General features: G+C 40.1%; 1 protein-coding gene across 15 annotated transcripts; it reads right to left on the bottom strand.

The window, feature by feature from the left end:
• Positions 1 to 9,435: 9,435 nt before the first annotated feature.
• On the bottom strand, positions 9,436 to 101,686 carry RNF38 (ring finger protein 38). Of its 15 annotated transcripts, none has more exons than XM_036433379.2 (12): positions 101,352 to 101,686; positions 64,317 to 64,387; positions 43,014 to 43,163; positions 35,497 to 35,690; positions 31,443 to 31,656; positions 25,641 to 25,808; positions 24,179 to 24,349; positions 21,727 to 21,888; positions 21,318 to 21,424; positions 19,413 to 19,497; positions 15,598 to 15,719; positions 9,436 to 12,890 (listed from the first exon to the last, which is right to left on the bottom strand). In XM_036433379.2, exons 4-12 carry the CDS (start codon positions 35,601 to 35,603, stop codon positions 12,692 to 12,694), a joined length of 1,335 nt encoding a protein of 444 aa, XP_036289272.1. In that variant the 5' UTR covers positions 35,604 to 35,690; positions 43,014 to 43,163; positions 64,317 to 64,387; positions 101,352 to 101,686; the 3' UTR covers positions 9,436 to 12,691. The 15 variants fall into 15 exon arrangements, 13 of the variants coding, with proteins under 13 accessions (XP_036289272.1, XP_045435958.1, XP_045435956.1 ...); XM_045580002.1 differs by having other exon boundaries at positions 43,101 to 43,163; XM_045580000.1 differs by lacking the exons at positions 64,317 to 64,387; positions 101,352 to 101,686 and adding exons at positions 14,664 to 14,763; positions 51,617 to 51,859.
• Between the last annotated feature and the right edge of the window lie 28,520 nt (positions 101,687 to 130,206).

Below are 130,206 nucleotides of genomic sequence, written 5' to 3'. Positions count from 1 at the left end.
GAGTCATCGATCAGCTGCCTCTTGCACATCCCCTACTGGGGATATGCCCGCAACCAAGGTACATGCCCTTGACCAAAATCTAACCCAGGACCTTTCGGTCCGCAGGCCGACGCTCTATCCATTGAGCCAAACCGGTTTCAGCCTTACATTGATTTTTAAAAAATATATATTTTACTGATTGTTTACAGAGAGAAAGAGAGAGGGATAGAGAGCTAGAAACATCGATGAGAGAGAGTCATCGATCAGCTGCCTCCTGCACACCCCCTACCAGGGATGTGCCCGCAACCAAAGTACGACGCTCTATCCATTGAGCTAAACCAGTTTCAGCCACATTGATCTTACTTTTCACATTTCTGACTCCTTCCCTGGAGGAAGCTCCTGAAGGGCTGTTTAGGGAACTTTAGCTAAATGAACGAATACATTCAACACTGGGTGAAATGGGTAAACCCATCCTAACAACAACAACAACAACAAAACCAGACTTCCTGCTCATTGTATGTGTGACTTTATTTTTATTTATTTTATTTTATTTTTTATAAATTTTTATTGTTCATATTATTACAAATGTTCCTTTCCACCCCCCCCTCCATTGCTCTCCACCAGGTTCCCACCCCACTCTCTGCCCTTTCCCCACCCCCCATTGTCCTCATCCATAGGTGCACAGTTTATGTTCAGTCTCTTCCCACATCCCCCTCTCCCCTTTTCCCCAAGAATTGTCAGTTCACTCCCCTTCCATACCTCTGATTCTATTATATTCAACAGTTAATATTGTTCATCAGATTTTTTCTAATTTTCTTGGTTTTTAGATTCACGTGTTGATAGTTACGTATTTGTTGTTCATAATTTTTATCTTTATTTACTTTCTCTTCTGAAAAAACCCCCTTCAGCAATTCATATAATTCTGGTTTGGTGGTGATGAACTCCTTTAGCTTTTTTTTATTAGTGAAGCTCTTTATCTGACCTTTGATTCTGAGTGATAGCTTTGCTGGATAGATTATCTTTGGCTGTAGGTTCTTACTATTCATCACCTTGAATATTTCTTGCCATTCCCATCTGGCCTGCATGGTTTCTGTTGAGAAATCAGCTGACAATTGTATAGGTGCTCCTTTATAGGTAACTACCTGCTTTGCTCTTGTTGCTTTTAATATTCTCTTTTTGTCTTTTGCTCTTGGAATTTTAATTATGATTTGTCTTGGTGTGGTCCTCTTTGGATTCCTTTTGTTTGGAGTTCTGTGCGCTTCCTGGACTTGTAAGTCTAATTCTTTCACCAGGTGGGGGAAGTTTTCTGTCACTATTTCTTTCAGTATGTTTTCGATATCTTGCTCTCTCTCATCTTCTGGGACCCCCATAATTCTGATGTTGGTTCGCTTGAAGTTGTCCCAGAGGTTTCTTACATTATCTTCAATTTTCTGGATTCTCTTGCCTTCTAGCTTCTGCGTAAGAGTGTCTTCTGGCTCTTTATGTTCCAAATCTTTGACTTGATTCCTGCGATCTTCCATTCTGTTTTTAGGACTCTGTATAATATTTTTTACTTCAGACAACTTATTCTTTATTTCTTGTTGATCCCTTATCATTTCTTGTTGATTCCTTATTAATTCTAGTTGATCCCTTTTCATATCCTCATATGCCTTATCGACCTTTTCTAGGAAATTCTTGAAAAACCTTATAAGCGTAGATTTGAACTCTATATCCAGTCGCCTTTTGTCCTCCATTTCTTTCGTTTGTGATCTATTTTGTTGTCTCGGCATTTTCGCAGCTTCCCTGATGGGGCGGGGTTTCAGGGTGGAGCCTACAGCCAGGCTTCTGTCAGCCCCGCCCTATGCGGCTCCTGAGACTCAGTATTTCCCAGGGTCCTTCAGTATTCTCTGCAAGCACCTCTGAGAGAGAGGTGCCCTCGATTTTCGCCTGCTACCAAACAGTCTAGGCTCTCCCCTAATGAGCCCGGAACTGGGATTCAGTTCAGTTGGAAGTGGAGTTGGAGGTGGTGTTCAGAGCAGTCTGGAGCCCCTGTCTCCTTCCCGCCAGGGTAATCCTGCGGCACAGCCAACCATCCCTTCTCTGTGTGCAATGTGCGCCTCCGGGATCTCCTTTCGCTGCTCCCCCTGGGGTTCCGCCTTACAGCCCAGCTCCCTCTGTTTGAGCCTGGGTCCCCAGGGTCTGGCCTAGAACTGGGGTTCAGAGCAGTCGGAACTGGGACCAAGCACAGTCGGAACTTTTATCTCCTTCCCACTAGGGAACGCCAGCCAGGCACTCGGCCTCCCTCCTATCTGGCTCCGTCCTCTCTGCACGCCGCGTGTCTCCGTACCTCAGGCTTTTACAGCTCCTCCGCTCTTCCTTCTGGTTCTCTCCTTGCTTCTCGTTGTAGAATTTCCAGTCAGTCGACTTTCCTGTAGTTCTGGGTAATGTCCATTTTATATTTTAGTTGTATTTTGTTGAAATTGTTGTGTGCGGCTGCGGCCAGGGTGTTTACCTGTGCAGCCATCTTGGATTCTCTGTATGTGTGACCTTAATCACCACCTCACTTTGTGAGCTTCTGTTTCGCGATTTCAGGCACCTTGGACTCTGGAGCAGCGATTGCCAACCAGGGGTCCGGGAGCCCACGGGCCACGGGTGGTCTGTGAGTCCGAGAGGTTGGTGACCGCTGCTCCGGGTGTCATGTTTGGATAGCCCTGACACCTCCTGCAGGAAAGATTATGTAAAATATTATCTTTACTACACAAACCATGGTGCGCATGTTTGTTTTCTGGGTGTGAGTCAGAGTAGTAACTTGATAGTCAGTTTGCCTTGTCTGTTAAAATCCACATGTATAGTTAATTTTTTTCTAAAATTCACCCCTGCAGTTAGTTTTTCCCTATAAACCACACATGTAGTTAATATTTTTTTTTTCCACATGAAAACTCAAGGTTAGGAAGAAGGATCATCACACCTAGCGAGTTATGTGAAATGTGGCGAAGAGCTTACCGGGCTTGTGGGTGGACTATGCAGGAGCTCTCCCGCCATCCTGAGGTGGCCCTCCCTGACAAAGAGCAGACTGTTCCTCAGCCAGAAGAGGGGTTACACCGAGGGAAAAAGATATCCCAGAAGAAACAAAAAACGTGTGGCATAAAATAAATACTCATAAAAGTAAAAAAATAACAATAAATAAGGAGTACAATGATTGTGAGCTGAGATTGGTTTCATCCACATACACAGTGCCAGGTTAACACATACCTATGCATTCAACAAGCATTTAGTGAATGGGCGAAGAATAAATGAAAGAAAAAAAGAAAGAGAGAGAGAGAGAGAGAGAGAGAGAGAGAGAGAGAGAGAGAGAGAGAGAGACAGACCTGAGGCTGCCTGCCTTGATTCCCTTCGCCGTCTGGTAATGGGTGACCAGGGTGTGGGCTGGGGGCCAGATGGGCCATCCAGAAAGAGGTCTGTCTTACAGTCAGGTTTTTAACTTCGTTGTAAAAAAGCAGGAGCAGACATCTGCCGTTTGTGGGTCAGCGTCTGCTCCGCCTCGAAGGCCTGTGGGCAGGAGATAGCGTGACCTCTATTCCCCCTGTATCTGAGCAAAGAGGCTTTCTGATTACTGTTCACCGGACACAGAGACAGTAAACACGAGCCAGCGTCTGGCCTCGGCAGGGAGCGGTTTTGGGTTGGATCTTTTCTCCAGGGTTAGTGGTGTCTGTGATGGGGAAGGCACCATCCATCTTTGCCAAATGACGTTCGGGGAGCACCAGGCAGAGCCCTGGAGGGACAGACAGGAAGGCCGGGGGAGCGCCCTGCTGCCTCCTTCCTCCCCCACACCGGACGCTTTGGGAAGTTCCCAGTCAAAGGCCCAACTGGCTGCTCTCCTGTGCAGGAACCCTTTGTGGAGCGGAGGGAGGCAGAGGCAGGCATTGCTATTCTGGGAGTCCCCGGCCTGGTGGATGCCCATGGGCCTGGGTTTGGAGTCTGACACTGCTTGTCTCCCAGCTGGGTCACAGTAGTGGAGTGCGGGTGTGGGGGAGACCAATGGGCCACGGGGGTCAGGGGAGTTATAGACAATCCCAGCGTCTTGCCAAGTCAGCCTCACTCTGAAAATGTCAGCTCTCAGTGCTGTGGCAGCAGCAGCACCTAGGAGAGGCCAAAGGACTGGGGAGAGGGAGTGTGGGAGGGGAGACGAAGCAGGGGGATTTGGGGAGGTCAAGGGGTTTGGGGGGGTCGCCTGGCTGTGGGGCCCAGGCCAGCACTACCTGGCAGAGGGCATGTTGCAGGCAGGAGCCTTGACTTGGGGGCTCACAGATAGGACTGAGAATGTCCGTAAATGTAGAAAGGAAAAAAAATTACACCCTGATTTTTATTAATCTCTACCTACCACTTAGATATTCCTTCCATTCAGAATGTAGGCCACAAACAGCCATGTATTAGAGAACCTGTCACTTTGTCACCACTAGAGTCACCGATACTTTTCTATTGTTACAGTTGTTGCAGAGGTCTTGACATTCCACTTACACTCATCCCTTTTTCAAAATTACAGTCATGATGGGGCCAGTGTGACTCAGTGATTAAGCATCAACCTATGAATGGTCCCATTCCCAGTCAGGGCTCATTCCCCAGTAGGGGGAGTTCAGGAGGCCGCCGATCATTGATTCTCTCCCATCATTAATGTTTCTCTCCCTCTCCCTTCCTCTCTGAAATAAAAAAAAATATATTTAAAAAAATCACAGCTGTTATTAGGCCTACTGCTAGACCTTGGCATTTAATGCGTTGATAAAGCAGCATTTTATTTCCCATATCATAAACGTGTTTATATTTCGATTACTGGCCTGGTGGATGCCGAGACCTAATAAAACACACATGGCCACAACCAGGTGAGAAGCACAGCAATGGCGTGCCTGTACAGGGGAGGGGGCCCTGTGGGCAGGGAAGGTACCCACGGGCTCAGAGCACAGCAAACGCTCTCAGGCGGAGCAGGGACACACTTCCTGCCCAGCAGTTGGTCTAAGTCGAGGCACATCAGGCTCCTGGGGCCCAGGGTCCTCGTAGGACAGTCCAACATGTTCTTTCCACATGGCTGGTTCCCTCTAGAGCCGTGTGCTCGTTCGATGCATCAGAAGCATTATTCTAATGAGAAGCATCGTCTGAGAAGCGTCCATAGTCCGTCGCCTCACCGCCCTGCCTGAGGCGTGAGTTTATGGCCTACAGAAAGGCTAAGAACACAGGGCCCCAGCCAGCAAAGGGCGGGCTCTGAAAACACTGGGTTTATGGAGTCCCATTTCAACATCCCTTTCAGAAGACACAACGCCCTTTGTTGCTGTGTGCTGCCCTGGGCCAACTTAGAACAGGATGGAGCCTGGGAGGAGGGCCCTGGAGACCTAAGGAAAGGAAGGCCAGGGCTGACTCTCCTCACCCCATCTCCCCACCCCATCTCCCCCGCACAGCACGCCCCAGCTCAGCACACAGATCTCAGCACACTCGTCAGAGCTGAGCCAGCAGCGGCCTGGAGACATCTGTTCCTTCCTGACTGTCCCTCACACTTACCACCTGCCGGGAGCTGCCCCGCCTGTTGACAAGCTCCCCCAGGAAGGTCTGCTGATATTTGATCACTGAGTGTCCGAGCCAAAGCTCAGTCCTAAAGATCCACTTGAACTTTGCGGTTTCCTCGTTTCATTAAGAAGACTGGCCATGTGTCAAGGACGTGTTGACTCTGGAGCCACCCCATTTCTCTAAGTCGGTCCGGGGGGGTTGGAAGGGTGTGGGCAGGAGTGAAGAGGAAGGGGTGTGGGCCGGAGGGGAGAGGCAGTGCCGGCAGCTGTCTGCCCTGGGACCTCCGGAGACTGCCAGGCTGAGGGCCTAGGGCTCCACCATCACCAGGAAGACTCCCCTTGCGCCCCCGCTGCTGTGTGATCAGGAGACGTGGGCTGTGTGGGGAGGTCACTGCCACGTGGCAGAGCCTCCAGGTTCTGGGGAGGTTGGCGCGGGGCCAGAGGAGGAAGGAGCGCCCTCTCCATTCTTCTCAGAAACCCAGGGCTGTAAAACAAAACAACGCCCAGCCCGGCTGGCGTGGCTCAGCCGTTGAGTGTCCAGTTGTTAGTATGAGCCAGGTCATGGTCCGATTCCCAGGCAGGACACATGCCCGGGTTGCAGACTCGGCCCGGTGTGGGGATGCAGAGGCAGTGGATCAATGGTTCTCTCTCATCGTTGATGCTTCTATCTCTCTTCCTTTCCCCTCCTCTCTAAAATCAATTAAAAAAAATATATATATATTTAAAGCCCCAAACCAACAAAACAGCCTTGTCTCTCCCTCCTCCCCCATTTACTTGCTGAAGTGCAAGTAGGCACATTGCTGGTTGGGGAGGGTGGAGGAGGAAAAGGTCCCCTTGCATGAACCACTCGTGGAAAGAACGTGGTACCAGCCACTAGGAATCTGGGTCCCAGGCCTGGTTCTGCCTCTAGCCCCTGGTTGACCTTGGGTAAATGCCCTTGTGCTAGTGTGCCTCAGTGTCCCCACTGGAGAGTGAACCAACCACTGAAGATCAGTGGATGGGGGATGAAGGAGGAGGCAAAGGGAGTTTAAACAAGGAGGCAGGTAGGTGAGGGCTTGGGAGCTGCACTCAAGACAGGGAGGACCGAGGGAGCAGTGAGGTCTGAGCATGCCTCCCCAGGGACAGGAGGACTCCCAAGGTGCCCGTGTCCTAACCACAGTCCTGCTCCCAGTCCTCCCCCCACTCCTGGGCATGGCAGCCAGAGAAAAGGAGTGCCTGGTGCTGGCAGTTCTCCTGTAGCAGAGGAATTGCTAGCTGCAGTCCTACCCAGCTAGTCAGTCCTGTGTTTGAATGAAAGAGAAGAGGGAGGTAAAGCTTGTTTTTTGGTAGCTTTGAGGGCATAGCGGGGCATGGAAATAGAGAGTACAGGAGAAATAGCAAGTTTGGGAGGAATGTGATGAGTTCATATTTGGAGATAGTAAGCCCGAGTGTCTGAGGGACGTTCAGGAGGGGAAATTCGGGAGGCAACGTTCACAGGAGGCTGGACACACCGGCAGCAGCTCTGGGAAGCTGGGACTGCTGGTACGCATCTGTGAGTCATGGGAACTGAGCCTCCGTCGGGCGAGCAGGGAAGGATGCCGTCACTCCAGTAAGAGGGTGCAGGATGGAAAAACTGGAGGCTGAGGAAGCAGTCCCAGAGAGCCCGGATATGAAAGGGGCCAGTCAAAGAAAGAAAAAGCCAGGACAGGTGAGAGAAACAACTCCGGGAGGAGCGAGGATGGAGTGAGGAGAGCACACAGCCTTCAGAAGTGAAGAAAAACGAGCAGTGGCATATACCACAGAGAAGTCCAGCAAGACAAAGGCTGGAACATGTCGCTCAACTTGACAGTTAGGAAGCCACTGGTAAACGGTGGCTGGTAGGGCACGTCTTGGCAGATACAGTAGCTCCAGGCTCGCTGCACCTGTGTGTACGAGGAAGAGGCTTGAGGGTCAAGCTCATATGCAAGACTCGGTCTCGATTAATAGAGAGGGAGCTTCATTTTAAAGCTAAATGAGGTTGCATTTTATTTTTAAAAAATTTATTGGTTATTTGTTTTAAATCTATTACTACTTTGCCGTCCTTTATTTTTTATTTTTAAAATATATTTTATTGATTTGTTATAGAGAGGAAGAGAGAGGGATAGTTAGAAACATCGATGAGAGAGAATCATCGATCAGCTGCCTCCTGCACACCCCCCACTGGGGATGTGCCCGCAACCAAGGTACATGCCCTTGACCGGAATCAAACCTGGGACCTTTCAGTCCGCAGGCTGACGCTCTATCCACTGAGCCAAACCGGTTTCGGCAAAAATTTTATTGGTTTTTAGAGAGAGGGAGTAGGAGGGAGAGAAACACAGATCAGATATGCACTGGGGGTCGAACCCACAACCTGGGTATGTGCCTTGACTGGGAATTGAACCATGCATGGAACGATGCTCAACCGAGCCGCACCAACCAGAGCAGGCGGTTGCATTTTAGAATGAAAGAAAGAGAGGCAGACAGGCAGGGAGGGAGAAACATTTTAAACATTCAAAAACCACTTCAACTGTTAGAAGTCCCACTCAGTCAGGAATAAATACATTGTGCAGGGAGGAACGAGTCTCTGAGTTGTAATATCCTGCACTGTTCTGAGAAACAGGCTTCCATATGTACGCTTTCTGCGAGGAAAAACATTAAAGCATATTTTGGACATTTAATAACCTCATCAATCGACCTGTACACCAAAGGCTTTTATTTGACACTTGGTTTTGTACAACAGTGCCCCCTGGTGTGGACGGCATGCACAAATACTTACCTGTTAGCAGCATGAAAGGTAATTTTCTAGAAAAAGTATTGCTGCTCTCACTCTAACTTAAAAAAACAAGTTTAAAACATTTTTGGAGGAGGATGTGTTTGATTTTGGGAGTTTGCTTAGGTTTTGTGCAATGCAACGTTGGGGATATCGATGTACCTGGTACGGCTCACTTAAGATGACAGAGATTCATATTTTGCATAGCTGTTGTTCTTTCAAATGGGTCATGGAGTAGAAGTATAGAACACAATGCACTTCTCAAACCGGCCCGCTTGTATAATGAAGCATACACGTCAGCAGAAAACGGCTGACAGCCGAGATCCCCCTGGTCCCTCTGTTCCTTTGTTACTCTAGTTCCTGCCAAGGATAATCACTACCATGCCATCGCATAACATAGATCATTTTACTTGTTTTTAAAAAAAACATATTTTATTGATGCTTTTACAGAGAGGGAGAGGGAGAGAGTTAGAAACATTGATGAGAGAGAAACACCTGCCTCCTGCACACTGAGCCATGCCCATGAGGTGGTCAATGCAGCTCATGGGACTGGCTGAGCAGTCGTTCCGGTCATTCCGCTTATGGTCCGTGGCCTTTTACTATACAGGAATGGGCAGCATCGTCTGTGAAGTTCACCAGTCTGAAGTGCAAGAGATCTGAAACACTTGGTAGTGAGCTGACCACAAATACAAGAATTTTATTCTCTGGTGCAAATCAGATCTTGTGAGCTATCATATTAAGAAGTAATATCTTTTTGGCCTTTTTATATAATCACTAGAGTCCCGGTGCACAAATTCATGCACAGGTGGGATCTGGCCAGCCCACCTCGATGGGGACCTACTGGGCCAGGCCGGCTAAGAGGAGGGGCCGTGGGCAGTTGGCCAGGTGGCCCTGCCCTCTGGTTGAACTCCCAGTCAAGGGGACAATTTGCACATTAGCCTTTTATTATACAGGATGTACCACATGTTAAAATATTAGTTGCTTTATGCTTCAAAGATGTTTATACAAATGCAGAAACAAAATTGGAATTAATCTAAAAATTAAATTTAGCTGCTAGAAGCTCAACAGCTCTATCTTCTTGCTGGATCCCCAACCCCCTCCCTCAAGCACACACAACCCCCACACTTCCTACACAGTAACATAACACAACAAAACATGTTAAGTGTACATCATACATTTATTACCAACAACCCTCTCAACTCCAAAATTGGGCACAGGGATTAAAAATAAAAATTCATTGCACTACTTAGTAAAGCATTACTAGTAACTTTCATAAAAAATGTACAAATTTTGTTAAAAATTTATCAAGCCTTCAAATGATTTGGTTACAGATATTTATAATACATACATTTAAAACTATGTTAACTGATACAATGGAATATGATTTGAGGAAATGACTCAGCAAATGATTCCAAAAACACCCCTGTAAGCTTTCATAATCTGAAACAAACAGCAAAATGAGGTAACCCAATGTACAACAGGGGGAAGATAGGTTCCCAATGAAGGCCTAAAGACATATATGAAAAATATTTGCACAAGTGAATTATAGATCTCATTCAAAATATTTAAGAGGCCCAAATTTAAGAATCTTTAACAAATCACATTTGAGAGAGTGTATAAAATCTAAATATGCTTCCACATTTTTAAAATTTTGTTAAAAAAGAAAAAGAAAAATCCTAATGAGATCTCAATACCTGGAGGCCTTGACTTATTTTTTGTTTTGTTCTGTTTTTGGGGGTAAGGTAGGGGAGGCTGGAGGGGGGAAAAAAAAAAATCAAAGATGATAATTCATGTCAAAAACAAAAACCCCCAAAACAAAACCCATAGCAGAGTTAAGATGGTAAAGCCAATATTGTTTTAGGAGGAAAGAGGAAGAAGGCAACAAACCAACATCTGCCTACTATCTGGTGCATCACCCAAGGTGACAACAGCTAGAACAAATCAACTGCTCTTTCTCTTTTGCTAGCCACAAAGCTGCTCCTTTGGCTAGTCTGAGCTGGTTCAGAGCACATGCATGTATACTCCTAATATGTACTAACCACTTAATAAGCAAGTCTGCACACATCTCTAAGAGGCCCATGCAAAGAAAATACATTCCCAAAGAGAGTTCAGTCACAAGAGCCAACAATTCAGAATTTTATCAATAGACCCTGCTGCCTCCTAAATTGCCAACTGCCTCTCAAAAACTGACTGGAAAAGGGATATTATGTCAAGAATTCATCGTCAGAGGGAAGGAAAAAAGAGCTACTTTTCCTAGTCATTAGTACAATGTGCCTTGTTAATTAGGTATCTATATAAATTAGAAAAAGTGCTTTACTTGCATGCTTCAATAAAATGAATACTGAGTGTAGTAGTGTAACGTTAGATCTGTACAGATAAAAAATTTTTTGCAGCTATATAAAAGAGTCTATGTATAAGATGGGCTTTTGCCATTTTAAACATGATTTTTTTAATTAAAAAAAATAAAGATTAAACTCTACGTGATTTGTAATGTAGCTGATTATTATGCCAATAATTTTGGTTTTTAACAAACTTTTTATTCATCAGGAATAGGTGGGGATATCCTAATGATTTAAAAGTAACATGTGCATTTTATCACTGTTTAGATGTACTTATGATGCACTGACAAATTTAAGGGCAAACAGAAAGTATGCAAAATTCTATTTGTATGACTAGAGGCAACAGTGTCTGGAAAAGGGCAAAATTGTGCTTCTGTGTAAATTGACTTTACTGAACTCTAAGCTGTGATGAGCTTATAGAGATTTCAAGGGAAGGCAAGTAGCATGGCAGTAATAAGTAGTTAACACTGTCTGAGTAGAAGACAACACAGAGCCAACTGAAAGCTGAGTGAGGCTGGCAGCAAATCATCACAATCCCGACTGGAACTACATAGCTTGTGCTCCTGCAAAGCAATGGCATCAACCGCAGGGAAGAGGCAGGCAATGTTGAGCACACAAAGAATTTGAGAGGAATCTAAACACTGCTGGAAAATTGAATTTAAACAGTCTGCATTATGCTCAATAAATCTATTTTAAAAAAACCACACAGCTATGTATGGAAATATTTCAGATCAACTAAATGAAGGTCAATTCCTGTTTTACAGCATTATTTTTTTTATACAAAAATCATATCTTCATTATACTGCAAGTATTTTGGACACCTGTTATATTTTTTTCATTCAAAAAAAACATAAAAATAAAAAGCAATAAAACATCAAAGCACATCTCAGGTCTAAGGAACTAGAGCTGTCACAGCACTTGATCCATCCTGGAATCGAGGGTTTTGATGAGAAGCACATTTACTGAGAGAAGAACTAGACAACTTTCAGAATTGGAGCTTGGCAGGTGAATTAACTCAAACAGAAATACAATTTTCTTAAAACAACTTAGTTGTCCATGGGAGCTTGAACAAAGAACATATACCAGAAATCAAGCTGAGTTAGCTAACAGATTTTGTTCTGTTGGAAGTCAAGGAAGTGAGACTTCATGGGACCAGTGGTATTCTTAGAAATATATTACTCAAATATCTTCAGAATAGACTACAATCTAAACATTAAAAAAAAAAAAATCACAAGTACTTCCTTTAGAAGCTTACTGGAAATGTAAAGGAAAAAACAAGTATCAACATTCAAACCATTGATTGAAATGCTAATATTGCTAACTGATGATGTATGATATTGCACCTTCTTTTTGGAAACAGCAAGTTGGAGATTTAAAAAGTTTTCAGAACAGAATAAAAAAATCAGGTTCATGGAGTGAGATCTGTTACCCTTTTTTTCTGTAAGTGACCCACTTGGACCACCAATGAGAAAAGGTGACAGCTGCCTGAAGCAAAGGGAGGCGGCTTTTCTCACTCCATTCACTGGGAGGGAAGGGGATGGAGTATTCAATGCTTGTAATTGATGCACCCTTAGCAATCAGTGTGCAACAGCAAACACAAGGGGGAAAAACCAGTGTACAGTACTAGTGCTGTTTAAATAACACACCAGATTATACATTGCAGCATAATTAAAACTACACACACATTCTTGGTACATGCTGGTATATAGATCTCATACACACATTAGCTACCATGCCTGCACACAAGTAGTTACACACTCTCTCTCACACACAGAGATACATTTATCACCAACAGTCATACTTTGCACTCACTTCCACTCACAGTTTCTGAAGGCTCTATATAAGGTAGATTGCTATATCATCTGGAGCTACCACTTTTTATAAAAGCACATGCTAAAAGATCACGTCCACTGTAATCTTGCAGCAACACTCGGAATGATCACACAAAAACCAGGGAATGTTAGTGCACACACAAAATTAAGCTAAAGAAAAAGTCTTTGGAGTTCCAATCACACGGTTAGTATAACAATCCCATAATTATGAAGACTAATTGTAAGCTTTTATAGTTGATTAAGTCACACAGTGCAAAGAAAGGTCCATTGACCCTTTTGGTAAAGGGAGGGCTGGAAGCCACACAGATTAAGTTCAATGGATAGTCCGTATATACATGTGATGAGGAACACCCAAACTAAATTTGTGCTCTTAGGTTGGTCATTCTGAATCCCGATGCACTTCTGAAGCATCAGCTCGACAAATTGGGCAAGTACGATTTGCCTAAAACACAAAAGAGAAAACTTATCTGAATTGTGACTTACACAATGAAACATATTAAAAGCAACGGAACTCTTTTTACTTCCCACATAGTTTCTACATTCTTTGTTTTTTGAAGAGGGTACAAAGCAATCATTTAATATGTCTTTTAAAAAATAACCCATTAAATCTAAAAAAACTAATAACTTACGATTGATTTTTATTTTTGGTTAATTTTTTTTAAAAGGGTCTACCTTCACCATATAGACAACATTATCCATCACCAGTTCAGACAAATTTCATTAACTGGCTTAAGAAACTCCATCTCAACAAATGACACCACCATTTGGCGAGCTGCTAAAGCCAGCAACATAGGCATCACCTGCTCTTTCTATAATCCATTATTCATCAAATACTCTCATTTCTTTATTATAATAGCTTTCAAGTCAGTCCTTTTCATTTAAATGCCACTTTTTGTGCTGTGTATGGCTCAGAACATCCTTATTCCATCTTTCTGCCTTTCAGAAATTATTCCTTGTAGTTCATTCTCTAAACAATGGCCAGTGATCTTTCTAACATACAATCTCACTCATATCTCTTCCACATCACTTTCAAGATATCAAGCCCAAACTCCCTCCACTTCAGTGACTGCACAATGAGCTGGTCACTGGTTACATTTCTGAACATCTGTCTCTTCTCCTGCCACTAGCATACACTAGTTATCAGCCACATGGAACCTGTGGTTTTCTGATTATTCTCTCTTCTCACATGTGAGGGTTGAGTGTATTTAATGCTTTATTTTTCTAAAAAGTTCAGACTCTTCTCCTTCAGAATTCAGTTTGGGCTAAACTGGGTACCCTTAATCTGTGCTCATCTGTCTTCCTCACCAAACTGGGAAATTATCTAACCCAATATTATTATCTCCTAATGAGAATATTTAAAAAAATTCCCAACCAACATAAAGTTAACTAATTTGTGTCCTAAAGGATTATTAACTAATTTGTAACTAATGGATTATTAGTTAACTTCAAATTTTTTTTAGTATCTACAAAAGAAAAAAAGGGTCAGGATTAAAAGCACTAGAGGTTTGTTCCCATGTAAATCTCTGACAAAGGAGCTCCAGTGAGGTCCCCTTCTAAACACAGGAAACTGGCCTAATGATCCCAGGCCTTACCCCTATATACCATAAGAAAGTTAGGACATCCTTATATAATAAAACCCTAATATGCAAATTGACCAAATGGCAGAACGACCAGTTGCTATGATGTGCACTGAGCACCAGAGGCAGATGCTCAACGCAGGAGCGCCGCTCAGCCAGAAGGCTGGTGAGTGCAGCAGCGGTGGCCGGAGCCTCTCCCGCCATTATAGGTGGGTGGTAAGGAGTGAGGGGTCCAGACTGTGAGAGCCCTAGACTGCAAGGAGGGACTGGGCATAGGCCAGCAGGCAGCATCCCCCAAGGGGTCCTGCACTGTTGAGAGGGTGCAGGCTGGGCTGAGGGACACCCCCCTCCCAGTGCACAAATGTTGTGCACTGGGCCTCTAGTAGTCATTATGAAAGACAGATAATCACTTTTCAGGTTTTACAAAATCACTCCCAAGATGATGATTATAGTTCATTTTTGCTGGCCTTTTCTCTTCATTTTAAGAAATCATATTGAAAGCTGTATTTGAAATATGTTACTCAAATATCTTACCTCCTTACTCACCCTCCACCAATGATGTACTTAATCTACATGAAACCATGCTCAATAAAAAAGAAAATTCAATGTTATTCTCTTTTCAGATGACATCACTTTACCTTAAGCCATTTGTCGACACACTTGGCATGGAACTCGTGGTTACAGGGTAAAACTCTAAGTAGCTGCCTTGACTCAAAATCACACATGCATACTACACACCTAAAAAAAGCAAAAAGGTCATTTAACCATAAAAACAAGTAGTTAACCGAGTGGGATGTATAAATACGTCAAACATAAACAATATCGGGTACAGGTAGGACATATGCATACATCCTTGAAATATATGTTGTGCCCTGAAATATATATATATTTTTGTAATCTTTATAATTGTTTGTAAAATTTATAATTTCTTAATTCGATGTTTCCATTTTTTTGTTGGTATTCTTTTCTATTTGTTTGTAGTTTTGTATTTTCCTTTGTGCTTTATATATAAATAAATGAAAAAAATATATTTCATAGTCTTTTCATTTACTTTAATTAAGTATAAATAAAAAAAAATAATATGAAATTATGTCCTTCAGGTGTGACGTACTGACACGTCCTAGTGAAAGAGTACGTGCCCGTTACGTGTTGCATAATTAAAAAAGGAATTCCCCAGTTAACAGGATAAGCAGACTCTTTTAAGTAAAAACTTCGAACTTTACATCTATGAGACTTTAATCATATATAAAATATTGCAGTTTGAATGAGAGACCATAAAATTTTTGGGCAACCTAAAATTCCAAAACAGCACAGTCCAATAAAATTTTCTGAAGTGACAGAAATGTTCTAAATCGTTCAATACAGCATCACTAGCTAGTGTTACTAAGAAATTTAACTTTCAATTTTATTTAATTTAAGCAGCCACATGTGACTAGCTGCTATCTAACTAGATAACATAGGCCAAGATTATAAAATAGAGATTACTTTATAAAGTTATCTATGGCTCTCATGCTTTTATTTCATAAAGGTAGAAAAGAAAATTTAACAGTGATGTCAAAAAAATGTACTTACAAAGTCTGTTCTGACTGGTGGTTGTTAGGATTGAACCGATAGGAAGGAAGTTGTTCAATATCTGCTTTAGTCAATCCTCGTGGCTTAGCTTCTCCTAGTCGCTCTGCCAGGTTTAAAAGGGCCTGTTGATGGAAAAGGAAATATATTTTAACTTTCTTTAAATTTTTCTATTGCAGTAATTTTTAAAAAAACTACTTTTATTGTGGAAAAATTTAAATACATACTAAAGAAGGGGTACAGTATAATGAAATTCCATATCCCCATTACCCAGGCTCAACAATCCATGGCTAATTTTATTTCACCTATTACTGTCTACTTCTAAATACCAGATAATTTTCAAACAAAACTAAAACATGGTTATTTCATTAATAGTTCTGTATGTATCTTTAAGACAGTATGTCAACTTCAGCACTTTTGACATTTGGGCTGGATAAATTTTTATTGCGGGGTGGGGGGGGCTGTTCTGTGCACTGTAGGATGTTTAGCAGCATCTCTGCTAAATGCCATAACCACCACCCACCCAGTTGTAACAATAAAAAATGTCTTCATATATTGCTAAATACCCTCTTGGGGATAAAACTATCCCCAAGTTGAACACCACCACCCTAAAAGGAAAGATTTTTTAAAAGGGATTAAATCACATCATCATCATCATCATCACCACCACCACCACCACACCTTATAATCCTTTGTCAAATGTCTGTTTCAATTACTTTCAAAACACTTTTAAAAATAGTTTATTCAAATCATAATCCAAATAAGTCCATCTATTCCCATTGCTTGATATTGTCTCAAGTACCTTTTTTAAAATTTTGTATTTATTGAAGAAAATAGGTCAATGGCCTGTAGAAATTCTCAGTATGAATTTTATGACTGAACCACCCACCCTGACTTGAGTTTTCTTGTCCCCTGTACTTCCTATAAATTGGTGGATTTGAGTATTTCAATCATAGCTCACCACACCTAATTGTTATGTTGGCAGCCACTGATGGAACATTGCCGAGGTCCATTTATTCATTAAAGATGGCAAAATGGTAGTATTTTAATTCTATCATTCTGTCTTCATTTATTAGATGAAATACTTCTATACTGAGCAACTGTCTCATATCAATTTGCATTCAGTTAGTATAAATCATATATAAAGTGCAGGATGAATAAGACCACTGAGTGTGTTTAAGTATCACTATGAATTCATGAATTCTAGCATATTTGATGTTTCAATGTATTGTAGCAATTATGCTTACTGGTTTTACACAAGTACCTCCTTTCTTCCAGTTTTCAATGGCTCTAATTATTCATTTGCTTTATTCTAAAATCAGGCAGCCCTTTGTGTGCTGCTTTCCCCCTTTAAAGGCTGCCACAGGGTTAACAAAATGGGTAACAAAGAAAGATGAGATGAACAAATAATTTCTAAAAAAAAAAAAATCTCAATAGTTAACGCTGTGATGGCTGTTTTAATATAATGACACCACGACACTGATTTTGGTACAGCTTCACTTGGAGAATTGGGTCATCTAAAATTGCTCCTCCTTTGTCAACATGAATGCCCCTAAGTCCTTCTAAATGCTAGACAAGCAAGTTGTTAAATTGGTGCTGATTACAATTAGCATATAAAATTTATGATATAGCTTATCTATATTTATTATACCTCTCCTGTATAATAGGACACTTAGGTCAACTAAAACAAATATGACAATTATATTCTTAAAATATGTTCATTAAGCCCTTATTGAAAGGAGAATACAATCATAACCAAGCCCTCAACAAATTTATATGATCCAGCAGGCAAGATAACTGAAGACACAACATGATTATTACATATGGTTTTATAAGAACAAAAAGGAGGGAGAGGGACATTTAGATCTGATAATGGACTAGAAATGCCTTTCATAGAAGTTTCAAAATGTAGAGGAAGGGGGAAAAATAACGGGGCAGAAGGATCAAGGGGAGTAAAAGCATATAGGCAAGATATATAGGGTAAACTAAAAAACGATGAGTACTCTGGACTAGGGAGTGTTGTAGGTGTGCACACTATTGAGATAAAACCAGAAAAGCAAACAAGATTTTCTTGATTGAATTAAAACGTCACTTTGCAGAAGATCAAACATATTCAATCCAAAATACAGTCTAGAAAGGATTCCAATGCTAAATACAAAATATTTTCCCTACACTGGGATAATATCACTGTTTTTCCATATATAATTTGTTTAAGGAAAAGCTGTCCTTCCAGTAGCATGAAAGAAGACTCAATTTCAGTACCTAAAAGAATATCTAAAAGAGAACCAACTTCTTTCCTTACAGTTCTGTACAAAACTAACATAAAGAGTGTTCTAGAAACAAAATCAGGAAATTATTACAGCCCCTTTCTTAAGAATCTGGGAATGGAAGCCAAAGGACAGGCAGTGTGATTATATATACAGAAAGTGATATAATGGCATTCTGAAACTACAGAAGAATATAACATTTGGCCTGATCTCTTCCACATGCATTTAAAACATAAAACAAAGATGCTTTAAGATTGTTTGTGTGTGTGTGAGATCTCTCCTCCCTCTCACCTTAAAAAAAAAGAAAAAAAAAGAAAAAAAACAAGAAAAATAAAAGGAAAAGTGTTCCAGCACAGATGTCCCAATTAACGATGGTTTGGCTTACGATTTTTCCACTTCACAATGGTGCAAAAGCGACATGCATTCATTAGAAACCAGGTAGGCTAAGCTATGATGTTCAGTAGGTTAAATGCATTTCAATTTATGATATTTTCAACTTACAATGGATTTATCAGGACGTAACCCCATCATAAGCCAAGGAGCATCTGTATTCATACTGTATAAATAGAAACTAAGTGAGGCTGGGGTGAGAAAGATAGCTGGCAGTATCAAAACCAAGTCATACATACAGTCACTCACATTCAACATACCCAAATCCGAATTTGCCTTCCAACCCCTAAACTGCACCTCCTATCCCTAACTTCAAATACTGTAACATCAACATCATCTAAATTAGATTATGTCATCTACTTGATCTACTGTCATCTTCTGCCTTCTTTGTGAGTTATTAGTTTCGTAGAGCATCTTCTTTTGCAACCCTCCCACTCAGATCCCTAACTCGACTGTTGATTCTAATGTTAAAAAAAGTCTCTGAAGATGTACTCTTTTCTAATTGCAGTTCCTACAGTTCAGAACTTGCATGATTTTACAATTTATTGCCTGACCTATTAAATAAGTTTCCCACCACCAACTTCTTAACCACTCCTATCTATTCCTTCATGTTTCTAGCAGAGTTTTGACTCATAAAAGTATAGATCCATTAGCACCAAAAAATGTAGCAGTTCCTTCATCCCATAATATTCAAAATTCTGTCCATTCTCTAGCAGGACACTCAAGGACAACCAGTTAAGCTTTCCAATCAAATCTCACGTTAGCCACAGACTATATGCAATTCCTCAAGAATATCCAGCCCTTTCCTCCTTCAACCTTATGCACAAAAAAGTTTTCCCATCCTTCAAGAATCAACTCAAACACTTCTGGCTTCCACAAAATCTTTGAGAACATCAATTTATAATTCACGGTTTTCTCATTTACATTCTCTCATAGTTGTATGTAACTCTAATAGAGTACCTATCTGTCTCTTTATCAGAGCTGTGTGGTACATGACAAAATATCCTTAAGGATGCTGAACACTTTTTTCAAACATATTTGTATCTTGAAATGTACAACGGATTTACTTAATAATGTTTAATTAGATGAATGAGTTGAGTATTATACGGTGCTTTTTATGCACACAATATTCTTCAACTTAATTCAAGGTCACCTACTCACCTCGTAATTTTCTACTTCTCCATCTTCCACATCCAATTCAAAGCTGAAAGTTGGGCCTACTGCAGGTGGCACTGGAAGCATTGATCTGTAGTGAAAATAACCAACACTAGCATTGATACATTACTATATTACTTCAGTGAACAGGAAAAACAAAACCAATGCTATAGGGACAAATGGCTAGGGTTAATCAGTGGCAACCCTTAAAAAACAATAACAACTGCTTTAACTAACAATAAACAAAAACTGACACTTAAAAAATATCATTCATAATAGCATAAATCACATAAAATATTTGGAATTCAACAAAACATATGCAAGACCTACATAATAAAAACTGCAAAAATGCCATAAGAATACAGCGGGGAGAGTAGGGAGATCTGGGGGAGATAAGAGATCAACCGAAGGACTTGTATACATGCATATAAGTACAACCAATGGACACAAAACTCTGGGGAGGGAGGGTCTGTATGGGAGGGGGGGTCAATGTTAAAATACGTACACAGATAATAATTTAATAAAAAAAAATTTAAAAAATGCTGTAAGAATAAACTTAAAAAGAATAGAGAGATATACTGTGTAAGTTAACTGACTAGACGAGTCAATATTAAGACGTCAATTTTCTCCCCAACTGATCTATAGATTTCATGCAATCCCTACCAAAATCCTCAGCAAGCCTTTTTTCAAGTAGAAACTAATTTGATTTAAAAATTTTTATGGCTCACACAAAAGACTTTAAGTCATTTTCGAACTAAGTTGGGAGACTTATCCTATCCAATTTAAGACTTACAACAGAGCTACAATGATCAAAATAATATAAAATAGGCACATGGCCTTAAAGACATTTCCTAGCTTTCCTAGCAGGTAATAGACCATAAGACTGCATTCTGGCCCATGGGTTTTGGCAGTAATAACACATGGAACTTCTAGGAAGTATTCCTGAGAGGAGGCAGGGAGGCAGAGAGATCTACTTTCATTTTTACTGGATGGAATGCTGAATTAATAGTTGGAACCTGAGCAGCCATTTTAGAGGAAGCCATCGGATGGCAGAACCATTCCTTAGAGTTATGGGGCTAAATAAATCATATCTGGCCCTAACCGGTTTGGCTCAGTGGATAGAGCGTCTGCCTGCGGACTCAAGGGTCCCAGGTTCAATTCCTGTCAAGGGCATGTACCTAGGTTGTGGGCACAACCCAGTAGGGGGTGTGCAGGAGGCAGCTGATTGATGTTTCTCTCTCATCAATGTTTCTAACTCTCTCTCCCTCTCCCCTCCTCTCTGTAAAAAAATCAATAAAATATATTAGGGGGAAAAATCATATCTGAATTGCCTACTTCTGGACTTCATTACATGAGAGAGAAATAAATATATATTTAACCCATGAGTGCTTCTGCTACAATCATAATTTTAACCAACTATTTATATTCCTTTTTTTTTTTTTTTTAATTAAAAAACATGGAATTGTTGGTCCATTCACTTATGCTTTTATTGGTTGCTCCTCTTATGTGTCCTGACGGGGGATCTAACCTGCAACCTTGGGGCACTGGGACGATGCTCTAGCCAGCCAGGACCTCTAACAGAGTATTTGTAAGGAATAGACATAACAGCATCAAAAGCTGGATAATAAAAGAAGATGGCAAGTGATGCCAATACTAAAAGTAGCAAAAATTTTAACTTTCCTACCTTTAGATTTGGTAAATCTATTTTATGGCTCAAAGTTTCTTCTTCCCCCACTTCTCCTTTGTCATTGACTCTTCTTTTTCACCCTTAAATATCCCCATACCCAACCACTAACATTAAATACAAATATTTAATACTCTAAATGATACATCACATAGAAGATCTTTATAAAAGGAAGAGAATCTCAAGAATGCCAAATTTAGAACTCATTAAAATAAGAAAGAACTTACAACACATATGGTAGTAAGCTGGGATGATAAGGGGGAGGTGGTATTGGCTGCTGGGATCGGTATCTACTTCGTCCTGTGAGCCTCCGAGGCATAAATGGAGGATAAGGCTGTAGGAGAAAAAATGTTTAGGCAATTTAAGATCATTCTATCTCTATAAATATTTAATGTCAAAGTCTCTTAAAAACAACAACAACAACCTATAAAGTTCTTTACTATTCAAGTGGTATTTAATATTTCTTAAATGTTTACATAGATGTAATGACTAGTTTAAAGCATATATATTTCTAAGTATAGTTTTCCAACATCAATGATTTCAATAATACATTCAAAATTCTAAACACGTAGAGTTACATTGAAACAACTCAAAACAAGTTATCAAAGCAAATAATAACACGGAATGAAAACTTACTACTCCAAAGGACACCTCTTGATGCAAAGGATCATGTGTTAAGAACTGCAAAGGAGCTGATGGAGGTAATGTTGGGGGATGGGCTGAGGAAGGATAAGTAAAACCTCCTACGGGAAGATGTTCTCCTAAGAGCTCCACTTCATTTTCTATCCTTTGCAGAGGCTGAGGGGAGAAAAAAAAAACATACTAATGTACTTCCAGTGTTTAGATACGGTGGTATAATAATAAAAGTCACACCACCACCCAATATTTTTAAAGTCATATGTTTCTTGATGTTCACATGAACCTAAATTCATACATGTGACATATATAGTAAAATCTTCCTGCCTTTAATTGAATTTCAATAAGAAAGTTTTTGAAATATGTCATTAAGCATTTCCATTTAATTGACTAAACATATCAATTAAAAGATATATTTATTTTACTATTTCAATCTTCTCTTGAGAAGAAAAGGCAAAAAGTCATCTAGTAAGCCAATTGCATGGCTAAAATTACAACACACAAGATACAATGACCTACTCCTCACAGGCTTTTCAGACACTTAACCCTTAACATGAAACTGAACATGATGTATATCTATTTATAAATCAAAACCAGAGCTAACTGACATAAGATACAATAGGCATTACGCTGCAGTAGAAAGCTTATGGGCTTTGGCATTAGATTCTTGGGATTGTCACTAATCAATGTGACTTATACACTGAGTGGCCAGATTATTATGATCTCTGAATGCATAATAATCTGGCCACTTGTGTGTGTGTGTGTGTGTGTGTGTATTATAGGCCTGGTGCATGAATTCGTGCATGGGTGGAGTCTGACCAGCCTGGCCAGGGGGAGGGGACATGGGCCATGGGCGGTTGGCTGGCCTGCCTGCTGGTCGAAGGGACAATTTGCATATTAGCTTTTTATTATATATACACAGAGTAGCCAGATTATTATGGGTTCAGAGATCATAATAATCTGGTCACTCAGTGTATAAATTACTTAATCGGAACTTCAATATTGTCATCTATAGAACTGACACATCCATAGCCTATTTCAAAAGTGTGTTGTAAACACTGAGACAAGGTACAAGTAACACATAGAACACATAGTGTATGTAAAGCAATAGCATATGGAATTAAAAAAAATAGCTGAAATATAATTCACATACTAAAAATTCACCATAAGTAAGGGGGAGTACAAGTCATTTTTGAATATTCACCACAAACTAATTTCAGAACATTCCTACCCAATCCTTCCCCCCAAAAAACAACAACAACAACAAAAAACACAACCCATGCCCATTAGTAGTCAGGTCAACTACCCATTTCTCCTCAATCCTCCCCAAGGTTCTGGACAACCATTAATCTTCCTTCATTTCTATAGGTTTTTCTATTCTGGACATTTCCTATATACCAAGTTACATAATATTGTGGCCCTGGTATTTGGCTTCTTTCATTTAGCATAATGTTTTCAAGGTTTATCCATCTTATAGTTTGTGTATCATACCTCACTCCTTTTTTCGTTGAATTATAATCCACTGCATAGATACACCATATTTGCTTATTCGTTATCACTTGATAGACATTTGCACTGTTTCTATTTGTTAGCTATTAGGAATAATGCTGCAGTTCCTTTCACAAGGCTAAAATCTTCCACTCTGATCATTTCCATGTTCTCTTTCCTATTTTCTTAATGCATGATGATTCAGATGTTCAACTTGGCCTGTCCAAAACATAAGTGGTCCTTTTCCTGTGCCCCTCCTTCTACTTATACAGTTCTTACCTCTTCCAGACCCCTAAAATAATATGCCTCTCAGCTATATTCCAGTCCGTATAATTATCTATGTTAACAGACTATCTCATCTATCTTTTTGTGAGAACACAATAGAAAAACAAGCCTCCAATAAAACCAATATTCACTTGCATAAGTGAATATTATTCTAACAAGTATAAACCATTTTATAATATTTCCATTTTAGAAATACATAAAAGAAAAAAAAAACCAATTGACTTTTTCTTCACATTTACTTCATGAAAGATTATAGATAGGAAGGAACAAATTTAAATCAGATAAGTGACATAAAATAACTAGAAAAATTTAAGAAACGAAGGTAATTCTCGGTTCATTTATCTATATGAATTTGTATGTCTTTGAAGTCCTTAATTCGTTTAAGAACCAGAAGAATGGTAAGGGGGAAGAGATCAACCAAAGGACTTGTATACATATGCATATAAGCATAACCACAGATACAGACACCAACGGGGGGTTATGGCATGAGTGTGGGTGGGGGGGGAGGGGAGACTTAAGGACACATATGTTAATACCTTAATCAATAAAGAAAAAAAGAACCAGAAGAATGCCCAAGTTATAATTTTTAAGTGGTTACAATTTACATCTACTAAATTAATCTATCTTTTAGGTCTAAACATTGTGTGAATATTAAAGACATAAAAGTAGAAATACCTACCGATCGTGATTGCTGTGTTTGGAAAGGGACAAACTGGCCTGGTGGTGGCAAATGAGGATGATGATGAGGAGAAAGGTGAGGAGGATGTAAAAGAAATGGATCACTAGAAATAAGAGGTGGGAATGCAGCATATGGTACTGGTAAGTGCTGAACTGAACAGGCTTGCAGCATCTGTAAAAGAAATAGTTATTTTTTGTTGTTGAAGGTATCAGAATACATAATTAAAAACAACAACTCTATACAGTGAGATAGAAAGGTTATTGCCATGTCGCCCAAAATGTTTTAATAACCTATATTAACAATGAAATACTAGTGTATGCTTATCTCTATTAGTAAAATACTGGTAACTAGTCATTATTCTATATTTTATACAGTTCTTAAAAATTAGTCAAAACACTTTTACTTTAGTTTTATTAACAAGTATGAAATGGGAGAAAAGCAGAGGTATCTCCTTATTTGTTTAAGATGAAGCAGATACTGCTTTCCAAGAAGCTCTCTTTGGAAATTTTTCATTTCTGAGATTTTATTTACAGGAGCCCAACTCACAACTAAGTGATTTAAGGTCTGTCAATATTTTAAGTCTGCGACTTAGCACACTGGTTCCATGGTTGAGAAACAAGCTTGGGTAAATTAATGTTAAAGTGGTTTGGTATTTGTATACAGGTGTTCCTTTTAATCTCACATTCAAACGAAGATTTAGGGTTATATTAATAGATTTAGTGAAGTACTTTACTTGGAAAACATAATTGACCCAATGGGTCATTTAAATCCCTTGGATTTCAGCAATATTATTTGAGAAGTAAGGAGGCTGGACTGAGGCTGGACATAATTGACCCAATGGGTCATTTAAATCCCTTGGATTTCAGCAATATTATTTGAGAAGTAAGGAGGCTGGACTGGGGATGGTAGATTAAAAGGTAAAGTTTAAGTTTAAGAAGCATAAAGAAGTGGGTGGAAAGCTCTGTTCTCTCATACTAACTGTCTCTATTAAGCAAGTCATTTTCATTTCATCATCTATAAAATAGGGAATACCATTTTATCACAGGCTTCTTATAGTGAGGAATAAAAAGACCAAGCATTCAAAGTACCTGTCAAAACCCAGTAAGTGCTGAAACTATTACTGCTGATCACTAACTAGACTTTATTATTAATTAGTCTGATATCCTATGTTAATTCAAGGACAACCTAAATTAAGATTTAATTATAAACTGTGCTGATATATGAAGGAACATGCTTTGACCTTCGAGATATCCAAATATGTATAATTTAATTAACATAAAAACATACCACATTTTAAAGCTAATTTATTAAATTGTTACTATAACAAGACTATTAAGACAGACACTGCAATAAAATAGCCTTTTTTTAGTTGGGCGTGAAAAGCTACGGAAGGCAGTCTCTTAGATTTTGTTTTCCTCTATAACACACTTAGCCATTCTAAAGAGGGAGTGCACAGACTTACTGGAGGAGGCACACTACAGACAGGGAGGTGCTGTCCACTGAAAACCACAGAGCATCCTGGGACCTGTTGTGTACTGCATGCAGGGATGTGCTGGCCTGTGCAGAGCGGAATCCCATGGGGTGCCACTGTTGTTACTGTGTAAGACACAGGGACGGTGCCCTGATGGAGCTATTAGGAAAAAATAGCAAAATGTTAGAATTTTAACTGAATAAAACATCAAATATTAAAAATAAATACCTGGTCATTTGATTCTCATCAGGGGCACAGATTTTCATAATGTACTTCTCCAACAGTTTCAACTAAACTATTATTTGTCATTGGATAGAAAAGCTGTCTGTTTCAAAAGCAGTTTATGATGCCCACAGAACTGGGACTAAACTCTTCTCCCAAAAAGCTATCCTGAAAAATCCAAGAAAAAAATGAAATGCTATATTAACTCTTCTAGGCTGTTGAAAACTTTTCTAAAGAGAAAATCTGGGGAAATGACTGCTTCTATCTTCTAATATCTGGCCACATCCAACAGGAAAAATTTTTTTGTTTAATTGCAACTAGTGAAACAATGAAGAATAGTATTTTTAAAAAGTTAAATAATTTCTCTTTTAGTCAGTCTTATTCTCATGCTACCTGTTGTATGACAATGTTAATAACATACTCTGCATCTTTCTCCTTAAGCATACAAACATATACAAGCATGATTTCTCACAAATTATTGTCATGCTGGTTCTTTTAATAGAAATGAGATATTACCCTGCAACTTTCCTTCCTTCCTTCCTTCCTTCCTTCCTTCCTTCCTTCCTTCCTTCCTTCCTTCCTTCCTTCCTTCCTTTAAAATATATTTTATTGATTTTTAACAGAGAGAAAGGGAGAAATAGAGAGCTAGAAACGGCGATGAGAGAGAAACATTGACCAGCTGCCTCCTGCACACCTACCACCAGGGATGCGCCGTACAAGGTACATGCCCTTGAACGGAATCGAACCCGGGACCTTTCAGTCCGCAGACCGACGCTCTATATACTCTGAGCCTGCAACTTATTTTTCAGTTAATATTCTAAATATCTCTTCAGAATTAAATGCAATCACTCTTTTTGATACTAGCAGATATTTCAAGTAAATTTACTTAACACAATCCTATCATTCTATTTTCCACTCTTTTGCCAATACCAATATAATCCTACCCTATATAATAAAAGCGTAGCATGCAAATTGTCACTCGACTTGTGTTCTTCTGGGAGTTCAACCAGGGCGGCAGGCCCCGAGGGAAGGGAGGCAGGCCGCAGCCAGTGGTGGTGGCAGTCGGCAGCTGCTAGGAACCGTACCAGTGCACGACTGGGCCTCTAGTTGTAAAAAATGTCATTGAATAAGATATATATATATATATATATATATATATATCCTTACATATTAGTAGCTTTTGTTTGTTTCAGAGGTATTACTGGGTAAAGGATAATGTATTGCCCTGGGTGGTAGGTATACAATGCAGTGTGCAGATGATGTTTATTGAGTTGTACATGTGAAACCTGTATGATTTTGTGAATCAATGTTACCTCAATAAATTCAATAAAATATAAAACTTAATTTTGAAAAATTAAATAAGCACCTATTACTTGTTATGTGTAAAAAAAAAAAAAATTCCCACCATTAAATTATTTAATGAAAACCAGGGAACTTATATGCATACCAGAGGCCCAATGCACAAAATTTGTGTAAGGGGCTTGGCCCTGGCAGCCTAGGCTTTGTCTGGAAGATCATCTGGCTGGCTGGTCTAATTAGCATATTACACTTTTATTATTATAGATATGGACACACTTTTATTATTATAGATATGGACACAAACAGTAGAGTGGTGAAGGCCTGGGAAGGGCGGGTGCAGGGTGTTAATGGGAAACAAACAAACAAACAAACAAACAAAGACATCTATAATACTTTCAACAATAAAGAAAAAAATGTTCCAATTTAAAAAAAAAACAATTTTTTTCTATCACTATCTTCTATTTAATCTGAATGCAGTTTAAGTGCAGTTTTTGTAGTTTCCTACAAAAATTAAGTTTATAGTTGTAAGCGAAAGTTTATTCTTTTATTATTTATTAATTAGGCGCAGGCCAGGCCGAAGGACCCCACCAGTGCATAATCAGGGCTGGGGAGAGATGCAGGAGGTTAGTCAGCCGGGGAGGGGGGGGGGGGGAGTACCATAGCTTGTCTCACTTAGTCCAGATCAGCTGGACCCCGGCAGCAAGCTAACCTACTGGTTGAAACGTCTGCCCCCTGGTGGTCAGTGCCTGTCACAACAACTAATTGACTGGTCAACTGTTTGCCCCCTGGTCATCAGTGCACATCATAGCCAGCCTTAGCATATCATTAGCATATTACGCTTTGATTGGTTGAATGGATGACCAGACCCTTAGCATATTAGGCTTTTATTATATAGGATGATGGAGGCTTTTATTATATAGGATGATGGCTACATTTTGTATTTCTTTGCATTTATTAACAAAATATTTTTGTTACATTGGAATTAATTACCTTGAAAGACTTCCTAATATTGAACTTATCCTGCACTTCCAGAATAAATGCTAACATTAATTCTTTCAATAATTTTAATAGATTCATTTAGATCACTAGCTACAATTTACTATTTAAAACATCTGCATCTGTATTCAAAAGGGAAACTAGTTGATAATTTTGTTGTATTGTCTTCAAGGTTTCATTATTAAGGTTATGCAAGGTTAAGGTTATGCAAGGTTAAGGTTATACATTAAATATACTTGGAAGACTTCTTTTACTATGATCTGGAATATTTTAAATTCCTAGATATCTTAATTTTTTTTGTGCAATGGTAAATGGAATTGCTTTTTTAGTCTTTATTTCTATAAGTTCACTATTGCTGCATAGAAAGGCCATAGATTTCTTGGTGTTAATTTTGTATCCTGCTACATTGCCAAATTCATTTATTAAGTCTATTTGTTTTTTTATGGAGTCTTTCGTTTTTTTATGTACAATATCACGTCATCTGTGAATAAGGACAGCTTTACTTCTTCTTTTCCAATTTGGATGCCTTTTATTTCTTCTTCTTGTCTAATTGCAAATGGCTAATACTTCCAGTACTATGTCAAACAGGAGTGGGGAGAGTGGGCATCCCTGTCTTGATCCTGTTTTTATGAGAAAATGGTTTTAGTTTTTGCCCATTGAGTATGATGTTTGCTGTGGGATTACCATATATAGCTTTTATTATGTTGAGGTATGATCCTTCTATTCCCACTTGTTGAGAGTTTTTATCAGGAAAGGGTGTTGGATTTTGTCAAATGCTTTTTCTGCATCAATTGATATGACTATGTGATTTTTATCTCTCAATTTGTTTATGTGATGTATCACATTTATTGATTTGCGGATATTGTACCATCCTTGCAATCCTGAGATAAATCCTACTTAGTCATGGTGTATGATCTTTCTGATGTACTGCTGGAGCCAATTTGCTGGAATTTTGTTGAGGACTTTTTTTTCCCCACTGATTTTTAGAGAGCAGAGGGAGGGAGACAGAAACACTGATGTGAGAGAGACATATCAGGGCTGAGGACTGAGCATGCAACTGAGGTACAAGGTAAGAGGTACATGACCTTGACCAGAATGGAATCTGTGATCCTTTAGTCAATAAACTGACTATCAGTTTTTATTACTACCCTGTTTCCCCGAAAATAAGACAGTGTCTTATATTAATTTTTTCTCCCAAAGTTGCACTAGGTCTTATTTTCAGGGGATGTTTTATATTTCCATGCACTAGGACTTATTTTCGGAGGATGTCTTATTTTCGGGGAAATACGATATTTAACTGACTCTTCAAGATATTTTGATATAATCATGTATGGTTTTCCATCTCTTGTTTTTTTTTTTTAAATTTTTTAAAAATTAAAAAAATATATACTTTATTGATTTTTCACAGAGAGGAAGGGAGAGGGATAGAGAGTTAGAAACATCGATGAGAGAGAAACATCGATCAGCTGCCTCCTGCCCACCCCCCACCAGGGATGTGCCCGCAACCAAGGTACATGCCCTTGACCGGAATCGAACCTGGGACCTTTTAGTCTGCAGGCCAACGCTCTATCCATTGAGCTAAACCGGTTTTGGCTTACTTGTTGATATAATGTATTTTCATATTAAATGATCCTCTCTTACTTGGGAATAAATCTTATTTTTTCATAGGTTATTATTCTTTTGATACATTGGTAGATTGTGTTTTCTAAATGTCTTTTGAGAAAGTCCTATGTATTTGAGGGTTCTTTCTATTTTTTGAGGGGATTCCCACTTTTACTTGCTTTTAGTATTAGAATCATGCTGGCTCCATAAAATCATTACAAAAATAACCTTAAAAAAAAAAAAAAAGGCCTGGAATAATTTAAATATTATTAAAGTAAGTGTTTCTTGAAGATTAGAGAAAACAGCTGTGAAGCCATCTGGTCACTGTGCCTTTTTAATGGTTATCTCTAATTAGCCTTCACACTACTGTGGTAATTCCAATTTTCCCATTATTCTTGAGTCAATTTTTGAACATCCTTTATGGTTTTTTTTGTCTCTCCTCCCCTCACTACCCCAGGTTATATTTAGAATTTCATTATCATAGTTAGCAATGAAGTAATATACTTGAGTACAATATACTTGTACTAGTTGAAGTGCTCAAAATGGATTAATTCTTAATTCCCTCCAACATCCCTTATGAAATAGGTTCTATTTTCATTTTACAACTGAACAAAATTCTTTGAATGTTTCCCATGTGTGGATATATGTCTTTTAATTATTCCTAATCTTCTTTACATTTGTCCTTTGTTTCTTAACCAAGCTCACAATTTTATCAAATTTCCAAAGCATTTTGATCCTAATTTTTAAAGTAGAACTTTCTTCTAAGGGAAGCTATGTAGAATTTACATTTCAATCCTTATAAAAAATTAGAGGCCCAGTGCACAGATTCAGGAACTGGTGTGGTCCCTTGGTGTTGCCTGCAGGGATTGAATTGCGCAGGCGGCCAGTAGGCTCATCAGCCATGAGCCCTGCAACTGGTGCCCACTGGTCAGCTGGAGCAGTGCTCCCGCTGTGGGAGCACACTGACGACCAGGGGGCAGCTCCTGCATTGAGCGTCTGCCCCCTGGTGGTCAATGTGCATCATAGCTGGTAGACATATATAGCTAGAGGCCCAATGCACGAAGTTCATGCAAGAGTAAGCCTTCCTTTCCCTGGCTGCCGGCACTGGCTTCCCTCTGGCACCTAAGATACAGGCTTCCCTCAGACACCCAGGACCTGGTGTCTGGGACCCAGGCTTCCCTTGTAGCCTATCTTCATCCGGAAGGTTGTCTGGAAGGATGTCCGATCTAATTAGCATATTATACTTTTATTACAGATAATGAACTTGTCTAAAATTGCTTATTAGGTAAAACTGTTTCCTTTTAGATAAAACTAAAAGAAATTTACAATAAAATACAAATAACTTCAATAAACTGCCACCAACTTTTAGCATCTGTATTTCTTGGACATTCTGTCATTAGTAATAGCCCTGTGTATGAATCTGTGCAGCAGTAGGTTGCTGCCACCCTCCTATAGCTCTACACCCGCTGCCCCACCCTCCTGGACCTCCCTTTTTTCCCTTCCCCCTCATAGCTTGCTGCCCTGCCCCTCCTGTAGCTTTCCACTGCCCGCTTGTAGTTTGCTGCCCCACCCTCCTGCAGATCCATGATCTGGTCCTAATGCAGTTGGTCATTACGCCTCAGGGTGTAACAGGTAGTTAGCATATTCCTCTCTTATTATTAATAAATAGGATACCTGATCATGTATGTCAACCATTACTGCATTCTGCTGGGGTGGATGAGCAGCAGGGTGTAACAGACGGGGGGATACATTCGGAGGGTGGAAGGCTCGGGGTTCCTCTATTGCTTGCTGCTGTGCATACGGGAGATGGTGATAATTTTCATCTTGACTAATGGAATTATGTCGAGACAGTCGATCCCTTCTTCCTCTCTGGCGTCTGACAGGAGGACTGTTAACAGCAAATATAAGAAAGGTCACTATAATGTTTAATGATGTGATATATCAGGTTTCTGTATTGCCTCTTTTTAAAATCCATCAGTAATTTATGCTAAAGTAAGCTTGAGTATTAAATAATTGCTATAGTTCCCCATCACCTATAAAAACTTACAATGTAAATAAAATGTTTTAAAATTAAAACACAGTTAATATACAATGTTATCTTATTTCAGGTGCACAAGTTATTCAACATTTAAACACTTAAAGAAATTATTACTCTAAGTTTATAGTAACCATTTGACAACGTACAAAGCTATCACAATATTGACTATATTCCCTGTTGCTATACATTACATTCCCGTGATCTGATTTTAAAACTGGAAATTTGTATTTCTTATTCTCCTTTACCTTTTTTGCCCTCTCTTTTACTTTACTCCCTTCCCCTCTGGCAACCATCAGCTTATTACATATATTTTTTTTAATATATTTTATTGATTTTGTACAGAGAGGAAGGGAGATAGAGAGTTAGAAACATTGATGAGAGAGAGTCATCAATCAGCTGCCTCCTGCACACCCCCTACTGGGGATATGCCCACAACCAAGGTACATGCCCTTGACCGGAATCGAACCCGGGACCCTTCAGTTCCCAAGCCAACGCTCTATCTATTGAGCCAAACCGGTCCCGGCTACATATACATTTTAAAAAAAATAATGAAAATAAAATTGGTATTCAACTCTGAAAGTATTTATAAATCAATAGCTAACTACTGTCACTTTTTTAATTGCATGAAATTGCTTGTTTATAGACAAAAATGATCAAATATCAGCAATTTCATATTGTTTTAACCGATTATTTTTCTCCCTTTATTTGTAAGCATTATATAACAAAATTTAATCTGCATATACCTTTGTCAGTATTCATTTCACATATGCTTAATGGGAACTTTTACCTAACTTTTGTCTAAAACATGCAGAAAGATATATTTTCTATATGCCCAAAATGACAATTTTTAAAATAAGTAGAAAATTCATGAAATAACTAAAGAGCATTTGCTGACAACTACAAAAATAACAGAATTGAGTAAATGCTGAGAATGGAAATGACTGAGAGATAAATGTCAGCATAAATATTCCATTAATACACAGGATTTTCAGTTAGAATCTGATTATTGAAGGAAATCACTTTTACTCTCCATGCACTAGTCATCTACATAGTTTAACACAGATTTAACAAGTATGTTGACTAGACTTTAATTTTCTATTTTCCTACAGTTCTACAATTTTATCTCAACAGCTTTTTAAAATGGCTTAGCATCAATGCAATTTGAAAAAGCAGCAGGTCTTATTATAATGTACTTAATACTATTGGTAACAGAGGCTAAACAACCCCCATAGACACAGCTGCACAGCCACCTCAGCAATCCTTATTGATGTCGGGTCATCTTTCTCTCAATTGTTCCACTTTGCACCTCTAAATTTGTTTTCTCTCACTCCCTACTGCTCACCCTTAGAGAAAACAAGGAATATTCCTTTGTGGCATTAACTCAACAGTGCTCTTGATACCATCCCCCAGGTCAGTGGTCGGCAAATTCATTAGTCAACAGAGCCAAATATCAACAGTACAACGATTGAAATTTGAGAGCCAAATGTTTTAAACATAAACTTCTCCTAACGCCACTCCTTCAAAATAGACTCACCCAGGCTGTGGTATTTTTTGGAAGAGCCATACTCAAGGGGCCAAAAGCTGCATGTGGTTTGAGAGCCGCAGTTTGCTGACCAAAGCCCCAAGTTATTGCTACATGAATTGCTTCTTCCATTCTTATTATGAGCATATCTTTTTTTTTTTTTTTTTGCATTTTTCCTTGAAAACCTATATATTGTACTTCATTGAATTTAAGATGCTATCCACCTTAAAATCATTTTTAAAATGTTATTTCTGAGATAATTTTAATATAGTTTTTGCAAAACCCTCAATCAGCATTCCTTCATGCTAACATCTTCCATTACCTTAGAAAAATTATCAAAAGAAATAAACCTCATTATCACACCATCGATCAATGAACAATATATTAAGATTTTATCAGTTTTTCCACCAATGGCCCCTGATCACTGTTTGGAAATCCAATGTAGGATCTTATTATTGCATATAGGTATCATGTTTTCCAACTTAATTTCTCCAATCTGTTACATCTTATGTCTGCCTTTATCTTTCATAACCCTGAAACCTCTGAAGACACAGAATGTGTCTCTTTAGAATGTCCCTCAACTTTGGTTTGTCTGATGTTTTCTCATGATCTGCTTGAGGTTATGCATTACTGGACAGGATACAGAGGTGACATGCTCTTTCAATACAACATAGTAAGGAGCACAGTACATCAGTATGTATCATTGGTATATACTTATATATCTTTGACCACTTGGCTAACTTGGTATCTGCCAACACCCACTACAAAAGCATTCTTCCTTCATAATTACTAATCTGCTTCTACTGAAAGTTTGTCATAATTTTAGCATGCATGAATGAATGGTCAACAATCATTATGATATTCTAATAGTGATTTTCTAGTCCCCTTGTTTCTTCAACATGTATTAATTGGAATTCTTTAAGGGAGAGCTATCACATCTTTCCCATATATTTGTTTACTGTTATATGTGCTCATGGATATTTATTTTGGCTATAATAAACACTACTGTTTTCATTTTTTTATACAAATGCTCTTTAAAAAAAATTATATATATATATATACACACACACACATATATATGAGAATGCCAAAAAAATGGAAAAGGACCAGTCAGAAATTAAGCATACACAGTCTGAAATAAAGAATATACAGACACTCAACTATAGATTAATGTACCCCAAGAATCAAACCAAAGATCTGGAATATAAGGAAGCAAAAATCACCTAATCAGAGAGGCAAAAAGAAAGAAGAATCCAAAACTGTAAGGATAGCTTAAGAAGCCTGTGGGCCGGCTTAAAGCGTACCTACATCCAGATTCTTGGGGTGCCAGAAGAAGAGAGTAAGCAGGATATTGAAGGCCTATTGAAAGAAGTAATGACAGAAAACTTTCTCTACCTGGTGAAAGAAAGTTCAGGAAGCACACAGAACCCCAAAAAAGAGGAATCCAAAGAGGACCACACCAAGACACATCATAATTAAAATGCCAAGGGCAAAAGACAAAGAGAGAATCTTACAAGCAGCAAGAGAAAAACAGCTAGTTACCTACAAGATAGTACCCATATGACTGTCAGCTGATTTCTCAACAGAAACTATGCAGGCCAGAATGGAGTAGCAAGAAATATTCAAAATGATGAACAAGAACCTACAACCAAGATTACTCTACCCAGCAAAGCTATCATTCAGAATTGAAGGTCAGATAAAGAGCTTCATAGATAAGAAAAAGTTAAAGGAGTTCATCAACACCAAACCAGGATTACATGAAATGCTGAAGGGAATTCTTTAAGAAGAGGAGGAAGAAGAAAAAGGTAATGGTAAAAATTGTGAAAACAAAAAGACATCAAATACATACCTACCAACAAGTGAATCTAAAAATCAAGTGAATAAAAAATCTGAAGAACAAAATGGACTGGTGAATATAATAGAAAGGGATTAGACTAACAATTCTCAGGGGGAAGGAGGTCTGAGGGGTGTGGGAAGAGATTGGACAAAAATCTTACACCTAAGGATGAAGACAATGGTGGGGGTAAGGGCATGGGGTGGGGTTGGGAATCAGGTGGAGGGGAGCTATGGGGTGGGGGGGAGGGAAGAGGAACACCTGTAATAATCTGAACAACAAAGATTATTAAAAAAAAAAAAGAAAGAAAAGAAAGAAATTGTAATCAACTAACCTTCTTCTGTTGCGTGCAGGTGTGTTGCATCGTTCCCCTGAGAAATGATGTTGACTTGGTCGAACTGAAGGGGGCTGCCTATTTGATGTCATCTCCCATGGTCGCATTGGTGGTGAGGGAGCTGGTGATGCTGATGTATAATCAAAGACTGAATGAGAGAGGCGCTGTCTCTTGGGACTTGGACTATCTTCACTCTGCCAATGCAACAAAAATCAATCACTCGAATAAGACATTTTAAGGATTTTTAAATTACAGTGTATGCATAGATATTTAAATATATTTACCCTAATGTGTAAAGGAGGGGAAAAATACACAAATACCTTTGAAGAAAAAGATTCTAGGGGACAGAGAAGAGATAAACAGTAAGTAATATCAAATGAAAAGTATACTCTGTTTCTTAACACTAATAGTAAATTTAATCAAATAACAACATACAGGATACACAGTAGGGTAATAAGCAATTGTATGGTATTTAACCATCTCTTTAAAATCCCTATTCAACTGAGAAATTCCATTATGCTCTTCCATCAGTTAACAGTTGCTCTTTTAGGAATCAATTCTTAGCTGAGAGATCAATTTAGGAGGAGGTATAATTTAAGTAGGCCCTTGACTTGATTCTAAACCATACTCCTCAGCATCCTTATTTCTGTATTTAAGGCCATTATACTTATTTTCTTTAATAAAAGTTACCTGGATAAAATAAGTCTTATATGAAACAGATAAAAAGAAATAGTCAACAGACCTAAATCTGCGTAACCAGTGTGCCGCAATAATTTTTTAAAACATGCATTACCTGAATATTTAGTCGGGGCACTGACCTATTTTTCCTTTAGACTGTCAAATTTAAAAAATGACAACAGACAATACAACAATACCTGTCCAGTGCAAATAAATAAAAATTACACCTTTTTAAAATTACATCAGCAAAATATGTATTTTTTGGTGTGCCACAAAAGTTAAGGAGGTTCTGAGTGTCATGAGATGAAAAATGATGAAAAACCGCTGATCTAGTTTATCACTTCTTAACTAAAATGTTACAGCATTTTTGGAAAGACATGGAGATTCAGGTAGATCATGGGAATGGATGATTCAAAACTTACATATGTTACATGCTGGCACCCAGTTTCAAGTTTTCAAGAATCATAGCATTGCTTCCTAGCTATAAAATTAGTATGAATCACTTCATTGAATGAACTCTCCCCACACAACTCAATTTCCCAATTGAGCCTCACCACAACTGTCAAAATTACAAATGAATTCAGAGTTTGATTAAGGCTGTGTTCCTAAAAGAATATCTCCTAACTTGATCTACTCCCGGCAAGTTCTAATTATTTGGGTAATACAGCACTTTTGATTGTAAAATAATTGGTGCCTGCTGCTAGCAAAAAAATCAGTTAAGTATATTGTCCTATTTACTACAACACTAGATTTTAACAGATAACATAAAACAGACCTGACTAAATTAATAGAAAAGAAGCAAACTGGTAAGTGGTTATTTCTGATCATTCCAAATTATTTTAACAGAGGGATTTCCAAAAACCACCTAATTTTCCTTCTATATTTAATAATATTATTTCAAATTTATCATTGTAACTAAAAAGTTTTCAGAACCATATACTCTTTATAACTTTTTGCCACATTAATCTTTTCTCCCTAGATTTAATAGTGCTATTACAAGTATATTTGTTTTTACCCCTTGATTTTAGTAAGAATATCAGTTATGTTCTGATAATCTTAAAAATTAAAAATAACCATTGGAATTTAGATATTTTGATTAAAAAAAAAAAAGTCAGAATGAGCAACAATTTTTTTTCTTTTTTAAGAATGAGCAACATTTTACCAAAAAAAATCCTCAGTTTCCAACAAAAGAAAGAGGGAGTAACTTACAAAGAAACAAGAATTAGATTAGACTTCCCACAGAAAACAAAAGCTAAAAATGCTCTGAGGGAAAATAATATAGAGTTTTATACTTTAAACTATTAATCTAGTGTGAAGGCAAAAACAATCACCTTGCCAGATTCAAAGTTGCTTTTCACGTCATGGCCTGTGTGGCTCAACTGGTTATAGTGTCATCCCCAGGGCTCAGGTTCAATTCCCAGTTAGGATACATACCCAGGTTGTGGGTTCATTCCCCGATTGGGGTGCCTATGAAAGGTAATCAACCAATGTTTCTCTCCCTTTCTCCCTTCCTCTCTCTTTAGAATCAATGAAGAAGTTATCCTTGAGTGAGGATTTAAAAAAGAAAGTTGTTGGAGGGACCTGGAGAGTATTATGCTAAGTGAAATAAGCCAGTCAGAGAAAGACAAGTATCACAAGATCTCACTCATATGTGGTATCTAATGAACAAAATAAACTGATGAACAAAATCGATCCAGAGTCAGAAGCATGAGTCAGACTGAAACTGAAGAAGGCAGCAGGGGAGGATGGGAAGAGATCAACCAAAGAACTTGCATGCATATATGCATAACCCAGTGGTCGGCAAACTGCAGCTCGAGAACCACATGCGGCTCTTTGGCCCCTTGAGTGTGGCTCTTCCACAAAATACCACATGCAGGCACACATGTACAATGTGACTGAAACTTCGTAGCACATGCACAGAAGACGATTTTTGGCCTGGGTGAGTCTATTTTGAAGAAGTGGCGTTAGAACACTCAAGGGGCCAAAGAGCCACATGTGGCTTGCAAGCCGCGGTTTGCCCACCACTGGTAATAACCCATGGACACAGACAATAAGGTGGTGAAGGCCTTGGGGGTAGGGGAAGGGTTGGAAAGGGTCAACAGGGGAAAAGGGGGACATCTGTAATACTTTCAACAATAGAGATTTAATTAAAAGAAAAACAAGTTGCTTCTCACATTATCTGTTCAGAGGAATTTTCTTGATTTTATGTGTGTGAACAAGCTCCTCTCTTCACATGAGGAAATATATACAAACTAGAGGCCCGGTGCATGAAATTTGTGTAGGGGGAGGGGCAATCCCTCAGCCCAGCCTGTACCCTCTCACAATCCAAGACCCCTTGGGGGATTATCCGACTGCTTGTTTAGGCCCGACCTTCTCACAATCTGGGACTGCTGGCTCCTAACCACTCACCTGCCTGCCTGATGCCTCTAACTGCTTGCCTGCCTGCCTGTTTCCCCCTAAATGCCTCTGCCTCAGCCCCCGCACCTGGGACTCAGGCTTCCCTCCTCTGGTTGGCCACAGGCACTCGGGCAGCTTTGCCTGGGCAGACACCTGGGACCCTAGGCAGCTTTGCCTGAGCCCCAGATTTGTTAGGAAGGACGTCCAGAATATGTCCAGTCTATCTGGTCTAATTAGCATATTACCCTTTTATTAGAATAGATAAAGGATCCAATAAACAGTAGAAGTGAAAAGAAATTACAGGATGATGGCAGCTCCAAAGAGTAATAATTCCAAATTACAACAAGAAGTCTGAGATAAATACCCTAGATAATATGGGTTTCAAAAAAACAGTAAGAACTTTGGAATTCTTAATAAAATGTAAGCACATGGATCTCTTGCCAAAAGAAACATAAAAGGCAATCCAAGAGTCTAGGAAAAGCAAATCCATACCATTCAGTCACCTAACACATTCTTTGAGTTGAATAGTTTGAAAACTGCATCTCCTCCTCTATGTGCCAAACATGCTACTTGGTTCTGCAACAACTATATACTGTAGATACTAGCGGCCCTGTGCACGAATCTGTGCAACTAGCTCACTGACACTTGCCTCAGCTGGCCATTAAAATACACACATACACACACATCTCTGAAATTAATGACTGTGCCAAACATAAAATTTCCACAATATGCCTGATTATTTCATGAAAGCATACTATCTTCAATCACAATTGTTAAATTGGATAGTAATACAGAAACTGTTAATTTGTAAAACTGTAAGGAATTGATAACAAAGAAATGAAATTTTTTGGGGTGATGAAACTATTCTACATCTTGATTGTGGTGGTTCTACAATCCGTAAGCATACATACATACATATATACATACACACACACACACACACACACACACACACACACACACACACACACACATATATATATATATATATATATATATATATATATATATATATATATATATAAAAGCCCAGCGACCAAACAGTGGAACGACCAGGATGACCAGTGCACTATAATGTGGAGGCAGACACTCAACGCAGGAGCTGCCCCTGGTGGTCAGTGCACTCTCACAGTGGGAGTGATGCTTAGCTGAGTGGGATGAGCGGTGTTCCCACGGCAGGCCAATCCCCGCAGGCCATGCCCCCCACCAGTGCACAAATCCATGCACTGGGCCTCTAGTTTGTTATAATTCACAGACCTCTGTATCAAAAGGGTAAGTTTTACTATATATCAACTATACATCTATTTAAAAATATTTTTCTAATTATGAGACACTTTGGTTTTATTAAATTCAGCTTATTTTTTTTTACAGAGAAGAAAATGCATCACTTTTGTAAGAAAACCCTGAGCAATAAATACAGGTATCCCTTTTACAGAAAAATTAACGTACCAACTAAATGTACACCAGGAAACAAGCATATTCATGGCAGCATTATTTGTAATAATAGTAAAAAACTGGAAACTATCCAAATATTCACCAAAAAGAGAGGGGATAAACTGTAGTACAGTCATGTAATAAACTAAAAGAAGAAAACTAATTCATCAACACATCCACATGCATCAATATGAGTGAATCTCAAAATGACAAAAATATATAACATATGATACCATTTATATTAAATCTGGAAACTAAATAGTAGATAGTATTGAGGGATACTGTATGTGGTAAGGCCATATAGAAAAGCAAAGGGATACTTAACACAAAATTCAGTAGAGGTTTGCCTAAGGCACAGATATGGGACAGCAGATGGATGTAACAGGCAAGATCATTTGGAGACTTCAAAAATATTGGTAACAGTTGAGTTCTAAGCTGGTGTTAAGTATTTTTTTTAATTATACATGTGTTTACCATATACTTTATAGCTTGCATATATAAAATAATTCATAATTCTAAAAATCAGAAAAGCATGTAAAATTAGAAAGATATTTACTACAAGCAATACAATATAAAAGTAAACAAGTAAAAAAGCTAACAAGGACAGTGACAAAACTGATAAAACTGTGAAGATGAATGACAAAAAGAGATCAAACAAGATGAGCTTTTTGTTAAAAAACTGGGGTTGGAAATCTGGATCCAGGAGAATATCAACACTTTCCTTCTCCTCTGTTACCATTTCAATTACTAGCCACATACCCAAACCCATGCTTGGAATGGGAAAAATCGCTAATTTCTTTTTCCCCAGAGAAGGCTACAGGGAAACTTATGTCCTAGAAAAGATACTAGTTTCAGCTAAGATAAGGAAGTAGAGGTGCTTTAAGGGGGGAAAAAAGAAGAAGAGGTAGGTAACCTTTTAAAACAAAGTACTCCAAAGAGAAGGAAAAATAGAAAGAGTTGGGAGGGAAGGAACTTGGGGGAAAAGCCAAGAGTAAGAGAACATGAATACATTAAACTTTCTGAGAGGGCAGGACATAACTGAATAGGGTCTCTTTTTTACGTGGCAACCAAGTTTTATAAGGATGAGCAGAATAATCAGAACTAAAAAACCACACCTAATTTTGGTATAAATTAGTTGAAGGTATCTGACAGTATTTCAAAGGAGATGTGAGAAGGATATACTCCTTCATGAAGAAAAGTGGGAGGGCAATAAATGGGCAAAGAAAATCTCTGGGACAGTCTCCTTTGGAGACAAAATCACTAAGTGCCTTGCTCTCAAATTAGAGAAAAATAAGATGTAAGTTAAATTAGGACTAAAAATAACAATATCTTTCACCTTTTTGCAACACCCAAATTGAATTAGCTCTAAGTCCTGTTGTATTTTCAAAACATGGGTATAAATTTATGGCAGTTGGCGATTCTCTGAATTTAAATTAAAGTTAATGTTGAGTTAAAGCCTGAGGATGACTCAAAATATAAAGAACATAGAAAACATCACATAACTGTTTTTTGGGGGGCAGCAGCAAAGTTTTAAGTCACTTTTCCCTTATTGGACTACTACTAAATATCAAGATATTACAGGCTAATGACACATCAAAAATGGCATTCAATACGCCACTCAATTCAATACAGAAAACTGTATCTCTTAACATGTACTGCATTGTGTTTAAAGAAATATTTATTGGTAATATCTAACGGGCAGTAAGTGGGCAAATATAGTATATGAGAAACAGAAAAAGTTGGATTTCAGTCTCAACTTTGCCTATAACTAGCTATGTAACTGGGCATCTTGGTGTGCTTTTCCAAGCCTATTTTTTCATCTAGAAAAATCATCCATGATTAGTTTATTATGAGGGTTAAAAACAAAATGAGATAATACATGCAAAGCAGAGAACCTGGCACAAATTCCAACAAGGAATATCAGACAGAGAATCCTGAAGCAACTACACTAGTGGTTGGTAAACTCATTAGTCAACAGAGCCAAATATCAACAGTACAATGATTGAAATTTCTTTTGAGAGCCAAATTTTTAAACTTCTTCTAATGCCACTTCTTCAAAATAGACTTGCTCAGGAAGAGCCACACTCAAGGGGCCAAAGAGCCACATACGGCTCTCGAGCTGCAGCTTGCCAACCACGGACCTACACAGCTAGCCTCAGAAATTCAACATCTTCAATTTAATGTGTCACACATTCCTCTTTCAAAACTAGTCCCAAGCTGCAACCTGTTACTTCCACACAAAAAGAAAATGAGCTGGCTCTATGTAAAACTTCTAGTCTTATTAGCAACTCTCACTACCTCAGTAGGTTTATATGCACATGTACAAATACATAACATGGGCAAAACCTTAGCAACCAAGAAGCAATTCTGTAACTGAGTTTCCTTTGTGGTACCTATGGATTAATGGATTAAAAGTTTAGTAGTTAATGAGCATATATATATATATATATATATATGAACATACATTAGTAATCTTATTAATAACATAATGATTTCAACCCATTCACATCTCATTTTCATTTAATACGTAACAAAAATTTAAATCACATTTTACCCACAGGTATCAAAACTCACTAATGGTAACTAACAATGTTTTTGAAATATGCATTACTATATAACTCTGAGCACTAAGCAAATTAGTGACAACTTTAAAAAAATATTATATGCTTCCATTTCCCCTTGCCTACACAATTTCACATATTCTGTCATATTTTCTAATAACCTACAGAATTTGGCCTATTAGGACAAGTGATTAAGACCAAAGGTAAAAAAATAAGAATCTAAGTGGTCAAAAATAAACAGCAGCTCAAGAGAAGATATTCTTCAGAAAAGCAGACTGGAAGTTTTACATTAAAGAAGTCCTCTAAGAAGAATATTTATTCCCACATAGAACAGAAATAAGAAGAGGGAAGACACTGAGAATTTTATTTCAAGCCTTCCTAGAAACAACCTAGAATGTTGTCTGTGATTTTCAGCCCTACGTAGGGAAAGGGTAAATATATAAGAACCTGGAAGAAAGCTTTGAAGTGAGCATCCTCTTGAACGGTAGTGTTCTGATCACTTGGGAGGAGAGGGAACAGGCTCTGAAGTCTCACCCTTTCACAAATCACCTTGTTAGGATGGCCAGGCAGAGGTGCTGAATTGGCCCCGGGAGATATCTGGGAAAAAGAGGGAGAAGAAAAGGATAGTTCATGGCTAGCTGCACCAATGTGGAGAATCATGCCAATGAAGGACAGTCTGGATTTTCTAGGTATCTGATTTTAGCAGAGACTGGAAAAAATTAAAAATTAACCTTAAACATCAAAGCAAATGCTAAGGTCAGCAAAGGTTGCCTCTGGCAATGGATTTCTCTTACAAAAACTTTTAAGGCAAAAACAGCACTGCTCAAGAACACAGACTCCTTCCAATTTTTCCCATATGATTTCTATTGGTATCTTTTGTTAGTATTAATTCAGAAATCCTAATGGATACAGACAAGACTTTATGCTAAGAAAAACTGAGGTAAAAAATTACATATCTTATGTATTGAAAGATATGTGTCCACCTGAACTAAGATCAATATATTTTCTCATTTTATTTTTTAAACTTCCAACTGTGCAAAAGACGACAAATAATTACAGAAAATTTGTGGCAAAACTTCTATAGAGATCATAAGCATAAAAAACAAGACCATGGTAATCTCACCTCTATTCAACACAAACCTAGCAATTTTCTTAAGGAATAAAAGGCCAAATCATAAGTCCCAAAATAAATGCCGCCATGTTTTAAATTTATGACTGGATTTCAGGTTAATCCTCTCAAACTCATATGTAAATATACTTAATTTGTAGCATTTTAAATCATGAACATCATGAGTATCACCTGTTCCACTGTGCTGTGGAGTGAACTTCCTTCCCCCTTAGGGGGTTTGTGGACCTGCCTGACCCTATACTGAAAACCACGTGTTTTTATTTTTTTTGTATTTTAAAATATATATTTTATTGATTTTTTTACAGAGAGGAAGGGAGAGGGATAGAGAGTTAGAAACATCAATGAAAGAGTAACGTCAATTAGCTGCTTCCTGCACACTCCCCACTGGGCATGTGCCTGCAACCAAGGTACATGTCCTTGATTGGAATCGAACCTGGGACCCGTGAGTCCACAGATGGATACTTTATCCACTGAGCCAAACCAGTCAGGGCAGACCATGTATTTTTAGAGCTTCTTCACTGCCTCTTTCATTCCCTTACATAAGTATCTATTCTGTGACAGGCAATAAACCAAAATGAGGCATGGTTTACCTCAAGAAGTGTATGCTATGAAAATAAAGCAAATCACTGTACAATATAAAGAGTATCAACTTTCTCTGATAATGGTAGGTACTAGGTGCTATGAAAGGATAACTAGCAATTGACAGTTGGGAAACTACAAAATGTTCAGTATGGCTGGTCAGTAAGGAAGAGCAAGACAGAAACAGATCATGAAGTGGCTTGCTAGCTATTAATAATCCTGCTATAATCAACTTACTTGGTTCTTTTATATATTTTTATTTCTGGTTTGCTATCAGCCTGATAAATAGATAACCATGCCTGTTGATTAAGAGTTAAATTACTTCTTAAATTTAAAAATATATATATTTTATTGATTTTTTACAGAGAGGAAGGGAGAGAGATAGAGAGCCAGAAACGTCCATGAGAGAAAAACATCGACCAGCCGCCTCTTGCACACCCCCCACTGGGGATGTGCCCGCAACCAAAGTACATGCCCTTGACATTTGAATCGAACCCAGGACATTTCAGTCCGCAGACAGACGCTCTACCACTGAGCCAAACCGGTTTCGGCCTTCCAAAGATCTTTATAGGAGTAAAAGCAAAACACTTGCAGGCAGTAAGTTTAGAATTTATTAGTATTTTACACAAAATGTTTTAAACATAAATTTAAAGCTTATCTTTGCACTACAAACCTGAATGTGCTAATATCCTTTACCACTATGATGAAGTACGAATTGCTGAATCAAGAAACAGTTACTGGCTGCCTCCTGTAAGCAGTTATGTTAGGAAGAAAGATAAAAAATGCATTCCACCCTCAAAAAGCTTATTCTAGTTAAAAAAAAAAAAAAAAAAAAGGATGCAAGTAGCCAACTACAGGATAATGTTTTAAATGCCAATCATATAAATAGGAGCTTGGTTTATTTGAGGGTAAGAGTAAGAAATAATTTCATAGGAGAAAATGTATTTCGATTCCCGACTCCTCAATCTAAGGCATTCTTTTTACCTCTTCAGCAATTCTCTCCTCCTCTCAAAAACAGTTCATGTCAGCTTCATATTCTTTTGGCAATCTTCTTAAGCTTATAATCTACAAAGTAAGTACCTTTGAGGAGTTACTTTAATAAGGCCATCTGCCTTCAACTATCATACCTAAAGTAGTCTTTATGAAGAGCACTCTTACAAACTGCTGTGAAGAAGACAGAATCAGAGAATCAGGTTTCCTTTCCTTAATTCTTGTTCCTTTGAAAACTGAAACTGGCAAACCCTGGTCACTAAGGCCACAGTTAATAAATTTGAAGCATAGTCTTCTCCTACCAGCAATATCTTTTGGTCAGAAGCTCTATCTATATAAATAATAAAAGAGAAATATCAAAATGATCATCATTTTGCAACGCCCACCAGAAAATCAGGAGTATGCAAATTAACCCAACAAAGATGGCAGCGGCCCTGCCCCCAAGCCACTCTGGGCCTCTGGGCAGCACGAATACAGGCACAGAGTGGCCAGGTAGGGTGGGATGCCTGCTATGAAGGGGTGGGCGGGGGGCAGAGGGAGCAACAGGGAGTGGCCAAGTGGGGTGGGATGCCTGCTATGAGAGGGTGGGCTGGGGGCGGAGGGAGCTACAGGAACGGTGCTCCAGCTGGAGCGAAGACTGAAGGCTCTGGCCAGAGCGAAGGCCTGGGTCTCAGATGCCAGAGGAAAACTGGTGCTGGCAGCCAGGAGAAGAAAGAAGACCTGTTATGCAAATCTTAGCGCAACTGGCCTCTAGTCCATATAGATATATATATATGCCTAAACGACTGGCTGGTAGCTATGACATGCACTGACCACCAGGGGGCAGACACTCAAGGCACGAGCAGAAGCCACAGGCATAGAAACATGGAACAGACTGATGAATCTCAGAGGGAAGGCAGGAGGGGGGAGAGTGAGAAGAGATTAACCAAAGATCTTATATGGATACTAAAGGCCCAGTGCACAGATTTGTGCACAAATGGGGTCGATTGGCCTGGCCTGTGAGATCAGGCCAAAATTGGCTCTCTGACATTCCCTGAGTGGTCCCAGATTGGGAGAGGGCACAGGCCAGGCCAAGGGACCTCACTGGTGCATGAATCTGTGCTCTGGGCCTCTAGTTTGTCTATAAAAAGGGAGGACAAACAATACAATGGAGAAAGAGTATATTCAATTCCTATATATAGTTAATACAGATCTAGGACAAAAATTATAGATGGGTTTGAAAAACAAAACAGATGCTCCTACTGGATAAGATAAAATCAGGCACAATCATGTGTGTGTGTTGGGGAGCAGTTAGAATTCTAAGATGGCCTCTAAGACTCCCACCTCTGGTGCACATAGTATGATCCCTCCCTTTCTGGTGTATGGTTAGGACTGTAAATACAGTGAATTTATTCCCATGAGTAGGTTAAATCACATGATCTAAAATATATAAACTCCTTCACAGAGATGAAGGTATTTTCAGATATAATTATAATTCCAAGTCGGTTGGTTTCATTTAATCAATCACAAAGGATAGATTATCCTGGGTAGGCCTGACTTAATCAAGGAAAACCCTCAAAAGAGGAACAGAACTCTTCCTGAAGAGATTCTGCTGTCAAACCCATAGAAATAAGCTGCTATGTTGTGAGAACACACATTAAGGGGGCCATGAGGAAGAGACAGGATAGGTCAGGAGCTCAGAGGGGTCACTAGGCAGCTAGCAAGAAAAATCACAAGAACCATGTTATACCAACAACCAGTAAGCATGGAAAAGGACATCAAGTCTGATGAAATCACAGCTCCCCTCAGGTAAGACCTTAAACAGAGAGCCCCACAGCTAACCCACATTAGGACTCCTGATAAAGGGAAACTCTAAAATAACAGATTTGTGTTTTAAGCTACAAAATGTGTGGTAATTTATTATACAATAGGAAACTAACACTATATATAAATACATATATATGATGTTGTACACACTCAAAGCAAGTTATTTCTGGAATTTTAGCTATATATTAATTTGATTATGAAAGATATAAATTAAGACATCTTAAAGCAATAAGCAGTTTAAAAAATCTTAATATTGTAATAACTAACTTCAAATGAACTGGACTCTGATCTTTTACACACTGCAAGTCAGGATTAGTTGATTTGCTTAAAGCCATACACAAATACTAAGAGCTAAAATTTAAAGGCAAGTCTATCCCCTCTAAGGTTCATACTGAACCCACAAAACCACCCTGTAGCTTAAGAATTTTAAAAATAGCACTCTGCTTTATAAGGTAGTTGGATTAGTAACTAACAATTATTCCCCAAGGCCTGTTAAAGCTATATTGGTTTTTTTTGGTGGGATTAATACTCACCCAAGGATACTTTTCCCATTGATTTTTTAGAGAGTAGAAGGGAGAGGGAGAGGAAGAGGGAGAGGGAAAGGGAGACGGAGAGGGGGGGAGAGAGAGAGAAAGAGAGAGAGAGAGAGAGAGAGAGAGAGAGAGAGAGAGAGAGAGAGAAAGAGACAAACAGAACTATTTGAGAGAGACATCCATTGGTTGCCTCCTGCACATGTTCCACTTGGGCTGGGATTGAGCCTGCAAGTGAGGTTCGTGCCCTTGATTGAAATGGAACCCAGGATCCTTCCGTAGTCAGCAGACTTCTATCTGCTGAGCCAAACCAGCTAGTGCTATAAGTGTTTTTAAATATATTTGTTTCCTTCTACATTGTTTTTGACATAATTTCCATTACTGCTCTAATTCTCCCTGAGTAAAAATTACTGAGGTTATATATACTATATCTGAAAATTGATACAATTCTATTTTTCTCTAACATGTAAGTGTTGAACATTACAAAGACATCATAACTTCAACCTTCTCCAGAATGCAACTTATATATAAAAATTCATGCCAAGAAAACATCCCTGAGATAAGATGAAACCTGCAACTCACATACTTCTCATATTTAATGTTTCTGGTGCATGAAATTTATGCACAGGTAGGGTCCCTAGGCCTGGCCAACAATCAGGGCCCATTGGGGCCTTCCAGCTACTGGCTGGGGCCTCCCTTTGCCCTGCACCACCCCCTGGTGGTTAGCGCATGTCATAGTGAGAAATTGAATTCCCAAGGGGATAATTTGCATATTAGGCTTTTATAGATAGATAACTGAATGACTAATCCACCCAACATAACTGAGAAAAGCAATGCTTCACAAAACGAAATAATTTAACCTTTTGAGCACCAACACATTATTATTTTAAGACATCTTTTGTTTATCTTTTGTTTAATGTGGCCTTTCCCTGTCTTGGTAACCATAATATAATAAAGAATTTAACCTTTGTCTTGGAGGGTGTAATAATTATCATCAGTTATTGTGCTAAAAATAACTTAGGAGTTAGGTCCAGATATTATGCCAGAACTTGCTTCCTCCAAGATAGCTTGTGTATACAGCTTGCTTCTTCGTTCATTTATATTTTTCTCATAAAGGTGAGACACAGGATGTGCAGGTGTATTACGTAATGTGCTTTCTACAAAATAAACTGCTCAAAGCCCTAACAGCCTTCTCCAAAATAGCCATATTAAATCTCTAGAGGGAAAAAAATTGTTCACTGTTACTTGCTATAATACCAACTAGTCAGCAGAACTCAAATCATAGCCTAATAGAAGGGAAAAACAAAACAAAAGATGAAGAGTCTTTTTTAATGTTGACTCCAAGTTCCTTACTTACTCTGTAAGGTCCAGGTGTGGGGATCTAAAAATGCAGAGGTCAAATTCAAATTATCCAAATAGTCTCACTGTTTCCAGGGTGGCAAATGTTAATCACCTGGAAAGTTATCAGGTAGATTTTATTAACAATTCAAAAGTCTGAATCAGTAATTTTCCTCTGATAAATTCTCAGGTTATACTCCAAACATAGGAAAGACCATTATGTGAAACATGTTCATTACAGCACATAGGAAAAACCATATGTAAAACATGTTCATCACAACAATTTAAAAGGGAACTAGAAGTAACCTAAATGTTTAACATGTAAGTTATTTGCTAAATAAGAGTATGGTATCCGTGCTTTGTGGATTATTATGCAGTCATTAAATCATTTAAGGACTGGTACTACCTACAGGGCGGGTGATGGGAGGGAATCATTGCTGTCCAGCACTGGGGCAATCCTTTTTAAAAACAAACTACTATTCCCATTCTTGAGTTAAGGGTCTATGTCTTTCTGGAAGCAGAGCAGAGCCAGGATTGGTGAAAGTAGTGGGAAGGCTCTACCCTTTCTCCCACTCCACAGTCCCATAAATTAATGAGGAGGAGGGAAGGCAGGCACATTACATGTATTGAGAAAGTGGGCATAAAGATTAGAAAAAGTAAGTTATACATTCTTTTAAAAAATTGTTTCTTTCCTTCCCTCCCACAAACCCAGATTTGCCTGTACAAAGATTATTCTCCCCTCAAGGAAATGTGTCTGAAATAATTTTCCTTGGGCTGGTAACCTCTTAGTAGACTGCTATCGCTTAAAGATTTCCATGGACTTGGAAAAAGTCCAGGCCATGACTAGTCCAAATCAATACAAAAATTGTGTGTGTATTTGAAAAGATGAAGTGTGACTAAGCTCTTTATGATTCTTAGTAAATAAAAATCATATTCAAATATTTATTGCATATCTACCATGTGTTAGATGCTGTGAATACAATGGGAAAAAAGAAACAGTCCTTGCCCTCAAAGAAATTCAGTCTAGTGAAGCAATTCAACAGAAATTATAAATGAAGATTATAGGGCCCCCTAACAAAAGGGGTTAGAGGAAAGTATCCAAATGGAGAAGGTAAAGCGTTTAAATCCTTTATATAGGAGCATGAAAATATGTCTGTGTGCATGGGTGTATGTGTGTGTGTGTGACTGTATACATAGCCCCTCTTCATCTATTTGCTCAAATTTCTCACTAATTTATTGTATGTTTGCTTTATCTCCTCCAGATAGACAATATCACATATAGAAACTTAACATTTGCTGAATGAACTAGACCTACTGGGTTCAAATGTATATTTACAATCTGAACACTCTCAAATAAAACAAGCCATGAATTATCCGAAGTAGCACAGAAGTGAAAATGAACAGAAGCAATAGGAAAACAACCTGAAAATCAGTAAGTAATCCAGACAGTACAGAACAATCACAGGATTAATCAAGAACTATCTTTCCAGCAAAATGAATTACATAATGGTGGTGGCCTAACCAAAACTGGGGCAGCACAAACAGAGAAATAGAATAGCCTGAAAATAGAAGACAAAGGTAATCTTTCCATGCTGATCAATAATTTTGGAGATTTTTATCTAAGGATTTTTCCACCCATGGCCTTGAAAAAAAGTAAAAAGAACAAATAAAATGTTACTAAAAGTCTGACCCAGAGCTGTTGGCAGAGAGACAATAGAACTACACTCTACATTATGATGCTATCAGACTTAGTTATATCTGACATGCTCTTGTCCACCCTTCATCAAAACTCAGGCTACTTTAGTCAATTCCCAATTTTTATTCAGATTAACACTTGCCAACTTAATTTAGTTTTAAAAACAAGTGGGTAAATTTCAACAAATACAGAATCACAAACTACCTTCTAAAATCACAAAAGATATAAAAAAATAATTTAAAATAAAATCATATTTTACAGATGAAGACCCAAGGTCCACAAGGCTAGTCTGTTGGCATAACTGAGTCAACTACAGATTCTAAAAGCCACAAATTCTTGTAGAAATAGGCATTACAGAAAAGATCAAAATCAACTTAATCAAAGCCCTACAATAAATAGATTGAAAGTTTAATAGGTTTTCAAAAAGATATTATGCTAGTGAGTTTATTAAGCTAGCAAAAACTGGAGAAACGGGGAAATCCAGTTATTAATTTCATCTTTTAATTGCAAGTACGTCCCAGCTTCACTGCCACCGTTCTCCAAAACAGGAATTATTTTACTTTGATTCCAACTGTGCCTAGATCCTTATTGTTTTCACAAAAACTGAATGGATTAAAACAAAATTAAGCCTAGTTACCAGGGATGCTTGCTATTTAAAGGGATTTTGTGATAAATGTGTTAACCATACTACAATCAAGGCCAAATAGGCTCTAAAAGACATATACTTAAATTTTCTTACATTAAGTGCGCCTCCTTAAGAAAAAATGCCATTCATATGATTTTAGCTATAGTTACATGTTAAGTATTCATGTTTCTATTTACGATGGAAGAATTAACATATCTAACTTCTACTGAGTAACAGTATACATCATTATTGCAGCACAAAGAAAAAGCGAGGTCCCTTTCAAGGCTTACACACAAAAATGTAAACTTTTATTTTTTAGCCCTCAATAACCTGAAAAACTCTCGGTTCAAAACCAACCTCTCTCATTCTTCAGCCCTGAAAGGAAGAACTTTCATCCCCTGAGAACAAAACACAGCCTGTCCAGAAACCCGCTGTGGCAGAAGGACGCGAGAAAGGTCCCTTCCGACTGGTTCCACGTTCTCCTGGGTGACATCATTTCACCTGCGCCTTGGCAAGCAGGGAGGCCGCCAGAGAGCGAGGCCATCTGCCAGGGGCAGCTGGCTGCAGCTCCTGCTGGCTGGGCCCACTCCTCGCCACCGCCAGGGAAACAAAGCGCGCTGGCCAGCCGCACCCCTGCGAGCACCGGACAACCACACCTCCGCCTCCGCAGCCCGAAGCCGCCCAACGCCCGGGCCGTCCCGCCCTCGCGCGGGAGCCAACGGCCGCCTCTCCCAGTACCTGCGAGGGAAGGCTCCGCCCTGCGGGGTTGCTCCCGATGCCCCCAGCGGGCCGCCGCCTCCTATTGTGACCTCTCGCTCAGCCAGTGGCCAGCTCGCCCGCTCCCTTGTCCCCGGGCCTCGTCGCCCCCGGAACCCGGGCTCCGACCAAGGCGCTGTCAGGGCGCTTCCTTCCTCTCGGTACCATTACACGGATGGGGCGTGCCAGGAAACGACGGCTGCACGCCCGGAGCTGACAGTCAGCTAACGTCTCGGGGGCTCCATGCTCTCCACCCCCGCGCCCTAACCGCCGGGCTGCCGCCCCGCCCGCTGCACCCCCTGCAGGGCTCGAGGACCAGCTCTGAGCGCTGGAGCGCTCCCCTCCGCTGCGCGCACAGGCGACGCCCCTCGCACCAGGCCGCGCGCCCAGCACAAGGACCTCCCCCCTCTGGGTTCCCGATCACCCCTGCCCCGCCCCCTCCTGGGAACGAACCTAGCGGGCCAGGGAGCTCGCAAGACCGACTAACAGACGCTCCGCCTCTTTCCCCCACAGCTCAGCACGAGCCCCCTTTGTTTCCACCCCGAGGGGGAAGGGGCGGGGCTGCGGGCGACTCAGACTAGTTCCGGCAACAGACCGGCACCACGCCCCTGCGCAACGCGCTCCTGCGCAGCCCCGCCCCTGCGGCCCGTCCGGCCCACCTCCCTCGCTTCTCAATTCGCACACTCCCTAAATAGTTGCTTTTGGTCCCTGCCTCCCACCTCCAAAACTCAGTAGTCAAACAGTGATTGACCTCACTCAAATTCACAATACATATTCATGTGGCCTGAGGAGTTTTTATTGATGTAGAGACAAGGTGTCTCACAAAGGAGCAAGGGTTTTCGAACCCAACTTACCTGACTGTAAGGCTTAATTAAAAAGTGACAGTTATTCAGACCTTGCTGAGAATGGGAAATTAATAGGTAAGAAAGCTGAAGCCGGCATTGGTGACCTGATCATGTTCAAGATCTAAAAGAGGAAGTATGACCTTACATAAAAAGCACAATAACAAGGAAAAGATAGTTAAGTGGTATCACAGAAAAGTATGGCAGTCTAGGGACCATTATGGAAGAAGTGGGCTTTAAGCAGATAGGAATTAGATGATGGCTTCAAGGATAGTGACCATATTTTACAGTGGTCTAAAGGGAGGAAATGGGGAGACAAAACAAACAAAAAACGAGTTCTTAGTTTTTTTTTGCATTATTTAAACAAGTCTCCTTCCCAGTTTAGGTCTCAGGCAGCTTCTGGTAGAAGATCAGGGAATCAGACTAAAATGATGTTCCAGGAACCTCTGAACCTCTATATATGAATATGGTAATTATTTGTATATATCTGTCTCTCATATCAGGCTCAGCACTGGGACTGTTTTGATTCTGTAACCACACCAAGGTCCAAACCTACAGCCTAAAATACAATAGCAGGTGCTAAGCAACTGCTGACTCAAAACTCCAGCAATAATATTAAAGGTTTTTACAATTCTTGGACAAAGAAAAGCCATAATGAGACATGGGCCCCTATGAACACAACCTCTCCCCAGCCCCAACCACCATCATATAACCCAATTACATAGTTGATTCTACCTCTCTGCCATAACAAAGCAGCCAATTTGGAGATGATTACACCCAATTTTTCACATTTTTATTTTCCATTTCACGGTAAAGAGTCATAAATCCCAGCCACACTTTTACACTCAATGCAATCCATTTCTTTTCTTTTTTTAAAAAAAAATATATTTTATTGATTTTTCACAGAGAGGAAGAGAGAGAGATAGAGAGTTAGAAACATCGATGAGAGAGAATCATTGATCAGTTGCCTCTTGCACACCCTCCACCGGGGATGTGCCCGCAACCAAGGTACATGCCCTTGACCGGAATCGAACCCGGGACCTTTCAGTCCCCAGGCCAACGCTCTATCCACTGAGCCAAACCGGTCCTGGCAATGCAATCCATTTCTAACGTCTGAATTCCTTACAACTCCTCCTCTGCTGCTGTGGATTGACCTGGCATTACAGAATTTCCACCAGAATCTCAACTACACAAGCTTCCTTACGCAACACCACCCTGAAAAAGTTTCACCTGCATATTGGGATATGGGCTGTGTGTTGAGAAGGAAAAAGGGCGGGAAATACTGGAAAAGGGGAGGGAAAACTACCATTTGAGAGTTGTCCAATCATAAGAGTCATTCCTCAAGTGCTGAATCTCAGCAGCAAAAATCTACTACAGTCTTCCTGGGTTCCTAACAGTTCAGTTTATCTGAATCCCCCTTTGTGAGGCAAATTCCTTGAGAACCCTTCTCAAATGGTTAAGATCTTAGCTACCTGTACTCTTAAGGCTTAACCCAGTAAGTCTGCCTAGATGTAAATGACGTTCCCTCACATAAAGGTTGGATAGTTTGAAATTTGTACTGCAATTTCTTTTCTAATTGATTTTCTTTTCCTTTTTAAAATATATTTTATTGATTTTATACAGAGAGGAAGGGAGAGAGATAGAGAGTCAGAAACATCGATGAGAGAGAGTCATCGATCAGCTGCCTCTTGCACACCCCCTACTGGGGATGTGCCCGCAACCAAGGTACATGCCTTTGACCGGAATCGAACCCGAGACCCTTCAGTCCCCAAGCCGACACTCTATCCATTGAGCCAAACTGGTTTTGGCTCTAATTGATTTTCTTAACCAAAAAATCTGGTGCCCTGCTAATACCCAAGGATAAGTTTAAGGTGGGCCAATTATACCAGAGCATTTGTTCAACTCCAATTCGCTTAAAATTTTGTGCCTGATTAAAAAAAAAAAAAAAAAAAAAAAGGGAAGTCTTGTTAGAGGTGACCAATAATGTTTTCTGCAGTGATGGAAATAACTGACATCTGCACCATCCAAAAAATGGCCACAGGTACATATGGCTACTGAGCACTTAAAAGGGGGCTAGCACAACTAATAAAATTACCAGATCAGTTTAAATAGTCACAGGTAGCTAGAAGACAGCACAGCACTTGTAGGAACAGTTGCTTGTGAGAAGAACTTCTTGAGAATTTTGACTCTAAGACTGCCCTTTAAAATTGGTTTTCACAACAGATGTGAAAACTGTAAATGACTACTAAAAACTTCTTCCTGAGGTACATACCCAAGTCATTTATGTCCCTTCACATCTAAAATAAAAATACAGGTATCTACCACATTTCAAAAGCCTGCTTTGTACCACTTCACTTTTAGGAAGAACTACGTTAGTGCCTGTTTTTGCTAGCTAACAGGAATCTGAAGAGGATTTAGCACAAATAGGGGATCAGCATTTGTTTTGCTGTGCAGAAAGAGTTTACCATCAAGCTCCTTCATGGGTAGCTAGACTCAGCAAGCTGCCATCACTCTGAACTGTATCTGAGTATCTGTGCTTTATCTTGATTTATTTTGCACATTTTATGCCATTTCAGCTATGAATGGCTTCATAGGAATGCTCTATTTTAAGATAATGGAGGAAACCTGCATACTAAAACAATGCTTACCAAATAGGAAAACAATGACGTTCTTTTAAATATATCTCGTTACTAGGGTTGTCTACTCTGGTATCCTACCACTCTAATACATGTTGATAACACCTGATATTTTGATTGGGCTGCACTGGATCTAGAGATGATATAAAGGTTGCTGCTATCTTTACAATATTGAATCTTCTATCTATGAGCAAGATGTATCGTTATATTGTCTGAGTCACTAATTTTTTTCCATAATACTTCACTATTTTTTATAGAGGCCATGCACATTTTTGTTCTTAACTTTATCCTAGGTTTTATATATAACTAGAGGCCCGGTGCACAAAATTCATGCAGGGGAGGAGGGGCAGGTCCCTCAGCCCGGCCTGCACCCTCTTGCAATTCAGGACCCCTCAGAGTATGTCAGACTGCCAATTTAGGCCCTATCGGGCCTAAACCAGCAGTCGGGACACCCCTCTTGCAATCTGGGACCACTGGCTCCTAACTGCTTGCCTGCCTGCCTGTCTGACCACCCCTAACCATTCTGCCTGCCTGCCTGATTGCCCCTAACCACTCACCTGCCTGCATGATTGCCTGGGTTGCCTGCCTGCCTGATCATCCCTAACCACTCTAACTGCCTACCTGATCGCCCCTAAGCACTCTAACTGCCTACCTGATCGCCCCTAACTGCTTGCCTGCCTTTCTGATCACCCCTAACTGACTCTGCCTCGGCCCCCACCACAGCAGTTTTGTCCAGAAGGGCGTCTGGAAAGTCATTCAGCTGTCCAATCTAATTAGCATATTATGCTTTCATTATTAGAGATTTTTAATTCTAATAGTTTATCTGTATTCTTTTGAATTTTCTATACATACAATCCTGTTGGCAGAAAATAATGACTGTTCAATATTTTTCTAACACATTTCCTTTTTCTTTTTCTGTTTTGGTCTTGATTTACTGCACTGGCTAGGATCTCTGGTACAATGCTAAACAGATACAGTGAGAGCAGGAATTTCTAATTTCAAAACAGGAAAACTTTCAATATTTCACATTTAAGTATTTTTACAGTAGTTTTTTGTACCCTCTTTAGCAAATGAAGGGAGTTCTCTTTCATTTCTATTTTATTTAAAGTTTACCATATATGGATGTTTAATTTTACCAATTTTTTTTGTATGTATGAGCTAATTATATGACTTTTCTGTTAATGTGTGAATTATAATGATTGGTTTTTGGGTGTTAAACTAACTTTACATTTCTAATTTTTAAAAAATGTCTTGCCTGGCCAGAGTGGCTCAATGGTTGAGTGTCAACCAATGAACCAGGAAGTAATGGGTTCAATTCCAGGTGAAGACACAGGCCTGGGTTGCAGGCTCTACCCTCTGGGTATTGCATGAGGCAGTTAATCAATCATTCTCATCATTGATGTTTGTCCCTCTCTCTCCTTTCCTCTCTGATATCAAAACATGTCTTATATATTGTTGGATTTGGTTTGCCAATATTTTGTTCAGGATTTTTATATCTGTGTCCTTGAATGAGATGAGCTGTTATTTTATATTTTTGTAATGTCAAAAGCTAAAGATAAAGAAGTTTTGTTACAAAGGTTATGCTAGACTCAGAAAATAAAATCAGGGAGTGTTCTCTTTCTCCTCCCGGTAAGAGTTTCTGTAAGATTGGTGTTATGCTTTCTTTAACTGTTTGGCAGAATTTACTGGTTAGTCAACTGAACTTGGAATTAAATTTCTTGAATAGTTATGGATTTTCTGTCTTTTCCTCATTCTGAAACTCACAATCTGCTTCTAGAAAACTATCTCACAATCTTATCAATTTGAAGGGTACTACTGCTGGAAATGTTTTCAAATACACTTTATAAGCAATACTTACACACAAATTTTACCTAAGTAATAGTCTGCCAAACAGTAAATATAACATTTGATTTTGTGCTCATTTTTTTTCATTTCTAGATATCAAAGAATCCTATATAATCTTATATAATAAAAGGCTAATATGCAACTTGTTCTTGACCAGGAGTTCGGTCAGGGAACGGGGATAGCCAATCACATGCAGACCTCCCACCAGCTCCACCCTTGATCACCTCCCCCCCCACCCTGATCAGCCACATCCCACCCATGCACTTCTTACACCAGGCCTCTAGTATCTAAATAATAGTTATTTGAAGCAGCAGTTGCCAACTGGTGGTCCGAGAGGTCCAAAAGGTTGGCAGCTGCCGATTTGAAGGACTTTTATACAAAAGAAATGATCAGAGGCTATAGTTTCTTATCCTAATCTACAAACTTGCATCACAACATCTGACAGTATTTTTCAAATGTCTATTTCCCCCTCTTAAACTCTAATAAGCTCCTCTGGGGCAGGTCCCATTTCTCCTTTGTATATTACTGACATCCACATTGGGAGAATGTTGGCTGATAGAAGAAACAAAAAAAGGAAGGAGGAGCATCTCCTAGTTCAACATGTTGAAAGGCAGGATTGAAAAGCTGAAGATAAAGAAGCACTTGTCCAGATGCCGAAGAACCATGCACATGAAGGAAAAAGAACAGGAAAAGAAAAGCTACACATTTTTGGGCCCTGCCCTGCCAAAGAAAGTGCTTGGTAGAGAATGGCCTTCCTGTTAGAAGTCTACGACCTCTATGATAAGGAGGCAGTTTCCTACTGTTAATACTTTCAGAAAAGGGGTTGTGCTACCATCATATCCACTGCCAAGACTCCTGACTGCAATCTCATTCCAATCTCAACCACCACTGCTGAGTTAGTAGCCTCTACTCTGTTCTAAATTATGATTAATCCTCCTAACTTTGCAAATATACAGTTACTTGACTCTTTTGCCCATTAGACAGTAAATTCCTTGAAGCTATAGACTAAGCCTCCTGACTTTGGCAAGGGGTCTAATACATGGCAAGAGCTCAATAGTTTCATTAAAGATATGTAAATACTTTACCACAGTGATATTTCTAATGTTTTAGTAATAGGTAAATTCCCAAAAAGAAATGGAGGACAGAAACAGAGTGGGTAATAAAAGAGAGGAACAAGGACACAAAAAATTTCAAAATTTCCTGAAGCAAGCTCTGCTCATCTCCCTTCCCTAAAAGTTCCCCTACTTCTACCAAAACCAGTTAAAAGAATGTAATAGGATTAATCTACTCTGAGGAAAGGTGTACCGGTCTAGCACTATTCAAGCTATGCTAAATCTACAAGCATGACCAAATTTGATTCTAACGTGAAACAAGCAGTATAAACACTTTCACCCGTTATCCTTACAGAATGAAAAGGTTAATTATCAGCAGCTGCCAGTTATAGTTGTAAAAGTGCACCCAGACTCACTGAAAAGCTTCCATAGTATAGCTGTATAGGCTTTGGGTTAAGAGAGTGTCAGCCCATAGTGCAGGTGAGAGATGCCAGGCACTGCATCATGGCAGAGGGGAGGATGGAGGGAAAACTCTAAAGGTGGGAAGAAGCTAAAGCAGACACAGGGTGAAAAGTCATCACCCAGGAAGGAATTCAAGAGGGGATGAATGAATAAACCAGATGCCCAGGATAAACCTACTTAGTAAGAAAAAAAATAAGAGACTTACACCACACCAGAAATGGAATGGCGAGGGTGCAAATAAAACATACCATATACATTATGTATGTTCCATGTATGAGCACGGTAAATAGGAAAGAGCTGACTCTGAGGCATGACCCTCCTTAACATGTACCTTTGAAGCAGAGATCTCAAAGTCCCCTTGCTCACTCTGTTCTGGTGAACAAGGCACATCGTAAGAGAAATTCTAGTTGCTATGAATCTCAGTCTAAATTGTTCCAGAAGTTTAATATGAATGCAAATAAAACTCTGCTAGTATAGTTTTACAAAATCCATTGAACATCCACAGGCAAAAAGACACTAAAAGAAAATATGATCTGAAAAGCCAGTGAACATGGGCTGTACTTATACAAGGGCTTCAATAAAATAATTAATGGTATAAGCCCTGATTAAGAAACAAAGAAGCACAACTAGCTCCTTCACTTTGGGCAGAACAATGAAAAAACATTGCTGAAAGGGACATGGTAATGAGAGGGAGTTTAAAATGTTTGAGAAGCAAGAAACATGAGAATGTTCTCTAAGTGGATCAGACCTCCTGATTATCTTGTAACCTCCCCCACGTTTGATGAGAAATGGACCTCCTCCAGAGAGTCCCGGTAGATCTCATTAGTCACTAGAGAAATGCAAATTAAACCCACAATGAGATGCCACTTCATACACACTATAATGGCTATAATTTAAAAGACAATAAAAAAGTGTCGGCACATTTTCTGGAATGCAAAATGGTACAGGTACGATGGAAAATAAATATCCATTAACTGGTGAATAAACAAAATGTGTTAGGTCCCTACAGTGAAATATTATTCATCCATAAGAAGGAATGGAGTACTGACTTATGCTACAACACAGATGAGCCCTGAAATCATCATGCTAAGTGAGAGAAGCCGGACATAAACAGCCATTTTATGTGTAATTCCATTTATATGAAACTAGAAGCCCAGTGCATGACAGTCATGCACTGGGGGAAGTGGAAGGTCCTTCAGCAGTCTGGAGCCCTTTCGCAGTCTGGAGCCCTCAGGAGATGTCTGACTGCCACTTAGGCCTGCAGTCGGACATCCTTAGTGCTGCCACAAGATGGGAGAGGCTCCTGCCACTGCCGCTGTGCTCACCAGCTGTCAGCCAGCTTCTGGCAGAACAACTCCCCCTGTTGAGTGTCTTCCCCCTAGTGGTCAGTGTGCGTCATAGTGACCGGTTGTTCTGCCAGTCAATTTGCATATTACCCTTTTATTACATAGAATGTGCAGAATAGGCAAATCTATAATGACAGAAAGAGTAGTGATTGTCAGCAGCTGGGGAGTGACTGCTAATTAGTATCAATGTGTTGTTTTTTTCAACTTCCAGTATCATTTATTTTTCCTAGAATCCAGATACAAAAAACTGTAGCAAGACAATGTTTAATACTATTTAAGCCTCATGTTAGGTTTTTAAACTACATCAGTGTTTATAAATAAAAATTTGACATGCCAACAAATTTACTCAATATTGATGTAACTACAATATTTTATATGTAGCAAATGGACTTTAATATAACAGAATTTGGCTTAACAGAAAGTAGCTTATCCACAAAGTTACTCGTTGCTTATCTGTCCTAATCTATTTAGTGTTATACCGACAGACCCCTTCCCATAGTTTTTAATATGTAAACAGATTATTCATCCCCTTAAAAAAGAAACAGAAGTTCCCATTCAGAAAAAAAACTTAACAGAATTATCCAACTCTAAAGTATCAGCAAATATAACACGAGAAATAGATCATGGGCAACTCTTAGATCTTTTACCTAAGTAGTATACTACAATAGAAAGTTACAGTGTTGACCAAAGCAAGTTCCTCATTAAACTTTGTTTTAATGGGTCTCAAATTCTGTAACAGATTTTTGGTCAAGTTGTTTCCATTAAAAAGTACTAATTTTAAAAGCTAATAACTTTAGCCGAGACCGGTTTTGCTCAATGGATAGAGCGTCGGCTTGGGGACTGAAGGGACCCGGGTTCGATTCCGGTCAAGGGCATGTACCTTGGTTGCAGGCATATCCCCAGTAGGGGGTGTGCAAGAGGCAGCTGATCGATGACTCTCTCATCGATGTTTCTAGCTTTCTATTTCTCTCCCTTCCTCTCTGTACAAAATCAATAAAATATATATAACAAACAAACAAACAAAGCTAATAACTTTAAAACTAACACACACACACACACACACACACACACACACACACACACACACATAAAATGGTCCACAAAACATTCAAACATTCTCCTTTCCTTGTGAAGGTATTTTGTTGTATTGTAATCATTAACCAGTCTTTTGCTATTAAACTTAAATAGTCAATTGAGACCAGCACTATAGGCTACAAGCCAATGTACATCAGCAGAGAAACTTAAGTTGGAAAACATGCCAAGCCATAAAATTTGGGGACTTGCCACCACTTCTAAGGCTATAGGAGAAAGACCCAAAAAATGAACTGGCTGTTTTTCTCCTTACCTGATTCCTGGTTCCACCCCCAATCACACATGGATTAGTTAAAATTGAGTCAACTTTTAAGAAAAATCACTTTTATTCCCAAATCTGAGAAATGAGCCATGTGTGAAAGTTAAGTGAGGACAATAAGCAAAGCATCAATATGTGTTTTGACAACGTGTTCAGAATGGCTAAGGAATTATTTTACCTGACTCGTATCGGGATAGAAGATCTGGTCTAGCCCCAGTACTGCTGGGTGATTCCTGAACAAGTCATTTCTCCCACAGAGTGGATTAGCTGTGCTCTATAAACCCTTTAATTCTGAGAGGGAGGAACATGAGGAAGAAGGGAGAAGGGAGGGGGTAGGGGAAGAGAAGAAAATAAGAGGAGAAAAAGAGAAAACGCACACTTCCAAGCCATATATATCAGGCAGGTTCATATTTGTTTTTGCAAATTGAATACCCATTTGTTATACAAAAAAATGTCAGAAGCTGTTTTAAACATGCTATCTACCACTCTACTTCCCAGAATGATGCCTGATGATCCTATTCAAAGCAAATGACCATCCAACTCCTGGTAGTCTTTTGTTAAAAATACATATTATTAATTTCAGAGAGGAAGGGAGAGAGAGAGATAAAAACATTAATGAGAGAGAATCATTGATCGGCTGCCTCCTGCACATCCCCTCCTGGGGATTGAGCTGCAACCCAGGCATGTGCCCTTGACCAGAATCGAACCCAGGACTTTTGAGCCGCAGGCCGACACTCTATCCACTGAGCCAAATCAGCTAGGGCAACTCCTGATAGTCTGCATCCCACTTATTCTGCTCTATATTTTCTTTAATCCACTGTGTTCATTGTTTTATACTATATAATTTATCTGTTACATTTGTTTTGTTGACTGCCTCCCTTAGTTAAGACTGTACACTCATGGGGAAAAACAAAAAACAAAATAGGAATCTTTGTTTAGTATCATGATGCATTACCTAAGTGCCAATCAATACATATTATTAATTGACTGAATTAGTTGAAAAAATTATAAATATAGTCACGAGAACCTAATCCATTTCCCAAATACACACAAGAGCATCTCTGAAAGTTATTTGATCTACTGATTGACAAAATCTCTTAAACTTCTCTTCCCTTTCCCCATGTATTTCAGGAAAAACCCCATCTTTTAAAAGCACAAAATCAGCCTGGCTGGTGTAGCTCAATGCTTGAACATTGGCCCATTAACCAAGAGGTAACTGGTTTGATTCCAGGTCAGGGCACATGCCCAGATTGTGAGCCCTATCCCCAGCGGGTGGCATCATGGAGGCATCAATCTCAGCAATGATTCCATCTCTCTATCGTTCTCCCTTCCTCTCTCTCTAAAAAAAAAAGCAATAAAAATATATTTAAAAACATAAAATCAGTCATACAAAGATTCAGAAATTACGAGGAAAATCTTTTTAAAGTAGTATCTGGCAAAGGTGGACAGAAACCTTTGACTAAACCAGGAGACAGACTTTGGCTTTCCCACTATAAATCAACAAATGGGTAGAGGCATATTATATTTAGTAAGGGAAAGAAAATTTAACCCCGAAATATTGTGATATTACTGACCTAAAGTAATTTTGCCTTTTCTCTATATCATCACTTTTATTTTCAAATGCTTATTTCTAAAATCTGTGCTATACAGAAGTTTATGGAGCCAACTATACAGTCTAGAAGGTTCTTTCAGTGGCTTGCTTGTAAAAGAAGTTAAAAGTTAAACCCATGCCTCTGGATTACTGTAATAATAAAGAGATTCTGGAATGTTAGAAACATACCACTCTCTTTGTAAACAGAATGAAATGTCTGAGCAAAGCTCACAAAGACAGAGAGATCAACACAGAACAAAGAAAGTTATTTGGAAAATCCCACTGATCAACCAACTTCATATCTGAGCTCCAACAGGATGAGGGAGGAGGATCTTGATTAAAACAGCAAAGAAAAAGATCACCTGGATTGGTGTGCCTGGGGAAGCTACAGAGAGTGATACATTCCTGCATACAGGGCACAGGAAATGGGAGGGGAGCGATCAGAAACTGATGATGGAAAGGACTGAGATTAGGCCCATCAAACATCAGCAGCCAGATGTTCCAAATACAAAGCCCACATTAATATCTACTGCAAGAGTTAGACCATGAAGGGTGTTGATGAGTATTGGAAAGCCCCCAAAAGATCAAGTTTTTTTTCAGAGATAAAAAGAACAGAAGCAAAATACCAAAATGAAACAAAACCACCAGTTATTTTTGTTGGTTTTTCCATTCTCAATCCTCAACATTTAAGTTGAACTTTGAAAACAGAGCCCTCCCCTGCCCCCCCCCCCAAAAAAAAAACAACAACAACCCACAACAACAACCCACAAACGAAGTAGGAGAAGAAATTATAATCTAACACAATCAACTACAAAAATGAAACTAATTGGAATGTCTAAGGTATTTCAAGTTGGAAACAGACACAAATTGCTGAGAAAGTTATCAGCTTTGGAGCACTTGTTCATGTATTAAGATAATCCATTCAGGCTGTTCAAGAAAAGAGGAAGCATGGTGACAGGGAGAGAGATATGTGTAACAATATGGAGGGCTTGCCAAGAGTCCAGCTGACAGTTTTATCCTCAAGTTTACTGGAGCAGTTTAATAAGTGGACACACAAACCAGCAAGGCCCTCTGCATTTCAAACTCCCTTGGCCTATGTCCAGCGTTAATCAAGTGGATCCAGCATATATGGGCAGCATGCATTTTCACCATGGTAAACATCAACATGGACCTCACCTTGTCACTGTCATCATGACAAATGTGTTCGTGATGGATGGACTGGCACTGAAAAGAAGCACCAACACTACCTACAAGAGAAAGGGAAGAAAAGTTAAGATGGATAATTTCTAACATTTAAACTGCTTTCCCAAGTAAAAGTGCTTTTAAATGCATTATCCCATCTAATCCTCAACAACACTCAGGATAAGGATTATTCATGTAGTTTAACTCAGCAAAATAAAACTCAGAATGACTGACTGAACAAAGTAGCAGGTCTAAGACTAAAACCCTGTTATTCAAACTCCTAATTCACCACTTTCTTCTATAAAGAGTGGTTAACTTTCAAAGTAAATACACCTAAGGCAAATTTCTTTTTAGGGAAGAAAGTATACTCCTTTTCACACTAAACATACTTAGAAAAAGAAAAAAAAAACAAACCTACAAATTCTCAGCATATAAATAATAAATACACAATCACATGATTTTAAATAGATTTTACTACTTTAAAAGTATACATTATTTATATGCCCAACCATTTGTTCACTTGAAGAACTATATCTTAATAATAACTGCTCTATGATAAAGTGACATTTCTAACCAACAGGAAAACAAATGATTATTCGAGAAATGATTGGAACTGATTAGTCATTTGAAAAAAGTTTTGGCTCCTTCCTCATACCATACAGAAAAATGGTAGGTCAAAGATCTACTGTCCTCCTGACAAGTTACAGTTTTATCTTGCACCCTTCTGAATACAGTGGTGCCAAGTGAGACCTACGTGTTTTTACCAGTCTGTATGTGTAAATATTTAGATGAACCTTAGGACACCCTACTGCCATGCCTGTGGATAGATATTATAGTGACAAATACCACATTTTGTAAAATTTATGATGCCATCAATTCAGATTTCCAATTATTAAATATGCCATTGAGAATGAATGCTGTCAACTAAACTTTGACACATTTCTTAATACTAAAAATGTTTCATACTTATTGAAATTACTCTTTTAGACTTGTTTTAAGGTTGATTTCTATTATGTATTACTCATGCATTCATAAAAAGAAAATGAGAAAATAATTAAATTGACAATAGCAGAAAAAATGAGAAAATTATTTTTTAAACTTCAAAGGATAAAAACTCCTTACTATATAGGCTTACCAGTTAATTTATTTAAATGTACAGATACTATAATTCCAGGGACAGTGACTGCTCCTAACCTACCCAGTATAAGGTGTTGTCTCCCAACTCACTTTGCATGACATTGATTATAAAATATAAAAAGAATTAAAATAAGAAACAAATTAATCTCAAACACAGGAATAAGAATTATATATAAAATTGTAGCATAAGTATATATATAGCAAAAATAATAGCATACGTAATAAAGTGTCACCATAATCCTATCTAATAAAGAGGGAATATGCAAAATGACCATCATAACAAGCTGGATGTGCCCAGAGCCCGCCGAGGCAGGGATTTCATAACACGAGATGGCTGTGCCCACAGCAGAGACGGGGATCCTGTCACACAAGATGGCTGCGCCCATAGCGGAGGCTGAGTTCCCATAACAAGCCTTATCGGCAGGGATCTGAGGCTGCATGGCACTGAGAAGGGGCAGGGGACTTGAGATTGTGCCCTCAGCCTGGTGGGACTTGACAGGAGACCTCATGCTGCTCCCACTCCAGTGTCAGGCTGGGGGAACTCAGGCCATGCCCCCAACCCCAGCACTTGGCTGGGGGACCTGAGTCCAAGCCCCCCACCATGTGGGACCTGATGGGGACCTCAAGGCACGCCTCCTGCCCCAGCCCAGGCAACCTCAGGCCGCACACCCTGCCCTGGCATGGGGCTGGGGGGAGACACCTGAGGCTGCACCCTCTGCCTGGCTGGGCTTGACTGGGGACCTCAGGCTATGCCCCCTGGCCTGAACCAGGGGACCTCAAGGTGCATACCCCACCTCCGCGCCAGGCCAGGCGACCTGAGGTCACACCCCCACAGTGGGGCTTGACACAGGTGGGGCCAGCTGGGTCTGGATCTAGCCCATTCGGGGTGGGGCTGGGTCTCGTACAATTTCGAGGCACATGTGGGTAGGCAGGGACTTGATTCTGGTTCCTGTGGCACACCCCAGACTCTGACAGGAGGAAGATTTTCATATACATTTTACTAATTTTCTTTCATCTCTAACACTTCTATTATAAAGGGCCTAAAGCAATATTAAAATATTTCCTCTAATTAATTCCCTTTTAATTAATTTAAATAATAAACTTTATTGCTTTTTTACAAAGAAAGGAGAGGGATAGAGATTTAGAAACATCGATGAGAGAGAAACGTTGATCAGCTGCCTCCTGCACACCCCCATTGGGGATATGCGTGAAACCAAAGTATATGCCCTTGACCAGAATCGAACCTGGGACCCTTCAGTCTGTAGGCTAACGCTCTATCCACTGAGCCAAATCAGTTAGGGTGAATTCATTACCTTTTAATGTGGACTATTTTCGTGCACGGGGTCACTAGTCTATTCATAGTTACCTAAGAAAAGCCTGATTCCTTAACTACAATAAAAAAAGAATTTATCAACAAAGTATTAGGGGGGAAAAGCCACAGAACATTTAAAAGTTTGGTTACATCAAAAGATACTGACAAAAATTTTAACATTTATTACCAATTTTTATTTTTCAGAAATAACCTTATTAATAAGTGCTGCCACTGGATAACAATTCTGGGAAGGATGGGGTGGGGAGGAGGTACAGTTGCCAAAAATGTACAATATGGATAAGAATAATAAAAAGCACAGAGTTCCCTCCAGTACTGGAATCAGTTAACATAATATAACATATTCCAAAACATGATTTAGCAAAAAGGATATGTAATAATGTCCTCAAATATTGAAATCTTTTGGGATACCAGAAGGACAAATCAAATCACAGCATAAACTATTATGTCAAAAATATGGTAGATGTGTTTCAAGGAGTTAGTAAAGATTATACTTTCACTAAGTCTCCTATTAATCTAGTATTATGTATGTAATACTAAAGTTATACTGGTAAAAAGAATTGATGATTGTAAGTATGCATTAGATACCTACCAAGAGGTACCAAAACAGACATTATTTTATCCTTACACAAAATCCTTGCATTTAACATAGTATGTTATGTGTGTTTCTATTGGACACAGTTTAAGATGAAATAGTACTGGAAACAGTTTACATAATACCATCTAATGGCTGTGGGGAAGAACATTACTTAGGACCATCGCCAAAAACTTAGGACTCCATGAAAGCTGTAAAAGTGATAATTATATTTAACAATTTAGAAACTTCTGAGACTATTATAAATAAATGAAAAGACATCCACATACACACAAAAAAAGGCAACAACAAAGACACTGACTTTACACTTTTCACAAAAATTAATTTAAAATAGATCATAGACCTGTGGCCCAGTGATTGAGTGTCAACCTATGAACCAGGAGGTCAGTTTGATTCCCAGTCAGAGCACATTTCCAGTTGCTGGCTGATCCCCAGAAGGAGGCAGTCAATCAATGATTCTCTCTCATCATTGATGCTTCTCTCTCTCTCTTGCTCCCTCTCCCTTCTTCTCTCTGAAATAAATAAAAATCTATTGATCATAGGCCTAAATATAAAACACAAAACTGCAAAACTTTTGGAAGATACCACAGAAGAAATCTAAATGACCTTAGTCTTGACAGTGAGTGTGTGTGTGTGTGTGTGTATGTATATATATATTTTTTAATTGATTTCAGAAAGGGAAATAGAGAGATAGAAACATCAAAGATGAGAGAGAATTATTGATTGGCTGCCTCCTGGAAGCCCCCCACTGAGGAGGGGGGAGGAATTGAGCCCGCAATCCAGGCATATGCCCTTAACTGGAATCAAACCTGAGACCCTTTAGTCCTCAGGCCAATGCTCTATCCACTGAGCCAAAGCAATGAAGATGACAATGAGTTTTCATATGCAACATAAAAAGCATAATTCAGCCCTAACTGGTTTAGCTCAGTGGATAGAGCACCAGCCTGCAGACTGAAGGGTCCCAGGTTCGAATCCTGTCAAGGGCATGTACCCTTGGTTGCAGGCACATCTCCAGTGGGGAGTGTGCAGGAGGCAACTGATCAATGTTTCTAACTCTCTATCCCTCTCCCTTCCTCTCTATAAAAAATCAATAAAATATATATTTTTAAAAAGCATAATTCATAAAATAAAAAAAATGATGAAATGGACTCCATTAAAATTTAAAACTTCTGCTCTGTGAAACACACTGTTAAGAAAACAAAAAGACAAAGCCACAGATCAACTGGAAATATTTGCAAAATGTGTATCTGATAAAGGAAGAACTGTTATCTAAAAGTATTCAAAAAACTCTTAATACTCAATAGTAAACCCTGGCCAGTGTGGCTCAGTTGGTTGGAGCATCATCCCATACACCAACGGGTAGTAGTTCAATTCCTGGTCAGAGCATATGCATGGGTTGTAGGTTTGAGCCACATCTATGTTTCTCTCAGTCAGTCAGTCTCTCCTCTCAATTCCTGGTCAGGGCACATGCCTGGGTTGCAGATTTGATCCACATCAATATTTCAATCTTTCTCTTTTTCTCTCAGTCACTCTCAAATTAGTAAGAAAATGATTAAAAAAAAAACACACAATCATTTTTTAAAAAGCCTCAATAGTAAGAAAAAATTCAACCCAATGTAAAAATGAGCAAGGTCTCTCTTTGACCTTTTGCCCTGAATATCTGAACTCATTCGTTTGCCACTAGGGGAAGGGCCCTTTGCTGGAAAACAATGCAGAAGCATCCTAGAAGTGAATGAATGTACACAAGCACCTGCCTCTCTCTCCAACAGTCCCGGCCCCATAAGACAAAAGGATATAGACAGAGAACTCAAACTGAACTTCTGAAGAAATACAGATTTTAAGGCAGCTAATCAGAGAATGAAGTACCCAGCCACAAAAGAAGAAACCTTCTATACTAGAACAAAGGGGTCAATTTTTGAAACTTGAAAAAATCTAGTAAAGGACAGCCAAACGTATTAAATTAAATGACAATGTTTATAGGTGTTGTATTGACAGTGATTGTGGCTTGTGCACTAATAAGAAAGTATATATTTTCATATAATACTAGAGGCCAGGTGCATGAAAATTCATGCACTGGAGGCAGGGATCCCTCAGCCTGGCCTGCCCCTCTCACTGTCAGGGAGCCCTCAGGGGCGGGACGGGATCAGGGGAAAGTAATGCCTCATCACACATCTGCTGCTGCACTACTGGCAGCACAAGCTTCAACCAGCCCTGGTTACCTGAGCCTCGGGTGGCTGGGCAGCCACCAAACAAGGCTTGCCTGCACCTCGGGCCAGCCATGGGGGCTGAGGAGATTGTGGGACTCCTGAAGCAGAAGCGCAGAGCGGCCTGGACCACCATCTTGTTGCTGTGGGTGCCACTTTTTTTGAGGGCGTGGCAGTCAACTAGCATATTCCCTCCTTATTAGCTGTGGGTGCTGCCATCTTTGAAGGTGGGACAGTCAATTAGCATATTCCCTCTTCATTAGATAGGATAGTTGCTGTAGACATAATGAAATATCATTCACACTTATCACTACTATGAATTTACAACTATTGGACCCACTGTTAAAATGTTTTATTTAATGCATTAATAAAGATGAAAATATATTTTATCACAAACTAGTTTTTAATAGTTTGATAACTACATTCCAATATAATTGGTTTCCTTTGTAATCTCATGTATTTTATTTTATGCAATTAAAAGTGTTCTCCTCTGAAGGGGTCTATAAACTTCAACTATGTACTAAAGGAGTCCCCAATATACATTAAAAAATGGTTACACTTGCCGAAACCGGTTTGGCTCAGTGGATAGAGCGTCGGCTTGGGGACTGAAGGGTCCCAGGTTCGATTCCGGTCAAGGGCATGTGCCTTGGTTGCGGGCATATCCCCAGTAGGGGGTGTGCAAGAGGCAGCTGATCGATGACTCTCTCTCATCGATGTTTCTAATTCTCTGTCTCTCTCCCTTCCTCTCTGTACAAAATCAATAAAATATATTTAAAAAAAAAAAAAAAATGGTTACACTTGAGGAAGCAGAAGATGCTGGGACCAAAGACACAAACTAGATCAGAAGTACTATGAGGAAAAAAGAGAGAATATCCTGGGAAGAGTCAGAAGAATGAGTGGAATTGAGGGAAGAGAATAGAATAAGTGAGGACTAAAGTCAGGGTATAGAGCGCAAAGTTTAAAACTAGGGAACAAAAAGTGGTCACGATTGAAACACAGCAACTGCAAAGAATATCAGTGAGTGATTTTGGTCCAGAGAGGCAAAGTAGTGATGTAAAGCAGAGACACTATTCGTCATGTTCCCAGACTGCAGAATCCAATAGTCAAACCTGAATTTAAGATAAGGATATGGTCTGGAAACAACTGTTTCTTTGTATTAAAATAAAAATGAAATCTAAAAACTGACTGTCTATTGAGTGTAAGTATACATCAAATTAGACTAAGCTCTTATGATTGAGTCTGGCTAGAAATGTTGACTCCAGAGTTTCATCACTGTGACTTAACAGCATGATTTAGCCACTCTTCCTCTGTGCTGAGATAGCTCTCTGCACAACACATCACATCACATCACATCACATCACATCACACCACACCACACCACACCACACAATACTTTGCTTCTTCTAGACCAAGAGCTGCTTCAGAGCAGAAGCTACAACTTACATGGTGAATTCTTTGTACTTAAATACATGGAAAAGGGTGATTCTTCATTGCAATACTGAAGCCTACATAAGCTCAACAGCTCTAGTTGGCAGTGCTGACAGGAACCCTTAAACTCATCAAGTCTATATCCACCAGTTACATTAAGCATACAACTGAGGTCCACTAAGAGGAAGTGACTTGCTCTGGGACATAAAGTTAATGGCAGAGCATGGGCAGAATAGGTCTTTAGGCCAAAGTCAGTGATCTACGACCCCCAAATCATCTCCCTGCCAAGTACTAAATTTGTGTTCATTGTAATAAATCATATCAAAGTATTATGCAAGTGCAAATGCAAATTGAAATGATCAATTTGCAAATATAACAAAACCTTTTTAAGCATATTTCTCAGAAGAATTGCATATTCTGGTTGATTTGAGTTTTCTGGTCTTCAAAAATTAGTTTTAATAACTGAACCTCACAAAGATCAGGTAAAAAAACGAGAGGGGAAAAAAGCAAAATGATTTCTATTCCTGTCCCTAGACATACTTAGAGAGCCATTTTCTTTTTTGATTCATCTTTGCTATTAAGTATAGAATAAAATGCAGAGCCCCTACCACTGACTGACTAACTGTGTGGCATTGTTCAAACCAATCTCTCTGGAACTCAGTTTCCGCATCTTTAAAATGAAAGACAAAATAATGTAAGATCACTTCCAGCTCTGAACTCAGAGCATCTAGAACACTACGCATGTTTTCTTTTTTAATATTTTTAAATTAAATTATTATCTGTGTACATATTTTAACATTACCCCCCCTCCCATACACACCCTCCCTCCCCAGAGTTTTGTGTCCATTGGTTGTACTTATATACGCATGTTTTCTTATAATTTGCAATGTCATCTAGAAAGTGCCCCTACATCCCCGCTCCCCCTCAAAAAAGTCCTGAGTATATGATTATTTCATACTGAAACAGACCTGAACAATAAACCAGTTATATAACATCCACTGGTACCTAGATCTTTTCTGTAACTGATGAATAATGGCTTTTTGGTGTCTGGATTTGCCATAGTTTAAAACATGTAGAGGCCCTAAAATTGGATGGAAGTAGTGGGGTTTACTAAACTAGATGGAAGAAGCTTTCTAGATCCTTAAAGGGAGTTCCAATTTAATGTTTTATTTACCACCAGAGGCCTGGTGCCTGAATTTGTACACAGGTGGGGTCCCTCTGGGTGGCCTGCAGGGATCAGGCTGAAACGTAGCCCAACGCCCCCTGCAGCTCCTACCTGCCACTCCCGCTCATTCCGGCCCCACTGTGCCTGCCTCGGACTCACACCCAATCGGTCCCGATTGGGAGAGCCTTGCGCTGCCACAGCAGCACTCGCCCTGTGCCTGTTGTCCTCCCAAAGGGAGTGGCCTGCAGGATCAGGCTGAAACCGGCTCTCAGACATCCCTGAGGGGTCCTGGATTGCGAGAGGGTGCAGGCAAGACTGAGGAACCCTAATGGTGCACAATCGGGCTGGGGAAGAACCACAGGAGGGCCCATCTCCCTCAGTCCCCATCAGTCAGATCCCAGCAGCAAGCTAACCTACCAGTTGGAACATCTGCCCCCCTGGTGGCCAGTGCATGTCACAGAAAGCAGTTTTGCAGCCTTAGCATATCATTAGCATATTACACTTTTATTGATTGTTCAGTTGTTCTGCTATTCAGTGTTTGCATATTACCCTTTTATTATATAGGATGATTTTGCAGTTCAAAGTAATTTTGGAAGCTCTCTGACTTAAAGGCTGATCTAGGTTTTTCTCTACCCCAAAAAGATAGTATGAAAATAAATAGTTCTTTTCATAAGAGCCATACTATTTAATCTTTTCATGTATTTATATGCTATCATACTCTGTTATGAGGTTGTCCTTTTTCTAGTATTTGTTTATTGTAAAATATACAGCACATAAAATTTACTATTTTATCCATTTTAAAATGTATTAATTCAGTGACATTAATTATATTCATAATTAGAGGCCTGATACACAAAGATTCGTGTAAGAATGGGCCTTTCTTCCCCTGGGTGCCAGCACCACCTTCGCTCTGGCTGGAGCTGCCTTTCCACCTTCCCATACTACCCAGATGCCAGGAGCGGCTGGGGCAGTGTGGAACACCTGCATATGCAAATTAACCCATCTTTGTTGGGTTAATTTGCATACTCACTCCTGATTGGCCATTGGGTGATGTGAAGGTATGGTCAATTTGCATCTTACTCTTTTATTAGTGTAGATGTTGTGCAACCATCACTACTATCTATTTTCTAAAACTTTATCATTACCCCAAACAGAAACCCTATAACTATAATATTAAGCAATAACTCCTATTTCTGTTCCTTTATTTTAAAAAAATCTTTATTGTTAAAAGTATTACATATGCCCCCTTCCTTCCCCATTGGCCTCTTCTCGCTTGCTCCACTCCCTCCCCAGGCCTTCACCACTCTAGAATTTGTGTCCCTGGGATAAGCATATATGCATACAAGTTCTTTGGTTGATCTCTTCCCACCCACCCGCCCTCCCCTGCCTTCCCTCTGCAATCAGATCCGTTCCTTTATTTTTAATTATAGTCTCAAAGGACTTAGTAACTTTCAAACTATGACATGCTGCCACCAGGTGGCAAGACAGTGTCATAGCTGCCCAAGATTGGGAATTGTTTTTTAAAATAATCCAAGGTAGGTATGGGGGGATGGGGGGATTGTTTAAAAAATAATCCAAGGTAGGCCCAGCAGGTATGGCTCAGTGGTTGGGCATCAACCCAGGAACCAGGAGATCACAGTTTGATTCCCAGTTAGGGCACATGCCCAGGTTGTGCGCTCAATCCCTAGTAGGGGGTGTGAGGAGGCAGTCAGTCAGAAACAATGATATTTCTCTCTCACAGATTTTTCTCTCTCTCTATCCATCTCCATTCCTCTCACTGTTTAAAATCAACTTTTAAAAATCCAAGGTAGATATGGTGAAAATGTAGATGAAATAAAACTGTCATAATCTGGTAATTGTTGAACCCGGGTGATGGGTACACAGGAGTTAATTATTCTAGTTTCTCTACATCTGTATATGTTTGAACTTTTCCAGAACAAGTATTAAAATTGTGCCTACAATGTTATAAACACTGTGTATAGGTTTTATATTTTTAAATCCCAGAAAAGATATGACACATCAGTACTGCACAGATACTGACATTATTTTAATATTTAAAACTAAGTTATTTCTTAGCCAAAACTGGTTTAGCTCAGTGGATAGAGCGTCGGTCTGCGGACTGAGAGGTCCCGGGTTCGATTCTGGTCAAGGACATGTACCTTTGTTGCGGGCACATCCCCAGTAGGAGGTGTGCAAGAGGCAGCTGATCGATGATTCTCTCTCATCGATGTTTCTAACTCTCTATCCCTCTCCCTTCCTCTCTGTAAAAAATCAATAAAATATATTTAAAAAGTAAAATAAAGAATAAAACTAAGGTATTTTTTAAATGTGAGAAAGTACTTTATGCATAATAAAAGTATCAATTATACATTAATTTTAAATCCCATAACTAGATAGCAGATTTCTAAGATTACATATTTATACTAGTTAACAAAAACTTTGTGTTATATCCAACTAAACCTCAATTACAAATGTGAAAAATGAAATTTATCAGTAGTCAATCCTCATATGTATGCAGAAATAAATTCACAGAGTAACTGCAATGCAGTATTGTACTTTATCTCAATTTAGTTTCTGTTTCTGGCAGGCGGTGTAGCTCAGTCATTGAGCATTATCCCATGCACCAAGTCACTGGTTCGAATCCAGCGTCAGGACACATGCCTGGGTTGCAGGCTTGATTCCAGTAGGGTGTGTGAAGGCAGCCACTGAATGATACTTTCTTATCATGGGGTGTTTCTATCTCTCTCTCTCCCTCTTCCCTTCTCTCTGAAATTAATAAAAATATATTTTATAAAATAAAGAAAAAAAATATTTTGTTTCTTTATTTTTTTTTTTAAATATATTTTATTGATCTTTTTACAGAGAGGAAGGGAGAGAGACAGAGAGCTAGAAACGTCGATGAGAGAGCAACATCGACCAGCTGCCTCTTGCACACCCACTACCGGGGATGTGCCCGTAACCAATGTACATGCCCTTGACTGGAATCGAACCCGGGACCCTTCAGTCCGCAGACCGATGCTCCACCACTGAGCCAAACCGGTTTCGGCTAGTTTCTTTAATAAGTACAACTATACAAAGGACTCAACTCTCAACTATTTCCAATACAAGGAAGCTAAGGAACAAATAAGTCAGTTTACAACTGCACTTGTTTTCCTTAATCTTTTTTTTCTTTCATAAATTGCCATTTGATAAGATCACAGAAAACTTAGGACACTAATTTTTAATTTTTCTAGCTTCAGTAGGAATAGAAACTCCTCCTGGATGACATTTCTTCCTCTCCCTCTCCTTCTTCCTCCCCTCCACCCCCCTTTCTTGAAAGAAAGGACCAAGAAACAAAGTCTGGAGATGCTCTATACAAGTGGTGATGAGCTACTAAAGAGGGGTGGGGTGGAGAGGTTAACTGATTGGAAAATTAGACACAATAATAGCAGTATTTTGAGTGAACTCCAGCTCTTAATTCTCACACTTTGAACCAAAGTGAGACAGCCACCCTTTTTCATATGGCTGCAGAAGAATGGAACCCTCACTCAATTTATCAGTTACTACAGGGCAAGCTGAGCAATAGGCTATCATTTTAAGCTGATTCAAGAGGCCACTCATGGTTTGTTGAGAGCCCCATCCCAAGCACAGAATGGATGCTGAAGATGGTCCACAGTTGCAGGTGGTTCTTTTAGTAGTACTACCATCTCTTAGTGTTAAATTTATTAACCTGTGTTAAGTTATTAAATCTTTTTACTTGTCCAAAAGAAAACCTCTCTGTCAAACATCAGTGATGGGGAATTGCCCTCATTTTGGTACTTAGAGTATTTAGTATTTTGAGGATAAATCTGTTGTAATAGCTTTATAAGCTTTGATCACAAAGTTTTATAAGCTTTGATAACAGAGCTTTTTTTAGTGTTTTTCCAAAAAAAGAAGAATTCCTTTATATTTTAATACTGGATGCATGAGGGAGCGAAAGAGAGAATGTGTGCATTGTGTGTGTGTGTGGTATATGAACACATATTTTATCATATACAGACCACATAAAACATTAAATAAAAATACTGTGCGTTGCTTACACAGAAATCCTCCTTTTCTTCTACCACCAATAAATACTGTTATCTTTAGAGGTTTGTGAATTTTGGAAATTTTTACTTTCATATTCATCTTCTACTACCATGTGCAATGCTAAGAATGAATTTTAACCGTTTTCCAAAAAGAAAAATGGAGAAAGGAATATTTAGTCAGGAAATCTGTGAACACAAGATTCTCCATAGTAATTGGAATATCAGCACAAATGCTCTGTTTTACACCTAAGTATTTTTTTAGTATATGTGCTGCCAAAGTGAGCACTACACCTAAGTATTTTGAGGCTATTGATATCCAACACTTTAGGGTAAAATTTTGAACAAAAAATTTTTTTAAAAGCCATTTCTTTTCTTTTTTCTTTAGATATTAAAAGGCTAAGTATTAAATCCATTCTGAAAACTATACTCAGGGCCAAAATCAGTGCTTCGAATCAGAGATCACAAATGCAATTTAAAATATTTTTCTTGTGGTTTCTTAAAATTATGATCAACTGACTACAAGATGTTATTAAATATTAAAAACAGTAGTGAGCAATAAATATACTGGAATTCCAATCCTCCCATTTATAGGCACAGAATAATTGTTTGAAATAAACACACAGAGTTAATTATCCACACACCTTCTTCACAACTCCATGTCTAGCAAACAACTTGTTTTCAATTTGCAAAACTGATGGTTTACTTCCCTAGAGTAAGTGACCATAAGAAGGAAGAAACTAATCTAATCTAAATTCAACAACTAAACAAGAAATTCAGAGGCAGGTATAAAAAGAACTTTTATCTAAATTGGTTTAGTGAAGCTATTATATACACATACATATTGGAATAAATGGAGTGACAATAGTGTGTGTGTATGTGTGTGTATATGTGTGTGTGTGTGTGCACATCACTCCACTCCCCACCCCAGAACTGGGTTGATCCAGAGAGTGAAGTACCAGTAAATCAAAACACAGTGGAAGGAAACAGGCTTTTCCTAGGCCCCGGAAATTACCAGGCTTAATCTGTTACATGAGTCCATATAAAGCAGCAAAGAGCCACCTATCGATGGCAATCAGCAATGAGATTTCTGAGCCCAAACTTTATTCATGTCTAACTCTACCCAGAAAGGAGACAGTTGGGGGGGAAGGAAAGAATACAAACAGTCTGGATACTAGAAACATTTACTGTTGAGAGGAAGAGATTTTCCATCAAGCTCACCCCCTGCCATCACTTAGATCTGGGGTGGGGAATTTCTGGTCCACCGGCCACAAAAGGCAATGAAATAATTTGTTCTGGCCCTGCCAAGGATTAGGGGTGAGTTAAATGTTTGACCAAATATAGCAGGCTAATTTTTAAATTGATAATTTAGTATGGCCCAAGAATGATGTTATAAATATCCAAACCACCATTAGCAGAAAAGAAGGTTCCCCAACTCTCACTTAGATGAAATTGTCATGAGCTACCTGCTTGTGCTCCAATTCCATTCCATGCATATGTGCTGAGCAGCGACTAAGTGCCAAGCACTATATAAGCGCCAGGTAAATCATGATGATGAACACAGGAAACACGTTATTGCCTAATGCTGCTTACAGTCTAGTATAGAAGACAATTTAAAAGAAAGGGAGGGCAGGACAGGAAGACCCCAGTCCCTTTCATTTCCTCTGTTCTTACCAATGCCAATCTCTTTGTCGGAAGGAGGTATGCTGGATAACATCAAAATTAGATAACATCCAAGTTACGTATATTAGGCAAGATGGCAAAATAAGAGAGAGTTGGAGTGTCCTGTAAATAATGTTCAGTTTTGAAGAATATGATGATTAAAAACTATCTTACTGAATGGAGCCAGGAACAAGTAAACCTAGGCTTGAACATAAGCTGTCAAAGATTTTCTCAGTTTGGGGCAAAAGGAAGAATATCAGAATAAAAAGGGATAAAAATAAAAAAATAAATAAATAAAAATTAAAAAAAAAAGAAAAGAAAGAAAAGAAGAAAGATCAAAAGAGAATGAGTTTCTGGGAACTCACCCAAGACAAAGTGAAAAATTATTTGCAGCCTCTTCTGACTGCACTTTCTTTGTGATCAGTTACAACCAAGACCAAATTTTTCTGGCAAAGAATAGACCCATCTGTCTTTCTAGACCTAGAGGGACAAGTGTCTGGGCCACATATGTAAATCCATGAATGATTAATTATGAACTGTGGTTAAGTGCTACAAAGGGGAAAAAAAACAGGGTGCAATGAGAGAGCAGAGAGATCGAACTTCCTTTAGACAGGGTAGCCTCAGAGAAAAGTTGAGAACTAATGGATGAGAAGAAGCTGAGCACTCAAAGGGCAGTGAGTAGCCTATGCAGTGAAAACAGCTTATGAGAGGGAAAGGAAAAACTAGGTAAGTTCAAGTGCAACAGGAAGCCAATGAATGGTTTTAAGCAGCCATGCAACCCACTCTTTTAAAAGCTCTCACTGCTGTGCAGAAAAAACTGGAGGGAAGCCAGAGAAGTGTGAGGACCAGTTGAAAGGACAGAGTAGTAGTTTAGGAGGATAGATGAGATGGCTCCAATGGAATAAAATGGAATGGGAGAATACAAGATACATTTTGGAGCCGAGTTGAAAAGGACTTGGTGAAGGATGTGGGGGAGAAGGGTATGGGAGAAAAACACAGGTGCCAAAAAAAATGACTCCCAGACACTAGATTAAGCAATAGGATGTTATTATCTGCTGGGAAGAATTAGGGGGAGAAAGTGAACGGGACATAGTTATCCCCAGTTTTGGCTGGATAAACATTTTCATTTTTGACATGTAAATATGAGCTCCCTGTAAAATATGAAATTGGGAATTCTCAGCATATAAATATATTTAAAATCCTTGGGAACAAATGATATCAAGAAAGAGACAGGGATAAAGAACCAAGCCCTGAGCAACTCAAACCTGTAGTGATTTGGGGTATGGGGCTAATAAACAAAAATTACACACAAAAATAAGAGGAAAACCAGGATTATGAGATTATAAAAGCCAAGAAATAGAATTCAAGAAAGAGAATTCTGGTAAGACATAGAAGTGAGATGTGGTCTGAATATCCCTTAGTTTGGTAATTCCCTGTCATTGATGATCTTAGCAAGAGCAGTCTCAGGAAGTCGAAAAGTTCAAGTTGATGAGGACTGATGAGGGGCTGACTGTGCACCAAGAAGGCTGTTTCTGTCTTGGCTTCTGACCTGTTTCTTCTCACCTCACCTCTTCCTCTACCAGAACAATTTCGTAAACCACTTTTCTTGTTTCAATCCTTATCCTCCTACAGCCACAGTGATCCTGCTGTAGGAATGGTTATCATCACTCCTCTACTCAGTGTAAAAGTAAAGAAAGTGTTCTAACGGCCTAGACGTTCACCATCCTACTTCCTGGCACTATACTCTCTCTAGCTACTCCAGATCCCCTCCGGTTCCCTGAATACAGTAAGCACACTTCTGCCCAGGCTTTTGCACTTGCATAATCCTTCGGGTCTCAGCTCAATCATCACCACAGCAAAGAGGTCTTCTTTGACCAATGGTTTTATTTATTTTAAATACATTTTTATCGATTTCAGAGAGGAAGGGAGATGGGGAAATAGAAACATCAACGATGAGAGATCTGCTGCCTCCTGCATAACCCCACTTGGAATTGAACCTCAGGCTGACGCTCAATCCACTGAGCCAAACCAGCTAGGGCTGACCAATGGTTTTAAATAGAACTGACTCCTTTCATTCTTTGCTTATCTTTCCTTACCCTACTCTATTTATCTTAGCATTTATCATCTTACGACATATCATATATTTATTATTGTCTATCTCACATCACCAGAATGTAAGCTTCATAAAAACAGAGGTTTTATCTGTTTTGTTACTACTGTATATGCAGTAAGCCTGTTACACAGTAGACACTCATATTTATTTATGGCATGTAAGTCATTAAAAAGGCCATTTCACATTATAAATTATTAAGCTGGTACTTTCAGTTTGGATACAAGTCTTCAGTTTTTTAGACAGTGAAAGTCTGATCCTCCATAGTTACACTAAAAAAAGCCCAGTTTCTGGGCCCATGAAATTGGAATACTAGCCTCTAGGCCTTGGAAAACTCACAATAATATCATCTTATGAGTCATCCCCTATAGACTCCTCAAGGAGTCTATATTTCTGCTCACTGTTCAATTTAAACTGTTTAACTTTTGGGTAAAGCAAAGTACACTGAATAAAAATTATTAAAGTAACTCAGAGAAGTAGTCGTGGAGGGAACAGTGATACATGTGAAGATTTGTACCTATTATATTTGAACAAAGACAAGTAGGTAAATTGTTCTAGAATTAAGTGCTTCTCCCAAGTGATGGAACCATGCTTTTCAGTCTGACCATCTGGTTTTCCTCTGATCACCTCTGATCATCTCTCTGATCACCAAGAAACAGACTACATCGTTGTTTTCCCTGCAGACTCCCTACCTCAGGCTAGTCTCCCTGGAAGGGTAATTGACAGAAAATACTACCTCGAAACTTCTGATGAGTTAAAAGCAAACAAAGCTTTGGATTATGTCAATAAAATGCAGACCTTAATCATACCTTGGAAATGTTTGAGTCAGGTTTATCAGTCATATAGATCATCTACTCTTGTACTCCTGTTATAGTGAAAAGCTCAGTCTCTCTATTTCAAGCCTGTTTTTTCTCCCTGGTCTTCAGGCTAATAATAGCTTCTGCTTTAGATATGTTAATATTAGAGGAATTCTGCTTGGTTAGAGTTTTTATAAAAACAGCTCCTCCCGTTTTCTCTACCCTTGACATAAAAGAAGACTGAGTTCTGAACTTTCTTAAGATGGATATGAGGAACTCCTATCTTCTGGGTTGGTGCCTTCTCAATCATCCCTTGATGTTTTGAGTTTTGGCCTTTCAAAGCCTCAGGCACACAGACTTTGGACCAGTAATACTCCTATGCAGAATCTATAATTCATGTCCTAGAAAGCACAATGCTCACCCAATGAATTGATTTACATTTATTATACTAGTATAACTAAAAATGGAAGACAACAGTGAAACAATTAGAAATACAAATAAATCTATATAACTCTTATAAATCTGGCTACATAACTGCATGACATTAAAAAAAAAATCATCCTCAAAATAAAATATGTAATCTATGAAAATAACATAAGTAGCCCTGACCAGTGTGGTTCAATGTTTATAGTGTTAGCCTGAGGACCGCAGGGTCTTGGGTTTGATTCCTGGTCAAGGGCACTTACCTGGGTTGCAGGTTTGATCCCTGTCTCCGCTGTTAGGGCATGTGTGAGAGGCAACTGATCTCTATGGAGTCTTACATATCAATGTTTCTCTCTCCCTACCTCTGTCCTTCCCTGTCTCCCTTCCACTTTCTCTGAGAATGGAAAAAGTATCCTTGAATAAGAATTAACAACAACAAAAAATTAATAACAATGTAAGTAAATAAAACTCCAGATTATATTTACAAAGAAAATGAATAAATATAGATGTACTCAAATGTATGTCTACAACTTATGAGGACACAAAAAATACTACTTAGCTCTGCTTCTAACAATTAGAGAAAGTTTAAGTCTTTCTAAAATCTACATGGATGAATAATACATGAAAAGATGCTCAATATCATTAGCCTTTAGGGAAATGCAAATCAAAACTACAATGAACTACCAATGCATCCCAAGTAGAATGGCTTTAATAAAAAAGATAGGTAACAAGTATTAATGAGAATTTGAAGAAATTAGGAGTGTCTTATATTGCTGGTGAAAATGGAAAATAAAATAATACAACCACCTTGGAAAAGTTTGTCAATTCCTCAATAATGTCACATGTATGTGTGCGTGTGTATGAGTGTGTGTGTGTGTGTGTGTGTATGCGTACGTGTGTGCGCACGTCTAAGAGAAATATACACATAAGTCCATGCAAAGTCAACACACAAATGTTCATATTATTATTCATAATAGTCCAATAGTGGATGCATCCATTAATTGATGGATGGATAAGTAAAATATGGTAAGTCCATACAATGACTATTATTTGACCCTAAAAATGAATGAAATACTAATGTGTTTTAACATAGATGAACCTGGAAACATTATGCTAAGTAAAAGAAGCCAGTTGTAAAAGACTGCATATTATATGATCCTACTTATATAAATGGTCCAGAATAGGTAAAGCTGTAATAACAGAAATTAAATCATTGTTGCCTAGAGTTGAGATGGGGGGAAATGAGTGACTTCCAATGGGTATAGGGTTTCTTTTCAGGTGATGAAAAGATTCTGAAATTAGACAGTTGTGATGGTTGCACACTGTGAATATACCAAAATACTAAAAGTCAATGAACTATACACTTTATATGAGTGAATTGTATTAAATGTAACTTATATCTCAATAAAGTTGTTACATTTTTAAGGAGAATGGGGTAGGGATCACAATTAGAGGCTTCTGAGGTACTTGTAATATTATGTTTCTTAATTGAACTGTTGATTACATTATATGTTTACATTGTGATGACTCTCTGAGCTGCAAACTTACAAGATGTGCATGATTCTATATGAATATCATATCTCAAATATAGGTTTTTAAAAAGAATAACTAGCCTTAACCGGTTTGGCTCAGTGGATAGAGCATCAGCCTGCAGATTGAAGGGTTCCAGGTTTGATTCTGGTCCAGAGCATGTACCTTGGCTGCGGGCACATCCCCAGTGGGGAATATGCAGGAGGCAACTGATCGATGTTTCTCTCTCTCATGGATGTTTCTAACTCTCTCTCCCTCTCTGTAAAAAAAAATCAATAAAATATACTTTTTTTAAAAAAGAATAACTAACTCTGTAAATTCTGATTTGGAAAGCGATCCAAGATATAAAGTGGAAAAATGCAAGTTTAAAAGCAATATATAGTATAGTATGAGCCCACTTTTTATAAATTTATAAACATACCAACCTGTTCTTACTGATCTCTTAAGAATTCAAATAAAGGGGCTTTTATTTTCTGTAATGTTTAGATTTTTTGCAATGTGTATTTTTGTAATGACTATATAGAAATTTTTAAATTTAAGGCATACAGAAAGAATTTAATAAAGATGAGAAAAGAAATTTCTGAATAAAAAAAAAAGAAATTTCTGAATCAGTATACAAAAAAGAGAAATAATAAATCCAAGAATAAGATACAATCTTTTTTTCTAAATTATAGTAACAAAAAAATTCTACTAACCATACATCAGCTTATTTCATTTGATCTATTTCACAAACAGAATTTAATTTAATAACATCAAAATAAAATATACAGCCCTAGCCACAGCATGGCTCAGTTGGTCGAGTGTTTGTCTTGTGCGCCATTCAATTCCAGATCAGGGAACATACCCAGATTGTGGTTCAAATCCCTGATCAGGATGTGTGTGGGAGGCAGCAGATCAATGTTTCTGTCTCTCTCTGTTTCTCTGTCTCTGTCTCTCTGTGTCTCTCTCCCTTCTTCTCTAAAAAGATATTTTTTAAAAATACAGATGATTACGTATTATAAAGTTATATTTACAGATAGAATTTTAAAAAGTAAAGTAATACAGTGAACTCATACTTTTTTAAAAGTTGGAAAAGGATTAATTTTCTTTAAAAAAAAGAAAATTCAATTTACCAAAATTGTCTACTTCCTTCACCGTCTAACTCCCCCAACCCCCAAAGAAAGAAAGAAAGAAAGAAAACTGAATGGAATAAACTAAAAAACAAAATAATAATGGTTATTGTCCCTCCTCCAAAAAGATTATTTTTCCATGATACCAAGATCCTTTTATCAAGGATGGCAAAATGAAGTAAAATTACAGGTCTTCTCTTTTGTGAATATATAATAAAACTCTAACTACTAACAAATCAATCCAGCTATGAGGTTTCTTTCAGGGATAATTCCATACTGAAAATTAATATAATTCAGCACATAAACAGGTCAAAACAATCTCTAAAGGTAAATAACTGTTTAAAGGCTTTGACAAACTTATCCTTTCTAGGGAAATGCTTAATAAATAAAAATATTTCTTTAACTTGTTTTCAGACCCACAGTCAACCCCACAACAAATAGTGAAGTGTACCTGAGTCAGCCTCCTTAGACTAGAGTACATGACATTTTTTCTGAATGTTGTTTTTTAGCCAATGGAAAAAAAAAAAAAAAATAACAGAAAAATACTAAAAAGGAGTCTAAATTAGCAAAATTTGTCAATAATGAAGTTGTCCAATTAGAATACCCCCAAAAAAATATTAAAATTACAAAGCTCAGGAAATTCAAAAAGTATAACAAAAAAAGAATCCCATTGTCAAAAGCAAGAAGAATGTAAAATATTATTGAACTGACAAATGTGAATGAAATCACAAAACTTCACTAAGGCAAATACTATGGTGCATAAAAAGAGTTAAGTAGAAAGAAATAGGTTGATATATGAAAAGACTCAGTGAGAAGAGATCAACTGAATACATCTAATGCATTTCTAATCATTGTATCAATGGGATTTTTTTGTTATCCTGACAAAAACTTTTTAAGTATTTTAGAAGAGAAAAAAATAGTATGTAATGGCCAAAACCAGTTTGGCTCAGTGGATAGAGCGTTGGCCTGTGGACTGAAGGGTCCCGGGTTCAATTCCGGTCAAGGGCATGTACCTTGGTTGCCAGCACATCCCCAGTAGGGAGTGTGCAGGAGGCAGCTGGTCGATTTTTCTCTCTCTCATTGATGTTTCTAGCTTTCTATCCCTCTCCCTTCCTCTGTAAAAAAAAATCAATAAAATATATATATTTAAAAAAAATAGTATGTAATGAAAGCCAAGTCTTTTTCAAAATAAGCATTTATCTGTATAAAAACTTCAGTAAGTAAAACATGTAATGTTGGTGCCAAATACAGACAGATCAATAGAACAGAAGAGGGTATAGAAACAGATCTAAATACTAATGGGAATTCAGTGTATGATTTAAAATGTCATGTTTAATATATAAGGAACTGGTTAAATTCTTGTAAGTCCATATCAAATAAAATGGAATACCACACAGCTATTAAGAATGAGGCAGGCCCAGCGGGCATGGCTCAGTGTGATTGTTCGGGGGCCCTGCCATCGCCCACGATTGCCCCGCAGAGGCCCAGGCTACCCTCTGCGCAGTGATTGCTGAGCCCTGGCCGGGTGGGCGGGGCCTCCTTCTGCTGGGTGATGGATCGCACCAAAGAGGGAGGCCCAGGCCAGCCAAGAGTTTATGCCCCACACCTGTCGCCCAGAGGAAGGCGACCAGTGGCAGGAGAGAGGGGGCACAGTGCACACAGATGGCAAGCAGTGGCAGCTGCCGGCAGCCAGGGGAAGGAAAGCCCCGATAGGCCCTGATTGCTGGCCAGGCCTAGGGACCCTACCAAAGGGATCCTGGATTGCAAGAGGGCACAGGTGGGGCTGAGGGGAACCCCCGCCCCCTGCCCCTGTGCATGAATTTTGTACACCAGGCCTCTTGTTAGAATATAATCTGAAGGAAGGTTATTTATAAAAGAAATAATTATAAATTTGAGAAGTGAGGTCTATAAGATAACTGCAGAGGATGTAAGAGAAACTAGGAATAGTAACAACAGAACAACTATCACTCTGGCCCCCCAAAAAGACAGGAGACAGAGATTACCAGAACCTAGATAATAGAATCGCAGGCTCCCGAGGGGAGGGGTGTAAATATTCCGGCCTTATTCTCCTCCTTCCCTTGATCTCCTCTTAATGCTGAACACAAGAAGTCAGATGACCTGGGGGCACTTTCCCTGGAACAGGAAGCCAGGTAGAAAGGGGTGGAAGATACATCTGGAGAAGTACATGGAAGATAACTGGCACAGATTTTATATATATATATTTTTATAAATTTAATAACATAAATACAAATACAATCTCTGCATTAAAAATTAAAACTTTGCATAGAAAACTAAAATCTCACCCTCTATAATCCTGGTTCTTTTTCCAGAAGTAATTTTTATTATCATTTTGGTGGGGTGTAGCATTTATTTTCTTCTAGGCAGAGACACATATTCACCAAAATAAAACACATAGAATTGTTTTACCAATATGAAGTATTATTTGCTTAACATCTGCAAACGTTCTTTCACCATTTGCAGCTGTTATAAAATAATGCTTAAGAAGCCAAGATGGATGGTTTGATTCTCCTCAGGATAATTTTATACTGTATCCAAGAGGTTCTCAAAATATGTCTCTTTCTCCCATCCCCTCAGTGCATTAGCATCACCTAGGAATTTGTTTAAAATACAAAATATCAGGCCCCACCCACCCCAGTGAAGTGAAACAAAAGCTCAGAAAGTGAGGCCCTGTAATCTTCCTTTTAACCAGCCTTGAAACCTATTGTGTGTGTTACTACTCCAACACCAGAGCAGTGTCCTTACTAGTAATCTGCATTTTAACAAGATCCCCAGGTGATGCATATGTAAATTAAAGTGTGAGTAGCAATGGTCAACCTCAGAGCCATAAACACAACCCCAATCCATATTACCCACACCCATCCACACACAGAATCTATGAGTGGTTTCTGGGGCTGGGAGGAAAGGAGGTCAGCAGAAAGACCAGTGGTTTTTAATCTCTTTGAATTTGAATCTATCACTCCTGTGGGAAACATCAGCACTGCATGCCCTCATTGGGCAGAGCATGTAGTGTCATCTTTTGTGCCTGACAGATAACACATAACTACCATTAAACCACCCTGGAAATTTACTGCTCTTAGATGTCAATATTATAAGTTCTCATTTTTCTTTTGAAATAAGTAAATTTCAATTTTAATCCCAAGTAGAGGACCCATCATTTTATTTATTTTAATTTACTGGGGTGGCACTATCCTATCAATAAAATAGTAATATGCAAACTGACCATCACTCCAACATACAATATGGCTGCCCTCATGTGGTAAAAAATGGCTGGCCCTATGTGGATACAAGATGGCCACCACAAGATGGCCAGCAGGGGAGGGCAGTTGGCAGGCGAGGGACCAGGCCTGCAAGGGAGGGCAGTTGGGGGTGATCAAGCATGCAGGAGAGGGCAGTTAGGGGTGACCAGACCGGCAGAGGAGGGAAGTTGTGGCGACCGGGCTTGCAAAGGAGGGCAGTTAGGGGCAAACAGGCTGGCAGGAGAGCAGTTAGGCATCAATCAGGCTGGCAGGGGATGATTAGGGGATGATCAGGCTGGCAGGGGAGGGCAGTTAGGGGTGACCGGCCAGCAGAGGAGGAAAGTTGGGGGGTGAGTTGGCCTGCAGGGAAGGGCAGTTGTGGGGGACCCAGGCCTGCAGGAGAGAGCAGGTGTGTGTGTGGGGGGGGTAAGACCAGGCCTGCAGGGGAGGGCAGTTAGGGTTGATCAGGCCTGCAGGAGAGGGCAGTTAGGGGACCAGGCATGCAGAGGAGGGCAGTTAGGGGCAAACAGGCTGGCAGGAAAGCAGTTAGGCATCAATCAGGCTGGCAGGGGAGTGATTAGGGAGTGATCAGGCTGGCAGAAAGAAGTGGTTAGGGGCAATCAGGAAGGCAGGCAGGCGAGCAATTGGGAGCCAGCAGTCCTGGATTGTGAGAGGGATGTCCGACAGCCCATTTAGGCCTGATCCAGATCGGCCTAAACAGGCAGTCGGACATCCTTTGAGGGATCCCAGATTGAAGAAGGTGCAGGCTGGGCTGAGGGACGCACACCCCCATGCACGAATTTCGTGCACTGGGCCTCTACTATATAATAAAAGCCTAATATGCAAATTGTCACTTCAGCAGTCATCCAACCACTCACTATGATATGCACTGACTACCATGGGATAGTGTGGAACATGGCAGGCATCGGTGATGTGGCTCTGGTGGGTAGCACTGGAGGCAATGCTGGCCCCAATGGACTCCGAGAGCAGAACTGTGGCGGGATGGTAGAGCATATGAGGGGGCGGCACCAGGCCACAGCAGAGTGCCAGGCAGGGCTGTGGGCCATGAGCTGAGGCTGTGAGGCTGGGGGCGCAAGCTGATCCCCAAAGGCCACCCCAAGGGGCCCCACCTGTGCACAAATTCATGCACCAGGCCTCTAGTTGGTTAATAAAATCATGTAGGTTTCAAGTACCAAACTCCATAACACATCATCTTCACATTGCATCATGCACTCACCACCAAAGTCAAGTCTCTTTCCACCCCCAATTATCCCCCCTTTGCCCTCTTCCACCTCCCCCTGCCCCTTTCCCTCAAGCAATCACCATCATTTTAAAACAAACTGCAGGATATACCTTTTGTTCAAGAATACCTTTACCAACACCTACAAGTGTATCTACCCTCCACTTCCATGCTGAAGCCTCAGCCTCCACACAGCTTGTAGGGATGGAAAAATGTCACCAGAATTCCACCTTTAACTTCCTGTTCCTTCCCTCAAAAGCTCAGAAATTTTCTTTCAAAACCAGCAACCTAAGGTTGCCTCTGATTCTCCCTTTTGCTCTTATTTTCCTCCACAAAGTCTCAGGTCTGTCCTGAGTCAACTGCAAACATGTTGACTTTCTCAGGAAATCTGCCATGGGAACAGCATACACCTTTATGCCTGAGAACCATACAGTGTCACTGCTCAATCCAGCCTGATTTAGCCTCATACAACGATCTGCTTTTTAAGGCACTTCCAGTTTCACTTCTGGTTCACTTCGTTTCACTTCTGGTACCAGGCTTACGCCCTGCCCCAAAGCAACACAGCCCCCTCTCTCTGAGCTTTCCTGACACAGGAAATAGGACGGTCTAGTCTAAGGGTCCCATACCCAATTTGACTTCCCTCTCCCTTCCTAAAACAATGTTGGAATCAAAGTCCCTTTTCAATTTGGTAACTTTTCTTCCACAGAAACAAAGAGTACTTTAATCAACCCTTAAATTTGGGCCCTGGGTTTTTAATAACATAGCATCAGGAAAAATAATATAACTATTCCATCAAACAATTTTATTTTGAAAGGAAACAAAAGATTTGGGTAAGGTAAAAAACTCATTTGATTTCTATCCTTACTTCATAGAATTGTTTATATTAAAAGCACTTGTCAATTGAGACAGTTCATTTTTTTAAAAGATTTTGTTCTACTAAAAAGTTAGACTCAGCCCTGGCCAGTGTGGCTGTTGGGTGGAGCGTCATCTCCAGGTTGCAAGTTCAGCTTTCATCAAGCGCATCTGAAAGACAACTGATCGATGTTTCTCTCTCACATTGATGTATCTCTTTCTCTCTCCCAGTCCCTTCCTCTCTCTATAAAGTCAATTTTTTTAAATCTTAAAAAAAAAAAAGTTAGACTCACAATTATGTACAATATTATCTATACCTTCTAGAATCAAATTCTGACTTTAGTTTGGATTTCAACATAGAAATTTACTTCATGAGTTGCACACAAATTAATTTTAATAAGGCAAATCTTTTGATTTGTTGCCTTTATTGGTGTTTTGGGTTAATTTTTGTAAGCACACAATGGTAGCAATTTATATAAAGTTAAAGCTAAAAAATATCATGCAAAAAAAAATCATGCAATAGTAATAATTTGTTTTCAACAATATATGCACACATACTTTTTAGCTGAAACATTAAATCATTAGATCACAAAAGATTATGATTCATATTCTTGATATAAAGGAAAAACAGTTAACAATAATGTCTCCCATTAGAGTCCCCAAATATGTTATAACTCTAGACAAGTTCCAAAGCTAAGGTTCCTAAACAAACTCAAACAAATACATGGGCCGAAATTCCTCAATTATCTAAATTAACCAGTTTTTATCCCACCTGAATAAAAAGAATATATCCTTCCTATGAATTAATTCCATACTGCTTAGTAATTTGAAAAACAGAGCATTCGTTTTTCCTTTCTAGGTATCCATAAGCAAAACAGGAGAAAAAGATTGAATTGGCAGACTTGACTCAAAGACAGGCTATGTTCCAAAAGTCTATAAATACTGTTTTGACCTTAGCATCCCATTTTGCCATAGAACATTTTCTAAATGGATGACCCACCAATGCCTAAGAAGCCCATAATATAGATGAAATAATATTAGAAACACCATTTTTAATTGCTTATGAGAAAGTATACTCAATCTCATGATTCCAACTTTAGGCTATTTAAAGATAGAGAATTCCGATCAATTTTGAAGTAATTCATTTGGGAACCACTACACTGTATTATTTCCTCAAATGATTCACTGTTTCAGACAACATCAACCCAACTCCATGCTCTCTAATTGAAGCCTGAAATGTCCATAGTCTATGCTACAAATAAAGGGATACGTTTATGCTTTAGCTCGTGACAAATCAGTTTAGTGTGGAAATTAAGGCCAAATCAGTTTAGTGTGGAAGTCTAACACCCACTCTTATGCTGATTTTGGAGGGGTGGGGAAGTACCCATATCCACAAAAAGTGGGATTCAGAAGTTACTCTAGGTAGGGTCAAATTTTTCCTTGAAAAGTTCTGTCTCTGTGTAAGTACCCAAACAAGCACTCAGTTAAGTTCAGAATCATAGTACATAGATTTTCTAAGAAGGAGTTTAAATATGCCTGATCTGAAGTAAATAATACAAGTACTCCTATCCTTTTGTGAAAAAGTAATGAATGACTTTAAAAAATCAATTAAATAATCCTAATAAAATAATTCAGAACTTAAAAATAGAAAAATAAATATCAGGAAGAGCGAAAGTACATTAAAGACCGAAATCCTCTTCAGTGGCTAAAACAGTGATCACTATTTATATTCAATCTTTTTTTTTTAAATATATTTTATTGATTTTGTACAGAGAGGAAGGGAGAGAGATAGTCAGAAACATCAATGAGAGTCATCAATCAGCTGCCTCTTGCACACCCCCTACTGGAGATATGCCCGCAACCAAGGTACATGCCCTTGACTGGAATTGAACCCGGGACCCTTCAGTCCCCAAGCCGACGCTCTATCCATTGAGCCAAACCAGTCTCGGCTATATTCAATCTTTTGTTACCAAAATTAACGGCTAATTTTGCTTGGACTATCTAAAGTGAGATGTAGTAAAGCATGATGGTTAAAAATACACATTCTGGAACTTGACGGCTTGGGTTCATATCCCAGATAACACTCTTAACTGCATCATCTCTAGCAAGTTATTTAATCTCTCTCTGCTCATTCGTGCCCTTTCATATGCAGTCTGAGGTCCCCTGCTCATTTCTTCATCCGCACAATAAGGATAACAATGGCATCAAAGAGTATTGTGGTGAAAATTAAATGAGTTAATCCAGATAAAGCACCTAGAACAGAACACTGTATACAGTAAGCTCAGAATAAATGATCACTATTACAGGCAGTCCTCAGGTTACCTCAGACTCGACGTACATGGTTTCGTAGTTATGTCGCCATCTCCCATTTATTTATTAAAAATAAAGAAAAGTTCCGTCATTTGGACTTATGTACATATGTGTTTTATGTTCTTTATTATTTATTTACCACAAGTAAAGGTCAGGAATTGTCATTTTTCTTTTTTTTTTCTTTTTTACTGTTTCATTTCATTACTACTGTGTGAGTGACATAGGTGCTTATGTAGATGGGTTCCCACTTACGGTGAAAATCGCATTACATCGTGCAGTAGGAACGAATCTCCCACGTAACCCGAGGACTAGCTGTATTGACATATTTGCCCTGGCTAGGTGGTTCAGTTGGCTGGAGTGTCATCGCATATACCAAAAGGTTTTGGGTTCAAATTCCAGTCAGGCACTTATCTAGGTTTTGGGTTTGATCCCTGGTTGAAGGCACCTTCCAGAGGCAATCGGTTGATGTTTCTCTATCACAGTGATGTTTCTGTTTCTCTGTTTCTTTCTTTTTCTCTCTAAAAATCAATAAAGACTTATCCTTGGGTGAGGAGGAGAAGGAGGAGGAGGATGATGATGATGACGATAATAATAATAGTAATAATAATAATAGCAGCGGCTCTGGCCAGGTATCTCAGTTTGGAGCATCAACCTCATATGCCAAGGTTTCGGGTTCAATCCCATCAGGGCACATACAAGAATCAACATGAATGCATAAAAATAAGTGGGACAACAAATTAATGTTTTTCTCTCTCTCGTTCTTCCTTCTCCTCCCTTCCTCCCCCCTCTAAAAAACAAGGTCTATAAAATACTTAGAAGGCAGCCACATAATTTTTGAGCTGATTAGATCTGTGTTTTAGCAATGTTCATTATAAAAGTTAAATCATATCACTACCATTAATGCAATTGTGACATTCTCTGTCCTCCAATGAAGGGTTAACAGACCCCAAAATGCATTTGCTCTGCTAACACACTGTCAGAATCTCTTACTGAACTGTTGCATATGTAAATCATACCTGGAATCCTCACTGTGCATGGTACATAGTAGGCACTCAATGTTTTATCATTTAGTGGCCACCAGAGAGCAGTGAAGTAAGAGACAGAGGTTAATCACCAAAGGAAATATATATTATAAATGAAGCAAATGAAGTAGCCAAATAACAGTTTATTATTAAGCTAAAGTATAAGTCTATAATGATCAATATACTTGCCTAAAACAGTGAGGGTTACTTTTTATTTAAAGTAGATAAAAATAAATCCTTGTGTTTTTTTTTCATATAACAATTTATTCGTGACAGGTCAACTTGCTCTAATAAACGAAAAATAATAAAAACTGGCCAGGTCAATTTCTAAAGCTGATTCTTGTCTATTTTTAAACCTCATAAAATTTAGCTGTCAAATTGGCAGTCTTTTCAAAAGATTACTTGGGTGATGTCTTTATAATAGACTATCCAGGAGCATCATGTTAAGATAAATTTAAGGTAGATTTTCTCAAGATATCTGAACTCCTATGTTCACAGCAGGATTATTCACAATAGCTAAGATAGGTAAACACCTAAGTATCTGACAGATTAATGAATAAAGATGTGGTACATACATACAATGAAATATTATTCAGACATGAAAAATAAGAAAATCTTGCCATTTACAACAACACAGATGAAATTGGAGGATATAATGCTAAGGAAAATAGAAAGACAAAAACTGTATGACCCCACTTAAATGTAGAATCTGAAAAAATATATATTTTTTAATTTAAAAAGTAAAACTCATAGAAACAGTAGAATGGTGGTTACCAGGAGCTGGAGAATGGGGAAAATGAGGACATGTTGATCAAAGGGCACAAACCTTCAGTTCTGAGGATCTAATGTACAGCACGGTGACTTCAGTTAATACTGTCTAGTATACTTGAAATTTGCTATAAGAGAATAGATCTTAAACATTCTAACAACAACAACAAAAAATAACTGTAAAGTGATGGATGTATTAACATCATTTCACAATGTGTATATACACTGAGTGGCCAGATTATTATGATCTCTGAAGGCATAATAATCTGGCCATTCAGTATACATATACATATACATATACATATACATATACATATACATATACATTAGAGGCCCAGTGCATGAATTCGTGCATGGATGGGGTTAAGCCAGCCTGGCCAGGGGGAGGGGACATGGGCAGTTGGCTGGCCTGCCTGTTGGTTGAACTCCTGGTAGAGGGAACAATTTGCAATTAGCCTTTTATTATATAGGATATACACTGAATGGCCAATAATAATAATAATAATATCATAATAATAAGATCATAATATAATAATATAATAATAAGATCATAATATAATAATAATAATATCATAATAATCTGGCTACTCAGTGTATACATACATATATAGATATATAGATATCTATCTATATACACACACATACACACACACATATAATCACTTTAAATATATAGTTTTATTTATCAATAAAAAGATATTTCCTCAAAATCATGCTACATGGTAAAAATAAAGTTCCAACTCCTGACCTGATTCCAACAAGTAATTAGAAGAGAGGCCATCTCACAGTAGCTGTAGGTTTCCATGGAGTACGCATTCTCTACCTGGCTGCTTCACTCCCCACAGATGTCAGTGCTAATTAGAACAAAAAGGACCCCTTTCCCTTCACCTTGAGTAAGGGGTACTAGAGTCCAATATCCTAACTGCAGTCAATTATTTGGTGCATTTCTTTAAAAAAAAAAAAAAAAAAAAAAAGTTTGAGACACTAGTAAGAGTAATATAGTAATAGTCAATTTTAACATAGTAAGAAAAAAATGTTCACTTAACAGAACTTGAAAGAACATCATGACATAGGATGATTGATATAAGAGTTTACATCCCCAGATTGATTTTTTGCTGGTGATAGTAGAGGGAAATCAGCTTCTCAAATATGTCAGTTAGTGCTTATTTTTAGAAACTTAAAACACACAAACACACAGATTAGTAAGAGCACCCTTCGATAATAAGCAAGTTATTTATGTGGTTTTCTTGAGCAATCAATCATTCTGGCAACAGAATCATAAAGCAAAGTAGATTGGGACTTTTACACACCTTCTTCTAATATACTTTTAAAGTAACTGTATAATTTAGACTAAAAAAGAAAAGAAAAAAATAAGTTCCAGCTGTCTTGTGCTTTTTTAAACTTGCAAGTATTAGACTTTAAAAACCTGAAATGTATTCACTTAAACATGTTCCCATCAGCATTACCAACAACACTCCATTATCCATTTTGGTACTGCCTCCAGATGATTTTTAATCCCCGCCTGACTTCTCCCTACCAACAAGTACTTGGATACCATCTTTACCCTGCCTGCCCCCATTACTTGGTTGTGCTTAGGGAATTATAATTACAATGATCTTGCCTTTAGAACATCCTCAGAGCACAAAGCCTCTTTGTATGATTGGGGTGAGGGGGGGCGCCTTCCAGGCTCCATAGCAAAGGGTGGGTGGTGGCAACACAGGCAGCAATGAAGGAAGGGGAGCTGGAACCGCTATGGTGGCCCTTGGATCTGACTCAGTATTGTTTGAGAGGGTTTTATTTGTTGGGTGCCCAGCCAAGAGATTCTGTAAAGCTTCTGTACCCCGCCCATGGGGGAAACAGGGGATGGGGCCTGTCCTGACAGATGGGTAGATCACCACCAAGACCAGAAGGCCAAGGAGCAGAAGGAAGCATTAAAAAAGGGAAAAGCCTGGTTGGTGTGGCTCAGTGATTGAGTGTCAACCCATGAACCAGGAGATCGTAGTTGGATTCCGATCAGGGCACATGCCCAGGTTGTGGGCTCGATCCCTAGGAGAGGGCATGAAGGAGGCAGCTGATTGATGATTCTCCCCCTTTCCCTTCCTCTCTGTAAAATCAGTAAAAACATATTTTTTTAAAAGAGAGGAAAGGCACAGCTCTATACTTGTTCGGAGGAACTCAGGTATGAAGTCTCGGAGTTTCTGACAATGAAGGCCATCACTCCAGTGGATTAGTAGTTAGTATCGGTAGTACTGCAATACAGTAGGTGCTCAAATATGTATTAAGGTGACAACAAAAATCTACATAGGAAGACAAATTTATAAAAATACTTTTTTGTTAATTATGACAGTCCCAACTTCTATTTGCAAAAGTGATTATAAAATGAATACTTGTTTTACTTAGCCTATCCTACTACTTCCAGTCTAGTTTTCAAAACTGCTCTAGCTTTTGATAAAACCGATTTCAACTAAAGACCAGTGAACACCATCTGCAGACAGTGAAATCAAAGGTGCTGAAGCAGAACTGATACAGACAGGCAACTTTCAACTCAAGAACATCCCTAAAGCACTACAAAACATCTTCTGCTTAATTACTTGCTACTCTCTCTTCCATGTATATATATCTTCCTCTTACCACTTCTTCCCTCTTTTTATTTTCTTTCAAGAAGGTCAAATGATTATATGTATCAAAACTCACAATCTCTCCTTTATTCCCCCCATTTCCCCCCACAAAAGCAGACAAATCTTTCCATATAATGACTGGAGGGAACTATGAGAAACCCTAGTATAATCCCATCCTCCTCCTCCTCACCTGTCTAACATCACTCCAATTAATTATTCTAAGTAGTCGCTAGAATAGCACTAATATTCATTTAAGCAGAACAGGGGGGGGGGGGGGAAACACACACACACACACACAAAAACCTGAAACTGCTTTAGGTACTGCCTATAAGTGAGAACTGTTTATTCTCCTTGTGTGGGGTAAGTCTATTGTAAGCCTTTTTTGTTTTATTTACATACATTTCCTTTAAAAATTTCCTTCAAAATAGCAGCAAAACCACAAAGGAACTCTCAATCAATCACCCTCAATCATGTTTTAAAATAATAATAAAAAGATAACAGAAACCACTTCAAATGCACCTCTCCCTTGAGCCTGCAGAACAGCACTCTTCCATGACAACTGTTCTGAAAAACATACTGCTGTTATCTGAAAAGCAGTAGAAAGTCCAGTCTTGTCCTTGGTTCAGCACTCCCCCTTCCCTCTCTTTCCAAGAAAAAAAAAAAAAAAAAAAAAAGCAGCAGGACGTATAAATAACCACTTAATGGAAAATACAAATGGATAAATATTTTTTAAATTGGCTAAAAAGCCTCAGGTCTTAAATTCAAAAATGCCATGTAGGGGGGAATAGGAAGAGGAAAATAAAATTGTATTTCCCCCTCAAAGTGAGCACTGTAAGAATGCAAGAGCAAATGTGGTGCATAACTACTTTCCTTCACTTACCAAATGCTTTTGTCTCTAACGATTTCTCTCATTCTGTCTTGCCATACATTATAGTATTTTCTAAATAATTTATTCTGTACTATTTCTCCAGCTCCATAACAAGTTTTACAATGTTAAACTGAACTCTGGTTCAAATGAGCATGGTGATGAAAAGTTCACATAGAGAAAACTCTCGGAGCCCCGGCCGAGCACCAACCAGCCCTCTTTACAGAGCCCACTATGAGTATGGGTGGCACAATTAGTTACAGTTGGACCAATAGCTCCAAACTACAGGCCACACTACATCATAAAGCAGTTTGTGAGAATTAGAAAAGGACATTTCCTCTCTTACGAGGTCTTCATATTGGTAGGTGGAGCATAGAATGGATTTCCTCTCAAAACAGGTGCCTGTGTGCTCAGCACAATCCATAAAACCCTGCAAAAGTGTACCTGGGGCAACACTGCACCTCCAAAGCAGGTTTTCAGAAAAAAGAACCTCATCAAAGACAAACAGGCATTACCCATATTTCATTACCAGAAATCCTCACATTTGTTAAGAAATTAATTCCTAAACATATTAGGACTAGAGCAAATGGGTCTAGCAGAGAAGGAAAACTAGCAAATTTGGGAGGAAGGAAACTTCCATCTTGAAGGATAATCAGTTGTTTCCTAAAGCCCCTAATCTTTGACTATAGGTTCAAATAGCTGAAACTCAGCTGCAAGTCAGATAATAAACCACTCAAACCATCACTGTCACCTGCAGAGAAAGGCATGAGGACATACATTTTACCTTTGGGAGTTTACTGGTACTTTCACCAAATCTACTAGTTTTCCTTCTGTTAGACCCTTTTAAGCTTCTCCTATCTCAACTATAAAACCACATATTGTGACACATTAAAGTTTGTATAACCTGCTAAATAGTGTGTAGTGGGTCCCTCGGCTACCTGCATGAAAATAAGAGGAAAAGACTGGATTATGAAAGGTTTAACACTCAATGGTTTCCATCCCTATCATTATTTTATACCCTACAAAAGAGCTAAGTATCACATGGATCCAAATTAGTCCGTCATGCAGAAGGAGGGAGCTAGACAAGGACAAAGCTGAGATGGAGTACAACCCAGAATCAGGAGCATAAGGCAGTGGATCTCAATCTTTAGTGGGCATTAGATTCCTGGGTCCCCCCTACAACTGATAAGTCTAAATGTCCTGGAGCATTTATATGTTGATAAAGCTCAAACTGCTGACCTAGAAGTTTAGAAGCACTGGGAAATCCTCCACACCTATCAGCAGTCCCAAAATAAAAGTCATCCATCACAAAACTTTATAGGTTAGAAGCCAGTGAGAAAAGAATCACCTGCCTGCATGCCTACTAGGCTGTACAGGATGAGAGCCTGTGGCTAGTTTCATTATTATGGGACAAAAATCCATGTGCTCTATAGACAAGAACACTTTTTGCATGAGAAATATTTCAAACACCTAAAAATATTTAGAGCAATACAATGAATACCTCTGTACCCTACACCCAAGATAAGCAAATTTTAATTTGCAATTATCTGATTTAGATTTTTTAAAATAATAGAACATTACAGTGTCAAGCTCTCTGTGTACCCCCTCCAATCCCATTCCTCATCTTTTCTTCCCAGAAATAATCACTACACTGAATTTGGTGTTAGTTATTACCATGCATTAAAAAAATATATTTTATTGATTTTTAGAGAGCGAGACAGAAACATCAATGAGAGCGAAACATTGAGAAACATCCATGAGAGCGAAACATTGAGAAACATCCATGAGAGCGAAACACCACCTCTCACACTCTCTCACCAGGGATGGAGCCACAACCCAGGCATGTACAATGACCAGGAATCGAACCAGAGACCTCTGGGTGCACACCACGTATGTTTTTATAATTTTACTATGTAGTACACAGTAGCCACAAACAATATGATTTTGCATATTTTCAGATTTTATGCAAGTGGAAATATTCTGTAACAATTTTGTTACTTGCTCCCATTCAACCATTTTAATGTATGTGGCTATAGTTTCTTTTTCACAATGCTATCATTGTGTGGGACAATCTAACAATTTATGCATTCGCCTGTTTGTGGATAGTTAAGCTGCAATGAGTATTCTTTTTTTTTTTAATATTTTTTATTGATTTTTTACAGAGAGGAAGGGAGAGAGATAGAGAGCTAGAAACATCAATGAGAGAGAAACATTGACCAGCTGCCTCTTGCACACCCCCCACCGGGGATGTGCCCACAACCAACGTACATGCCCCTGACGGGAATCGAACCTGGGACCCTTCAGTCCGCAGACCGACGCTCTAGCACTGAGCCAAACCGGTTTCCGCTGCAATGGGTATTCTTGTACTTCTCTTGTACTTATTTCCTTGGACAAGTGTGCAAGGACTTCTTATAGTATATACCAGGAATGAACTAGACACTTTGAGTAAATAGGTACCTTTGCCCTCCTTCAACTAAATTTCATTACGGTATATTACTCTCCAAGGTAGTTGAACCCATTTACATTCCCACTCGCAGTATTAAAAGTTGATTTCCCCACAACCTTACTAACACTTTATTATCACAGCATTTAAGTTTTGCCAATCTGATGGCTGTAAAATGGCATCTCACTGTTGTTTCTATTTGCATTTCCCTGGATGCAAGTCTTTGATAAATAAATTTTCATGCTTTTATATGTATCTGCCAAATATGTGTTTCTCACTTATTTATTTATTTATTTATTTATTTATTTAAAGAAAAATCCAACTCATCTTGTCTGAATTGGGCAGTTCTTCCCAACAGCCCCAAGCTGGAAAGCTGAGGTACAGGAGGGCAGCAAGAAAACAGCTGACTTAAACAGGGAATCACCCTGGACAAAGGGCTCTAATTAATGCATTTGCTAATTAGTCTTCCCTCCTCTCTTTTGTCAAGCCTTACTTCCAAGACACGACTATGGGCCCGCAGCCTTAGAACAGGAGAGAGAATGGAGGTGGGGTGTGTGAAAGCTAAAACATGCATGTAAAAGTACTGGAACTGTCTTTACTTAAAGAAATGAAATACCTATTACTCAACCTTGTAGGATACCACTCACCTCTAACAGACAGCTTTCAAACTCATCCCATTTGGTTCCCTCTTTGAAACATCCCCATCTTTTTCTCTAGACTAGACACGGTCCCCTCCCTTTATCCACCTTTTCATCTCCCCTCCCCCACAGGGACAAAATACCCTCTCCTTAGCCCCCGCCCCCCATTCTACAGCTACTATTTTCTAGCTCCTCGGGACCCTTTTTCATGGCTTTTAACACGCAGGACGTTGGCTCTCTTCCCCCTTTCCTCCAGAACTCCAAGACTTCTCTTTCCCACCAGTGTAAAAACAACCCAACTAATCACCAACCCAAAGAAAAATGGGGCTCCGGTGCAAGACATGGTCCGGCGTTACGTGGTCCCAATCCTCCCACAGCTTCCCTTCCCCCTTCAGGCCTGGGAGTGACTCTTTCCCTGGGGGTTCTGCAAGTTTGACAGCTCAGATCACAATCAGCGCGGGGGGGAGGGGGGGGGACGGGGGACTCGTTCTGCCTTCTGGGTCAGAAATGCCTCTAACCGAGGCCATATACTATGCACTGCTTGGGGCATGGACGGAACTCGGGCCATCTGGTGGAAAGGACACCTTACGGGAGTCCCCACGAGAGGAGGCAGACCTCCCTCCTATTCAGTCGGGCTGGGTTAGTTGAGTCCGGGCAGAGGTGGTGGGAAGGTGGCCTGGTAGAGACAAACGGTCTCCACAATGAAGTTTCCAAGCGCTGACCGACCCACGCACTGGAGAAGCCCGGTCGCCCGCCCCCAGCACACCCTCCCCAGAGCCTCTTCCTCCGGGGCCCCCAGCACACCCACCCCAGAGCCTCTTCCTCCAGGGCCCCCAGCACACCCACCCCAGAGCCTCTTCCTCCGGGGCTCCTCCAAACCCGCTCTCCGGGGCACCCCCAAGCCCCCAAAGCGGCCCCTGCTGCCCGCTCCCACCCCACCAGAGACCCGTTCTCCTAAGCCAGCCCCCAAAGCGCTGGGTGGGCGTGCCCGGGGCCAGGTCCCCCTCAGCCCGGACCCGTCCCCATCCCGGTCCCCCTCCGTCCTCGGAAGCGGGGGGCCCTTCCTTCTCCCGCCCCCCCCCCCCGCCCCTCTCCCCCTCGCGGCCCGCGTCGCCCAGGGGGGCCCCGGTCCCCGCCAGGACGGACACCCAGCGGCGACGTGACCTTGGGCCAGTCACTTCCCGCGGCGGCGAGCCTCAGTTTCCTCCCGCCGCGCGGAGAGCGGAGCCCCGGCGGCGGGGGCAGTCCTGCCCGGCCGCCAGGGGGAGGGGGCTGCCGCCGGGGACGCTTTGTGAGCCGCGCGGGCGGCGGGGACACGGCTCGCCGGGCGCGGGGGCCGGACAAAGCTGACCCGGCTCGCGCTCCGCCCACCCCGCGGGGCCGCCCGGCTGGACCCCCGCCTGCGGGCCCCCCACCCCGGGGACCGGCCCACACCCCTCCCTCCTTCCCTCCCTCCCCGCCCGGCCCGCCCCTGGCCCCGTACCTGCTCCCAGCGCTCGGCCGCAGGCGCCGCCACCCGGGGCGCCCGCTCGCGGAGGCCCGTGGCCCGGAGGGCTGAGGCGGCCGGCGGCGGCGGGCTCGGGCCGGGGCGGCGGCGGCGGCGGCGGCGGCGGCGGCGGGGGCGCGGGCGGCCCCGCAGGGGCCCGAGCTCCGCGGGGCCCGGCCTGGGAGACGACGACGGAGGCTGGAAGTGCGCGGCGGCCGCGGCTGCTGAGGTGGCGGCGACCGCGGCGGCGGCGCTTCCGCTCATGGCGGGGCCGCGGGCCAGTGGCTCCGGCGGCGACTCGACTCCGGCGGCGCGGCGGGCGCTGGCTGGGCCCCGGCCGGCGGCGGCGGCGGCGGCGGCAGCGGCAGCGACGGCGGCGGCGACGGAGGCGGCTCCCGGCGGGGGAGGAGGCGGAGCCGGGGCGCGGCGGCGGCGGAGGGGGCGGGGACACTGAGGGGGCGGGGACACGGGGGGCGGGGACGCCGCGCCGCTGCGCCAATGGGCGGCGCGCTCTTCGGCGGCGGCTGCGGCGGCTCCCGGACCGGGCCGGGCCGGGCCGGCGGGGCCGAGGGGGTGTCCTCGGCGGCGGGCGGAGGCGGCCGAGCGAAGGTCCGCCGGCCCATGAGCCGCCTCTCGCGGCCGCTCCTCCCCCGGGGCGCGGCCGCGGGCCTCCCGAGCCGGGCGGCGGGCGACTCCGGCCGGGGCTCCGCGGCCCTGCCGACCCGACGCCGGGGTCCGCGCCGCGCGTTTGCTCGGCTTGGGGCGGCGGGGGGCTGCTGTTGGCCGGCCTCCCGCTCCACGGTTGTGCCCCCTTGGCCTCCCTCCGCCTCTGCCTCCCCTTTCCCGCACCGTAGGCACCGTCTCCTCTCCGCCTCTTCACTGTTTCCGCAAAGTTTTCCCCGTTCGCACACTTGGGAGCGAAACTCTCCTCTCTTCATGGGCTCCGTCTCGGGGAGAAGCCAGTCCCCGCGGACCCGGAGCGGAGAGCGGAGGCGGAACCGGCCGAGGGGAGACGCCTCGCCTTCTCTCAGCCCAGAAACCATCCTGAATTGTGAACAGAAGCCAGCGTGGCTCAGCCCTGGCCCCTCGCCCCGCTCGCTGATTTTCTCTTCCCGTTTCTTTCTTTAAACGCCCTTGTAAAGCCTTCCAGGAAACCATCCCGCCCAGCTGGGCTTGCCCTCAAAATGGGGGAGAGGCTGGGAGGTGAGGAAAGCCCTGCGAGCTGCACTGACAGTTTTCCTCCGAGAGAATTCTGCAGATTCACGGCCCCGTTGGCAGCCTCCTGCTCTTGGATGCGATGTTTGTTGGTCAGGGAACCCATTTCCTTTTCGTGTTTCTCTGACTCTCAAATCAAAACCATAGAGGAGAGAGAGAAAAAAAACGACACACACACACACACACACAAAAAACAAACAAAACAAAACAAAAACTCAGCCATGTGCTAGGAGTGCCTGTAAAGTACAGCCACGTGGGTGAGGGTGCAGCTAAACTGCTGACTAGATCACTTCAATAAAGGATTATCCCCAGCCTTTCCCTACATGCAGCCACCAGCTGGGGACTGAGGAGAGAGAGAGAGTGAGCTACAAATTGACAAGGCAAAGTGCTACAGTAGTAGGCTGAGAGAGAAATGTAGATGAATCTTTAGCAACAAACATTTCCATGTCTATACCGACACTTAACTAACTAGGTGAGCAATCTCACTCATAGGGTCATCAGCAATGCTCCCTACATAGTGGGAGATACAATGATGAAGATATATAGCATTCAAAGACTTTACAGATCTCCTTGGAGAAGGCTGATGAGATATATTCTCAGAAGATAAGAACTTAAGGATGAGTACGAGTTTTCCAGGTAGAGCAGGTTGGGAGACAGTGGGCTGGGAAGACTTTTAATATTATTATTATTGGTCAAAGAACTTAATAGTTCCTGAATCCCATCCTTGACTTTCCGGTCACAGAAGAGGCAGGTAACATCATATTACTACTTGGGGCTTCGGTCCCAAGTGCCCACTGAAGAATGCACATAAACTGGCATTTTTATCTCCTTTGATAGGTCTCAGCAGCATTGAACAAAGTCAGCTCTATTTCCACCCCAAAGCTCAAACCCCAGTTTCAGCTCTGAACAACTCTAATTTTTAGTCAGGTGCCTTGCCCACCAGCCCCTAGAAGAAAAAAGCCAAGCAAGCAATTGTATTCAGTGACCAAAAGGAGCCATCTGAAGCTGCCTTGCAGGCCAGGACGAAAAAAAAAAAAAAAAAAAAAAAGAGCCACTCCATCTTGCCAATTAAATGAAGGGGTGGGGGCGGGGGGAGAGAGAAAGAATGGATCATATCCATGTGGGCTGTGACCTTTAGCTCTAGAAATTTTTATCTTCCAGCAGGGTCAGGAAGAGAGATGGGCATGGTGCATTCAGGAAACCACACTTTCAATTGGGCTTAAATGTATAACCTGGACAATGAGTGGAGAGATCAGAGTGGAGAGTGAGAGGAGACCAGGTGACCGTGAAAAGCCTTGAATGACATGTTGAGACATTTGAACTTAACACCAGAAACTAAAGAGAGCTATTACAGGGTTTAGGGAGAGAATGACACGATCAGATTGGATTTGGGGAAGACTCTGGCTGCTGTGTAGAAAATGGATTGGGGAGGAACAAGAAGAGAAACAATACAATTGGTTAAAAAGCTATTGGGCAAGGGATGAAAGGGACCCAAACTGATGCAAAGATAGGATAGAGAAATATTAAGGTGGTAGAATCACCAGGGCATGTAGCTGTTGAGGACAACGAGAGAGAATCAAGGATGATAAAGATTTTGGACTCAGGCAACTGGGTGGCAGTGGTGCCATCCCTAAAGGTAGGGAATACAGGATGAGGAACAGAGAAGGGTGATCCTATAGTTCAATCAGTTCATTTCTATGACCCTCACTCTCCTCATCCAGGTAAGACAGAAGAGCTGGGGGAATTGGGCTAGAGTCACTAATGTCCTTCTAAGATTGGTATCCAGAGTTTTGAAAAGGAGAGGCAAGATAGCAGAATTGCCCATTTCACATTTCGTTTCCATTCTCATTGTGGCTAAAATATACATAACATAGTTTTATCATTTTAACCGTTTGCAACTATGTGATTCAGTGGCATTAACTACTGTTTTTAGCTCAGGCTGCCATAACAAACTACCATAGGCTGCTGGCTGAACCAACAGATATTTATTTTCTCACAGTTCTGGAGGGTTAAAATTCAAGATCAAGGTGCCAAGCTTTTTGGTTTCTGGTGAGAGGTCTCTTCCTGGCTTGTAAATAGTGGAATTCTGTGTGCTCACATGATAGGGAGAGAAGAGAGCGAACTCCATGGTTTCTCTTCTTATAAGACTACTTACTAATCTCATCTTGAGGCTCCCACCTTCATGACCTCAAAACTTGATTATTTTCCAAAGACTTCGTCTCCAAATGTCATATGAGGGGGTAGGACTTAAACATATGAGTGGGGAGAGGGGACAGGACACACAATTTACTTCATAGCAACGACATTTGCAATGTTATTCATCCATCACCACCATCCATTTCCACAACTTTTTTTTATCATACCAGACAAAAACTGTGTACCTGTTAAATAACTCTCATTCTCCCCTCCCCCCAATCCCCTGGTACCTCTATTCTACTTTCTATTTGCCTATTATAGGTAACTCATACAAACGGAATCATACAATACCATAGTTATCTTTTTGGGTCTGCTTTATTTCACCTAGAATAATGTTTTCACGATTTAACCATGTATTTGAATTTCATTCCTTTTTAAAGCTGAATAACATTCCATTGTAGGTATATACCACACTTTATCCATCCATCCCTCCATCAATGGACTTTTATGTTGTTTCCACCTTTTAGTTATTGTGAATAATACGGCTATGAACATTGGTATCTTTTCGAGTCCCTGCTTTCAATTCTTTTGAATTCCACCACCAAGTGGAATTGCTGTATCATATGGTAATTTTGTGCTTAACTTTTAGAGGAACCACCAATTTTCCATAGTGGATGCACCATTTTCCATTCCTATCATCAATCACAAGGGTTTCAATTTCTCCACATCCTCATCAACTTTTTTCTTTTTTTATATTAGCAAACCTAATGGGTGTGAAGTGGTATCACATTGTGGTTTTGATTTCCATTTCTCATTTTATTTTCAAGCTCATGTATTTGCATTCCAGCTTGGTTTGCAATTTGTTGAGGTGGGAGTAGAGAAGAGAGATTATAAGGAAATACCGAAGCTCTGGCCAAGTGGAGTGTAGTCCTGATTCGCTAAGGTGAAGTTTCAATTCCTGGTCAGAAAATCAACCAGTAAATTCATAAATGGGTGGAACAACAAATGGATGATTCTCTACCCCCAACTCTCGGTGCTTCAGCTCTCTCTCTCAAATTAAAAAAAAAGAAAACACTGAAACAGTTATTTCCTGGAAAATTGTAAAAAGATGATAGACTTCAAATAGTTACAATGTAAAACCAAAAAAAGAGCAAGATAGTCTCTGCTATGCCACAGAATAACACCCTGCAGCCTTAGCAACTGAAGAACTCCAGATAAAGTAGAACTCAATGACAGCAGTAACCATGCCCAGCAAAGGCAGTGGAAATAGTGCCAAATGGAAGGGCCGGGAGCAGAAGATGAATTTAACCACCAAAACCACATGACTACACTTGTCCACAAGGACATCACAAGTACCTGTGAAACACCTCTGAGACTTCCTTGCAACAACTGCCAATGTATATTGTAGGGTATGGATGGAGGCAAAAGAACACATGCTGGCCGTTTTTCTCACTGTTATGCTAATCAACACCAGTTTCTATTCTAAAAATAGGATTACTAGGTCAATTTTTTTTTAATATACTTTATTGATTTTTTTTACAGATAGGAAAGGAGAGAGATAGAGAGTTAAAAACATCGATCAACTGCCTCCTGCACACTCCCTAGTGGGAATGTGCCCAAAACCATGATACATGCTCTTGACCAGAATCAAACCTGGGACCTTTCAGTCCGCAGGCCGACAATCTATCCACGGAGCCAAATCAGCCAGGGCCACCACATTATTTTTTATTTAAATTCTTTATTGTTGAAAGTCTCCTTTCCCCCCCACCCCATTGACCATTCCCAGCCCTCTCCCCTCCCGCCTCCCCTCTCCCCCCGCACTGGCCCTAACCCCACTATTGTCTGTGTCCATTGGTTATACTTATATTCATGCATACAAGTCCTTTGGTTGATCTCTTACACTTCCCTCCTTACCCTCCCCTGCCTTCCCTGTGAGGTTTGACAGTCTGTTCAGTACTTCTACTAGTATGTCTCTGGATCTACGGTATTTTTGTTCATCAGTTTATGTTGTTCATTACATACCACAAATGAGTGAGATCATGTGATATTTATATTTCTCTGACTGACTGGCTTATTCCTTTAGCATAATGCTCTCCAGGTCCATCCATGCTGTTGCAAATGGTAAGAGTTCCTTCTTTTTTACAGCAGCATAGTATTCCATTGTGTAGATGTACCACAGCTTTTAATCCACTCATCTGCTGATGGGCACTTAGGCTGTTTCCAAATCTTAGCTATGGTAAATTGTGCTGCTATGAACATAGAGGTGCATATGTCCTTTCTGATTGGTGATGCTGATTTCCTGGGATATATTACTAGAAGTGGGCTTACTGGGTCAAATGGGAGTTCCATTTTTAAATTTTTAAGGAAACTCTATACTGTTTTCCACAGGGGCTGCGCCAGTCTATAGTCCCAACAGCAGTGTACGAGGGTTCCTTTTTCTCCACATCCTCGCCAGCACTTGTCGTTTGTTGATTTGTTGAGGATAGCCATTCTGAAAGGTGTGAGATGGTACCTCATTGTCGTTTTGATTTGCATTTCTCTGATGATTAGTGACTTTGAGCATTTTTTTTTCATATTTCTCTTGGTCTTCTATATGTCCACTTTGGAAAGTGTCTATTCAGGTACTTTGCCCATTTTTTAAATGAGATTGTTTATCTTCCTTTTGTTAAGCTGTATGAGTTCCTTATAAATTTTGGAGATTAAACCCTTATCGGATGTAACATTGGCAAATATGTTCTCCCATTCAGTGTGCTCTCTTGTTGTTTTGTTCGTTTCTTTTGCTGTGCAGAAGCTTTTTATTTTGATGTAGTTCCATTTGTTTATTTTCTCCTTAATCTCCATTGTCCTAGGAGATTTATCTATAAACATATTGCTGTGAGATGTGTCTGATATTTTGCTGTCAATAGGTTCTAAGATTTTTATGGTTTCCCATCTTATGTCTTAAGTTTTTTTTTAATCCATTTTGAATTTAATTTTGTATTGGTGGACTAGTTTCATTTTTTGTATGTATCTGTCCAATTTTCCTAGAATCATTTATTAAAGAGACTATTTTGACCCCATTGTATGCTCTTGCCTCTTTTGTCAAATATTAATTGAGCATAATGGCTTGGGTCAGTTTCTGGGTTCTCTGTTCTGTTCCATTGGTCTATATGTCTGTTCTTGTGCCAATACTAGGCAGTTTTGAGAACAGTGGGTTTATAATACAGCTTGATATTTGGTATTGTGATCCCTCAAACTTTGTTCTTCTTTCTCAGAATTGCTGTGGCTATTTGAGTTCTTTTATTTTATTCCATATAAATTTTTGGAGAGTTTTTTCTAGGTCTGTGATATATGCAGTTAGTTGTTGTTTTTTTGTTTGTTGTTTAACGTATTTTTATTAAACACAGAAAAGACAGAAACATCAATGATGAGAGAGAATCATTGACTGGCTGCCTCCTGCACATTCCCCACCAGGGATCAAGCCTGCAACGTGGGTATGTGCCAACTGGAATCAAATCCAGGACCCTTCAGTCCGCAGGCCGATGCCCCATCCACTGAGCCAAACCAGCCGGGGCCATGCTGTTAGTAATTTAATGGGGATTGCATTGAATCTATAGATTACTTTGGGCATCCACCACATTTTGACTTCTTCAATTATGGGTACCCAAATTATCTCCAACTCTCCATAACCAAAACAGCACTGCTGTGACTATCTCCAAACACCCCTTTCATGGGACCCGTGTGAGACTTTCTTGGGGTAATATATATCCAGTAGCAGAATTGGATGTTTTATAGTTTTTTTTCTCTTTTATATAGTTTTGGTTTTCATTTTTTTTTTTTTTTAATTACTAACAAGGATAAATGTGTGTGTGTTTCTTTAACTATTGTATTCTTTCAGGAATTTTTTGGTCACGTCTTTATCCCTACCCCCCATTGTTTCTTTAAAGACTAATTTAGTCTGTAATTGATTATAACACACTGAATAAAGGTGATGCATGGGTCCACACATGAGTTCATAATGATACTCAGAGAGAGAGAGGAGAAAAAACTCATTTGCCACCAATGGAAATACTATGATGCTGACTTTTTTTTTTTTTTTTTGTCTTTTTTTTTTTTTGTCAAGAAATTGGTTATTAAAGAGAAAGAATGAAGCATTTAGCCTGCCCATTTTAGGAAGAAATTAGGTTCAGCCCCAATTGACAAGGGGATACTCTTCTTTACAGAAGACCATCAGCTAATGAATGTAGAAGGACTAATAGAAAAATCACCATTTTGCAATCTCCAATGAAATAAACTAATTCAAGCAGGGATCATCAGTGAATGTTAAACTATTCAAAAAAGAAAGAAAGAAAAATTGCCAATCTACCATTGTATCTATTTCCTACCACTTACTTGCCTTGTGAATACTTCCAATTTGCCTTCTGTTCCCACCGTTCTATTGAAACGGCAATGTTTGAAGGACAATAGTGGCTTCTCAATTGAGAAATACAATGGCTTTTTCTCTCCCTTCATGATACCGTTATAATATCTGACATTAGAGGCCCCCCCTTCCTCTTCTTGTAATTCTCGCCTTTCACTCAGAAAAAAACAGGTTACCTATTGTGGTATAACAAACCAACCAAATATTAAGTGGTTTAAAACAGTAACTTATTATTTTTGATGATTCTATGTGTAGAATGAACTGTCTCTGTTGCGTGGTTCTTACACAGAATCTCTAATATGGTTGCAGTCAGATGGAGTTCTCTAAAAGCTCAACTGGGCTGACTAAAATGTTTTCATCACTCACTTGTCTAACACCTAAGCTGAAATGACTGGAATAGCTAAAAGTTAGCAGGGCTTCTCTCTCTCTCTTTCTTGTTTTCTTCTCTCTCAATGCAGCTGGATTGGGCTTCCTAATAGCATGGTAGTCTCAGGATAGATAGACTTTTTACATAGTGTCTGGCTTCCCACAGAGCAAAGTATCTCTGAGGTTTCTTATGAGATAACCAGAGGCCCAGTGCACGAATTCGTGCACATTGAAAGAAAATTAGAAGAAATATTTTAGAGGCCAGGGAGGGACCGCTGGAGGGCCTCCAGGGCATGTCTGGCCCGTTTTGCCCAATCCTGATCAGCCAGACCTCAGCAGCAAGCTAACCTATCAGTCAAAACATTTCCCCTCTCATGGTCAGTGAGCGTCATAGTGACTGGTCGGCGAATTAGTAGGACACTTAACATATTAGGCTTTTATATATATGGGTTAATGGTCTCTTTCTCACCCAATATGAATCACCCACTATTTCTAGCATTGCTTTCTTTAAAGGGGGAAAAAAAATTTAAAGACCCTTCCAAAGCTAAATGCAAAAACCTATCCATTTTTTTTTCCTATCTAATGCAAAAGCAATTTTGAAATACTCGGTTTTTTATCAAGTCTTTCTAAAGCACTTATTTTAGTTTTCATAGGACCAGGAACTATCTTTCCTTTTGAACTTGTATTTCTGCAGTTTACTTAATATTTAATCAAATAACATAATTGTAGTAATAAATACAATTAATATAAACAGATTTTGGAACAAAAGAGTCAGAAAGCAGCCTATTGGCTGTGAGTGGTCAGTATATGAAGGTATAAACCACTATTTTACTAGTACATAAGGCATGGAAAGCTTTGGTCAATCAGTTAAAAAGAGTTTCTAATATACCATTTACTGAACCTTTTGAATTGGAAGCAACAAAAGCCATTTTAAGAAACAGAATTTATTGTTTCCTGTAACCCAAAGGTTAGGGTGGATCTGGTGTGGATTGGTTCAGGGGCTCAACTGATGTTATCAGCTCCCAATCTTCCTTCATCTCTCAGCTGTGCTCACCACTATGTTGGCTTTCTGTGGTGGCAGGATGGTGATGGCAGCTCCTGCCAAGGAGAACATGTATCCCTTAGCAATCCTAACAAAAGACTCACTGCTCTTCACTGGCTAAGATTAGGCATGTGCCAACCTCTATATGGATTTGAAGGCCGAGTCCCACGCTCCACTGTAGCCCTACCTATGAACCGAGAATTGCCTCGGAGTATACTATTACAGAAGTCCATTCCTGCAGTAAAGATTGAAGCAAGGACTCTGTGCTGCTTGAGGGAAACCATAACATCTTGTTCTCCCTGTACTCCCCCCCCACACACACACCCATACACACACACCCATACACACACACACACACAAACACACACTCACAGCACCCCTCATGTTTCCCTGCACTCAGGAGGCATTGCTAATTATGAAATAAAAGTCACAAGCATCGTTCTCTTCATTTACTGTGCACCTTAAGACACTTTGTAGGAGACTTGCCCTTGGTGTGCAAAATGCCAGTCCCCATTTGCCTGAATTTTGCTCTCCTTTGATCTCTCCTGCTGTCAAAAGGCCTCAAAGCCATAGGTTTGAATGAGGTTTGGACTCAAAGGCACACACAGTGCTGAGCTCCATATAGAATGCTCTAGGTAAGGTCTTTCCTGTCAAATCCTACGTCTGGCATGTTGCTTGACAATGCTAGTTGCGGTGAGGCTGCCATTATAATTTCATCTCCTGGGTTTGTACTGGAGCCACTTTTAAGGACTCTCGCCTTGGGTCTTTCTCGTAGTCTCCCTCCCAACCTCCCCCCTTCCCTTGGTTCCTCCCTTCCCTGCAGCCACAGCTGCCTGGCTCCGGGGCACTCAGACAGCACTGTCGCCTTGGCAACCCAGAAGGGGGCTTCAATCTACTGTCTCCCCAGAGGGGTTGGGCTGGCCCTGAGCCAGAAAGAGGCAGGGGGCAGGGGACCTGACCTGCCTAGCTCAGAGTGTGTTGGGAAGTAAACAGACCACTGGTGTGCTGCCTGCCAGAGGAAACGGAATGTCATGGGTGGGATTGTACGAGGGTTGTAAAAACAAACTGCCAAGGATGCTGCTACGTCCAGCTAGGAGAACAGCGATGGGACAGGACAAAGAAAGCCTGGTGCATCTCGGGCTCAGATATGCAGGGCCTGGTTAAATGGCTGAGGCTCTGTGTTTGTTTCCTGGGGCTGCAGTAACAAAGGATTAGGAACTGAGCGACTTACAACAACAGAAATGTAGTGTCTCACAGTTCTGGAGGGTAGAAGTCCCAAATCAAGGTACTGGCAGGGCCACACACTCTCTCTGAAACCTGTAGGGGAATCCTTCCTTGCCTCCTCCTAGCTCCTGGTGGCTTACTGGCACTCTTTGGCCTCCCTTGGGTTGTAGCTGCATAACTCCAGTCTCTGCCTTAGTGGCCACAAGGCATTCTCCCCTTTGGCCTCTTCATGTGGCCGTCTTATAAGGACACCAGTCATATTGGAGTAGGGGTCCACCCTACTCAATGTGACTTCATCATTCCTAATCTTACCTGTAATGATCCTGTTTCCAAACAAGATCACATTCCGAGGTACTGATAGTTCAGGACTTCAGTATATCCTTTTACAGGGGACATAATTCAACCCAAATCAGGCGCTAAGGAAGGCCTGAAATACCAGGCTGGGGAGTTTGGCCTTTATTTAACAGAATGGAGTCATGAGAGGTTTTGAAGCAGGCAGCAATGTGACTAACTGTGATTTCCCACGAGACTCCGGGTTTTTGTCATTGGTTGCTTTTTATTTTTTCAGTACCAGTGGAACGAGCCGCTTCTTTCTCCAGTTGTCTAAGCCACAGGCCAACCATGCAGCTGAAGCAGGGCATACACCTTGAAAATGAACAGCACAGAGTCTGGTGCAGTCCAGAGGCACGACCTCCACTTGCCAATTCGGACCGTCTCCGTTGCCTTATCAGTCAAATGAGAATAACCAGAGTACCTATCTCATAGAGTTGTTGGAGGGATTAAAGGAAGATCTCATATAAACTTGAAAATTAAGAAAAATTAAATTTAAGGTAAATAGCTAAAGAAAAGATCTCATATATTTTATCTTAGAAGAATGCCCTAACGGTTTGGCTCAGTGGATAGAGCATCGGCTTGCGGACTGCAGGTTCAACTCCAGTCAAGGGCATGTGCCTTGGTTGCAGGCACATCCCAGGAGGGGATGTTTCTAAGTCTCTATCCCTCTCCCTTTCTCTCTGTAAAAAATCAATAATAACATATTTTTTTAAAAAAAGTATAAGAAAATTGAAGCTTAAAAAAAAAACTTGTCTGCCAAGTAGAAGCTCAACAAATGTTCATAATTATTATGCAAAGATGAACAGTTCATTTGGCTAAGAATGGCAGGAAAAGTAATTATTATTAGTGCTGGTTCTTAGACTTCAGACCTTGGAACTAGTGCTGCACCCTTCTCCCCTCCAAGAATAACGGTCTCTCGCATTTGCACAACACTTTTCAGTGTATACTCTGTTATCTGTTTTCCTTCTTTCTATGTAATCCCCACGACAATCTTGTGAGTTAGTCAGGGCTTTCATTATTGCATCCATTTTACAGATAAGAAACTGAGGTCCAGATGGATTAAATCACTGGCTTTCAGTGTTTTTTCCTTCGGGGTCACATATGACAGATGTTGCTTTCAGGTGAACACACTCCTATGTATAATTCCTGCCATATCTTTATCCCTTTCTCTCCCACTGGAGAGTATGCAGCCACTAAGAAGGCTAAGTAAAGCTATATGTAGGTGTGAGAAGACATCATTGACATGTTATTGATGAAAAACTTACTATTTATAGAAATAATCTATGCACAATGTGTTTACACAAGTGTAAACTGTCAGAAAGGCCACATAGGAAACTGGAAAGTGGTTAACTCTGGAACTGAGCAGTTAGAGGTGATTGAGTGGGTGGATGGAGCTTTCACTTTTACGTATACAATTTTAAAATACACATGTATTATTTTTATAATGAAAACTCAATTCCGTTTTGGAAATAAAATAAAGCATTCGGTATGCAAGCAACATTATTATAGGCATACCTTGAATCTGCTCTAATTTTCTTCAAGGAAATCATTCATGAATATGCATAGACTATTTCTGGAAGGGTATTTAAGAAGCTGATGACAGGAGGGGTGAAGGGATTGAGCAAAAAAGAGAAAAAAACTCATAGACACAGACAACAGTGTGATGATTGGAGGGGGAGGAAAGGGGGGCAGGAGAATAAAGGGAGGATAAACTGATGGAAGGAGATTTGACTTAGGGTTGTGAACACACAATACAATGTACAGATGATGTATTGTGAAATTGTGCGTCTGAAACCTATATAATTTTGTTAACCAGTGTCACCCCAATAAATTCAATAAAAAGGAAAAAATTTGTATAGGTAGAATAAAACTGTTATTATTTGCAAATAACATGATACTATATAGAGAGAACTATAATGACCACACACACACACACACACAAACCCTATTAGAACTAATAAATAAATTCATTTAAAAAAGAAGAAGTTGAATACAGTGCTTGCTTCTCAAGAGGAAGACTGGGTGGGGGGCTGGTGTTTGAAGTCAGGGGTGGAAGGCAAATTAACTTTTCACTGTATATTCTTTTATATGATTTAATTTGTTTTTAACCAAATGCATGTATTATGAATTCAAATGAATTACGGGAGAATTATTGAAAGCTTCAGTGATTTATAATTACCAATGAATAATTTGTAACTCGCCTCATGACTGATCACAACACACCAGCGCTTCCCACTGGATTAGATACTAAGCAGAATGTTGAGGTCCAAACTTAGGCCTTAGCTGGGTAGCTCAGTGGGATAGAACATCGTTCTGATACGCCAAGTTTGCAGATTCTAATGAATGCAAAAATAAGTGGAGCAACAAATTGATGTTTTTCTTTCTCTCTCAAATAAAAAACAAAGCAACAAAAAACTTAGGACTTCTGACTCCAAATCTGTGGCTCTTTACACTACACCATTACCCAGTGTGGTTGTTTCAAGGGCATTCGGTATGCAAGCAACATTATTATAGGCATACCTTGCTATATGTAGGTGTGAGAAGACATCAACCCCCAAAACCCCCGAGTCCACACCCCAGGCTCAACACCATGGCAGTTTTGTCACAGTCGTCATGGTGGAAAAGTCATGACTGTGGAATTAACTCCCCAACCTGTTTTTGGTCAACCACAATTCTCTATTGTTCACCTACTTTCTTTCCCCCCCTCCCATTGAGATATAACTTACATGTGGTAAAGTATACAAATATTAAATTTCATATCAATGAATTTTTATGTATGTTCACCTGTGTAAACACCATCTAATTCAAAATATAGACCACACCATCTCTCCAGAAGGCTCCTTTATGCCCCCTCCAGTTCACACCACCCCCTAAATGTAACCCCTATTCTGACTTTTACTATCATAGATTAATTTTGCCTGTTTTTGAACTTCTCATAAATGAATCATAAAGTATCTACTCTTTGGCTTCTTTTGCTTAACTATTTCATGAGATTTATCCATGGCATATGTAGCAGTTGTTTGTTCATTCCAAGAGTGATAGTGCTGAACCAGAGGACTGAGCTAAGTATGTATGTGTATGTGTGTGTGTGTGTGTGTGTATATATATATATATATATATATATATATATATATATATATTTGATTGCCAAACAGTTGTCAGTGTAATTGCACAATGTATACTTCTACCAGATATATAAGAAAGTTTCAGGGCCCTGACTGGGTGGCTCTGTCGGTTAGAGCATTGTCCCATACACCAAAAACATTTTGGGTTCAATTCCTGGTCAGGGCACATACCTAGGTTTTAGGTTCAATTCCCAGTAAAGATGCAGATGGGAGGTGACTGATCAATGTTTATCTCTTTCTTGCTCTCTTGCTCTCTTTCTCACTCAAATCAATAAAAACATATCCTTCGGTGAGGATTAAAAAAAAAAAGTTGCAGGTGCTCCACATTCTCACCCACACTTAATATTGTCAGTCCTTTTAAAAAAATAAAGTTTCTTTAAAATTTATTTTGTAGAGAGAGGGAGAGAGAGAGATAGAAACATTGACAAGATAGAATCATCAGTTGCTGCCTTCTGCACACCCTCTATTGGGGACTGAACCCTCAACTTGTGCATGTGCCCTGATGGGAATGGAATCAGGGACCTCTCTTTATATGAGATGAAGCTCAACCAACTGAATCAGGCTGTCAGTCCTTTTAATTTATGCTATTTTGTCAGCGGTCATCAATTCTGTTTTGAGTCCCTCCCTGTGCAGGAGGCAGCCAATTGATGATTCTATCTCATGGTTTCCCATCTGCTCAGTCCTCTGCTGTGACAGCTCTTCAATGGACTTTTTGGACTCCTGACCAATGCTTCCTGCATTCTTTTCTAAAGTAAAGCCCTATCCTGCTAAGATCCCAGCACCTGATTGAATACTAGTGCTTACCACAAGCAAATGTGATCTCTGCTACAGCCCAAGACCTGATTCCAGCAGACTAATCTCTAAAGCTAAACACAGATAGGTCTCTATCCTAATGACAGACTATATTTATAGCCCACCACAGACTGATATGCTTTCAGGTCTTTGATTTTCAAATGTTATTATGGGCTTGTGACATACATAATTAAAAAATACATGATTATTATGAAACTCAAATCATCAAATCGTCATAAATATTTAAAAATATTTTAAATATTTTTTAAAAATTAAGGTAGCCCTGGCCTGAGTGGCTCATTTGATTGTGAGCCATTCTGTGCCCCAAAAGGTTGTCAGTTCAATTCCCAGTCAGGGCACCTGCCCAGGTTTCAGGATTGATCCCTGGTAGGGGGCGAGCAGAAGGCAGCTGATTGATGTTTTTCTCTCACAGCGATGTTTCTCTCTCTCCTTTCTTCTTCTCTCTAAAACTCCATTTAAAAATCTTTTTAAAAACGATTTTTCTTAAAAAAAATTGATGTAAAATTGAATATAAATCTGAGCTCTAATCAGAGCTACAGGGTGAACCCTGATCCCAACCACAGTCTGAGTCATGACCCCCGAGGCAGACTGAGCTCTCATCCTCAGAGAGCTGAGCCCTGACCCTCTTCACAAACTGACCTTATTCAGACTCAGAACAATAAATACAAATGGACCAGGCACAATATTAGAAATTATTAGAGAATGTGAAATTGCACTGTTAAGCAAATTCTATCTATAGTCTCACCTTGCTTTACTTCAAGGTGTTTTTTTTTCCCCCCCAAGTTTTAATTGCAACTGCATTTTGCTAAGTGAGGGAAAGAACTCTTTCCCTGGAAGACTATATGCCACCCCACCCGGACATGCTGTAAAGAACAGGCTGGAGGCGGGGGAGTGTGGCTCAAGGAAGCCTACAGTTGAGCTGGCCCTGCAGATGGCGGTGGAAAAAATGGGTAACCTTCTTTCTGTCCTCACAAGATGGCAGGTTTATTTTAAGGGTATTTTTTTTTTAACAGCTTTAAAAAAAAATGGATTCAAAGAACACTGGGGAAGCCTCTGATTTTTGGGGCTTTTGCCCCTGGTGCCTGTTTTTTAACAATGGTATTTGACTCCCAGTGAGATTGGTTTCTTCATTACATTCTGATCATATTGGTTTTCATAGCCCCCTCTTTGCAGTGGCTGTTGTGAAGTAAAAAGGACTCAGAGCCTTTGAGAATGAATGCTTTCCAGGGGGAAAGGGAGGAAGGAGAAGGTAAAAGAGAGAAAAAGGGGGATAAACGGTGATGGAAGGAGACTTAACTTGGCACGATGGATATACAGTACAATACACAGAGGATGTATTATAGAACTGTCTACCTGAAACTTATATAATTTTATTAACCAATGTCACCCTAATAAATTCAATTAAAAAAAAAGAATGAATGCTTAGAGTAGGGGTGTCGAACTCAATCAGAGAAGGGGCCAAAATCTAAAATCCAGCCTAAATTGCGGGCCGAATGGTTTACTGAACAGTCGTAAACTGTCATTGTGATGGAAACGCAGCGGAGTGCAGTGATGACAGCACGGTGCGGGCCACATTGCAAGGCCTGGCGGGACGGATTTGGCCCGCGGGCCTTGTGTTTGACACATGTGGCTTAGAGGCTCTGTTTTCCCTTTGTCTGCTAATCAGCAGCAAGCTGAGAACATAATTTTCACTTTTTCTTATGCTCTTGAGAAAAATTTTAATTTCCCCCTTACCACTAGGAAAAGTGTGCCCGAGTGAACTCAGTCCTGTGAGGGATGGGTGAGGAATCTACATTGCAAAGTGGATCATCACCAACGTTTTCTCTCCTGGACGAAAATCCTGATTAGTTTGAGATTTCTGATTTCTTAAACATTGACTGGGTAAGACAACTGGTGTGAAGGAGCCACATGGTATTGTGGATGGGCACTGGGCTGGGAGTCAGGAGACTTGGAGAGTTCTGCCACCATATGTGACCTGGTACAAATCCCTTTCTCTCTCTAGGCTTCTTCCCTCCATCTGCAACAATAAAGTTTAAGTGTGCTTGTAATATCTTTTGCATACATTATCTCATGTAATCCTTACAACAATCCCCACGAGATAGAAATTGATTATTCCCATTTCACAAGAAATGGTAACTGGGATTTAGAGAAATTAAGACTTGCCCAAGCGCTGGCTGCGTAGCTCAGTTGGTTGGAGCATGATCCCAATGCACCAAGGTTGTAGGTTCCATTCCTAGTCAGGCACACACATACAGGAGACAACCAGTAAATGAATGCATAGATGGTGGAACAACAGATTGATATTTCTCTCTCTACAAATCAATTTTAAAAAGATTTGCCCAAGATGACATAGCAGTTGAGTAATTTTGTTTTATTTTGTTGTTACTTACCATTAATTTTCTCATTAAAAAACATTTATTAACCATTTTCATATGCCAAATACTGTTATTTTTTTTAATCCTCACCTGAGGATATGTGTTTTTTTTTTTTTAAATTTATTTTAGAGAGAAAGGAAGGGACAGAGAGAGAGAAACATCCATTTGAAAGAGAAACTTTGATCGGTTACCTCTTGTTCACACCCTGACCAGCGATTGAAACTGCAACCTAGTCTTATGTTCTGACCAGGAATCAAACCTGCAACCTTTTTGGTGTATGGGACTGAGCCACCCAGCTGGGGGCTGTCAAATACTATTTTTGACTCAAGGAGCAGGAACATTTTCACACCTACTTTTCTTGCTTAGCTATTTTATAAAGGTCAGCGTGTCAGCTGAAGGTAGTATGAATAAAGGGTTTTCCCTTTCTCCTTCTCGTAGGACAAATTTGGATTAACTTTATAGCTCTGTCCCCCTGGGGGTCTAATAAAGGTACAAAATCAGCTATGATATAGGAGGCATTGCTTACTATAAAAATAACCCCTATTTGGTAAAGTTCATCTGGGCCAGGATACAGCAATACCTGGCAAGAAGCTGTGGCTTTGGGCCTCCCTAGCAACTGTAGAAACTAGGCTCATCTCCCACAGGGAACCTGAAAACTCTGCCTATGGACACAAGATATTGATGTGTATTTGGGACAGGACATTTCTAAACTAAGATTGTCCCACAGTCACTGATGTGATCTTGTCTCCTTGTACCAGAGCTATCACCTAAAAAGCCCAAGAAGACTAATCACTGGATCACTACGAGAATTCCTGGTGAAGAGAAGTACTAGATGCTGTCCTGTTGGTGTGCTGTTTCTTATTTGGGATTCCTGTGAGCTAATCTGATGCCTAGTGAGGCCTTTGGCAATTGAGTGAGGTTAAATGTCTAGTTGATCCCAAAGACCACCTGATGGTGAACATTGTAGGGACAAATCCAGGTCAAGTAGTTTTGAAGATAGGATTCCAACCCTATTTTTAATTACTCTTAGAGCTATGGTTCTCCATCTTGACTGCACATTGGGATCAAGTTGAAATGATATTTAATCACTCACCACAATGGACACAGCAAAGGAAAAAAAAAAAACCACTGCTATACACAACATGGATGAATCTCTGAATAATGGTGAAGAAGCCAGACACAAAAAAGTACATGCAGAATAATTCCACTTATCAGTTCAATAACATGCAAAACTAACTATTGATAGAACAGTGACTATTGTTGAGGGGTGGCTATTGACTGGAAGGAGGTCCAAAGGAGCCTTCTAGGGAGCTATAAATACTGTATATATTTTAAAAAATATATTTTTTATTGATTTCAGAGAGGAAGAGAGAGAGAGAGAGAGAGAGAGAGAGAGAGAGAGAGAGAGAGAGAAAGAGAGAGAGAGAGAGAGAGAAATTAATAAGGAGAGATATTCATCAATTGGCTGCCTCCTGCACTACTGGGGATTGAGCTTGCAACCTGGGGGCATGTGCCCAGACCAAGAATGGAACCGTGACCTGCTGGTTCATGGGTTGGCACTCACTGAGCCACTCTGGCCAGGCAATATTGTATATATTGATCTACTGGTGGTTACATGGGTGGGTGCATATATTTATAAAATATGTAAATGCAGAGTTAATCAGAGAGTCCAGAAATATGAGCTGGATTCAAGGGTGGGTGAGGTGCTTAACAGGCGACCAGGCAAATTTGAGGCCTTGGGCTGGAGGCTGCAGCTTCTGGAAAAGCTTCCACTGACTCTGCAGGGTAGAGCGTGAGGGTCTTATGATATAGTATGTGAAGACTGTTTCAATCAGAGAGACCCAAGGTTTTGAGAAGAGAAATAGGGATATGGGACCTGAATGCTCAACTTCAAAAGGAAGCAGGGAGACAGAGCTTGGGGACTGCAACCAAAAGGCAAACTTCACTATGCCAGGGACTATTATTAATATAAAACACAGGGAGGTAATATTTTGTGAATATAAAAATGAAAGCAGCCCTATCCAGTTAGGCTCAGTGGATAGAGTGTTGACCTGTGGATTAAAAGGCCCTGGGTTCAATTCTGGTCAAGGGCACATGTTCAGGTTGAGGGCTCGACCCTCCAGTGGGGGGGCGAACAGGAGGCAGCCAATAATGATTCTCTCTCATCATGGATGGTTCTATCTCTCGCTTCATTTCCATTCCTTTCTGAAATAAATAAAAATATATTTTTTAAAAATGAAAGCATTTGAGTTGGCATTTTGTTTTTCACGTGCCCCCTTGCCCCTTCAATAAGAGGTTTAACATCAGCCAAGACCGGTTTGGCTCAATGGATAGAGCGTCGGCTTGGGGACTGAAGGGTCCTGGGTTCGATTCCGGTCAAGGGCATGTACCTTGGTTGCGGGCATATCCCCAGTAGGGGGTGTGCAAGAGGCACCTGATTGATGACTCTCTCTCATCGATGTTTCTAACTCTCTATCTCTCTCCCTTCCTCTCTGTACAAAATCAATAAAATATATTTAAAAAAAAAAAAAAAAGAAGAGGTTTAACATCAGGGGAATTTAATAAAGTAATTTACAAGGCCTATTTTAATCCGTTTGGAGCCCAGACAGCACCTGAATTTAAATCCTGCCTATGGTTGAAATGGGTTCATTCATTTCTGTCTTCAGACTGGGACAAAACTTCTGTCATAAAACCGAATTGAAAGGAAGAATCCAGGGGTCATGTCTTATGAGATATGGTGGAGATGATGGAAGTCACGGTCCTGGAGAAACAAGAATCTAGGTGAAGAGGACAGGACACAAGAAATGTCTCCAGATATTTTAAGGTTTGCCATGTAAGAAAAAGGCAGACTTGATTAAAATGTGGCCAAGAAAAAAAAAAAAAAGAAAAAAAAAGGGAAGAAAGAATGAAAGAGGCAGACTTTCTCAGGGTGACTTCAGAGGGGAACCAGGACCAGTGAGTTGAAATTCTTGGAAATAGAGTACAATAAAGAGAACCCTTCACGAGGAATCAGAGCCCACACAGCTTCCCTAAAATTCAATTTATTCATATTTTCATTTGCTGTGCTAGGGTCTGGGATGCAGAGAACATGAGACATACAGAGATGCAGAAGGCCCCTTACAGAGCTTATTAAGTGTGGCAGACACTGAGGTTGCTTATTTAATATTTATTTTCCTCTTCTTTTATACTGTCAAAATTCTGCTTTCCTTATGAGCTGTAATGTGTCCAGCTGAAGTATTACATTGTCTAACCTCTCTTGTAGCTAGGGATGGCCAATGAAATGTGAATGAAAGTTGTAGGGTGGGACTCCCAGGACATCTCCTTAAAGAAGGCTGCCTTAGGTAATAGAGGTATCATTATTGCTGTCTCATTTCTGCCTAGAATGTAGATGTAATGGCTAAAGTTTGAGCTGTCATTTTGGACCACAAATTGCTCTTCAGAATTGAATTTACTAAGGATAGTGGAAGAGAAAGATATAAGGATCCTGGGTCTCCATATCAGCTCTACATTGACTGTCTCTGGACTTCTTTTACACGAGAGAAACAAACCTCTATCTTGTTTTCTCAAGTTATTTACTTAGGGTTCTTATTATATGCAGCCAGTTCTAATCCTGATACACTAAGCAAAACTTTTTTTAAAAAAAAACTAAAGTGGCATAAAATGACAACTGAGATTTCTTTAAGGTCAAACAGCTGACTACTGTGACTATGATTCTCTGAGGTCCCAGAATAGTATCCCCTTCTATATGAAACTTTCCCAGATTCTTTGGTAAGATTCAATCTCTCCCTCCTTGGTTCTCCTACAGCCATTTGTTTATTCTGCTAGGATAACTTACCCAATTGAGTCTTATGGCAGGTGCCCAACACACACATTTACGATTTCTGTTTATTATTGGCTGCGTATGTATAGCCTATTGAGAGTGTTTAAAGGGGGAGGGCACCCGTATTGCTGTCCAAGGTTCTGAACCATCAAACTTATTCAGATCACAGTTATTTTCTTCAGTCTCTGAAACACTAATTCCACCAGACCAATCTCACCAAACAAATTTGTCGAGGCAAGAGAGTGAGAGCTGAAAGAGAGAGACAAACGAACAGAGAAAAAGGCTGCTCAGAACATTGCCCCTAAACGGAGGCCAGGGAGTAAAAATGAAAAATGTCATCAGACTTAAAGACTGACAGCTGAAAACAAGTCATGTGTTCTAAATGATGCAATGATGGGCGAGTATTGATAGGAACAATCATATCTGCTCCAGGGAAGCAGAACTTCATCCAGGTGGAGATGGCAGGAGGAGTGATGTCACTGGACATATTCCAGTGTGCTCACACTTTTTCTTTCCAATGTTGATAAATATTTTGTGATTTAAAAAAAATGTGCCACATAACAACTTGAACTGTTTAAATTTTATTTTTATTTTTATTGATTTCAGAGAGGGAAAGGGAGAGAGAGATAGAAACACCAAAGATGAGAGAGAATCATCGATTGGCCACCTCCTGGATGTCCCTCTATGGGGGATTGAGCCTGCAACTCAGGCTTGTGCCCCGACCAGATTTCCGAACCTGGAACCTGGAACCCCTCAGTCTGCAGGCCAACATTCCATCCACTGAACTCAACCAGCCAGGGCCATGACTTATGCTTTATAACTCGTACTGCAAACTTCATGTATTTTTTTCATAGTCTATCTACCATATTTGTACTGGTTACAGGAAATGGTTTTCCTCCTCCAAATTTGGAGAATGGGATACTATGCTCATATTTCCCTCCTCTTTGCAACCCATCCCAGTTGCTCACTCTGTTTTTGGCTTGGCTAGCCAAGTGAGTCCCTCCTGTATTCTTGATTCAAAGTCATGCCAGTTGTTTAAAAATGCATCGTCTGGATTAATCCTCTCAACAGCCCACAATATCAGTATAATTATTCTCATTACAATTAAATTCATGTCATGGATCTTTGAGGCTGTTTGTGAATTGAGTAGCTGAAACAATGAATTAAGAATTCACAAATGTCAAGGGTCTATTCTAATTTACCTGTCAGTCTCCCAAAATAGCCTACAAAAACTTTGAAACCACGAACCATATCCTTTCATTGTTATATTTTCAACAATATCTAGCATGATGTCTGACACATAGTAGGGGCTCAAAAGTATCCTTGGAATAAATTAAATGAATTAATTGAAATATATAACAATTAGCATTACATTTAAATAGGGTGCATTTATGAATAATAAATCAAATATACATAAGGGAAATCTCAAAATAGTCTTAATATGGCAAAAGGATTAGAAAAATATTCTACATGCCATTTCTACTACATGAAATAATGCACTCTTGAAAGTTAGACAGGGAGCAGAAATCTATATATATAAAACCCGAAGCGACTGTTCCACTGGTCAAAAGGTTGACCGATTGCTATGACGTGCACTGACCACCAGGGGTCAGACACTCAATGCAAGAGCTGCCCCCTGGTGGTCAGTGGTCTCTCACAGTGGAGTGCTGCTCATCTGACAGAGGGGCCCCAGACACCAGACTAATGGCTGACTGGCGAGCCTCTTCCACCTCAGGGGCAGCACTACCAAGCGGTGGAAGTGACAGGCACATCGGGGCTGGAATGACTGGGAGCACCACAGCGCCCAGCCGGGCCACCTGCTGCTTTGCACACTACTGCATCTCTCGGGGGATATCCGATTACTGGTTTCAGCCCAGATCTGGTCCAAACAAACCGGCAGTCTGACATCCCCCAAGGGGTCCCGGATTGTGAAAAGGCGCAGGCCAGGCTGAGGGGCCTCTAGCAGTGAAATAATCCCCCTTCAAATCTAGGTATCACTCCCCTGATGAACCAGAATGATTTAGCTTATGCTAAGGAATAGAAAGGTAAAACCCTTCAGACCTGTCTCTCTTCCCTTCCTTTTCTCCATTCTCTTTCTTCTCTTTTCCCTTCTGTTCCCATTTTAGACATTAACTGAGATTCTACTGCATTAATACACACGACGTTTTCAGGCCCTGCCTTCAAAGGCCCTGACTCTCCGGTCAAAAGGGGTCGGGGGAGTTCACAAGTAGTAATATCTATAACCAGAGGGATAGCATTGACTTTGTACAATAACATCAAACCCACAATTTTGCCTAGAGATGAACCCCATCTTGAAAAACTTGCCTGATCTTATCCCCTGAGCTCAGCAGCAAAGAAAATTCTTTTTTTCTTCACTCTGAAAGTACCTACTGTATCTGGCTGAACTATAATAACAGCAAGGCTTTCTCCTGGGATTAAAAGCCAGGGGAAGCCTGGGAATGATATCTCAATGACTACAGTGCTTCAAAAGAAGGATTATAACAACCGAAAGAGGCCTTTATAGCTCTTCCAACCCAACCCCCTCGTTTTCAGATCTGGAACCTAGGGAAGGGGTGGGCGGAAGGACTTGCCTGTGGTCACACAGCAAATCAGTGGCAGTGCCACCGCGAGAGCACAGACTTACAAGTTCCCACTAAGTACTCTTTCTATTTTCCACTATTTCTTCAAGTTCCCAACGTTAACTCAGGGCTAACGTGTACAGCCATGGGCTGTGCCCTGAGCAGCTCTGACATGAGCACAATGCACAAGATGCCCTTAAAGTTTGGCGTGGAGCAGCCCTGGTTTCACTGATGGACTCCTGAGATTATTTTAAGTGGTTCAAGACAAACGTTTGAAGATACTAGTAATTATGCATTTATGTTAATGTTTAGGGAATATATAAAAAGCACATCACACTGTAATTTTATGGGTAGGGATATTAACTAGCGCTCTCAAGTTTCTTTTAAAATTCAAATTTAAAAAGTGAATGAATTAAAATTAAAATATGTTTTAAAGTAGTGTGATTGCACAAGAATGTAGTAAAGCCCTACAGTAGGGCTCAGTGGACAGAGTATCGGCCTGCAGACTGAAGGGTCCCAGGTTCGATTCCAATCCCCAGTGTAGGGTGTGCAGGAGGCAGCCAATCAATGATTCTCTCTCATCATCGATGTTTCTATCTCTCTCTTCCTTTCCCTTCCTTCCTGAAATCAGTAATAAAAACAACAAAATAAAAAAAAGAATGTAGTAAAAATCATGAAAATTATATGCAAATTGCTGAAGTTTAAGAAACATAGTGTTTATATCTTGCTGCATCCCTCCAAGATAAGATAAAGGACTTCGGCAAATTTAGCTGCTCAGGACATTGTGAGAGACAACTGCTCAGTGTGAAAGTGCCCATGAATAGTTTGACATATGTACAGTTAGCCGAAACAGGTTGAAAGCCATTAGGAGAGCTTATTTTATTCAGAAAGGATAGAAGCAATTGATGTGTCATGGAAAGGATTATGTTTTCAAATATACACTCTTGGATTAGCAAAGGGTCAGGTAAAAACCCTGTAATCTCTTTTCCTACAATTGAATGTGAATGTTTATTAGAAGAGCTAGGTTCAAATCCTGCTCCTGCAATTTCCCAGCCAAGTTCATTAACCCCTTTGAATATATTAAAAGAAAAAAAAAAAGCTGTGTTGTGAAAAAGAACTAAGAGAATGTAAAAATGCCTTGAGAGGGGGAGTGGGAGAAAAACTGAAAGAGAAAGGAAGAAAAAAAAGAATGCTGGCTCTCGCTGGTTTAGGTCAGTGGATAGAGCAGCAGCCTGAAGACTGAAGGGTCCCAGATATGGGCATATACCCAGGTTTCGGTTTGCAGTAGGAGGTGCGCAGGAGGCATCTGATCAATGATTCTCTCTAACATTAATGTTTCTATCTCTCTCTTTCTTCCTCTCTGAAATCAATAAAAAATATTTTTTAAAAGAGAGAAGAATGCTGAAAAGAGAGAAAGCCAGTTGGAGATACAGTATGAAGAATGGGAACTGGTGAAATTATTTCAGCCTTCATGTGCTGAAATAGTCATTCTTGTCACAAGCTGCTAGATTTTCTTCTTATAAAAACACTTCTAAGGTGGCAGATGAATATATTTTTAAAAATTTTCCTGAAACATAACACTCCAATGGAATGTGTTAGAGAAATGCCGAGAAAAGAAGGCAGAAGGAGGTAAAGCCCTTGGATGAAGAAGATAAAGTGATTTATGGAAAAAGTCTCACCTCCTCCAAGAAGCCTTCCTGACCTCCTAAGTGAAACTGATTGTCTTTGACTCCCCCTGTACTTACACACCTTTCGCTAGGCTTGGTGCAATGGTTTAGAAGCTTCTGTTTGTCTGTCATTCTCATCCGATAATGGGATGTTGACTGTTGGGTGTGGAGTGTTGGGACTGTGTCTTATCCACCTTCTGTATTCCCAATTACTCCCACGGAACCTGACACATGTGAAACATTGTTTGCTGAATGAATACGCCTAACTCAAGAGACTTGAAGCTATGTTGTTGAGGGATTAATGGCAGTCTAGAGGACAGTTAGCCTGGAGGAGAGCTAACTCTGGGGAGATATACTCACTATTTTCTAATATTTAAAGAACTATCTTGGGGAAGTGTATTAGAAATGGGGTCTATGGTCTCCATGGCACAACTAGGACTAAGAAAGCAAGCCTTGACTCAGTATGAGGAGTTCTAACCATCAGAACTGGCCGACAAGGTCATGACCCGTCTCAGGGGGGCGTGGCTCATTTGAGCAGAGACCAGATACCACTTTCCAGCTTTTCATATACTGGATTAAATCAACTCTGTAGCACACTTGTCTTCTATTCTTCACACGAGTCTTTCTCTTTTGCTTGTTGTTTCTGGCTGGTTTTAAAACATCTCCCACTGGGCACCTCTATCCATTCTTAGAGCCATAGACCTCATTTTTTTTTTAATCTACATTTAAAAAAAATATTTTATTGACTTTTTACAGAGAGGAAGGGAGAGAGATAGAGAGCTAGAAACATTGATGAGAGAGAAACATTGACCAGCTGCCTCCTGCACAACCCCCACCAGGGATGTGCCCGAAACCAATGTACATGCCTTTGACCGGAATCGAACCCGGGACCTTCCAGTCCACAAACCGACGCTCTACCACTGAGCCAAACCGGTGATAGACCTCATTTTTAATGAACCTCAGAATTAATTTAGTCCAAGCCCTTCTTTGTACCACTCTACATATAAGAAAACAGCCGAAACCGGTTTGGCTCAGTGGATAGAGCATTGGCCTGTGGACCGAAAGGTCCCAGGTTCGATTCCGGTCAAGGGCATATACCTTGGTTGCAGGCACATCCCCAGTAGGGAGTGTGCAGGAGGCAGCTGATCGATGTTTCTAACTCTCTATCCCTCTCTCTTCCTCTCTGTAAAAAATCAATAAAATATATTTTTAAAAAAGAAAACAAAAACCCAGGCCAAGTAGCTACAGTATGGTGGAAGATAGCCCTAGATTTCGGATTTCCAGGGTTCTTTTCATTGCTCACCAAGATATGGTGTCCTTGTGTCTGAACAGTATGACTCTCCTTTTTCTTCCCTCTTCTTACAGTATCTTAACAGGTACTGTACTTCTATTCCCCATTCTTTCACTTCAAAATAAAGCTTGAGAAAGAATTTGCAGAATTGCAACACACCCATTATAATGAAAATAACATCATATTTTTGAGAAGCCACATTGCATACTGGTTAAGAGCCATGAGGTTGGAGCAGAATGCATGGCTAATGAGTAATAATGCATGGCTAAATGTACCATCAGCCCTGGAAATCAATATATATAATTGATTTCTGAGAGGAAGGGAGAGGGAGAGAGAGAGAGAGAGAGAGAGAGAGAGAGAGAGAGAGAGAGAGACAGAAACATCAATGATGAGAGAATCATCGGTCGGCTGTCTCCTGCACGCACCGCACTGGGGATTGAGCCTGCAATCTGGGCATGTGCCCTGACTGGGAACTGAACTGTAGGTTTGACGCTCAACCACTGAGCCATGCCAGCAGGGCAGAGGCACCTGTTTTTAGTTTAAACAGGCGCCATACGGGATTGCAACTTTAGGATCAGAGAGACCTGGGTTCTAGATACTCCACTTTTCTAGCAGTGTTACACTGGGCAAGTTAATTAGCCCTCTGACCCTCAGTTTCCTCATTTCTAATATTAGAATCATCATACCTCCCTCCCAGGGGGTGGTAAGGCTTATGTAAAAAAGCATATAAAACTCTGAGCACAGTACCATAATAAGCCCTCAATATAAGACAGCCCTAGTCTTTTTGTTTTTCTTCTTGGTCTCTTCTCAGATATATTGTAAAAAGAGATAACTGCATAAACCTTTTTCTCAGCATTCCAGCCTCTTTTCTTCTATGGGAAACGATCCTGCTCGATCCCAATGTCTGTCTCCATGAAAACTCCCCCTGCATTCTAACTAGATGACATTGCATAGTCACTTCCCTCTCTGAGCATGTTTCTCCATCTGCAAAGGAAGCCGGGAGAGGAAGGAATGTCTACTTTCTATTTATAGCAATTCATTACCACAAGTATATCTTAGTTTTATAATGTAAAGAAATGCAGGATTAAAAAACAAAATGAACAAGAATGTTATCTAAGGTCCCTCCCAGCTCTGACATTATTTGAACCAGAGGATATAGAACCCTCCTTTCTTCCCCCGACTCCCACTCTCTTCCTTCATCCCTAGCCTCTCCCTGGCCTTAGAACACAGAACTCAGCAAGAGTGCACCAGGCAGGTGGAAGGATTCTAAGAAATGGACTCCTCCTCTGGACCCCCAGCAGAGGCCAGCCTGGCAATCGCTGCAGCTGGAAGGGTTAGAGAAGCCCAGAACCGGGCGCCTCGCTTGGCTGGTGCACAGCCTACCTTTTAAGTTTGAGCGCTTTTCTTTATGACTTCACTGTGTCATTCCCATCCAGCACTCACTTTTCTTTAGGGAAATCCAGCTGCTGAGTTAGAGAAAGACAGACCTCAAAATGTGCAAACTAATAAAGAAACCAAGTTTCTGCAAAAATTCTGCAATAAACCCTGGGCTCATTCTGGTCTCTCTTTCTCTCTCAAGAACCAAGTGACTTAAGCTTTTCTGACCAAATGACATTAATTTTGTCTTTTTTTCTTTGGCCTATTTTAATAAAGTGAGGCCACAGATAGTCACCCTAAAGACTTATATTTAACAATTTTCAAAGAAAACACAAAATTTAAAAATTAGAAATATATGGAAAGTCATTTCTGACTTCTCTGGGGAAAATTACAGAAAATCCAGTAACAATTTCCTCAGGGCAAAAATTGACCTGGACTAAGTAGTATCTGCCTCCTTGAGGAATGGACTCTCCAGCTGACCAGTTTCTATTCTTCCCTTATGTCACTTGATCTCCATGGTCAGTATTAATTTGACACCGTGAATTATATCCCACTTCACTACAGCCTGATCACTCAGTAAAATGTGTTTATGTTTTCAGGAATAGATTTTAAATACAATTGTCTATGAAGCAATAATCATATGAAATTATTTGCAGTTAGTTAGAAAAATTTAAAAAGCAATGAATGAGCCTAGCGCTCAGTGGATAGAGCGTCAGCCTGTGGACCAAGGGGTCCCGGGTGCAATTTCAGTCAGGGGCATGTACCTTGGTTGCAGACTCCTCCCTGGTCCTGGTCCTACAGGAGACAACTAATCAATGTGTCTCTCTCACATCGATATTTCTCTCTGTCTTTCCCTCTCTTTTCCACTCTCTCTAAAAATCAATGAAAAAATATCCTCCAATGAGGATTAACAACAACAACAAAAAAATTTTTTTTTAAATGCAATGAGTGAGATTACAAAAATAGTCTGGACCTGGCATATTATAGGCACTCAATAAACAGTAGCTGCTATTGATAGTAGTAGCAGCACTAAAATTATTAGTTAACTGGGATGTATCTTGTCACTTTGAGGACAACATTAGGTCAATGG

The sequence above is a fragment of the Pipistrellus kuhlii genome, unplaced genomic scaffold (assembly GCF_014108245.1).
Source record: "Pipistrellus kuhlii isolate mPipKuh1 unplaced genomic scaffold, mPipKuh1.p scaffold_m20_p_12, whole genome shotgun sequence".
Taxonomy (NCBI): Eukaryota; Metazoa; Chordata; class Mammalia; order Chiroptera; family Vespertilionidae; genus Pipistrellus; species Pipistrellus kuhlii.
Note: the sequence above shows the minus strand (reverse complement) of the source record. Positions and strands in the feature narration are given on the sequence as shown.

Coding starts and splice junctions, on each gene's coding strand:
- RNF38 (XM_036433376.2), bottom strand. Junction 35,691..43,013: donor ACTTCAAAGCTTTCTTCCAG/GTTCTTATATAT, acceptor TTGCATTGGCAG/AGTGAAGATAGTCCAAGTCC. Junction 24,350..25,640: donor TCTGTAGTGTGCCTCCTCCA/GTAAGTCTGTGC, acceptor TTTCTTTTACAG/ATGCTGCAAGCCTGTTCAGT.